The following is a 144,179-nucleotide window of genomic DNA, read 5'->3' as shown; positions in this document are numbered from 1 at the left end:
TTGTGAATCATACTCCATGTAGACAACATTATTAGGGAAGCTAGTTTTGTACCTGCTAATAGTTTTGTACCTGTACTAGTTTTGTACCTGCTAAGTGAGTCTAAAGTAACTTCAAAATAAAAAACCTGAAAATATAAAGTGAGATGAGAATGGACAATGGAGTCTGAGTTCTAGCAGCACACCAGCTTTCCAGGGGCTTCTTGGATGGAGAGGCTCTTTCAGCACCTCAATGACAAGTGAAGATGTCTAGTGGTTCCAGAGGGAAAGCCCTGCTCAAACCAGTTTGAGAGAAACTGAGGATGAATACTGGAAAAAACTAAGTAAACATAAGAAATTTCAGGAATTTTGCTATGCAGGGAAAATGAGTGTGAAATGAAGAATTAAGGATCAGGTCACTTTTTTAAGCTAGAAAAAATTATATAGCCTTATATTCTCATGGGAATGATCCAGTAGAAGGTCTAGAAACTTAGATTCAGGAGAGAGAGCACAATTGCTGGGACTTTATCTTTAAGGAGGAGAGAAGGAATGGGATCTAATGCACAGGTGTTGGCTTAGGCTTCGGGCAGATCACAGGCAAATGTATCACTATTATCTATTTTTTTTTTTTTTTGAGAGTAAGAGTTGAAAAAGTGAGTTATCTTGTAGAATTGTAGGAGAACATTAAGTTCTCACCTGAAACTAGCGACCGTGAATTTTCAGAGCAGTAGTTCTTCTTAGTTGTTACTTCCTCTCGTCAGTCATTCAGTAGTGAGAATTTACTATGACTGAGGATTTTCTCAAGGAGCTCACAAAAACATGAATGCGTGAGGTAGTTAAGGGTATTTTTCCAGAGTGAATCTGATGACAGATGTTGGAGTCTAAGCTGGACAGATGGAAATTAAGGACTTTTGGGCAACTCTTACACAATAAAGCTTTGTCACTGTTTGCATTGTGGTGTCTTTTTTACTGTGTGTGTGTGTGTGTGTGTGTGTGCGTGTGCACGTGCACGTGTGCACACACGCATATTTGTCCCATTCAGAACTTTGAAAAAATAAAATACTTTGTTATATATGTAAACCAATAGTCTTATAAACAGCACTTTTTACTGCCTCCGTGGCAAGTGAAAATTTCTGATGGTACAAGAGTAATTTGTACTTGGTATGAATCCATACCCTGCAGAAGAATAAACTAATTTTTAGATATGTATGAGCAATGCTAGATACATTTTTTATTATTTAAAATATATCAGCATTTTTTTCTTATTGGAATTATGTTCTCAACTGCTATATTTCATATAGTTTTTTAAGCTTTGCTAATCAGTCAAGAGGAATTTGTTGTGTCTATTACATGTTCCAGCACCATATTTATATACTGGAAAGAAAATAGAGCTAATAGCAAATAACATTTATTTAACACTTATTAATAATTTCAGAGGCACATATTTGGTACTTTTTTAAAGATTTTATTTATTTATTTGACAGAGAGAGATCACAAGTAGGCAGAGAAGCAGGCAGAGGGGAAAGGGGGAAGTAGGCTCCCTGCTCATCAGAGAGCCACATGTGGGGCTCGATCCCAGGACCAGATCAGGACCTGAGCTGAAGGCAGAGGCTTAACCCACTGAGCCACCCAGGCACCCCACATATTTGGCACATTATGAATCCCTAGTAGTATAAAAGATAGTCAGATCATATACATTAATATCTTTCTTTTTGTGGCTTTTTGGAGGTTTAGTGGAAAGCAAACTGTCTGTACCCAGACCTCCACCTCAGAGAGAAGCCTCAAGACTGCTCTCCTCTGGGTGGTCCAGAACACACAGACTCCCTCTGCAAACTCCAGTGAACACCGCAGCCTCCCACAGGCGGTGCGCACCCCCAGCCACCATCACAGTTGTCACCTGAGGCCCCCACTTGTCTCTGCACCCCCCATGCCACTAAAGCCATGAATGATAATTGGTCCAGGCAAGCCTGAACCTGGGTGACTATGGCTGCCAGAACTGCTTTCTGTGGTCCAATCCCATGCCTGTGCGCTCATATCCGATGGTGGTGGCGCAGGTAGTGGAAGGCTACAGGCCAAGGAACCCCTACCCGCACCTGAGCCGGGCTGGGTGGGCTCACACCCAGCGGAGGTGCAGGTAGTGCAAGGCTGTGGTCCTAGAGACCCCCGGCAGGCGCCCACACCAGGCTCTCCCAGGTGTGGGTGGGAGCGTGCCCAGTCCCAGTGGTGGTGCAAGCAGAGGAAAGTCTCGGGCTCAGGGATCATGGCATGGAGCCCCCACTGGGTTCTCTCTGCCACAGGTGGTCACCAGTGGTAACCATCCTGGGGCCTTGGTCTTACACCCATGCCCACCTGATTCTACCAGTTTCCCCTTAAGATCTCTTGCTCTTTTTGAATGTTTTTAACCAGTCCAAGTTAATGCTGGTCCCCAGTCACAGGGCACTTTCATATTGGTATATTACTTTCAAATGGGTCACTTCTGGTTACGCCCTCCACCTTCTGTTTATCCTCAGATATCAGTCTGAGGGACCCCACTCTGTGTTACCTCTCCACTGATGTCTTCTACCCCCATAGAGATCCAGAAGTGTATAATCTTACATCTCAGGCTGATTTCACGGGTGTTCAGAGTGTTCTGGTAGATATTCAGCTCACTTTAGGGGACCAGTTGAAACACGGTCTCCTACTTCTCTGCCATCTTGCCCTTCCCTCCAGTTTCAGTATCTTTCTTTTTAATTAGAGTTTGTTTCATGGAACCAAAGATAATTGCTTTCCTTATTGATTAAATAAAGCTTAAGGGTCAAAATCACCTCGGCAGTTTCTTTGTGCATTGTCATGTGTTACACATTTACTTTCCACTGACTAAATGCTGCCTTAGAATTTGCAACCTGACCAAAAAGAGTCTAAACATAGGCATCAAGTTTGTGCTTGCCGTATCATCATGTTTGCAAATTCCATGTATGCTGTTGAAGTTTAGTGATGATATGGTATTTGCTACCTCACCAGAGACCAAAGAGCAATCCTTATCTGAAAAGCACAGTAAATCATGTTTTGATATAAGTAGCTCTTAATACAGTCAGGTCTCTAATTATTGTCTGTCAATCTGCCTACCTACAGGGACAACTTTTATCTAGGTCAGTATGAATTATTTTTAGTAGAAGATAAAACTGCAATGCAAAAATAACCAACAGAAAACAAAAACAGAAAAGAAATCAAAAAAATAAAACAGAAATAACAAAGACAGCTTACATCTCAAAATTCAAACTCAGAGAAGAATTTTTTTTCTTAGAAAACTTCCCTAACTCGGGGGCACCAAGAAATGGCCCATTATCAAAATAAGTGGTTTGGCTAATTATACTTTCAATGAAAGAAAAATGATACAGTCAAATGGATGTCTTGAATTTAAATCCAAGCCCTTCATGTCTTACTACAACTCTGGGAACACTGTCCATGGATTCCTAGAACACCAAAAAAAAAAAAAAAAAATTAACATCTCCAAAAAAGACATTCCCTATTTCTTCACACCATTTATATCTGAGGCTGGGACACAGATTTGACACTCAGGCTATGTGATCTTGACTGGTTGCTTGATTTCTCCGAACCTGATTTTACCCAGTTATGGGAGTAAGGCATGTTAACAAATAATAAGATGTGCTAACTCCTTGAAAATATGCATATTAGGACCAATGGATTAATAATCATAACAGCTAACACCAACATACTGCTCCCACGTGCCCCAGACTCTTAGGAGTGCTCTACACATGTTCACTTACTTAATCCTTGGAACAACCATACGAACAGGTCCGGTTTTCAGATAAGAAAACTGAGTTCTAGAAAGAGAAAATAACTTGCCTGAGATCATTAGCAGAGTTGACTTTCAAGCCTGTGTTCATCTGGCTTCAGAATTGCAGAAATTAATTTATACATCACAAAGATCTAGGCAAACACTCATTATTTTTTAATTGCATAACATCACAGCAATTGTGATTTTGACTAAAATGATATCAACCACAAAGACCACCTTTCTGAGTCACTAAAAGAAATTAGACTCAAGAGAGGATTGTGGAATGATGCTGCAACAGTATTCTGATATTCTTGTGGCATCAAGCAAGTGACAGGGGGAAAGATCTGTATTCTAGGTCATCTGATGCCTTGAACAATTTTGCAAGCAGGAAAATTTTGACAAAACCTAAACTCAAATTGCCCCAGCAATTTTTACCCATAGTCATGTAAAGTGTATGTATTTCTAAGGAACTAAAATCTCCACTTGTCTAATTCAACTTGTCAAAATGTTTCTAATGGCTCTGTGCTGTTGTAGAATATTTATGATTCTTTGAGAAAATGAAAATGTGTTGACTATAAGAACTAGAATGACATAAGTTGGTTTAAATGCCATTTTATAGAAAATCTTTATCTTTTGCAACTCAGTCTGGCATCTTAAATTAGTTATGTTTCATTCTTCAGACATTTACTAAATAAGAACTATGCTATCAACAATGACAATTATTTATGGAATGCTGATCATGGATGCATACTAAGATGAATTGTAAGATTCTGAAGCCCCTGACTCAGAATATTCTCTGATCCACAAGCCTTGTAGATGACCTCAACTTGTCTAGAGTCGAAAATTAGCTAGAAATTTTTCACCTATAAGTGTGAGGATCTAATACAAGTCGATGTTAGCTAAATAGAAAATGTAATGGTTCCTATAAATGAAAGGCCAGTGATTTATCACATCTGGTCAGCTGGCTCAAGGGACTGAGAGCAATTTTGATCATCAAATATTTCTCATGTCTTTTCTCTCCTTCCTTCTTTATTGTTTTTGTTTATTCTTTATTGCAGAGTCTCTATATTGGCAGCAGCGAGGTTATATTCTAACAGCTTTCAAGCACCTGGGAAAAAAGGCTTCTGTTGTTAGTACTTTCAGCAAAGGCTGGTTGCTGCATTTTGACCTGGTTTGGAGGGTAACCTCATTCCATGACTCCACCTTACTGGAACTATAGGAGAAGAAAATCAGTACTTACTAAAGGGTTTGAAAGCTGTTAGTCTATTGCATAAGTGTTCGGGAAGTTCTTGGAATGTGTTTATACTGAAAAAAATCATTATTTATGTGAAATTATAATTTAATTGGATATTCTATAATTTATTTGCTAAATCTGGCAGCTTTACTCAAGGGCTTTTTAACCTCTCTGATAAATAAATCTTTCCAAATGTGATAATATGCATGTCCTAAAGGCACACTCATACGCAAAATGATAATGAACCAATAAACCAAACAATACATATCAAGAATGACATTTTTCTAGTGTCAAGAATTAAACAAAACTCTTTTCTATGCAGTAACTCATGTAGTCTTATAAAAACTCTGTGAGATAATTTATTCTTGTTTTATAGATAAAGAAATTAGGTCACAACAATGTTAAATATCCTGAATGTGAAGCAAGCCAGAGGTGCTGAGAGCCAGAGTTGAATGAAGTTGTGTGGATGTCTTACAGGTAATCTTTTCAATAGTTTCATGTCTCTTGCTTTTCACGGCAGGATTAACAGGCTACTCTGGTAAGAACCAAACTTTCCTTTTTCTGTTGATATCTCTATAGTCACCTTCCTTGGGCTACATTTGCAAAGAATGTGAACTGTTTCATATACTTGAATTCCGAATGCACTATTATTACTTGGTAAATTAAGAGACCCATTTGCCCTATTAGACTGATATCCAGTTATTTATCCCATTCCCAAATAATCTGCTGAAAGAGAGAAACCAAGCTTCACATCTAGAGAAGTTGTCTTACTAAACTGCACAGCATTTTCTTCTTGCTGCCACCCTATGTCCTATGAAGGGCGGTCCTTAGCCATGGGGTTGATGATGTTTTCTGCTCTTATGAGGCCACCTGTTGTGGCTCTGTGTTCATACACAGAACTCAGTGCTTGCACAAGAGCGTTCAAATGAGCCATGGGTTCTCCAGGCTTGGGACCTCAAACTTCAGTATCCAAATATTATTCTACACTTGGAAAACAGAACAATCCCCAGTGCAACCTTCCACCTTATGGACCAGAATTCCCTTAAGCCCCTTAATTCATTCAGGAGGAAAGAGAAGAAAACATAAAGTCTGGCAACCCTTTTCGGTTGGTCAACCCAATACATAAATTAGGTTTTCTTCCTGCCATTCTTCCAAATCTAATATCCTATAAATGTTTCAGGTGAGAAATGTTTCAAGTAAATTTCACTATAACAACTAGATTCCAATTCTCAGCTCTCAGAGGAACCTATTTCTACCAAAGCTGCTGCAGCTTAATTGTCAACACTATTCGAGTTAGAAGTTTGAAACCAGATTTATAAAGATATTAAATTTCCCAAATAGAGGTTGATTTTTTTTTTGACTGCTTAAATCCTACCAAAATAAGCATAACTTCCTGACTGCCAGCCTGTCTACTGAAAGGTAAGTCATTTTAACATAATTCTGTAGTTAAAATTATCTGGTTAAGGGGCACCTGGGTGGCTCAGTGGGTTAAGCCGCTGCCTTCAGCTCAGGTCATGATCTCAGGGTCCTGGGATCGAGTCCTGAATCAGGCTCTCTGCTCAGCAGGGAGCCTGCTTCCCTCTCTCTTCTCTCTCTCTCTCTCTGCCTGCCTCTCTGTCTACTTGTGATCTCTGTCAAATAAATAAATAAAATATTTTAAAAAATAAAAAAAAAATTGTCTGGTTAAGACATGCAAACTAGGGAGTTTTTTAGGATCAGTTTAGATGCCAGTTCCCTACACACGTATACAAAAACAAAGGTACTTTTAAAAATCCATTAAAAAAAAATTATTTGGGGGTGCCTGTGTAGCTCAGTGGGTTAAAGCCTCTGCCTTCAGCTCAGGTCATGATCTCAGGGTCCTGGGATTGAGCCCCACATTGGGCTCTCTGCTCAGCAGAGAGCTGGCTTCCTCCTCTCTCTGCCTACCTCTCTGCTTGCTTGTGATTTCTGTCTGTCAAATAAATAAATAAAATATTTTAAAAAATTTATTTGTACTACTTAGCCAAAAAAAATGGAGAAAAATTCATTTACTGCAATATGTCATGTATCTTCAATTTCCCTGCTCTTTGCTAGACACCAATACTACTTTCCCAACACAGAGAGCAAATACTTTTTTGTTACACAGGAACACTTTTGTGTTCATGGTAAGCAGAAGGCATTGTGCCTGCCACAACAGGCAAAGTTTTAAAATAAATTTGCCACCAGCCTGAGAAGCAAGAAAGACCCATGGAGCTGGGTCTCAGTGCCATTCATTCTGTTCCTTTCTCACCACTTCAGCCACTTCTGGGGTCCGATAGGGCTTGTCTCAGGATAGAGCAGCTTGAATTTTTCCTCAACAAGGAAAAGTCAAGATAGGGAGCTGAGCTGATACAGAAATAAATGGAAGAAAATCTTCAATCATATGGTTTCTTAAAGTGAGCTCCTAACTCCGTGCATTATAATCACGAGTTTTCTTTGCTTAAAATATTTATTCTTTGAGACCACACTGGATCAACTATTCCAGATTCCTCTGGATGGGGCAGAGGGATCTATAATTTCGAGATTATGGGAAGCTTCTAAAAATGAGATAATTATATATGTCTTTTATGGCAGTGACCTCAAGAGTCTGGAAAACTCTAGTATAAAGTTGGCACATTATTCTGAAGAGGGATGCTTAAGACCATATGGCCTCCAATAGGCTGGGTTCAAGTCCTGACCTGTCATGGAGAGTGTTACTTAACCTCTTGGAGTATCTTTGCTGAATTCAGAAAACTAGATAGGAAGATAGGCATGAAGCACTTACACAGCATCTGGCATTTACTGAGCTCTCAATAAATAATAGCATTGTTATAAAAAAGCACATCAAATAAATGTGAATTTCTGTTACAAAACAAGAGATTTTCCAGAAATGTTTTATTTGAAGCTGGTCCTTTCAGACTGTGTTTCTGTCTGCTTTGCCTGTATTCAGACTTCCTTGAAAGGTTTAGGAAGCTCTGATCTGAGGAAAGAATGCCTTTTTCTTTTCTTTAAGGCATTGCTATTAACTAGTCCTTTCTTTGTAATCTTGCTGTTATTAGTGTTTACTATTATCTAGCAAATTTTCTTTGAAGACTTTCTTGGAAGATATGCTATTGTAAAGACCCAAGACTGACTGTAGTTGAAAAAATGCCTAATGCTAACTAAAATATACTTTAGACTAAGGTATCAGAATGCTAAATCACTGATTTTTAACTTAAAAAAATGTGCAAGTGATTTTCAATACCATATTGGCATGATCAGCATATTCTTTCTCTTAGTCGAGCTATACAGAACCCACATATATTAAAAGGTAACATTTTGGGGGAGAAGTCAAGATGGTGGAGAAGTAGCAGGCTGACATGACATCAGGTAGCAGGAGATCAGCTAGATAGCTTATTAAACCATTCCAAACACCTACAAATCCAACAGCAGATTGAAGAGAAGAAGAGCAACAATTCTAGAAACAGAAAATTGACCACTTTCTGAAAGGTAGGACTGGTGGAAAAGTGAATCCAAAGCAATCCAAATCCTCGGGGGGGGATGGCTCCCAGCAAGTGGCAGAGCAATGGAGCACAAAATCAGGACTTTTAAAAGTCTGCTCCACTGAGGGACTCCAGAGGCTAAACCAGGGTGAAGCCCACACGGGGACAGCGTGGTCTCAGGTCCCACGGGGTCACAGAAGGATCTGGGGTGTCTGAGTGTCACAGAACTTGCAGGTATTAGAGCGGGGAAGCTGGCTATAGAGACAGAGCCAAGGAGTGAGTTCTCAGCTCGGGGTCACCTTGAACCATAATGCGTGGCACAGGCCACTTCTCTGTGAGTGGGGTCCCCACAAAATATGGGGAGACCCCCCTGGAAGAGCTCAGGGATCTGTGGGGTTCAGAGACTCCAGGCAAAGCTGTGTGCCAGAGACAGAGACACTTGGTCACAGGCTGGGTGAGCTTGGAGCACAGCCAGAGACCAGGGAGATGGGAGTGATTGTGCACTTTTCTCTGAGGGTGCACTGAGGAGTGGGGCCCCAAGCTCTCGGCTCCTTCGGACCGGAGATTGGGAGACCGCCATTTTCATTCCCATCCTCCAGAACTCTACGGAAAGCATTCAGGGAACAAAAAGCTCCAGAAAGCGAGCGGATTACTTAGCCTGACCCCTGGTAAGGGTGGTGCAATTCTGTCTCGGGCAAAGACACTTGAGAAACACTACAACAAGCCCCTCCCCCAAAAGATCAACAAGAAATCCAACCAAGACCAAGTTCACTTACCAAGGAGAACAGCGGAATTCCAGAGGAGGAGAAAATAAAGCCTGATATACATGGCCTTCTCCCCATGATTTTTTAGTCTTGCAAAGTTAATTAATTTTTTTAAATGTTATTTTTTTCTGCTACTAATTTTTTATTAACTTTTACCCTTTCCTCTTTTAATGTTTTTTAACTAGTTTATCTTAACAATACCTTTCATTTAAAAAAATCTTTTTTGAAACTTCATTATTATAGTCATATTTATCCTTCATTCTATCTAACTTTATTTTTAATATACACATAGGTTTTTTCTTCTAAAAAATTTGGGGTACAACTCCTTCTAATAGATCAAAATACACTGTAAATCTAGCACTGGGCTTGTTCGAGTCTCCAGCCCAAGCTAATTCTCTCCACTTTCTTTTTCTTTATTCTCCAACTTATCAACTCCTTTTTTAGAAATTAAAAAATTTTTTTTTTCATCTTTATAGTCATATTCTATCCCTTCATTGTGTTTACCTTTATATATATTTTTCATTCTTTAAAATTTTGGGAGGTCGTTTCTTCTAAGAGACAAAAACACTCCAAAAATTAAGTGGGTGACCCTGTTCTAGTCACCAGTCTAATATATATGTATATTTTCTTTTTTATATTTTTCTTTATTTGTTTTCTTCTTTTATTATTTTTTTTTTCTGAACTTCTTTCCACCCCCAATCTCCCCGCCACGATTTGGGGTCTCATCTGATTTGGTTAAAGCACATTTTCCTTTATTGGGGAATTTGCCACCCTTTTAGTATTTTATTTGCTCCTTCATATATTCTTACCTGGACAAAATGACAAGGTGGAAAAACTCACGATAAAAAAAAAAGAACAAGAGGCAGTACTGAAGGGTAAGGACCTAATCAATATGGACATTGGTAATATGTCAGATCTAGAGTTCAGAATGACAATTCTCAGGGTTCTAGCTAGGCTCAAAAAAGGCATGGAAGATATTAGAGAACCCTGTCCGGAGAAATAAAAGCCCTTTCTGGATAAATAAAAGAACTAAAATCTAACCAAGTTGAAATAAAAAAAGCTATTAATGAGGTGCAATAAAAAAATGGAAGCTCTTACTGCTAGGATAAATGAGGCAGAAGAAAGAATTAGTGATATAGAAGACCGAATGACAGAGAATAAAGAAGCTGAGCAAAAGAGAGACAAACCAATACTGAACCACGAGAGAAGAATTTGAGAAATAAGTGACACCATAAGATGAAACAACATTAGAATAATTGGAATTCCAGAAGAAGAAGAAAGAGAAAGGGGAGCAGAAAGTATATTGGAGGGAATTATTGTAGAGAATTTCCCTAATATGTCAAAGGGAACAAGCATCAAAATCCAGGAGGTGCAGAGAACCCCCCTCAAAATCAATAAGAACAGGTCCACACCCCATCATCTAATAATAAAATTTACAAGTATTAGCGACAAAGAGAAAATCCTGAAAGCAGCCCGGGAAAAGAAGTCTGTAACATACAATGGTAAAAATATTAGATTGGCAATGGACTTATCCACAGAGACCTGGAAGGCCAGAAAGAACTGGCATGATATATACAGAGCACTAACTGAGAAAAATGTGCAGCCAAGAATACTATATCCAGATAGACTATCACTGAAAATAGAAGGAGAGATAAAAAGCTTCCAAGACAAACAAAAACTGAAAGAATTTGCAAACACCAAACCAGCTCTACAGGAAATATTGAAATGGGTCCTCTAAGAGAAGAGAGAGCCTAAAAGTAGTGGATCAGAAAGGAACAGAGACAATATACAGTAACAGTTACCTTACAGGCAATAACAATAGCACTGAATTCATATCTCTCAATAGTTACCCTGAATGTTAATGGGCTAAATGCCCCAATCAAAAGACACAGGGTATCAGAATGGATAAAAAAACAAAACCCATCAATATGCTGCTACAAGAAACTCATTTTAGACCTGAAGACACACCCAGATTTAAAGTGAGGGGGTGGAAAACAATTTACCATGCTAATGGACATCAGAAGAAAGCAGGGGTGGCAATCCTTATATCAGATCAATTCGATTTTAAGCAAAAGACTATAATAAGAGATGAGGAAGGACACTATATCATACTCAAAGGATCTGTCCAACAAGAAGATCTAACAATTTTAAATATCTATGCCCCTAACATGGGAATAGCCAACTATATAAAACAGTTAATAACAAAATCAAAGAAACACATTGAAGATGATACAATAATAGTAGGGGACTTTAACACTCCCCTCACTGAAATGGACAGATCATCCAAGCAAAAGATCAACAGGAAATAAAGGCCTTAAATGACACACTGGACCAGATGGACATCACAGATATATTCAGAACATTCCATCCCAAAGCAACAGAATACACATTCTTCTCTGGTGCACCTGGAACATTCTCCAGAATAGATCACATCCTGGGTCCTAAATCAGGTCTCAACCGGTATCAAAAGATTGGGATCATTCCCTGCATATTTTCAGACCACAATGCTCTGAAGCTAGAACTCAATCATAAGAGGAAATTTGGAAAGAACCCAAATACATGGAGACTAAACAGCATCCTTCTAAAGAATGAATGGGTCAACCAGGAAAATAAAGAAGAATTGAAAAAATTCATGGAAACAAATGATAATGAAAACACAACGGTTCAAAATCTGTGGGACACAGCAAAGGCAGTCCTGAGAGGAAAATATATAGCGGTACAAGCCTTTCTCAAGAAACAAGAAAGGTCTCAAATACACAACCTAAGCCTACACCTAAAGGAGCTGGAGAAAGAACAACAAAGAAAGCCTAAACCTAGCAGGAGAAGAGAAATCATAAAGATCAGAGCAGAAATCAATGAAATAGAAACCAAAAAAACAATAGAACAAATCAACGAAACTAGGAGCTGGTTCTTTGAAAGAATTAATAAGATCGATAAACCCCTGGCCAGACTTATCAAAAAGAAAAGAGAAAGGACCCAAATCAATAAAATCATGAATGAAAGAGGAGAGATCACAACTAACACCAAAGAAATACAAACAATTATAAGAACATACTATGAGCAACTCTATGCCAACAAATTTGACAATCTGGAAGAAAAGGAGGCATTTCTAGAGACATATAAACTACCACAACTCAATCAGGAAGAAATAGAAAAACTGAACACACCCATAACCAGTAAGGAGATTGAAACAGTCATCAAAAATCTCCAAACAAACAAAAGCCCCGGGCCAGACGGCTTCCCAGGGGAATTCTACCAAACGTTTAAAGAAGAACTAATTCCTATTCTCCTGAAACTGTTCCAAAAAAATAGAAATGGAAGGAAAACTTCCAAACTCATTTTATGAGGCCAGCATCACCTTGATCCCAAAACCAGACAAGGATCCCATCAAAAAAGAGAACTACAGACCAATATCCTTGATGAACACACATGCAAAAATTCTCACCAAAATACTAGCCAATAGGATTCAATAGTACTTTAAAAGGATTATTCACCACGACCAAGTGGGATTTATTCCAGGGCTGCAAGGTTGGTTCAACATCCGCAAATCAATCAATGGGATACAACACATTAATAAAAGAAAGAACAAGAACCATATGATACTCTCAATAGATGCTGAAAAAGCATTTGACAAAGTACAGCATCCCTTCCTGATCAAAAGTCTTCAAAGTGTAGGGATAGAGGGCACATATCTCAATATCATCCAAGCCATCTATGAAAAACCCACTGCAAATATCATTTCAATGGAGAAAAACTGAAAGCTTTTCCGCTAAGGTCAGGAACACGGCAGCGATGTCCATTATCACCACTGCTATTCAACATAGTCCTAGAAGTCCTAGTCTCAGCAATCAGACAACAAAGGAAGTTAAAGGCATCCAAATCGCCAAAGAAGAAGTCAAACTATCACTCTTCGCAGATGATATGGTACTATATGTGGAAAACCCAAAAGACTCCACTCCAAAACTGCTAGAACTTGTACAGGAATTCAGTAAAGTGTCAGGATATAAAATCAATGCACCGAAATCTGTTGCATTTCTCTACACCAACAACAAGACAGAAGAAAGAGAAATTAAGGAGTCAATCCCATTTACAATTGCACCCAAAACCATAAGATACCTAGGAATAAACCTAACCAAAGAGGCTAAGAATCTATACTTAGAAAACTATAAAGTTCTCATGAAAGAAATTGAGGAAGACACAAGAAAAGGAAAAATGTTCCATGCTCATGGATTGGAAGAACAAATACCATGAAAATGTCTATGCTACCTAAAGCAATCTACACATTTAATGCAATCCCTATCAAAATCCCATCCATTTTTTTCAAAGAAATGGAACAAATAATCCTAAAATTTATATGGAACCAGAAAAGACCTCGAATAGCCAGAGGAATATTGAAAAAGAAAGCCAAAGTTGGTGGCATCACAATTCTGGGCTTCAAGCTCTATTACAAAGCTGTCACCATCAAGACGGTATGGTACTGGCACAAAAACAGACACATAGATCAATGGAACAGAATAAAGAGCCCAGAAATAGACCCTCAACTCTATGGTCAACTAATCTTTGACAAAGCAGAAAAGAATGTCCAATAGAAAAAAAGACAGCCTCTTCAACAAATGGTGTTGGGAAAATTGGACGGCCACATGCAGAAAAATGAAATTGGACCATTTCCTTACACCACACATGGAAATAGACTCAAAATGGATGAAGGACCTCCATGTGAGAAAGGAATACATCAAAATCCTTGAGGAGAACACAGGCAGCAACCTCTTCGACCTCAGCCACAGCAACGTCTTCCTAGGAATGTCGCCAAAGGCAAGGGAAGCAAGGGCAAAAATGAACTATTGGGATTTCATCAAGATCAACAGCTTTTGCACAGCAAAGGAGACAGTTAACAAAACCAAAAGACAACTGACAGAATTGGAGAAGATATTTGCAAACAACATATCAGATAAAGAACTAGTATCCAAAATCTATGAAGAGTTTAGCAAACTCAACAGCCAAAGGACAAATAATCCCATTAAGAAACGGGCAGAGGATGTGAGCAGACATTTCTGCAAAGAAGACATCCAGATGGCCAAGAGACACATGAAAATGTGCTCCACATCACTCAGCATCAGGGAAATACAAATCAAAACCACAAGTGATACCACCTCACACCAGTCAGAATGGCTAAAATTAACAAGTCAGGAATGCTGACAAGGATGCGGAGAAAGGGGAACCCTCCAACATTGTTGGTGGGAATGCAAGCTGGTGCAACCACTCTGGAAAACAACATGGAGTTTCCTCAAAAAGTTGAAAATAGAGCTACCTTATGACCCAGCAATTGCACTACTGGGTATTTTCCCTAAAGATACAAACGTAGTGATCTGAAGGGGCGCATGCACCCTATAAACGTGCTGTTTATAGCAGCAATGTCCACAATAGCCAAACTATGGAAAGAACCTAGATGTCCATCAACAGATGAATGGATAAAGAAGAATTGGTATATATATACAATGGAATACTATGCAGCCATCAAAAGAAATGAAATCTTGCCATTTGCAATGATGTGGATGGAACTAGAGGGTATTATGCTTAGTGAAATAAGTCAATTGGAGAAAGACAACTATCATATGATCTCCCTGATATGAGAAAGTGGAGATGCAACGTGGGCGTTTTGGGGGGCAGGAAGGGAGGGAGACAAACCATAAGAGCTCTTAATCTCACAAAACAAACTGAGGGTGGCCGGGGGGTGGGGGGTAGGGAGAGGGTGGTGGGGTTATGGACACCTGGGAGGGTATGTGCTATGGTGAATGCTGTGAAGTGTGTAAGCCTGACGATTCACAGACCTGTTCCCCTGGAGCTAATAATACCTTATATGTTTATTTAAAAAAAAAACAAAAAACACAGGGGCAATCCTGGAAATACTGCCTTGAACAGCTATGGGGGGAGGGATCATATACCAATAAAGTCTTGATATAATAGTAAAAAAACAAAACAAAACAAAACAAAACCACAATGAGATACCACCTCACACTAGTCAGAATGGCTAAAATTAAAAGTCAGGAAATGACAGATGCTGACAAGGATGCGGAGAAAGAGGAACCCTCCTACACTGTTGGTGGGAATGCAAGCTGATGCAACCACTCTGGAAAACAGCATGGAGGTTCCTCAAAAAGCTGAAAATAGAGCTACCTTATGACCCACCAATTGCACTACTGGGTATTTACCCTAAAGATACAAACACAGTGATCCAAAGGGGCACGTGCACCTGAATGTTTACAGCAGCAATGTCCACGATAGCCAAACCATGGAAAGAACCTAGATTTCCATCAACAGATGAATGGATAAAGAAGATGTGGAGGGTTTGGGGGGTCGGAAAAGAATAAGTGAAACAAGATGGGATCAGGAGGGAGACAAACCATAAGAGACTCTTAATTTCACAAAACAAACTGAGGGTGGCCAGGGGGAGGGGGGTAGTGAGAGGGTGGTGGGGTTATGGACAGTGAGGAGGGTATGTGCTATGGTGAGTGCTGTGAAGTGTGTAAACCTGGCGATTCACAGACCTGTTCCCCTGGGGCTAATAATACATTATATGTTTATTAAAAAATAAAAAAATAGGGGCGCCTGGGTGGCTCAGTGGGTTAAAGCCTCTGCCTTCGGCTCAGGTCATGATCCCAGGGTCCTGGGATCGAGCCCCGCATCGGGCTCTCTGCTCAGCGGGAAGCCTGCTTCTCCCTCTCTCTCTCTCTGCCTGCCTCTCTGCCTACTTGTGATCTCTGTCTGTCAAATAAATAAATAAAATCTTTAAAAAAAAAAAATAAAAAAAATAAAAAAAAATAAAAAAATATATATAAAAAGTGAAAAAAAAGGTAATATATTTTTAAAGTGAAAAATTGTATTCACAGAAATAAAGTAAGTGCCAGAAGCTGAAGTCTGTCCTATAATCTGCATGCATAGGCATCAGAAGGTCACTAAAAAGGAGACTGACAACAAAAGGACTTCTGTAAATAAAATGTTAATGGCAATATATTATGGTATAATTTTGCTGCAAGTTATGGAATCTTCGCAGTCTCCTGCCTGAAATTGCCTACAGCCATCTCCACATGGGATTTACATTTGTCATCAACACTGGCAAATTCAAAATCCATTAGCTAAGACTTCCTTTCCTGTGAACACCAAACTTAAGATCACCTCCAAAGTTGTCTTCTCTACTGGTGTTTCTCTTCCCCATCTTTTCTGTGAAGGCTACAGTGTACTTTTTATAGCTTTAGCAATAGTTACTTTCTACTTATGTTAATTCATTAAGCTATAAAGACTGTAACCTATTGATGAGTCTTTCTATATCTGAAAAAATATTACCCTTGTATTTATCAGGTATCTGTTTGCCTCTCCATCCTTCTATCCATCCTAATTCTGTTCATAAATAAAATAAATAAGGACAGCCCAGCACCTCTTCCTAAAACTGTGAATTCTGAAATGCTACAACAACTGGTACATTTGAAATTGTACCTGACTGATTCCAGGACTGGTATCAGAAATATTCAGGGTGAGTCTGTGATATTTGTATAAAGAAAGCAAAGAAATAATAAAATCTTGATAGTTTTAAATCCAAAGGACTTTGAAATCAAAACAAAGGAACTACCAGTGAACAAGATGGGAAAACTCATGCAACAAAAATAAGATCAGATTCTATTCATTAATATGAATGGAATATATATTTTAAAAGTGAGTTAATAAGGATACTTAAAGAGAAGATATAGTCAAACAACAACAACAAGAAGATAGAACACAAACTGAAACTATGGATTACCACCTGGGTATTTAGAACACTACTTTCTTACTCTAGAATTGGCAATTAAAGGAAAATTTAATATCTTCCTTCCTGATTTCCTATTAACTGTATTTTAGTGTAATCAAATACTCTTAGCTAATGATGAAAAGGGTTTGTTTGGGTTTTTTTAGAGAAGACTTTAGTAAATGAGGAAGAAAAATCAGAACTAGAACATTCCCATTTTACACTTTTTAATAAAACAATTGTTTTAGGCAAAGGAGTAAACAACAAAATAAAAAAAAAAGATGGGGAACTTTATAGAGGAGGAATTAGACTGTTACCCCCAGAAAATCAATGATCAATCTTACAATTATTGAAAGTAAGACAGCCATTTTATACCTCTTAGAAGCATTATTCTTAAAGTTGAACCTGAATTTATGCAGACTTTTAGATAATAGTTCCAAATTTTAAGAAAAAATAACTCCTCCAACAACTTAAATAACATCAAAGAAAGGAGACAGATCAATCAAGAATGTAGTTCATACCAGGGACACCTGGGTGGCTCAGTGGGTTAAAGCCTCTGCCTTCAGCTCAGGTCATGATCCCAGGATCCTGGGGTCAAGCCCCACATCGGGCTCTCTGTTCAGTGGGAAGCCTGCTTTCTCCTCTCTCTCTCTCTGCCTCCCTCTCTGCCTACTTGTGATATCTGTCTGTCAAATAAATAAATAAAATATATATAAAAAAAGAATGTAGTTCATACCATTGGACAATTTACATGGCTTTTGCAATGTGACAGAATTGTGAAACAAGAAAAAGGATTTGAATAGAAGAAATTCTAGGTTAACAAAGACCTCAGAAACAGAGCAACAAATCCAATGTATGTAATTTGAACAGACTACTTTAAAATACATATTTTGAGACAAATCATAACCTACCACATGAAATGGTATTAGATACAAAAGAATTGACACATTTTTAGATCTGATAATGGGATTTTGCTAAAGAAAAAAAATCCACAATTTTGTGAGATGTACACATCATTATATAGTCCCCCACCTTACTCTTTTAACTTTATTCTTGATATTTTTTTTCCTTGCCCTGAAGTTGGCTTCATCTGAAGTTAATATAGCTACTCCATTTTCTTTTGATTAGTGTTAGCCTGGTATTTCCAGGCTTCTTTAGAGAGAGCCAAGTTTCTGAACTATATAATTTTCCTTTAGCCCCCCCCCAAAAAAAAGTGCTTTAAGCTTTTTTTTTTTTTTTTTTCAGGGAAGGACTGCTTAAAAAGTATTTCCTCACATTTTGCTTGTATGAGATTTCTTAATCTCTTTCACTGTTTTTGCCACATTTTTAAAAATTCCAGTGTAGTTAATACACAGTGTTATATTAATTTCGGGTGTGCAATATAGTGACTCACCATGTCTGTGCATTACTTGGTGCTCATCACGATAATCTACTCTTAATCCCCATCACCTATTTCACTTGTCCTTCCACCCTCCTGCCCTCAGTTTGTTCTCTATAGTTAAGAGTCTGTTTCTTGGTTTGTTTCCCTCTCTTATCTCTCTCTCTCTTTTTTTCCCCTTTGCTCATTTGTTTTGTTTCTTAAATTCCACATGTGAGCGAAATTATATGATATTTGTCTTTCTCTGACTGGCTTATTTTACTTAGCATTAGACTCTCTAGATCCATCCATGCTGTGACAAATGGGAGGATTTCATTCTTTTTATAGCTGACTAATACTTCATTGTATATGGATGTCACACCTTCTTTATCCATTCCTCTATCAGTGGGCATTTGGGCTGCTTCCCTTGTTTGGCTATTGTAAATAATGCAGTAAACATTGGGGTGTATATATCCTTTCAAATTTGTGTTTTCATATTCTTTGGGTAAACAGCTAGCAGCGTGCTTACTGGATCATAGGGTAGTTTTACTTTTAACTTTTGAGGAAACTCCATATTGTTTTTCACAGTAGTTGCACCACTTTTCATTCCCTCCAACAGTGTAGGAGGGTTTGTTTTTACCTATATCCTTTCCAGCACCTGTTCTTGAGTTTTTGCTCTTAGCCATTCCGATAAGTATGAGTTGATATATCACTGTGGTTTCTATTTGCATTTCCCTGATGATGAGTGATGTTGAGCATCTTCTAATGTGTCTGTTGATCCTCTGTATGTCTTTGGAGAAACATCTATTCATGTCTTCTGTTGATTTTTAATTGGATTATTTGTCTTTTGGTGTTGAGTGGTGTAAGTTCTTTTTTTTAAGATTTTATTTTAATTCCAGTTGGTTAATATACAGTATTATATTAACTTCAGGTATAAAATATAGTGATTCAACAGTTCAAAATACTACCCTGTGCTCATCATGGCAAGGGTACTCCTTAATCCCCATCATCTCTTTAACAAATTTCCAAATCCCCTTCCCCTCTGGTAACCATCAGATTGTTCACTATGACGAAGGATCAATGTCTTGCTTTTTCTCTCTCTCACTCTCTGTGTCTCTTATTTTTTCCCTTTGCTTGTTTGCTTTGTTTCTTAAGTTCCACATATGAGTGAAATCATATGGTATTTGTCTTTCATGGACTAACTTCTCTTAGCATTATACTTTCCAGCTCAATCCATGTCATTGCAAATGGCAAGATGTCATTCTTTTTTATGGCTGAATAATATTCCACCCCATCTTCTTTATCCATTCATCAATTGATAAACACTTGGGTTGCTTCCATATTTTTTTATTTTCTTTCAAATTTTTATTTAAATTCTAATTAGTTAACATATAGTGTAATACTGGTTTTAGAAATAGAATTAATTGATCCATCACCTATATACATCACCCAGTGCTTATCACAAGTGCCTTCCTTAATAGCCATCACCCACTTATCCCATCCCCCACCCATCTCCCATCCATCAACCCTCAGTTTGTTCTCTCAGTGAAGAGTGTCTTATGGTTTGTTTCCCTCTATACCCCCACCCCTTCCCCTATATTCATCTGTTTTGTTTATTAAATTCCACATACACATGATCATATGGTGTTCGTCTTTCTCTGACTTACTTCATTTGGTATAATACTCTCTAGCTCCATCCATGTTGCTGGAGATGACAAGATTTCAGTCTTTTGGTGGCTGAGTAATATTCCATTGTATTGTATGTATGTGTGAATATACCACATCTTCATCATTCAGTAGTCAATGGATATTTGGGCTCTTTCCATAATTTGTTGATAATGCTTCTGTAAATATCAGATTGCATGTATCCCTTCAAATCATTGTTTTTGTATCCTTTGGATAAATACCTAGTTTTCATGCCAGCACTACCACATTGTTTTGATTACTACAGCCTTATGATAAAACTTGAAGTTTGGAATTGTGATGCCTCCAGCTTTGTTTTTGTTCTTGTTTTTCAAGATTGCTTTGACTATTCAACATCTTTTGTAGTTCCAAATTTTAGGATTCTTGTCATGTGGAAAATGCTGTTGGTATTTTAATGGGGATTCCATTAAACCTTTAGATTGCTTTGGGTTTGTATAGACATTTTAAACAATATTTGTTCTTCCAATCCATGAACATGAAATGTCTTTCCATTTCTTTGTGTCATGCTTAATTTCTTTCATGAGTATTTTATAGTTTTCAGATTATAGTTCTTTCATCTCTTTTGTTAATTTTTTTCCCCTAGGTATTTTATTACTTTTGATGCAATTATAAATGGGATTGTTTTCTAAGTTTCTCCTGCTGCTTCTTCATTATTAGTGTAGACAAATGCAATGGATTCCTGTACATTGATTTTGTACCCTGTGACTTTACTGAATTCATTTTATCAGTTCTAGTAGGTTTTTTTGATGGAGTCTTTTGGGTTTATTATATATAGTATCATTTCATCTGCAAATAATGAAAATTTTATTTCTTCCTTACCAGTTTGGATGGGTTTTATTTCTTTTTGTTGTCTCATTACTGTGGCTAGGACTTTCAGTGTTATTTTGAATAAAAATGGTAAGATTGAAGATCCTTATCTTGTTCCTGATTTTAAGGAGGACACTCTTTTTTTTTTTTTTTTTTTCCATTGAGTATGGTGTTAGCTGTGGGATTTTCATATAAGGCTTTTATTATATTGAGCTCTGTTCTTTTTAAACCTATTTGTTGAAGGCTTTTATTAATGAATGAATGTCATACATTGTCAATTTTTTTTCTACATCTATTGAAATGATCATATGGTTTTTATCGTTATCTTACTGATGTGATGAATCACATGGATTGATTTGCAAATATTGAACTGCACTTGCATCCCAGGAGTAAATCCTGGTTGATGCAGTGAATGATTTTTTTTTTTTTTACTGTATTGTCAGATTTGATCTGTTAATATTTTGTTGACAGTTTTTATATCTATGTTCATCAGAGATATTGGCCTATAGTTCTGTTTTTTTGTGTGTGGTATCTTTATCTGGTTTTGGTGTGAGAATAATGATGGCCTCATAGAATGAACTTGGAAATATTCCTTCCTCTTCTATTTTTTGGAATAGTTTGAAAAGAATAGGTATATCTTCCTTAAATGTTTGGTAGAATTATCCTGTGACTCTCTGGTCCAGGACTTTGGTTTGTTGGGAATTTTTAGATTACTAATTCAATGTCCTTGCTGGTAATCAGTCTGTTCAAATTTTCTATTTCTCCCTGCTTCAGTTTTGGTTGTTTGTATGTTTCTATGAATTTATCCATTTCTTCTAGGCTGTACAATTTGTTGGCATATAATTTTTTCTAATATTCTTTTACAATTGTTACTATTTCCCTGGTGTCATTTATTATTTCTCTTTGTTCATTTGTGATTTTGAGGGTTTTTTTTAATGAGTCTAGCTAAAAGTTTATCAGTTTTGTTGATCTTTTCAAGAACTAGGTCCTGTTTTCTTTCTTTCTTTTTTTTTTTTTTAAATATCGTTCATTTCTGCTCGAATACTCATTATTTCTATCCTTCTACTGGTTTTGGGTTTTGTTTGTTTGTTTTTTTCTAGCTCCTTTGGATGTAAGCTTAGGTTATTTGAGATCATTTATTTATTTGTTTATTTTTTTATTTTTTGCTTCTTGAGGTTGGCTTGTATTGCTTTAAACTTGCCTGTTAAAATTGCTTCACTGCATCCTAATTTGGAACATTGTGTTTTCACTTTCATTTGTCTTCATGTAATTTTTTTTAAAGTCCAGTGATTTTATTTTGTGATAAAATTGGTCATTCTATGTCCATTTTTTCCTGAAACAAGCTGTGATCTATCTCTGATTTACCACTTTTCCTTTTATTTTCTAGAAACTTTTCTTGTGTGTGTGTGTGTGTGTGTGTGTGTTTAATTTCATTTCAGTGTAACAGAATTCATTGTTTATGCACCACATCCAGTGCTCCATGCAATACATGCCCTCCATAATACCCACCACCTGGCTCCCCCAACCTCCCACCCCCTGCCCGTTCAAAACCCTCAGATTGTTGTTCAGAGTCCATAGTCTCTCATGGTTCATCTCCCCTTCCAATTTCCCTCAAGTCCCTTCTCCTCTCCATCTCCCCATGTCCTCCCTGTTATTTCTTATGCTCCACAAATAACCGAAACCATACAATAATTGACTCTCTCACCCACGTTGATACAAAAAATGGGTATTCATCTTTTCAAATGGAGGCATAATACTCCATAGCATATATGGACTACATCTTCCTTATCCTTTCATCCATTGAAGGGCATCTTGATTCTTTCCACAGTTTGGCGACTGTGGCCATTGCTGCTATAAACATTGGGGTACAGATGGCCCTTCTTTTCACTACATCTGTATCTTTGGGGTAAATGCCCAGTAGTGCAATTGCAGGGTCATAGGGAAGCTCTATTTTTAGTTTCTTAAGGAATCTCCACACTGTTCTCCGAAGTGGCTGCACCAACTTGCATTCCCACCAACAGTGTAAGAGGGTTCAGTTCCCCTCTCTCCACATCCTCTCCAATACACGTTGTTTCCTGTCTTGCTAATTTTGGCCATTCTAACTGGTGTAAGATGGTATCTCAATGTGGTTTTAATTTGAATCTCCCTGATGGCTAGTGATGATGAACATTTTTTCATGTGTCTGACAGCCATTTGTATGTCTTCATTGGAGAAGTGTCTGTTAATGTCTTCTGCCCATTTTTTGACATGATTATCTGTTTTGTGTGTGTTGAGTTTGAGAAGTTCTTTATAGATCCTGGATATCAGCCTTTTGTTTGTACTGTCATTTTCAAATATCTTCTCCCATTCCGTGGACTGCCTCTTTGTTTTATTGACTGTTTCCTTTGCTGTGCAGAAGCTTTTGATCTTGATGAAGTCCCAAAAGTTCATTTTTGCTTTTGTTTCCTTTGCCTTTGGAGATATCTTGAAAGAAGTTGCTGTGGCCGATGTCCAAGAGGTTACTGCCTATATTCTACTCTAGGATTCTGATGGATTCCTGTCTCACGTTGAGGTCTTTTATCCATTTTGAGTTCATCTTTGTGTACGGTGTAAGAGAATGGTCGAGTTTCATTCTTCTACATATAGCTGTCCAATTTTCCCAGCACCATTTGGTGAAGAGACTTTTTTCCACTGTATATTTTTTCCTGCTTTGTCGAAGATGTATTTGATCATAGAGTTGAGCATCCATATCTGGGCTCTCTACTCTGTTCCACTTCTCTGTGTGTCTGTTTTTATGCTAGTACCATGCTGTCTTGGTGATCACAGCTTTGTAAAGCTTCGTAAAGCTTGAAATCAGGTAATGTGATGCTGCCAGTTTTGTTTTTCTTTTCAACATTTCCTTAGCAATTCGAGAGTCTCTTCTGATTCCATACAAATTTTAGGATTATTTGCTCCAGCTCTTTGAAAAATACTGGTGGAATTTTGATTGGAAGGCAGTAAAAGTATAGATTACTCTAGGCAGTATAGACATTTTAACAATGTTTATTCTTCCAATCCAAGAGCATGGAATGGTCTTCCATCTTTTTGCGTCTTCTTTGATTTCTTTCATGAGTATTCTGTAGTTCCTTGAGTACAGATCCTTTACCTCTTTGGTAAGGTTTATTCCCAGGTACCTTAAGGTTCTTGGTGCTATAGTAAATGGAATCGATTCTCTAATTTCCCTTCCTGTGTTTTCATCGTTAGTGTATAAGAAAGCCACTGATTTCTGTACATTGACTTTGTATCCTGCCACATTACTGAATTGCTGTATGAGTTCTAGTAGTTTGGGGGTGGAGTCTTTTGGGTTTTCCATATAAAGGATCATGTCATCTGCAAAGAGAGAGAGTTTGACTTCTTCATTGCCAATTTGGATACCTTTTATTTCTCTTTGTTTTCTGATTGCTGTTGCTAGGACTTCTAATACTATGTTGAACAAGAGTGGTGAGAGTGGGCATCCTTGTTGTGTTCCTGATCTCAACGGGATGGCTGTGAGCTTTTTCCCATTGAGGATGATATTTGCTGTGGGTTTTTCATAGATAGATTTTATGAAGTTCAGGAATGTTCCCTCTATCCCTATACTTTGAAGCATTTTAATCAGGAACGGATGCTGGATTTTGTCAAATGCCTTTTCTGCATCAATTAAGATCACCATGTGGTTCTTCTCTCTTCTCTTATTGATTTGTTCTATCACATTGATTGATTAGTGAATGTTGAACCATCCTTGCAACCCAGGGATGAATCCCACCTGGTCATGGTGGATAATCTTTTTAATGTGCTGTTGGATCCTATTTGCTAGGATCTTGTTGAGACTCTTAGCATCCATATTCATCAGTGATATTGGTCTGAAATTCTCCTTTTTGGTGGGGTCTTTGCCTGGTTTGGGGATCAGGGTAATGCTGGCTTCATAAAAAGAGTCTGGAAGTTTTCCTTCTGCTTCAATTTTTTGAAACAGCTTCAGGAAAATAGGTGTTATTTCTTCTTTGAATGTTTGGTAGAGTTCCCCAGGAAATCTGCCAGGTCCTGGGCTTTTGTTTTTGGGGAGGTTTTTGATCACTGCTTCAATCTTGTTACTAGGTATCAGTCTATTCAGGTTGTCAATTCCTTCCTGGTTCAATTTTGGAAGTTTATAGTTTTCCAGGAATGCATCCATTTCATCTAGGTTGCTTAACTTATTGGCATAAAACTGTTGATAATAACTTCTGATGATTGTTTCTATTTCCTTGGTGTTAGTTGTGACCTCTCCCTTTTCATTCATAATTTTATTAATTTGGGTCTTCTCATTTCTTTTGGGTTAGTGTGGCCAATGGCTTATTGATCTTATTGATTCTTTCAAAAAACCAGCTTCTAGTTTCATTGATGCATTCTACTGTATCTTTAGTTGCTATCTCATTGATCTCTGCTCTAATCTTGATTATTTCCCTTATTGTGTGTGGAGTTGGCTTAATTCGTTGTTGATTCTCCAGTTCCTTAAGGTGTAGATACAGCTGGTGTATTCTAGATTTTTCAATTTTTTTAAGGGAGGCTTGGATGGCTATGTATTTCCCCCTTAGGACCGCCTTTGCCATATCCCATAGGTTCTGGGCCGAAGTGTCTTCATTCTCATTGGTTTCCATGAATTGTTTAAGTTCTTCTTTGATTTCTGGGTTGATTCAAGAATTCTTAAGCAAGGTGGTCTTTAGCTTTCAGGTGTTTGAGTTCCTTCCAAACCTTTCCTTGTGATTGACCACCATAGTATTGTGATCTGAGAATATGCAGGGAATAATCTCAATCTTTTGGTATCGGTTGAGCCTTGATTTGTGACCCAGTATGTGGTCTGTTCTGGAGAAGGTTCCATGTGCACTTGAGAAGAAATGAGTGTTCTGTTGTTTTAAGGTAGAATGTTCTGTATATATCTATGGGGTCCATCTGGTCCAATGTGTCATTCAATGCTCTTGTTTCTTTATTGATTTTCTTCTTGGATGATCTATTACTGAGAGTGGTGTGTTAAGATCTCCTACTATTAATGTATTCATATCAATATGACTCTTTATCTTTTTAAATTTTTTTTTTAATTTTTATCTTTTTAATTTTATTTTTTATAAACATATAATATATTTTTATCCCCAGGGGTACAGGTCTGTGAATCACCAGGTTTACACACTTCACAGCACTCACCATAGCACACACCCCCCCCAATGTCCATAACCCCACCCCCCTCCAAACCCCCCTCCCCCCATCAACCCTCAGTTTGTTTTGTGAGATTAAGAGTCACTTATGGTTTGTCATGACTCTTTATCTTGATTAACAGTTTTCTTATGTAATTGGCTGCTCCCATATTAGGGGCATAAATATTTAAAATTGTTAGATCTTCTTGGTGGATAGTCCCTTTAAGAATTATGTAGTGTCCTTCTGTATCTCTGACTACAGTCTTTAGTTTAAAATCTAATTTATCTGATATGAGAATCACTACACGGGCCTTCTTTTGAAGCCCATTGGCATGAAAGATGCTTCTCCATCCCTTCACTTTCAGTCTGGGTGCATCCTTAGGTTTGAAATGGGTCTCTTGTAGACAACATATGGATGGGTCCTGTCGTTTTATCCAATCTGCAACCCTGTGTCATTTTATGGGTGCATTTAGACCATTCACATTGAGAGTGATTATTGAGAGAGACATTTTTATTGACATCGTGTTACCTGTGATCTTTTTCATCTTCATTCTACAGATAAGGAAACTTGAGGGTCTCCAATACATCTGTCCTATCCTCTTCTGCCATACTTCTCTCTAAGAAGTCCTTATCTCCCAAGCCCACAGAGGCAGCCCTACATCCCCAGTGAGCTCAACCATCTGCCTACCCCTTACCTGTGATTGAACCAGGAGTGGAGATTTGATGAAAGTTGACCAAATTTCCTCTCCTCTTGAGTGTGAGGACCCCCATGTGCCTGAGGTCCTGTCACACTATATTGGGAGAATGGGATCAGAGTCACTGTGAGGTTGTGTAAGCAGTTCCTCTACATCTGATCCTGGCAGAGCAGATCCAGGTTTGTGGTTTACACAATGCGGCTTAAACAATATAGGGGCCTTCATTAAGAAAAAATACTTTTTAAAAAAATTATAGATATAATTTTTTACACATCTGTTAACTGGAAGAATTTTCCAGACTCTTGGAATCACACATTTCAAATCTTTTTTCTTCTTTTTTTACTTCCCACATAACTATAGAGCTGGCACATTCATGTTAGGATTGGCTCCCTCGGCCTGCACCTGTCAGGATGTCAAACAGTTCTGTGGCCATTCTCACAGGAAGACAGCCAGAGATAACCTCACTACTAGCAAAATAATAATAATAATAACAAAAACAACATCAACAACAATAATAATAAATCAACACTTGGAGATTGATGATTGTGTAATATTTTTAATATCATGCCAGAGTATAACCTGGCTCACAGACATCTGCCTTTCTTGGGTATTGTATCTTTCTCCACGTTACTATCTACACTATCTGCAAGTGAGAAGCCCCAAACAGTTTGTAGCCCTGAAAGGTTATACGTTAACTGGAAGGAGGGATAATTTATTCTTTCCTGCTTGATAGCAAGGATACTCCAAAGGTTATGTTTTTATGATTGGTATGATATTATTCAGTTTTATACATGGCTTAGCAATCTAATTTCATTCTCTTTCCCTGCTTACAATATACACTCCAGTTATTCAGATCCTTTCTTAAGCAGCTCTGCCATTCTGTTGGTTCCCTCACTGATGAGTTAAATAAAACTTTGTCCCATGCTCACTCCTTGTATGGGAATTATGGTCTTAATAATGTGAGAATTGTATTTGACCCTATGTATGGAAGTGCCTGATGAATAACACATTACATGTACCCCAAAACCAACTTCTTAGTGACAGATTCCTCCCGTGCCACCTGGCCCAAGTGGAAATATGACAAATGGATGTTAGAGGGGAAAAAGAGAGCAGCCTTTATCAAACAGTTAAAAGCAGAATTTATTTTTTAAAAATGGCCATGTAATACATGCTAGGTCCTCTCAGGACCTTGGCTGGTCTGATGAATTGAGGGGAACTGGATAAATTGAATGAGATTTTTCCCCTTCTAACTTATCTAACCTCAGCTAGCACATAGTAAATTAAACTTTTTCTTCATAATGGCTCCATATTAATTATGTGGTTTTAAAAACTGTCTTCATACTATAAGCAATCTTCAAACACTCAGTGCAATGCACTTTGGGGAAATCCTTTTATTAAAAGGCATTCTTATTCATTTCTTTGTGACTTGAATTAATTTATTTCTTTTCCTTAGAACTCTCTTTTCCCCATTTTGCCCTACACAGCCCAGCTGAGAAGCCACCTCTTCTCTGTAGATATCTCTGACCTACTCATATCTAAAGCAGAATAAATTATCCCCTCATTTGTGCTCCCAGAGGTTTTTTACCTCCCTCTCTCACAGTACTTATTTCATCCACTGTGATTTATATCTTTTTCTCCAACCAGGGTCAATGGAAACATTAGGGAGAAACTGTTCAGTAACATCAAAAGATACCAGGGAATGTTTCACCAAGAAGATAACATCCTGCAAATGCGGAGACTCTGAATTCTTTTATTGTTTTATCTTATAAACATTTTTTGAGTATTTACCAAGTACCGTGGGAATGTGCAGTTGAAAGAGGGTTGATGACAGTGATCCCAAGACCAAGAGTTCCATACTCTACAGACTGAGCCAGCCAGGTGCCCTAGCTGCCCTTATAATGCAGCTTAACTTGGTTAGGTAGATTAGATGACTGTGCGGGCACAATTCTTTCCTGTCCAGTGTTTTCCTTACTCTGGAGTATGTAGATAGCTAAAGAGTAATGATTTCTGACAGTACTGCTTTAGCAGCATTTTATACTCCATTTAAATCCATTAACTTTTTTTTTAATATCATGAGAAGACATGTAACAAGTAGTATGATCTGATCAAGAGCCATGTACTGTCTGATGTTAGGAGGGACTGACAAGCTCAAGATCTAATGAACACAGATTTAAATCCTCTGTAATTATTCTACAAATTTTCCTTTTTGGTGGCTTTTGTACTCAATAGGAACAAGGTAGGGGGGAAACAGACTTTCAGTGATTTAATGATCCAACCAACAATCATTTCTTGAAGACTGACAATGTGCCCAACACTGTTAAGTAGGGTGACATTTATCAGAGTGGGTCATCAGTAAACATTTATTGAACATAGCTTTTCTCTGTCCCTTTATGAAATATCACAGAATGAATAGACACTAAACTGTGTGACCCTGACAAGTATAAAAGCTCCTTGAGGAAGAGCAAGATTAGAGTAAGGATTCAAGTGCTAGAGGAAGTTTGTTCAAATAAGTTTATCGGGCACCTTCTGGATTTCAGGCACCATAGCTGGGGCATAAGGTTAAAATTCTCTAGTCCTCACCCTCAAGGAATTCACAACCTAGGTAAATCATACACATTCAATTACATTGGATATAATAAATAATAGTGATATAACTATGAATGATGTGCCACAAGAGCCCAGAGGAAAGACTCCCTGCCTAGAGATTAGATTTCTCAGGACACGTGACATTTGACCTGGCTCTTGAAGAATGAGTTAGAGAAGAGAGAATAAGTATTCCAAAAAGAAAATAATAAAAAGCATACAAAATCCTTTTTATAAGGAGGGAGACAACTTTTTTCCTGGTTATTCTTCTGGGCACATTACATTTTAAATGGTCATGGGGCACCTGGGTGTCTTGGTTGGTTAAGCCTCTGCCTTTGGCTCAGGTCATGATCCTAGGGTCATAGGATTGAGTCCCACATCAGGCTCTCTCCTCAGCAGGGAGCCTGCTTCTCTCTCTCCCTATGTGCCTCCTCCAACTTGTACCCTCTCTATCACTCACTCTCTGTCTCTCAAATAGATAAAGTCTATTTTAAATAAATAAATGGTCATGATAGTTCACATGTATTCAAAATCAAATGTTTCCCAGCTGCCACAGAGAGGAGCAGAGCCCAGCCTAGATCTGCTGATCTACACACCCATGAAGAATCATAAATGACTACATTTGCTTTACAATTGTTCTAAACTGTAGAAGTTGGGGTGGTTTATTATGCAGAAATCATTGACCAACACAGAGGTATTATCATCCACTGATGTGTGGGGTTAGTGAAACCGCATAGGAAGAGAGGAATGGAGTCAGTTGTCTTTTTTTTTTTTTTTTAATCCCAAGAGAGTAGACATAGGAGAGAAATCAAAAGCTGCATCAGGCAAGGTTTTCCAGAGAAACAGAACCAAATGTGTGTGTGTGTGTGTGTGTGTGTGTGTATGTGTGTGTGTGTGTGTACATATGTATGTATGTATATAGATTTATTTTAAGGAATTTGCTTATGTGACTGGGGAGGAAGGTAGGTCCAAAATCTGCAGGGTCGGCCAGCAGGTGGAGACAGAGGGTAAAGTTGCATTTAGAGTCCAAAGGCAGTTAGCTGGCAGAATTCCTCCTTGCTAGGAGATTAGTCTGTATTCTCTCAAAACCTTCAACAGATTGGAGTAAGCCCACCCACATTATAAAGGGTTATCTGCCTTATTCCAAGTCTACCAATTTAAATGTTAATCTCAGATGAAAAATCACCTTCATAGAAACACCCAGAATAATGTTTGACCAAATTGCTGGGCACTGTGGCCCAGCCAAGCTAACATAGAAATTTTACTATGGTGCCAGTTGAAAAGAACTATGGAAAATCAGGGTCCCTCTAGGAAAGCTTTGAATAAGTTCATCATGTCCTGTGGCTGCAGGGCACATATGGCTGAGGGCAATGCACATATACTTAGAAATGTGTCTGAGATGAATGGTTTGCTAGAAAAACTAATGGCTCAAATTTTAGTTTCCTAAGATATGCTTATCAAGTTTTAATTTTAGGGGTGCCTGGTTGGCTTTGGATCTTGGGGTTGAGAGTTTGAGCCCCATGTTAGGTGTAGGGATTACTTAAAAGTAAAAACTTTTATAAAAAAAGATTTCAGGGGCGCCTGGGTGGCTCAGTGGGTTAAAGCCTCTGCCTTCGGCTCAGGTCATGATCCCGGGGTCTTGGGATCGAGCCCCGCATCGGGTTCTCTGCTCAGCAGGGAGCCTGCTTCCCCTCACCCCCTGCCTGCCTCTCTGCCTACTTGTGATCTCTGTGTGTCAAATAAATAAATAAGTATTTAAAAAAAAGTTGATTTCAACTAGTTAAGAAGTGAGATGTCACCTTGCACTTTTACCCATTTAACTTTCTAATCTCTACTTGATGTCTTTTAGGCATCTCAAAGTTGGCATAGCTCAGATTGAATGCTTGATTTTCAGTCCTTTCCAATCTTCTTCCTCCAGAGTCTTTTGCACCTAGTAATGGTACCTCTATCCTCCCAATTGATCATACCAGGAAACTGGTAAATATTGGGGGTGGGTGCCACAATTTATTTATACCAAATATTCCACATCTGTGACCCTCTCTATTCAGAAGTTCTTTGAGATGGTGCTGTCAGCCTTGGCCAGATAAGTCATCCGACTCAACAGTCCAGAGAATGGCTCTGCAGAGAGCACAGATTTTAAATTGTCCATTAACCTGCCCGTCACCTTGCTAACCTGACCCAGATTCATCTGGTTGGATGTGATGATGCAGTTGCCAGCCAAGTGTTCCTGCAGCATGTACAGGCCCAGGAGCTTACCTATGTCATTCCGCAGGTCGAGGCCACACCTGGTGCCACCACCACATGTAACGTGCACGAGGCTGGGAAATAGTCCTGAGTCCTCCTTTTTTCCACTTACAGTTAGCTGTATCGTTACGAAATTTGTCTGGACTCTGTGCACATCACTGTACCTCCACTGCTATCACAAAATCCAGGCCACTATCGTACCTCTTCTGACTTACCGAAATGGCCTTCTAAGTGAGCAGCCTGCTTCCACTCTTCCTGGCGTCCAGTTAATTCTCCACAAAACAGCCTGAGGGGGATGCCTGGGTGGCTCAGTCAGTTAAGCATCTGCCTTCTGCTCAGGTCTTGGTCCCAGGGTCTTCCATTGTGCTCCTTGCTCAGTGGGGAGCCCACTTCTTCCTCTGCCTGACCTCTCTCTCATTCTCTCTGGAAAATAATTAAATAAAATCGTAAAAACAAAACAAAACAAACCCAGCCAGGTCCGGTTCCCCCAGGCAGATTATGAGATATGAAGATTTAGGTGCAAGTGATCTTCCCAGGAGAAGCTGGTAAGGAAGAGGGGAAGTAGGACTGGGAGGAAAACAGGCAACAGTGCAAATTCAGGTCAAGTCCTGTGGATAATAGCCTGATACCTCAGAGGAACTCTGGAGTATAAATTATACCCCATTTGCTCTCCTATCTATAAGTGGGTGCAAAAGAGGTGGTTTTATTCAAGCACTGGGATAGGACCTGTGGACAGAAACTACTGCCTGTGGATCTTAGCACACCTTAAACTGTCATAATTTTCCTTCTGGCCACAAACTGTTTATACATTCCTTTTACATGTAAAATACAATAATCTTCTCCTAAGACCTCTAAATATTTCATCCTATTTGAGTGTCAGGCTCACTGTAGCATTCAGAATAACTTTCAGTCACCTATTTTATGGCAGACATGTGAAAGAGGACCTCACCTGTCCCCATTTTTTTGATCTGTTTGTACTTTCTAATTGAGTTCTCCCTTTCCAGATCACCTCTTAGGCAAAAGATCCTGTGTGCAAAGCATCCCTTGGTGGGTGCTGAAACTACCTCTCAAGCCATATTGACTACCCCAAGTCAGCAAGGCCCTGAGTGATAGACCTGCCCCTTTTTGCCTACCTACTTGTACCCCCGACCTCTATCCCACATTTTCCTTAAATAAATGTAGACATATTTTCAGCACTTTGGAGACAGATTTTGAGAAGTTAGTCCACTGTCTTCCTTGTGTTGACCTCACTAAAATAAATTCCTTACTTATTTTACTGTCACTTGTCTCTCTGCCTCTGGATTCGGGCAGTGGCCAGCAGCTGAACCTGATTTGTTTACGGCCCTCAGAGCCAGGAGCTCTCACACCCCTGCACCTGTTACACATCTACAACTCCTGGACTGAAAAAGCCACCAGAAGGATCTTTATCTGTCTTTTTCTCTCAGACCAGTACTTGGTCCATAATAGGTACACTATACACAGTTATTGAATGGGTAATCTTTTTTTTTTTTTTTTTAAGATTTTAAGTAACCTCTACACACAGTGTGCGGCTCGAACTTACAGCCCTGAGATCAAGAGTCACATGCTCCACCAACTGAGCCAACCAGGGTTCCCTTGAATGGGTAATCTCTCACTCTCTCTTTTTTAAAAATATTTTGTTTATTTATTTGAGAGAGAGCACAAGCAAGGGGTAGGGGAAGAGGGAGGGGGAGAAGCAGACTTTTCGCTGAGCAGGGAGCCTGATGCCGGGCTTGATCCCAGGACCCTGGGATCATGACCTGAGCTGAAGACAGACACCATGCTCTACCACCTGAGTCACCCAGGAACCCCTTGAATGGGTAATCTTATTTCTTACTTTGCAACTGAAAAAACTGACACTCAGAGAGGATAAGTAAATTTCCAAAGGTTAGAGAGTAATAGTCAAGTCAATATTGATCTTTTTTACTATAAAGAAAATCAGTATAATCATGTAGAAAGTTGAGAACATAACCTGTTATATGTGTGTATCTTTTTCTCTGTCACATACATAAAAGCACACACACACAAATTTGTTTAGAAACTATCATGGAAACCCTTGTTATAAATGTGCATGAATCCAACTAGAGACCTACTCTTAGTTGGCCAAAGTCCAAGATTTCATTTTACAATAATAAACAGCAACAGACAAAAGGTATCCAATATAATAATTCTTTAACTTATCCAAGAAATGTTTAGTGAGGGTCTGCAATATACCAGGCAAGCAGTGTTCTGGACACTGGAGCTATAATAGCTAACAAAACTGAGTCCCTTATAGCTAATACTTTTAGGGGAAGGAGATAGACAATAAGCAAATGAACAAATATGTAGGTTATCAAATGACAGTAAATGCTAAGGCAAAAATAATGCAGGTAGGGGTGCCTGGGTGGCACTGCCTTTGGCATCTGGCTCTGCCTTTGGCTCAGGTCATAATCTCAGGGTCCTGGAATCAAGTCCCATATTGGGCTTCCCTGCTCAATGGGAAGTCTGCTTCTCTCTCTCATCCTACCACCCCGCCCCCTCCATGCTCTCTTTCTCTAATAAATAAATAAAATCTTTAAACAATGCAGAGTAAAGAGAAAAGAAAGTGTGGTGGGTGGGGACAGGTCTATTTGACTTAAACTCATTTGGAAAGTGTAGCACATGGTCTCAGTGGGACTTAAAATCTAGGGGCAGAAGGTAAGATTAGGCATGATGAGGAAACAAGACAACAAAGGGTAAGCAAGGGTACTAGCCACTGGAAGCAATAGATGCAACTGACAGTTTGAAGAGGTCGAGATTTGGTGATTGTCCAAATCTGAGAAGGGTGGAAATAGATAGAGCCAAGGATGATCTTCACACTGAAAGAGTAGGAAACCAAGGAAAATGATGAAATAGGCACATTTGGAGAGGGAGCTGGACATGAGAATCCCAAGTTCATAAATGAGCCAGCTAACAGCTTAAGGCAAAAACTCTAAATCCAGGAATTCTGTACAGATGATTTATTAACTTTTTTAAAAAGATTTTATTTATTAAGTCGAAAGAGCGCGAGCAAGCATGAGCAGGGGGAAGGGCAGAGGGAGAGGGAGAAGCAGACTCCTTGCTGAGCAGGGAGCAGGACTAGGGGCTCAATCATGACCTGAGCTGAAGGGAGATGGTTAACGAACTGAGACAGCTAGGTGCCCCCATTTATTAACTCCTAAAAAAATCTCTTTAAATATTTTTAAATTGTGGTAAAATATACATAACACTTAAATTTTTTTTCCAGGTATGTATATAAGATACTGATTCAACAAGTCTATATTTTGTGCTAAAACTTCCCATTTTAAGTGTGTAGTTCAGTGGCATTAAGTACGTTCACACTGTTGTGCAACCATCACCACCGTCTATCTATGGCCCTCTTCCATCATCCCAAACTGAGTTCTGTACTCATTAGCCGTCAACACTCAAATCCTTCCCTCCACCCCAAGCCCCTCCCTGGCAACCACCATTCTACTTTGTCTTCGTGAATTTGACTACTTTAGGTACCTCATATAAAGGGAATCATCCTGAAGAGGAAGAAAAATTATTTTCTCTCTACCCTTCAGAGTTTTTGGCTGAGACCCCTGTATTAAAAGACCTATTACTTACATAATCCAATAGACTAATGGGCAGAAGGCTTGAACAGACCTAGTAGTTCATTTACCCAGCATGGGGGTGTAGAGTGCTTCTTCTAATTAAATTTGTTAAATGAAAAAAAAAAAACTATTAACAAGAAAACAACGGAGTTTATTAATATGTATACCTCACGTAACAGAGAAGATACTTGGGAAGAATGAGTAAATCCCAGAGGAAGCCCAAGTCACCACTTTAAATACCATTTTCAGTATAAAGAAAGATGTTGGGGGGCACCTGGGTGGCTCAGTGGATTAAAGCCTCTGCCTTCAGCTCAGGTCATGATCCCAGAGTCCTGGGATCGAGCCCCGCATCGGGCTCTCTGCTCGGCAGGGAGCCTGCTTCCTCCTCTCTCTCTACCTGCCTCTCTGCCTGCTTGTGATCTCTGTCTGTCAAATAAATAAAATCTTTAAAAAAAAAAAAAGAAAGATGTTGGGGTGGGGTGTGGGGGGAGGCCAGTTAGGCCTGGCGCGGCGCCGCCTCAGTCCAACGGTCTCGACTCTCAGCGGGCCGGGCCGGGTCGCAGCCGCGCGCCGGTGGGGGACGCGGCTGGGACCGCGGTCTCCTCCAAGGTTCAGAGGGACTCCTCGAAAATGGCTTCGGGGCATGCGTCACCGCGGCCGTTAAGAGACCCAAAACCGACGCCTAGCAGCCCAAAGCCCGGAGGCACAGGGCTGGGCGTCTGCCCGCGAGCGACGCCTCGGGCCACAGGCCAAGACTGCGGCGGGAGCCGCGCAGGTGTGGGCGCTTCAGGTGCGGCCGCGGGCGGGTAACGTCACGCTGCGAGGCGGCGCGGGCGGGGCTCAGGGGCGGGGCCTGAAGTTAAATACTGCGGCGGCTGCGGACAGGCAGGGGGAGTTTGCAGTGCTTTGCTTTCCCGCTGGTGCTCCGCTCAGGAGGTAAGACGTGCGGGGACCGGGTATTCATGCTCTGGGAGGACTGGAGGACTCTGACATTACGTCACTTGGGGGAGCGGGGTGAGATACGACTTAGTAACTCAAAGGTCGGTAATTGACATGTTGCTTACCTTTTAGGCTGAGAACCAAAATTGACATTCAAGTCCATCAGTGAATTGGATTTTGGAAGTGTTTTTAGCTTCTTAGTTACTTCGGGCATTTTTTTCTCCCCGAAATTTCATTTGTTGATCATGTGTGAGAAAGTGATTGAAAGCAATTTGAAGGTGCCTGCTATCTCATGGGGTAGAGCATAAGATTCTTGATCTCAGGATCGTGACTTAAATGGTGGAGCCTGATTAAAGGATGATGAAGCGGATAATAAACTTGAGGGCTTTTAAGAAATAGTCATTAATTCATAGGATTGTTCAGATTGTATCGAATCTAACAGGGAAAAGGGAAGAAGAGTTGTTACTGTATTTAGCTGCGTTTGTCCTGATGAAAGATGACTTGGGCTTTCTGAGCTTGTTTTGTCTGAAGCCATACTTATTAAGCAAATTCAGTCAATTAAATGGTAACATGTAAAGAGGGGAGGAAACTTGCTCTGTCCCTGGTTGATCTAGGCGCCTCTTGTGCTCAGGCTCCTTTACAAAACTGCTGTTTTGTATTTACAGCTGAGCCATGGCTGGTTCATAGAGCTTGAAGGATACACTGTTTTCTTGTTTTAACAAAATTGAAGAAAACAAACAGGTAATGCTGCTCCTAAACCTGTTTGTATGACTCTCAAGAGGTATCCCTGAGATGGATTGTGAGGTAGTTAAAAGTAAAATCCCATCAAATTTAGCTCCTAGCATTTCTTGGGGTGTTGGATGAGATCGAACAAGGATATACAAAAGGTAAAATTCCACATTTGGTGTATATGAAGTGAAAAGAGTATCAGTTATTTTAAGTAGCAAAATCTACTTTAAAAATACTCTTTAAGTGATAATGTGATTTTGGATCCACCAAAGATCTTGTTCACTGAAGATGGTGATTGAGGAGGTGTGGGGCGAGGCCTAAGAGTCTGCATTTCTAGGAAATTTCCAGGAAAAGAGAATCACTGAGAACAACATTTGGAGTCTGTGCTGTCCAATAGGTAGCCACATGCCACATGTAGTTACTGAACACTTGAAAAATGCCTTAGTAAGACTTAATTGAAAGTCTTTAATCAGGACTACAGCACAAGAGCACTGCAATAGATGAGAGATGGTGAAAACTCCCATTTTCAGCTGCCGGGGATTTGTAGCCATTAGCAGATGGCTATAGCATCAGCAGAGGGTCTGAGCGCATGGAAGAGACCACCAGAGTTTTGGGTATTAAGCAGCATTTAACAGGATTCTTGATAGGGTAGCTCTGGGGGATCGGATTATTAAGGGGTGGTGGTAAGGAATTTGATCAGACTGTGAGATTAAAGGTGGAGAATTCTCTAAGCTAACTTGGTAGGATTCTTGAGAGAAACTGGCCTAAGCAGGCCCAAGACAGGATGGTGTCTAGGTCAAGGCCTAATCAGAAGACCATTTATAGGAGCCTTTCTTTAGTTTGGTCAACAAGTCTGTCTCCAGCCTACCTGTATTCCAGGCTTTGGCAGTTCATTAAAGGTCCCTTGTGGCTAGGAGACTTAGAATTGTTAAAAGCGTTAGTTTTCCCTCCAGCTGACTGTAATAAGCCCTCAGAAGCTTAAAGCCATATTTTCACTTAATAAAAGATAAGACTGGAGGCTTGGATGAACCATGGAGGAAATGAAGTACCACTGAGTGATTTTTGGACAGGTTGAAAGGCCAATGTATTGTACCAAGTAACTGGGAAATGAGGCTGGTTTTTCCTTAATTTCTGAAGCTGCGCATGATTTAGAGCACCTCCCTTCTGCTTCAGGGCAACAGTATGGATCATTGTGAAGTTCTCAGCAAGAAAGTGATTGAGTTCAAACCACCAGTGTATGAACAGAGATACTACTTTGTTAAAAACTTAGTGAATCAACATGGACACAAGAAGGTAGGTATTTTCTTTCCAAACACTTAGAAGACTGCCTTATCAACTTATAGTCAAAATAATAAGAAAAACTTAAGGATTTGGCAGGTCAGCAGAGACTATTTGAAGATGTGTTGCAGTCTACGGCCATACCACCCTGAACGTGCCGATCTCATCTGAAGATGTGTTGCAAGGAAGGAAAGGGATTAGTGCAATAGGGAGAACACTGACCATAAGATCTTCATGCATCAGTAGTTGGGGGGAAAAAACGTTTTTCTCTAGAGTAAATAGAACTGATCTGTGGGGGAGTGGGAGAAAAGGGTGGTATGATTGGATAGTATAACGAATTAACCTAAGTCTATCCTGTAAATACAGTTACTTCTGTCTTCAGAGAGGGCAGGGTAAAGTTCAGGGGTCTGTGGGAAGGAGAAGCTTGAGCTAAATTTAGGTTAACAAGAAATTGAGTATACTATGTAAAAAGCAGTTTAAAGCTTCCTAAGGCTGTAGTTTGCTTTTGGACTAGGTTTTTAAAAAAGATTTTAGAGAATGAGCGAGCACAAGCCTGAGGGGAGAGGCAAAGGGAGAAGCAGACTCCTGGCTGACCAGGGAACCCGATGTGGGGCTCTGTCCCAGGACCCTGGGATCATGACCTGAGCTAAAGACAGACTCTTAAACAATGGAGCCCCCAGGCGTTCCTAGACTAGGTTTTGTTGTTGTTGTTGTTGTTGTTTTTTAATGCCATATAACCGTTCTCCCACTGTCCATAAATGTGCCAGCTTCAGAAAGGAAACTGCTTATGGCTAAGGGTGCAATATTGTGGTAAATTGTGAGGTTTACCTAAAATATTAAAGGTAAAAAATGAAACACATCTGAGGAAAAATTGGATTGAATATAGGTTGAATGGGCCTATTGCTAAGGTATAATTATAATCCCAGTTTCCAGAAGGGAATTTTTATTTTTTTTGGAAGCAGCTTAGTAAATGCTGTAATTGGTTTTCTGATAGAATGAATTTTGAGGTAAACTTTAGTCTGTTCCAGAATTAAAACTTTGTGCATCTTAAGATAATATGGTATCTTTCATGTCTGAGTATCCAAAAATACCTCCTTAAGGCTGAAGCCAGCTGCCCCCTTAAGGCTGGATTAGAGCCAGTCAGCTACCCTAGAAGCTGATTTGGGATATTTTTGGGATTGGGTGCCATTAAACTTTATAAGTATTAATTTACTAAGGTGGAATCAGAAATTTAGGTGATAGTGTTTAGTGATTAATGAAGACTTTAGGCATAATTAAGAAGTCCATTTAAGAATACATACAAATGTGCATTAAAGGGATTAGGTTAACACTGAACATAAATCCCTAAAACATTGGTCAAGATCAGGCACTTAAGTTAGAAGCTGCTCAGACGTTCAAAGTTGTGTTTTATAGGGTAACTGCCTACCATGTGGGGTGTTCTGGGTGCCTGGTACTCATCTGAAGTCGTTACAGTCCAAACACTAACACAGCTTATTCCCTGCCCACTCGTCCCTTAACGTTTCAGGTTAACTTCCTTTTTGTGTACCTTTTACTACCAAAAAGATCTTGACATAATTATATGGTTAATTCTGATAACCACTTACTCTCTAAAGTTTTTGGTCCTATTTGACTTCTGGCAATAATGTCTCCAATGCTCTGTTTCATCTGTAGATTGCAGACTTGGGCTTCGGGGACGCCACGCTTCTATGGATGCTGAAATACCACCGCTGCGTTCAGTATCTTGTTGGAGTAGATATTGCTGCCAAACCCTTTGAATGGGGAGGGTAATACCAAGTTTCTGAAAGTATGGTGCATTAATCTAAAACTAGTGGCACTATGAGGAAGTGTCAGTTTTATACAGCTTATTTTGAAAGATTGGCCCCGAGAGCCTCAAGGTCACCGATTGTGCCATAACATCGTGAATGATACAGTAGTTTTTCCTGCCAATGTAGAAAGTAAAACCTGTCAAGAAATTATAGTAGACAAAGCATTGTAGATTCAATTTTCAAATGGCAAAATCTTAATGCTGGACACCAGGAGAACTCAATTAGAGGATTATCATTGCCCCAGATCTCTTTCAATTTAAGCCTGAGCAGCTCCCCAGTCTCCTATATATATTGACTGCAGATTTTTTCAGGACATTTTTTCTTCTAAAGAAAGTTAATCACTGATCCACAGGGAGCTGGAAGACCAAAAGTATTAGATGGCGAGAGCATCAGTACCATTCAGTCTTGTTCTTATTGACCAGTAATCTATGAGGAAGTTAACCCTAAGACCTCCTTCTTACTACCTCAAGTCTTGGAAAATTCATTTCGGTAGATAATGATCAGAGGATCAGATTATCAGAATTCCACTGCTGGTGAGATTCTGAAAGATTACAGTGTTAATATTCCTTCTGTTTTTACAGGAGTAGGTTGTCTCCAGGAGTGGGGAGTTACATCATTCCTCGAGAACTAGATTTGACTATAACCTTGTACCGTGGTTCTGCTGTACAAAAAGACTCCCGTTTGTGTGGATTTGACTTGATAACATGTATTGAATTGTAAGTATTAAACCTATTCTTACTGTATAAGTTTATTACAAATCAGAATTCTCTGGGTGCCTGGGTGGCTCAGTGGGTTAAGCCTCTGTCTTCAGCTCAGGTCATGATCTCAGGGTCCTGGGATCGAGTCCTCCATCGGGCTCTCTGCTCAGCAGCGAGCCTGCTTCCCTTCCTCTCTCTGCCTGCCTTGCTGCCTACTTGTGATCTCTCTCTCTGTCAAATAAATAAAAAAATCTAAAAAAAAAAAAAAAGGAAATCAGAATTCTCAGTAAATTTGGTCTCCTAACAAGATTTAAATTGTAATCTTCAAATTTATTTGTAAAGCAGATTACTTGACAGGATTGGCTTTAGTTTCAGATATACAGATGGAAGAGCCACAAAAATAGTACCAGGAATACCTTTTATTCAGGTTCACCTATTCAAGTTTTCCTCATTTTTTAAAGGATTTTGAGATCAAGAGTGCAAGAGTGCTAGGAAGAAAGCATGAGTCAGGGGGAGGGGCAGAGGGAGGGCAGAGGGGCAGAAGGAGAAGCAGACTGTCCCCTGAGCAGGCTCCCCTACTTAATTTTTAAACACAGTAAAAATATTTTTGAGTGGGGACACCTGGGTGGCTCATTGAAGCGTCTGCTTTCAACTCAGGTCATAATCCCAGGGTTTTGGGATTGAGTTCCACTTTGGACTTCTTGCTAGGCTTGCTCGGTGGGGAGCCTGCTTCTCCCTCTGCCACCTTCTCCCTCTGCTTCTCCCCCTGCCTGAAGCTCCCCATGCTTGTGCTCATGTGCTCTCTCTGACAAATAAAAATCTTTAAAAATATATTTGAGCAGAGGTATATTTCTGTGGATTTTAACACATATAGTTTAGTGTAACTTACAGTCAAGGCACAGAACAGTTCCATTACCCGAACAACTCAGGCTGTCCCTTTGTGGCCACACCTTTTCCTCACCCCTGGCAAGCACTCACCCATTTTGCAGCATAGATTTTAGAAACACTGTAGTAATCATACAGTATATAATTTTTTGAAACTTTTTTTTCCCAGTGAATGCCTTTTGAGATTTATCTAATTTCTTGGCAGTTTTTTCCTTGTTTCTGAGTATTCCTTTCATGATGTACCACCTTTTCAAGCACTTAAGGGTATTTGGGTTTCCAGTATGGAGACGAGATACCATTCACAGAACAGGTTTTGCATGAACACAAGTTTTCATTTCACCCCGGGAATGGGATTATTGGGTCATATGATTTTCTGGTTCAGAGTTTTGCTCTATTTCTTCCATTGTCTTTACACTTTTATGCATTGACTTTTTCTTTTTTTTTTGTCCTCTAATGTGTGAATTTAAAGCAATAAATTTCACTAAGTGCATTGTAGCTCTAACTACACATTTTGATGTGTAGTATTTGCATTGATATTGCAAAGAAGCTAAACTGAAGACTTGAGTTTGAGTCATTTACCTATGTGTCTTCTCTTACTGGTCTGAATGGTTGTTTCCTTCCCATCACCATCCTGCCGAGTGATTATGGGGAGATATATGGGCACATTTGCCCTAAAAATCACATCAGTTTGTTGTCTTTGGAAACTTAACATTTTCCAGGCATACACTCAGTGTCAAATTGCCTCTCCTGTTCCTCTTTAAGGCAAAGATAGAAGTGGGTTAGATGAACATACAGCATCAGGATAGAAATGGCTCCCTGGGTCTAGTGGCTGCCTGTACTGGGACAGTTGATCTGGTCCTTGGGTGTGGGTGAGAATCTGCTGGGATCTGATGCTGAAACCCACAGCTTTTGTGAGGCATTTATTCTGGTCTCCTAGCACTGCAGGCCTTCTGGGGAGCTAACACTTAATGCTCATACTTCTGGTTACTGACAGTGAGGTCCAGAGCCCTGAAAGAGGGGGTGACGTGGTCCAAGGGCAGGGTGAAGATATAGGAATAGTTGGTTTCAGGTCCTATAAATACTGTTACATAAATTCAGATGGGATAAATGTAGAGGTAGAAAATGTTTTTGCTAAATCAGCTAGGAAAATAATTGCATTGTTTTTCCCATTGACCATTTCAGGATAGAACACTTAGATTCTGAAGATCTGGCCAAGTTTCCTGAGGTCGTGTTTGGGTACTTTTCTCCGGGTATGGTTGTCATCAGCACACCAAACTCTGAATTCAATCCCCTGTTTCCAGCATCAACCTTTAGAGATCCAGATCACAGATTTGAGTGGAACAGAAAGCAGTTTCAGATGTGGTGAGTTCATAAATGTTATGAATTTTGTGGTAAGGATGGGGGAGTTTACTCCACAGGAGTTTAAAATCCTATAAAGTCAGTCTTGATACACACATTATGAAAGTTTTATTATCCTAATAAAATTTCCCAAAATTCAGCTTGACATATAAAAAGGACCACGATATTTGGGCAAAATAAATGGAATTTTTTGATTTCTTAGGTCTCAGGCAGCCACGTAAAGCCTGGGGTACAAGGTGACTTCTGATATGAAGGCATGAGGAGTAGGAGTGTTGGTGTGGAGATAGGGAAACAAAATAGGGAGGGGGTTGTAGGGCAGTGAGGGTGAGCCCCCATGCCCTGCCCAAGTGTTCCCTGCCAGGGCCTTGACAGATGGACAGATGGTCACGTTTCTGGCATGACTGCAAACCCAAATTTGAGTTGGGATTATAGCCATTTAGTCTCCTTTTTCATGCCTACACCCTGCTCCTTAACTCCCCCTTTCTCCATATTTTTGTGATTACGTGGAAGTAGACTCAGGACCCTAAAGTCTCCTCAGAAGTAAGCAAACCCAGTAGCATTATGTGTTGCTGTAAGAATTTGCAACTTGGGAAGTATTTTAGCTCATTGTATTTTTCTATCTACTGGTGATTTTTAATCTAACCATACCTTTCAGAAATGCATTTCTTTTAATTTCAGGGCTTTGGATGTGGCAAAGCTCTACCATTACTCTGTAGAGTTCTCTGGTGTGGGGGATCCACCAGCAGGAGCTGAGCATGTTGGATACTGTACCCAAATAGGGGTCTTCCAGAAAAACAGAGCAAAGCCAACTGAATCGAGCATTTCAGAGCCAGAAGAACATGTTTATGAAGTTGTGAGTTTTCTATGGGAGGTAGCGGCCAGGGTAAGAAGCACATGGATTAGGATGTGAACTTTGTAAGGGTCCTCACTGTAGAGATAAATGTAAATGTGCTTAGAATCCTTCATGCCCACAACTGCCTTCAGGGTTGGTCTACTTCGCCCTAGAGACTGTCCGGCCTCTTGCCATGTCTCAAATCACATTACAGGGAAAGAGCAGGAGTCCTGGAAAGTTTTCAAGCTAATATGTCAGCAACCCCACCCCCGGCCCCCCAGTAATCCATTAAGATCAGCAGCACTCCTCCACGGCATGGCCCAGGAAATGAGTATAACACCTGAAGCTGCAACCTTCTCAGGCCCTTTTGGTTTCAGGAGATAATGTTGAAGAATAAGCACTCTGCTCTCCTAAGAATCTTTTTACCCATTTCCCTCTAATATCAAGAAGGAACATTGGGTTGGTGTGAGTTGGTGGAAAGCTGGCTTTGGGAGACTTCGATCATTAGAATTTTTTTTCTTTTTTTTTTCTTTTTTTTTTCTTTTTTTTTTTTAATTTATTTGGCAGACAGAGATCACAAGTAGGCAGAGAGGCAGGCAGAGAGAGAGGGGGAGGCAGGCTCCCTGCTGAGCAGAGAGCTTGATGTGGGGCTCCATCCCAGAACCCTGGGATCATGACCCAAGCCGAAGGCAGAGGCTTCAACCCACTGAGCCACCCAGGCAACCCGATCATTAGAATTTTTAAAGCAGCTCAGATGTTAATGTCTGTACCTCTGGTTTGATTCCCATGATATCGTGGCATGCCTGGCTAGTAGGATTTGATACATGTGTGTAGTTAATACCCAGTTCATAATGTGGTAGCAAGTTCCTAAGGAAACGAAACCTCTTGGTAATTTTTCCTTCAGGTTTATACCACCTCATACCCGAGTTTACAGCAAAGCAAATACTTCCGGTTTACTCTGAGTATTGAAGCGGTGAAAGCCATCGACTTGATGAAAAGCCGGTTTCTACGGGGTCCAAGGAGAAAGGAGGGCGACCGGGTGGTACCGCTGGGCAGCTGCACCCCGCAGCACGGGTTAACAGAAGCTCAAAGGGCTGAAATAGAGCAGTACCCCAAGCCGTACAGTGTGGGAGAGAAGTTCTACGTACCGCTGGAAAGACTCCTCGCTTACCCGAAGGTGAACCGCTTGGTGGCGGGCAGCACAGAGAAGCTGCGCACGGTGCTCGCGGAGGGACTGCGGCTGAACGGCGATCAGACCGCCGTGCAGGTGGAGCTGGTTGACTACCGCACACAGCGCCTCTTCGATGAGCATTTAGTCAGCCCTGCGCTGGAGTCCTAAGCGAGACAGCCTAGTTTGCAATTTTCTCTAACCGTGTGTTTTTTCATAGGCTTTTTGTAGGTCGGTGGAGGGCCCATAATAGTGCTTGTTCATGTTTGTTAGACCCATGTTGAATGCGACTTTAAAAAAATTTTTTTAAGCAAAGTGGATTATCAAATAAAACTTTTCCCCAGGGAATAAGTAGTTTTAAATTCATAGGATTCTGTATACTTCCTTTGGGCTAAATTCTAACCTGTACTGTAATACTTGCCTAAAACATCATACAGGAAGTGTTTGAAGATAAGAGCAGCCTCCTCCCTGGTAGTTTACTGCGTGGAACCAGGGTGGTCAGAGCAATGGAGAATTAGAGCTTCACACTGGGCGAGGGGGGGGGGGTGTAGCTGGTTTAAATCACAGACCTGAGTGTAGAGGTTTGCTGACCAGGCTCTGCCACCAAAAGGACCTATTCATCTGCCTTCCTGTTGTGACTATCTCAGAGAGGACTTTTTGTTACCACTTGAATATTCCAAGTCCTATTCCAAAGAGAGAGCAAAGAAAGGGATGGGCCATGTGCTGGCTTTCTGGTAAGGTTGGTTCTATACCACTCTTCTGCTCCTTGTCGGAGCAGATAGAAGGATCACCTTACCACTCAGGAAAGCTGGGAGCTGTAGTTTCTTATTCTGGGCTGGTATGTGCTCTCAGTTCATGTCTTCTGTTCTCTGGGAAGGAACCTGGAGCAAGGGACCTTTGGCCACTTGCCAGTCTGCCACGAGTGGTGTATCCTCACTAACCAGGGGCCAGCTGGTTGTGGAGTGTGGGTGCCTAGGAAAGGCCTCTTGGGACCATAGTTCTCAGCTTGATTCTTTGAAGTGTTGATAAGTAGAAAGTGGATTTGAGGGGGAGGGGCAGGGAAAGAAGGGACTTAAGAATAGAATCTGATCACATAACCGCTTGTTAATCAGCTCTTCATAGTCCCTGCACCCCCCACCTTTCTAGACTTATTTTTCCCTCTTGAATACATAGGACCTGTAGACGCACTCTTGGTATACTCCCCCCCACCCCAACAAAAGGCCCTGTGGGTCTGTCTAGGTCTCTGCATGACTTCTACTGCATATGGCTTCCTTTTCATATATTAGAGCCGAGGTTTCAGGCTTAGGCCAGCACTTTGTCCTCCTGTCCTCCAGGCTAATTAATTACTTTGTTCAAGCTTCTTCCTTCCTGAGAACCTTTTAAAAATCAGTTGTGGGTGATGGAGCTACTCTTATTCCCCTGTCTCTGCAACATCAGTACCTACATCCTTGATATTTGTCCTCACCTTCTCATTTTGATGCAGGCATGGAAAGATTCATCAATGTCTAAAACCTGGTGTCAGGTGTTCTTATAGAGAGCCAACTACTGAGCTCTAGAAATTGAGGTGGAAAAGTGACCAGAGATAAGGTGGATGTGTGTTCCACTAAAATACAGACTAAAGGCAGCTGTTTTGTCCATAGTTTGCAGTTTTAAAAAGCTATGTACACTTATTAACCCTTTAGCAGCATGGAAATATAGATCATTCTAAAGGGACAAAAGCAATTAGACTTTCTTTCATATTGTTGTAAACCCAGTCAAAGCTGGGTTTATTAGGGGAAGTTTTAGCTCACTTGTGTGTATCCTGGGGACAGTAACTGCATAGAGTTAAAGCACTGAGACCGCCTGGCCCAGAGTAATGTTCCCTATAAGGTTGCCGTGTTACTATTAGAGGAATGTTAGATATGGGCATATCCTTACCCAGGCAGCCAGTCCTCATAGCAAGGCATGTTGCACGTCTAGAAAGTGAAGAACAGTCCTTTAAGGTTGAGACTAAACCATCTAATACCTGATTAAGGAAAGTGGCAACCCTAGGGGCGCCTGGGTGGCTGTTGGTTAAGTGTCTGCCTTCAGCTCAGGTCATGGTTTAGGTTCCTGGGATCCATCGAGTCGGCCATCCGTCTCCTTGCTCAGCGGGGAGCCTGCTTTGCCTGCCTCTCCCCCTGCTTATGCTGACCTCTGTCTCTGATGAAATCTTTACAAAGTAGTGTTGCTACTTAAGAGTATCTTTGCTTTATATACAAAAAGTGTAAAGTTCTAGCCAGATTTCAGGTATCTCCGTGTAGGGACCTGCTGAAATAGACTACTTCTCTCCAGCCACTCTTTTTGAGGGGCACCTGCGTGGCTCAGTGTGTTAAACGTCTCCCGTAGGTTAAGGTCACGATCCCAGGATCTTGGAATGGAGTCCTGCATCAGGCTCTCACTCTCTGCACACCACCCCCGCCCCAGCTTATGTTCTCAGTATCTCAAATTTTAAAATATTTTCAGAGATAATGAAAGTAAAGGGGGGAGAGGAGAGGGAGAAGCAGGCTCCTCACTGAGCAGGAAGCCTGACCTGGGGCTTGATCCCAGGACTATGGGATCATGACCTGAGCTAAAGGCAGCCAATTCACACGCTGAGCCACCCAGGGACCCCAGTCACTGTTCAGACTGCTAGCTGCTCTCCCTTTTACTTCACCTCCCAGTGCATTCCCCGGCTCAAGTAAAACCCGTCCCCCAGGGGGCATTGTTGGATGGCCACCTCCCCCTTCATCCTTACTCTATTTTCCAGCAGCTTCCTGTGAAAGGAGACATGAGGGAATTTTAAAATTTTGAATCCTGCTTTGTTATCAATACATTCTTTTCCTCCATGTAGGCTGCCCTTTCTGGGGGAGATGTTTGAAAGTCCTTAAGAAGCTTCCCTTTGCTTTCCTATAGAGGAACTCCTGCCTGTGTATGTGTCCCTTATTATGTATGTTAGGTAAAACAAATTTTCTGTTAAATAAACAGTGCTAAATACTGGTTTGAGAAGCCTTTGGTTTCAGAGACTGGTGAGCAACAGGAAGCAGAATAAGAAAAGTTGAAAGCTCTGGCTAAAACTTATTAAGGGGCTTGAAATCTTCATGAGGAAGGTGGTTTCTACCTTACCTCTAGTCTCCCTCCAGAACCCAAAAGAACAGCCCTGCCAATTAAAAACTGTAAACTCACTTATATAATCTTCAAAAACTGTTAAAGTAATACTGTAAAAATGAAGATAATTCAGAACTATATAGACCTTAAAGTAAGTTTTATAATCTTTATTATGCTTTTTCCTTAGATCTGCCCCCAACACCATCTTCGTGAAATTCCCTGCCCCTCATTCAATATTTTCTTGAAGAGAACAGCCCTGCCCACCATTCCTCATAGAATTCCAGTGGACTATAATTTATTTTATGATACTAATTATTTTACGTACATGATCGACAATTTTTTTGATGAGCTTCCTTTATCACTAGCAGTATATTTTATAAATTCATTTTCATCTATTCATTTTAATGATCACTTTTCTTGGGGCACCTTGGTGGCTCAGTTGGTTAAGCATCTGACTTCAGCTCAGGTCACGATCTCAGGGTGCTGGGGTCAAGCCCCGGATCGGGCTCCCTGCTCAGCAGAGAGCCTGCTTCTTCTCCCTCTCCCCCTACCCCTTGTTTATGCACTCTCAAGTAGAATCTTTAAAAAAATTAAAATGTTTAATCAATTGTTTCTTGTTACGCTAAAAAAAGTCCAGACTGCTAAGGACAACACAAGTGTCCCTAACTGTGTGTACCCCATCCCATCGCACTCCTCAGAGACACCAAAAGTTCTTTGGTTCACAATAACTGGAACTGCAAGTAGATTCCAGTTTTGCGAGAACCAGTGCATTTTTTAGGGGGTGGATTGTTTCTTTTTCTAGGAAAACCCTTGGAATGGACCACAGGCTTTGTAAACAAAGGCCTCAAAACACCTAAGGTGTCATTGCTCCAAGGAATTTCACTGCACTGAATGTTAATGAAATAGTTACACAGAGTCCTGTGGGTTCAGCTGCTGACAGGAGGCCAGGGAGGAGCATCATGCAAGCTAGAATCTTGAGCCGTACCTTCAAGGATGCAGGGTCTTCACTATGGCCAACATGCTTTCTCCCAGTATAAGATGCCCATCTTTGGGAATGTCCCGAAATAGGGAAAAATTACAGGTTTTCCCAAGGTCTAGCAAAACAAGCTAGAGGAGCCAGAGTTCATAAATTGGTAGAGTAAACGTTACACCTCTTTTGCAATTAGTTTTTGAAGACCACAGCATGCCATGCATTTTATACAGATCATTTGGAAATCACCCACCAACACTCTGTCCATTTACCTGTCGGGCCCTTTATGCGCTGGTCACGTTTATGTGGACTCTCCTTCACCGGCATTGCTGCCATTTATCTCTACTCCTTTTCATCCTCCTGAGTGACTCCTGCTGGAATTAGTCAAATTAAGCTCTGAGCATCTTATGGTCTTCCCCTGAAACGTCGCATTGCTCCCTACTCCTGTACCTTAGCCTTGACCCAGTCAGATTCTTTGTGTTTGTTGAAAAGGCTCTGTTACTCCACTGCTATCTTTGTCTAACCTCCTCCCTCTGGAAGCCATTTATTGCGCTGACCACCCAGTCCTTTCTAGCAGGAATCCACACAGAAGGGAGCTGACAGTCTTATTAATTCCACATGAAAGGAAAAGCAGTTTACTTAAGTAGGGTAAAAAGTCTGATGCTTCAAAATCTTTTTTCCCAAGTATTTCAAATTACGTAAAATTAGTATTGAAAAGGGGTACCTGGCAGGCTCAGTCGTTAGAGCGTTGGACTCTTGCTCTGGGGGTTATAAGCTTGAGCCCCATGGTCGGCAGGGAGTTTACTTAAAAGAATTAGTAATGAAAAAAGTATTTTTCCTTTGTCTTCATTCCGTAGACTACTGGGAAAAGAAGGGTCACTTGGGAGAAAGTCGAACCGAATTACTTGAATTAATAAATACCACAAGGTGGCACACTTTCCCCACTTACAGGGAATTGCACTCCGAGCACTCCCCGGTACAAACAAGTGCAAAATAACTTGAAGCTTTGTGCAATTGCACTTGGAAATCTCTAAATGGTTTAAAGATCTAGTGCTGAAGTCAGCTTAAGGGAAATGGTTAAGGAGAAATCAAGTGCATAGGAATGGGGTCTAAATTCAGGCAGGAAAATTTCTAACGTTTCCTTGTCACGTGGGCCATATGGAATAGATGTCAACTCAGGCAATGTTCAAATGAAGCCTTTTCGGTTTGCTTCCTAAACTCTTGTAATGTGGGATGGATTAATTAAGTCCACCAAATATTTCTTATCATGCAGATGTAAAGAAAGATTTGTCCATACCAGGCATGTGATATATAGGTACAGGAATGAAGGAGCAAAATGTGGTGAGGGAAGTAGGAGAGAGGGAGGGTGGGAGAGAAAACACTGGGTGTTGAGGAAGGGTAAGTCACAAGACTGAGCCTGGGAACTCCATGCCTGAGATGTGGGGAAGGGAGCATAAGGGTAGATCTGAGGGCCCTGCTGGCTTCTGCTGTGACCTGACACGACGTTATCCCCATCCTACAGGGTCTTTCTGCTTAGCGCACACCATCTTTCATTATCTGCACTGTCCAGGAAAGCCGTGGCAATCTGCAGAGAGATGTGGGCTCAAACCCATACTGAACCATGGTTCTTTACATTGCTATTGTAATTGTAGTTACCAGCAGAAGGAATGTGCCGGCACTGTTGTTCCTCTGTGAGGACCTAGTCAAAGGAAGGAAGAGCCTGGACAGTGGTGGCACTGAGCATCAGTTACATGAGGATCTTACCCTTTAATAGTGGCATATTTGTTGACCATCTTCTCTGTGTCTAACACTAGAATGAAGGTATTATGTATGCAGGTGCTGCACAAAGGCAAATTCTGGCTCGACGGAGGAGTGCTTACCGTGCTACATTCCTAATAGTTCATGGGTGCTTGTGCTTAACCCAGAAGAATTAGTAGTATCTCCATCCTCAATTAGAAACAGGTTCAGAAGGGAGCCTGAATTCAGACTCAGGTCTGACTCTAGAGCCCATGTTCCTCCCACCACTGGAGGGTGAAACTCAGAGTTCAAAAGAAGGGTCTTTCACTGGAGGATTTAAGACTGTGTTACACCACCCAGTAATGAGGGGAAACTGTGAGGAAGAAGTTAGAGGGATCCTTTCACTTCTCTTTTCTTACCTTGGAGAGAATCTGACCGATTTCTGACAGAACCTTAAACTAACATTTTAAAGTATACACATTATAAAGTTTAAGATGATTTTTATTGAACAGGTATAAGATTCACCTTTACATTATTACAAATACAATAAATTTTTTTGTAAAAAAAAATTTCTGGGATTTATAATTTGTACAGTAAAACAAATATATAAATATGAAGGTCATTTTCCAAGTATTAGAACAATACTAATGGAATCACTTCCATGACAATTTTTTTTCATAAACATTTACATGATTACCCACAAGTTGTATCAACTTCCAGAATAAGATGTATTTCCAAAAAACAATCAAACAATATATCCTAAGTATTCCTCTGCATGGGATTTGGTCAATGAATATCAGAGAATTTTGTTTTATATATATATGATGAACGTAAACATTTGTAAATGCAGACTACATTGTCGTAAATAGTAAAAATTTGCCAGCCTTGTCATAGAAGGAGTAGCTAGAGACCACTCACATCACTATTTAAAATACACTGTGTATATATTCTCTTAGGAAAAATCATGTATATAAGGTAATAAGGCCTTAATTTCCAGAGTAGGCTTTAAACTTACTTCATCCTTTATATTTTTAGACTTTATATTTTTAAACATCTCAGCTATTAAAGTTATGCATAGTACCTAAGCCAACACAGACACGGGCATTAATAATTTCAATTATAGTACTTGAATATATTCACATGATGTACCATCTAAGAGAAATGGCTGAGTGTAATTTCTGAACAGTCCCAGTTAGACCTGTTAAAATAAAATGCAAGCCCATCATATAGGCCTTTTAAGCATTATTAAAGTCTCAAAGTAGCCTGACACCTCAGAGTACTTAAATACTTAATACTGTTAGCTTGAGTTTGCAAAGTGTAGTCTAGTTGACGTGGCAGTCTCAGTCTAAAATTACTAAACTCACTTCTGGATGTCTTATGCTTTGGTTGGAGGTTAGCCGAAGATTTGTTTTCCTTTTAGTAACAAACAGGCTAAGTGGTGGACCTTGGGATTCTTTGTCAAGACTTTCTCAGATAAGTACTATTCCACTACAGTTGCTGAATATGGAAGCCTTCCACACCACAAAGGGGAGTCAACCATCAAAATGCGAACTGATGGCCCAGGGCTGCTTTGCCCACGCTACTCCGGATATCCTCTGGTCTCAGTTACCAGCTCCAGTCACAGGAAGTGGGCTTCTGACCGGCCTCTGTATTTCCCCCAAACAGAAGATTTGAAACTTCCTTATCGGACCACAAATAAATAACTTTAATATACCATTAATCCTTCTCTAGGATAGAATTAGACAAAGACAATGTTATAGATTTGCAAATTCTCTAAGACTGGGTGATCTGAAATTTGACTTTAATATTTAAAGACCAATATTAAGATCTAATTTTTCGAATCCAAAATTTTCTCAACTCCAAATGGAACCAAAAGTATACTTGGTATTTAAAAAGCAATTTTTAAAAATAGCTACATTGTCAAAATATAGCTACACAGTACATGCTCTAAGAAAAAACGGATAAGTAAGGCAGACATTTAAGCAAATTTTAACAAATATTTCCAGAGAACTGCAAATAAATGTGATTGCAAAGTATGCCCACCAATGCCACACAAAAAATGAATCCAGACTTATGCTGACTTTTCCCTCATCAATGTTTCTATTAAAATTATTTTCTACTACATAAATCAAGATGTATCTGGTGGCTGCTAAAATTACAGAGGCAAGATTTTTATGTTTTTCAAGATCTCCACATTTTGTTTTTTAAAAATAATTCTATATCGTTTTAAATACTGAGAGCCAGTCTTGTATAAAGGTATCAGGCCGAGGGCAGGCAAGGAGAAGATGGGCAATGTCTGAATTACAGGACCTTTTACATACTGAAGAATGTCCTCACTGAACCTCACTTACAGTCAATAGTTTTTATCATTTTCAAAATGGCAAAATTATTTGCATAAGTGCCAATAAAAAATACAGCCTAAGAAGTAATATTTTAAAAATAGAAAAATATGTTTTAAAACATGTCATAAATATTTGTAAACACTAGTTTCATATCTCTATTAAAACTTTGAGTTCCCCCCAATAATATATATGGATGGATCAGCTCATTTGTTAATCACAGAGAACAAATCTTTACCGCTTAAGCCAACCGTTTCCTTGGTTAGACTAAAATGGTCAGGTCAATTTTCTTCCTGCCAAAATAACAAAAGTATTACTAATGACTCAAGCTCTCTCTCAACATTCAAAAGATTCCAACATGGGGTTTCACCTTTTAAAAAATATCTGTTTGTATTAGAAATGGATTTATGTAGAATACCTAATCCTTGAAATGTTAAAAAACCTAAAACCCTAACAGGAACTACTCAAAATTTTCCAAAGCTCTACATTTGGACATTGAAATAATTTTCTTAATATATTTTCCCCTTACTTTGCCAACACAAAAATGGTTCACCTAGGCCAAAGTTATTCTAACGTATCGTGTTTTTTTCTGGACACGGTTTTGAAAGGAAGGACTGGGAATTACTGGTTCTAGAGAATCTGCACTTTTCTTCAGTGACTGAGTGACTCCAAGAACATTAAAACTTGTTATTTAAGACCAGAAAAACTTCCCATCTGATAAAAAAGATGGTCTGCCTGCTGAGCTTGTTAAACTGCATCCAGAGCAGATATTCTTACTTTTAAATCTATATTGGATTATGTCATAGCCTACTGTCTCAAAACAACTACTGTTACAGTAAAGAAAAAAACCATAGTATCCCCCGGCGGGGAGTTTAAAATAGGAAACCACGAGTCCATGTCAGTAATGTCAAGCAGCTGTCCCCGGTTTTATCTGCCACCTCCTTAGAATAATTTTCAGTTTCAGATATAAGTCTGAACTTAATACAGAAAAGGCCACTGTTTCTGACCATGCTACAATTTTCCTCCTGTCCTGAATTCTGACCCTGAAACCAGCAGATAGTATTCAGTTAGAACAGCTCTTAAGGTGCTTTAGGGGAGCCTAACCTATTAAATGTGAAACTTACCTTGAATCTCAACTATAGTGCTAGTAGGAGTTCTGCAGCTCATCTAACATTAACTAGTAACAATATGTGTTGCATAATAATGGCATTACACTCATTCACATATCTCAGACTTAAACACACTCCATTTGTGACGGATACAGTGAGAATTAAGCACTCTACACGTTTAAGTTGTAGTATAACATTTTCCCCCACACACGAACACCCAAACTTTATATCAATGATTCAATCAAGAAGAGTTAATAAGCAGTACAATACTGTAGGCAGGATAGAACATGGAAGATTTCCTTAAGAGATTATAACTATTTTGACAGAATTTATAGGATTCAGATGATTCACTTATTACCTCCCGGAACATTAAAATGATATAATTAGAGCCCAAACCTGTTGAACACCTCTGCTGCAGGTTTTATACGTCATACAGAACTCGGTATACTCGGGTGTATAGCGCTGCTTTCCCCACCCGGCTGTTCTGAAAGGAAAAGCAGGCCTTTCATTATCCTGTGCAGTGACCGCAAAAGCCGTGTGCCACTAGCGACACGTTGCCCAGCCCGTGGGTGCTCCAGTTCTGATGTTCCCTTTCGGTGGGTGGGACAGGATGGTGGTGGGCACTTTCCGAGAAGAAATCGGTGATGGCTTTCATCTTAACAGAGGAACGTGCTTGAATGAGGTGCCTCGACAGCTTGACTGCCCATGTCTCAGAGCCCCAGGGAAGCTCCAGTTCAGGAGTCTGACTGCTAGCGTTTGATCACGACTTGCTCATAAGCTCCAGACCCGACTCTACGACAGGAGGGGAGAAAAAAACCACTTCAAGGTCTTGAGCTATGATGCTTAAAACTGTTCCAGTGAACCTTGCCCTCATAGAAACAGTGCACTAGGCATTTTCTACTAGATTTGATTTCCACACAGTTTAAAGAGATCACAGTTAGAGAGTACTTGAAATAGTAAATGTTTATCATCAGTACATTGGAATGGTCTAGTCACACTTATTCCTGTGGTAATCTAGTATTATTCCTAAATCTTAACCTGTGCCAAGAAATTTCTTCTTGAAAAATGTTTATATATATATATATATATATATACACACACACACACACACACATACACACACACGTGTATATATATATATATAAATCAGTCTTATCCAAGAGTATATACTGACTGGCAATTTACCCAGGCCTTGCAGAGTTAACAGGTGACTGTTTCTAGTGTGTGGTGTCTTAATGTACCTTTCTAGAAAATGCAGGAATTCTTTTAGTTAACATGCTAATGTTTTTATTTTCCTTTTTTTTTTTTTTTTTTAAAGATTTCATTTATTTGAGAGAAAGCAAGCACAAGCAGGGGGAGAGGCAGAGGGAGACACAGACTTCCCACTGAGCAGGGAGCCCAATGTGGGTCTTGATCCCAGGACCCTGACATCATGACCTGAGCTGAAGGCAGACACTTAAGCTAATGAGTCCGCCAGGTGCCCCATGCTGATGTCTTTATATGTGGTCAGTGATGTAGACTGTACCAGTGTAATACGGATTTAGAGTGAAATGATTTTTTTAAAAAGAATTATTTGTTTATTTATTTATTAGAGTGCAGGAGAGCAGGGGGAGAGGCGGAGGGAAAAGGGTGGGGAGAGAAAGAGGGACAAAGAAGCAGACTTCCTCTTGAGCACAGAGGTTTGATTCCACAACCTTGAGATCATGACCTGAGACAAAATCAAAAGTTGGATGTTCAACCGACTGAGCCACCCAGGTGCCCCTAAAATGAAGTGATCTGGAAGAGGGGTTTATTTCTTCATTACCTTGGCTTGGCATACTGCTAGTTGTCCCCCTAACTCTATCCTCTCCTTCATGGTTCTAGCTACAGGCTGTATAGACATCTCAGCTAGAGGCCACATTTCCTAAACTCCTATGTTGACAGGTATTGGCATGAGACTCAGTTCCTCCCTCCATGGAACATGAGTGGGGATGTGTCAACTTCTGTCTCATAAAGAGAAATTGCTTGCTCTGGACCAGTAGCCATCCAAGTTTGACAACAGGTAGGGATGATGATGAAGGGCAAAACAGAGGGGACTTGGGTCCCTGAATCACTTTTTGAGGCCTAGCAGTCTCATCAGCCTGGCCATTGTATTTCTGGTTATCTTTGCTATAGCAGCTTAGCCTTTGCCCTGATCTTCCAGGTACTGACTGATCTCTATGAATGAAATGTGGAGAATGCTAAAAACTTAAAACTTGCAAGCTTTGTGACTAAAACAAGTATTTAAATGAAATAATGGCCTCATCAACAGAAGGTTTTTTATTGCTGATGCACCTAGTATCTTGGCCCTGTGTTATAATGGAATGAACACACATGCTCCTTCTATTGTTTCTTCATCTGGGAGGATAGAGGTTTTCTACAAGCCCATAAAAGCAGGGTCTTTTTGATGGCAGCTCAGTTTATTTTTAGGTGAGGAACTTTGAGCCCTCCTAAGTAAACAGGAGGGGAGCTGAAGAGGCGCTGTTGCATGGAGGGGACGGTATTATTGCTTAAAGTTATCACCAGTACCCATCTCCTCTGTCAAGATACCAGGGGCTACACTACCTGACCATTTCACTCTGAGTATGCCTGAGATCAGTAAGACCAGAAGCAACCACCATGACTGGTCTCTTCCCATATGGAATTTTAAGAGGAAATTCTAAACAATGGGAGAGAGGTACTGGTTACCAGCCCACTGTGGACTGAATTGGACTTTCCAGTTGACCGCTCAGAGGTCTTCTTCTTATAGATTCATTCTGCAGAAGAAACAGGAACATTCTCAATAGAACACCAGTGAACATTCACAGCTAAAGAAATTCAGAATTTGAAGGGACCTTGCTGAGTGCCGCCCCTGCACACTGGCTTTCAGAGGCCCTAAAATGGTTGTACTCTGGCAATGATGGAGTAACAGGAATCAGACTTTCCCTCCTGCTTTAAATAACTAGAAAATTTTTTACAGCACATGTAAAACAATAGTTTCACACACTGGACAATAGGCAGTACAGGACTGGTCCTAAGAGAATGGAACTCAGTGAAGAAAGCCCAGAGCGGTTTCCTTCAGGGTCCTTCCAGCATGCAGTGCAGGGAGAACCCAAACACAAGCAAGTGGTCTTTCTCAGAGCAGGGGTCAGGGGTCAGAGTTCGGGGAGGCTGGGGGCTAGAATCTGTAGGTGAGGATAACAGAAGGAGGGGCAGGTAAAAATAATGGCTGGAGAACTTCCAAACTTGAGGAAAACTGTAAACCACAGATGCATAAGCTCAATGAACCCCAAGCAGAATAAACACAAGAAAAACGCACCAAGGCGCATCATAACCAAACTGCTAAGAACCAGTGATAAAATCTTAAAAATGGTCAGAGACGAAAGATCAATCACATCGAGGAACAGAACCAACTGAAAGCAGACTTTTTGTCAGCAACTAAATGTCTCAGAGGCAAGCAAGGAGATGAAACCCTGCAACGTCTGTAGGTATCCCTGAGCTGGTCAGGCTGCATCCACAGGCTTCAAGGTATTACTGGGGATATTCCTCCTACATCTCCATTGTTTTTGCTCCGTTCTCTTCATTCTCAAGGGCTCACTTTCCTAACTAGGTATGCATGGTTCTCATACCTCTTCAGTGACTTGAGTAAATGATTCTAGGTCCATCTTGCGCTGCCAGTTTCTCTCTCAGAACAGACTGAATGCCAGCGCATTCGTTGCTCTGATACACACCAGCTAGTGATGGACAGCCTACCTATACAAGTATTGTGCTGGGCATTTCCCAGCAACTCTGCAAGAGAGAACTTCAATTGTGCATAATAGTACTTGAGTGTTTACTGCATACCAGTTTTTTTTTAGTCATTTACATGTTTTACCTCACTTCATTTAGCCTTATAACTCTTATGAGGTAGGTTCTGTTATTGTCACTAGTTTGTAGGTGAAGAGACAGGGAGAAATGGGGTAACTTACTGAAGATGCATGGCTGATACTCGGTGGAGCTTGGGACTGAACCCAGAAAGCCCAACTCCAGACCCTGTGTCGTTAACCCCAATGATATGTCTTTTTGGTGGCAAGTAAGAGATGTAATTTGTTAGGATTATAGCCAAGCTGGGTCATGACAGCTAAACCAGGAATGAAACCTATGTCTGAATGCATGGCCCATTCTCTTTTCACCATAATACACTGTCTCCAACATTCCTCAGTCTTTCTGTGGCATGTGATATTGTCTACTTCAACCCCTAATTATCGTCTTAGGCATTCAGGCATTGGGTGATGATTCTACTAACATTCATTTGGAAAGGGGGTAGGACCCAGTATTATGAATGCCTTTATAGCCTAGATCCTAGATTATCTCTCATAGAAATTATTTTTCTTTCCTCTGAATAACAATAACATACACAACTAGCATATACTGAGAGCTGTCCATGTGTTACGCACTGTGTTAAATACTTTACATAAGTTATCTAATTTAATCCTCAGCAAAATCCTGTGAGTTAGGTAATATTTATCACTCCCATTTTTCAGATGAGGAAAATAAGCCTTGCAGAGGTTAATAACATCAGTAAAGCAGATAGGGGTGGAAGTCTGACTGGGACCCTGAGCAGTCAGAAATTAGAGAAGAGATCTATCTGGGCATTTATTATTTTGGTTCCTTTTGGCTGGAGCTGTATTATTTGCTATTCTTCTACCTAAATTAATAATTGCTAGAGCTTACTGAGTATATTATGTCATTTACTCTTTAAATCAATCTCATGATTATCCCCACTTTTCAAGAGGGGTAACTAAAATTCCATTGAAGTTAAAAGATTTACTGAGGCCCCAAAAGTGGTCTGGCTAGGATATGAACCTAAACTCTTTAACTCAAAAACACGTGTTTCTCTACCGTACTTATCACTGTCCTCATAAATGTTATTTTTCTACCTGTTCTTTGCTACTAGTCTCTCCTTGCTCCTGTCTCCCTTCCCCACCCCCTCTCCCACTACAAATTATGGCTAGTTTTCTAAAATGCCCATCTGATAGATCACTCTTCTGCAAAGAATGATCAAACTGTACATATGATAAAAAAGGAGAATAAACTCTTTGTGATGGTGACAAAGGCCATTTACAACCTGGCTTTGAGATTGTTGCCAACCCCATGTTCCACAGCTCCCTTCGCATGCCCCCTCCTCAGAAGTACCTGTTCCCTGGCAAGTCCCTGAGTAGGTTACATTAGTCACAAGCCAGCTAGGAATACGGTGAGCTACCATGAACATGTCTGGACTCAAAGAGACAAGAGTCTGAATCTTCGTTTTATTATTAGTTTTAAGGCTTTGGGAAAATTCCTTTAACTTAACCTCTTTGTTTTCTCTTTTTAAAAACTAATAATAGTACTTTGTGAGTACTAAAAGAGATAATGCAAGAACTGAATGAAACATATATATGTGCCTGGCATAAAACAAATAATGCTCCATAAGTGTTATTGATAATTATTACATATTTACTATTATGTAATTAGATATTGTGATTATTATGCCTATAAGTTCCTTCTATTTGAACCTATTACCAGGAAAATTTGACTTCCTCATATCCACCTGTTTACCCCCCACTTACTTTTTAATTCTCCCAAGACTCTCTTCAGGTGTCAACTTCCTAGGAAGTTTTCTCTGTGTGAGTGTGGTCCCATCTCTGGTCTGTTTCCTCTACTTCTCTATATTATAGTATTTATTATACTGCTATAAATTTTAGTTTGTCTATCTCACCTGCTAGAAAGAGTCAGATAATAAATATTTTAGGCTTCGAGGGCCATTGTGATCTCTCCATACTACTCAGTTCTGCTACTGGAGCATCAAAGCAGCCATAGATAATACATAAATAAGTGTTGCTGTATTCCAATAAAACTATTTCTGCAAAAACAGGCAGTGGACCTACTTGGCTCATAGGCTGTAATTTGCCAGCCCCATATGCTCAGAACATGAGCTAGCTGAGGGTGAGCTGGGTCTTTCTGCTTTTGCATCCTTACCCATGACTTGGCCTAATACGTAGTTACTAAATTTAATGAATAGTAAGTCAGCGAGAGGGAATGAAAACTATAAATTGTGCTTACATCCTCTAAAAACCCCAGTTTCAAATGAACTATTCCCTCATAGTCTCCTTCTTACCTAACTATCACATCTGATTTTAGGTATTTACTGTATCCTTCATATCTTTTGGACCCTGCAAGATGCTGGACACATAGGAGGTACTGAACAAGACAAGTACTGCTGGAATGAGAGTACTGGTGAATGAGACATTCCTTCAGGTTTTGAGCATTAGAGAATAAAATAACTGTCTCTGACCAAGGGTGCTCCCTAACCCAACGCTGACTTATTCTGGAACTCTCCATAGATATTATGTGGAAAGACTGAGTACCGGGCTGCACATCAGGGCAGAGATCAGAATTCCTCAAGTGTTCTGAGCATCAGTGCTCACAACAATTTGCTGCAGGGCTAGGTATCAGAATGGGAAGTCTGGCAGGTGCCTTTTCTTCATTTGAATCTGATTAACTCTCAAAATGATGTTTGGTCTTTCACAACTGTTTTTAGAATGTATGTTAGACTCTGGTACGGTGGAGAAGAGGGGAGTACAAAAAAGGTTAATACCAAATGTATGCTGTGAGTGGCCGTGTAACTGCTCACGATAGAGAAGATCACTGACTGGAATGTAATTCTGCTTTGCTCTTTCTAAAATATCAGATTAAGAACTCTTCTTTTTTTTTCCCAAAGGACTGATTTGTCAGAGAGAGAGAGAATGAGTGCACAAGCAGAGGGAGCAGCAGACTCCCCACTGAGTAGGGAGCCTGATATAGGGCTCTATTCCAGGTCCCTGAGATCATGACTTGAGCTGAAGGCAGGCAGATGCTTAACCAACTGAGCAACCCAGCCGTCCCCTAAGAACTCTTCCCTAAACATCCTTTTTTTTTTTTTTAAGAGATTTTATTTATTTATTTGAGAGTGAGAATGCACACAAGCAGCGGGAGAGGCAGAAACAGACTCCCTGCTGAGCAGAGAGCCCAAAACGGGACTTGATCTCAGAACCCTGGGATCATGACCTGAGCTGAAGGAAGACACTCAACAATTGAGCCATTCAGGGGTCCCTAAACATCCCTTTTCATTGCATCTTGCCCCATGTTCTTCTGGTCCTCTACTAATACATTCTAAAAACACATTTAAGAAAATCAACAAACTTATAAAATATAATTTCAAACATACTCAAGATAAGGAAAACTCAGAGCTGTAATTCTACACGGAAGCACTGTATGTGTTTTCTAGCCTCAGTCTCATACAAAGTTTGTACCCTTCATCTTCCACTCAAGAACATTTAAAAGAAAAAGGCAGACTACATACCTGTTTGGAAGATGATGGCTGCCAAAGGTTGTACTTCCCCCAGGTCCCACAAATAACCTCAGGCCTTCTTCTGCAATTCACATTTAAATATTTGTTATAGGGACATTTATCAGATTATTGTCAAACAATATTCCTCTTGTACTCAATTCATATTTTACATTTCAGTTTTATTAAAGAAATAAAAAACTTAGCTACATGCATGTTCTCAAATAGGCAATCTAGAAGATATTGTAGTTATTTCTCATCAACTTCCCTAAAGCTATTTTTCTTTAAAACTGAGTAAAGAAGACATCTCTTCCTATAAATTTCTACAAGTAAGGTTTAATTATTTCTCTTTACAACCAGTTACACGGTGAAACTAAGTCCATTGTTAACTGCTCTCTATTCACACCAGCATGAATAATTACACCTTTCAAACTGATGGCATGTAAATTCCTCAGAAGGAATAAAAGATTCTGTTATTCACTCTCATCTCAAGATCACCACCCAACTCTCCAAATTACACAGTGATGTGAAGTATCTGTGTCCAGTTATGTCAAAACAGGTGAGACATCTGTCATAAGGTATGTAAATATGGTGGACGTTGAGGCATACACAATAAAACCTTTCTTTAAAATTGGTGTTTTTAAACTAAAGTTCATTCTTTTCCCAATTTAATATCCATTCCTGGAAATACATGAGCTACAAAGTCATCTTCGGATTTTCATGGGCAATGAAATTTACTTTACCAGCATGCAACAGTGTGATGTAGGGTCCCTTTCCTGTTGGGCACGCAGACCACACAAACCTGGGTTGCAGACATCTATGCACATTTAATGTTATCCACCCACCTTCCGCACTGGAATCTAGGCTGAAGTCTTGACTCTGAAGTATTTTCTCCACAATATCATCCGCATCCACTCTGGTGTCATCTACTCGCTTCAGTTGAGATTCTACAGAATCTTGCTTCACTGGGCATCTAGAAAAATTTTTTAAAAAATTTTCTCCTCCTTCTTCTTATGTTATGAAAATAAAGTTGTTTTTTCTCTCCATTTAAATACAAACTGAAAGCATACCTTGTGAGCAGGTCTGAAGCCGTATCTTCTTTGCCGACTAGATCAAGGTTTGGTTCGGCTGTTTTTGGCTCAATTTCATCACAGGGCTCTAGAATGCTTTCGATGCCTGTTGACGTGCTTCCCACTGAGGTGTTTCTCCTGTGGCAGAGCTCCGAGAAACTGGATGACCGGGAGTGGCAGGAGCTATACCCTGTCAGAGAAAAGCACTTTGGATAAAATACGAGTATCAAATACACTGCAATCAGGCATTCTTCTCCCATACCACAGCAATTCCAAGTAATCCCTTAGAGCAATAAATGTCTAAGGGAATTCAGCCTCACTGTTAGGCTCTACCTGATACTTTTTTTTTTTTTTTTTTAAGATTTTATTTATTTATTTGACAGACAGAGATCACAAGTAGATGGAGAGGCAGGCAGAGAGAGAGAGAGAGGGAAGCAGGCTCCCTGCTGAGCAGAGAGCCCGATGCGGGACTCGATCCCAGGACCCTGAGATCATGACCTGAGCCGAAGGCAGCGGCTTAACCCACTGAGCCACCCAGGCGCCCCTCTACCTGATACTTTTGACTGCTGGCTTGCATAGCTTGATGTTCTAGAATGTCCACAGGCACCAAGTTCATCTGGAACAGAGGCACTCTTTGCTGAAAGATCTGCAATATGTCATAACACGATGTTACTAAGACTGCCAACAAGTCAATGGTCAATTTGTATTCTCATCTGCAGATTTTATAAACTGCCAAGTTCATTACCAAAAAAATTAGTTAGAAAGTGAAAGAGACCCTTTTAAAAACTGGTACGATGTTCAACTCTGTTGCAAAAAATTAAAAAAATGTAAATACCTGAGTTTATTGAAGAAATACAGTTTTGTTTTTTTTTCCCAGAAGATTTAACAGCATTCTATCTTAAACCATTTTGGCTTTTTTTTTTTTTTTAGGATTTTATTTATTTATTTGACAGAGAGAGATCACAAGTAGACGGAGAGGCAGGCAGAGAGAGAGAGAGAGAGGGAAGCAGGCTCCCTGCTGAGCAGAGAGCCCAATGTAGGACTCGATCCCAGGACCCTGAGATCATGACCTGAGCCGAAGGCAGCGGCTTAACCCACTGAGCCACCCAGGTGCCCCAAACCATTTTGGCTTTTATGTTCAATATTTCTTTAATAAAAATGAGTTGGATGTATTCTTATACTTACAAAAAAGCCAGGTTTTTGTGTGCTTTTTGAGGAAATCTTGCTCTCAAAAAATCTATCACAGCAGTAAAATAAAGAGCACTCTGTTATTTTAATGTTAGTGTTGCTAGTGCTAGGCTATAATTTGGGCAAATGTCTGTGGTTTAAATCAACACAGCATGGAATGCAGCAGGGAGAATAAAAGTTCTCAGGAATTGATTATAGTATTCAGTTTCAAAGTAAATGTACAAAAAACAAACAAACAAAAAACAAAACCCCAAACCAAAAAACCAACTGTCATTTCTAGCAGTTCCTGATAATATGCATGTTCCAGATGCCAATTATGTATTTCCAGAAGGAAGCTCCTCAGAATGCAAAACTGTGGCCATTTTCATTAGCGTGAAATATTTGGAAACTAGAACTGTTTTTCACTTAGAGGGCAAAAGGAAACCAACCAAGTAATACAGCAATTACACAGCAGTTCTATAAATGGTATTGGATGCAGCCGGACTAAGAAATGCTGCCCACCAAGGAAGCTCCTGGAGCGACCTGGCCCTTCTGCAAAGGTTTCTCAATTCTGGACAGGCCATAAGATAGGAATCCAAATCAGCATCCCTGGGCCTGCTCTACAGTGGTCCTAAACACAAAAGTGAACTCTAGCAAGATCGAAACCCGAAGTGGTGGTTCATGAATCAGGAATGATACAGGACTAAACTTTTACACCGAGGGTTATCTCAGATTTTAATTCATCCATTTATCTACTGGTTTTCAAAATGCATTCATTCAATAATTATTAAACTCTTACCAAGTCAGGTGCCCAGTAGTATATAAGATATAGGGGATACAAAATAAATGCTCAGAGTTTATTTATTCATTTTTTAAAAGATTTTATTTATTTGATAGAGGTGGTGAGAGAGCACAAGCAGGGGGAGCAGCAGAGGGAGAGGGCCAAGCAGGTTCTCCGCTGAGCAGGGAGCCTGATGTGGGCCTCAATCCCAGGACCCTGGGATCATGACCTGAGCCGAAGGCAGACGCTTAACCATCTGAGACACCCAGGTGCCCCCATTCATTTATTTTTTTAAAAAGATTTAAGAAATAATTTTATCCATTTATTTGAGAGAAAGAGAATGTGCAGGAGGTGGGGAGAGAGAGAAGCAGGCAGGGAGCCTGATGCAGGACTTGATCCTAGGACCCTGAGATCATGACCTGAGCCAAAGGCAGACACTTAACTGACTGAGCCACCCAGGCACCCCAAATGCTCAGAGTTTAGAGGGATAAGTGGTTATGACGCAATGTGGCAAGAACTGAGAAAGCATTATTAAGAGCTTCACAGGACCAGTACATCAGGTAGTTGGGGCAAGACCTCATAGAGGAAACTAACTCAAGATCTTTAATCTCATATAGGAACTCTTTGGCAAGACTTGTGGGGAAAAAGCATGCCTCATGTGCAGAGAACAGACTGTTTGGTACAGTCAGAACACTGGGTAGTTGGGCAGAGATGACTGAAGGGAAAAGAGATGAACAGATGCCTGGTAGTGAGTGACTTTCTATGCGTTTAAAGAAGGAAATAATTCGATGGCTCTAAGCACAGGTGTGATGTGACCAAATCTACAACCCCGCCACAGGATGGACAGGTCATGGAGGAGTGAAGGCTTCCACAATCACCCAGCTGAGAGTGAGGGGTGGTTAGCAGGGCTTGATTGCCAAGTACATGAGTGTGCACGGGTAAGTGAGATAGAATATGCAGGAGGAAGAGTTGGGAAGACATGTGCCAGGTGTGGGGAGCCTGAGGTGCCTGAGGACGCCTGGTCACCGCGCAGTAGATTGCTCCCGTGCCCCTGGCCTTATGCTGGAGGTACAAAGACAAAACCTGATTTGGAAGAACCTGGAGTCTGGCTGAGGAAAAACAAACAGATGGATTTCAGTAGAACAGGGAACATGGAAAGTGGACCTTCCCAGAAAGCATTTGGAAATGTGCACCTGGAGTTTAGCGGGGAGGTCTCAAGGCAACACAGATTTGTAAACTAAAGTGTTTGATTCATATTTACATGATCACATTTACATGAATGTGATAGCTAAATCCCCGGGGGTGTAAAGGATATTGCCCAGGGACGGTGGGAAGAAGGTGGAAGAAGATGAAAAGGCCTCCAAGAAGCTGGAGAAGGAAAGGTCAGGGAGGTGGGAGCCAAGGGAAAAGAAGACTTCAAGAAAGAGTAATGGCCAAATCAGGTGAGAGCAGAAACAATGCCCACAGGAAATGACAGTCATATTACTAGAGCCATCATCAGTACAGGGCAGAAGACAGAAGCCAGGTGGACATGTATTTAGGAATAAATGTGCACAGTATATTCTTTCTAGAAATTTGGCTCTAAAAGGTGTGAAAGAGGGAAGGAAAAGAGCGGAAAGCAGAGGAGGGGAAGCTGCACAAAGAAGAGCAGTAGACAAAGGATGTAGGGCCAGTGAGGGTTTTTTTCTTTTTTTCTTTTTAAAATAAAGAATTCAGTTTAAATCCTGAAGAGAAGGAGCTAATAGAAAGGTTAAAAGTATGCAAAGGATTCACTGATCCTAAATCAGGAGATCCGAAATCTTCTCTTTGAGCATCTATGAAGGTGGTGAAAATGTTAATCTCATCACTACACCTCTCTTTGCGTTCTTTCAAATAATAACCTCGCTCAAAAGGAAGGGAAGAAAGGAATCTCTTAAATCCTTTTTCTTCCACCAGCTTAACATTTTCCCCACCCTGCTTTTAACTCCTGGAGCAGATTCTGAGGACAGCTGGGAGTCTGCCTGGAGAAGCACTGGGGAGGGCAATAAGGCAATTTTTAGCCCGCAGCCCTGACCCACCCAATCAAAACCTCTGGCTGCAGGTTTAACAAGCCCACCAGGTGACTCTGATGAACACTCCTGTTTGGGAACCATTGACAGAGGAAAGCGATCCAGGGAGGAGGAGCAACACCTGACAGGTGGCTAGCAGATTGCTGGGCACATGGAATGGGCAAACTCCCAGGGTTCCAGGTTGCACCTGCAGGGAGCAGAAGTACACAGTGGGGGGATGGGAGGGGGTGGGAGTGGGTGTCACTGCAACATTTAACTCTTAATCTGTCAGTGCCTAAAGTTTTAGACAAATGAAGCATTGGCTTAACCCAAAACTCCATAATTAAAGCTCTGCTGATAATTATTGGCCCATTTCAAGCTATCTACCCATAGAATTTTTTTGTGTTTGTTTTAAAGATTTTATTTATTTATTTGACAGAGAAATCCCAAGTAGGCAGAGAGGCACGCAGAGAGAGAGGGGGAACTCCCCATGGAGCAGAGAGCCTGATGCGGGGATCGATCCCAGGACCCTGAGACCACGACCTGAGCCAAAGGCAGAGGCTTAATCCACTGAGCCACCCAAGTGCCCCTACCCATAGAATTTTAAGTCCGGGTGGGACGTGGGACTTGGGGAATCTTTCAGGATGTCAAGTAGCACAAATGAAAAAACCAGTACGCCACACACCCATACCTGCTATTCCGAGATGGATTTTGAGAGTCTCTCCACCTTTTCTGTCTTCTTCCAGAGATTCAGATTCACCAGCAATTGGTATAGACATCGATGTAGAAGGAGGCCTATAAAAAAATATTCCTAAGGATCAGAACTTGATTGATGGGTAAATCAGAAAACTTGATAGTGGTAATGATTGGCTGTGGAGTCAAAATGCAGCCTTAGTAAGGTGCCTGCATAATGCTACCTCGTTGAGGGTGAGCGTAATATAAATCAACAAATACTGTATGAGCTTCTTCAAAACTGGAAAAAGATTCATGGGGGAAAAAAAGGATTTTTAATCAACAGAGAATGTGAGACCAGAAAGGGCACTGCCTTCACGGAGTCCGAGAAAGAGAGAGGAGCTCTGTCCACGTGTCCCCAGCACCATCAGTGCATGATGCTTCAGGTGTCAACTCTGAGACAACATGGGGACGTATGGAGAATCAAGCGCCTCTGCATCTGAGGTTGGGAGTGGTATCATGCCTCCTGCTCCAGCTCTCTTGTCGGCTCTACTAACTGGTTCAATGGTTTTGTCTTCTACCTTCTTCTTTGTAAACAGTTCACCTAGCCCAGGGGGGAGTCTGTAAAGAACTCCAGTTGTTTAGATTTGCTTTCTGGGCTGGATTCTCTGGGACAGGTCATGGATATATTTTCATTGGCCAATTCTAGGCTCCTATCTCCCTATGGAAGCTATGTAGCATGGAGGGGCAAGTTTGAGTTCTAACAAGAACTTTTTGTTTGTTTGTTTGTTTTACATAAAACATTCCCTAACCTATTGAGGTTGATAGTTTAAAAAAAAAAATCATATCTTCCTAGAGACTACGCCTTGTTGACCTGAGGTAAAATAGAAAGGTGGCTGCAGGAATTGTGAAGCTGACCTACTATGTGGCAATTCTCGTTTCTGTTATTTTGTATTTATTGAAATTCAAAGCATACTAGCAAAGTACCTCCAAAATAAGGATTACTAAAATAAACTAAAAAAGTATTTCCAAAATCAAGATGACCAAAAATTAGTTAGCCTGAGTATATTAGTCATCTCTGTTGCTGTAACAAATTACCACACACTTAGAGACCAACACAAATTTATTATCTTACACTTCTGCAGGTTAGAGGTCTGACACAGGTTCCACTGGACTAAAATCAAGGCGTTGGCAGGACCACACTCCTCCCTGGAGGCTTTGGGGGTGAATCTGTTCCCTCTTTTCCAGTTTCCAGGGACCACCTGCATTCCTTAGCTCATGGCTCCTTCCTCTTGTCTTCAAAGCCAGAAAAGTTACATCTTTCTCTGTTCTGTATTTCACATTTGTGAAATTTGTCTTCCAATTGTCTCTTCCCTTGGATTATATCTCTTCTCTTTAAGGGCCCTTAGGATTATATTGGGCCCATCTGGAGAACCCAGAATAATCTCCCTGAGGCCAGCAGATTAGTACCTTAATTCCACCTGCCACCTTATTCTTCTTTGCCATTTAATCCAACATATTCACAAATTCTGGGGATTAGGATGTAGACATCTTGGGGAGGGGTGCTAATGCCACATGAATGCCACGCATTAAATATACCACAGTTTAATAGTCTCATGGCAGTTCAGTAATTGTCATTCAGCTGCCTAAATCTACAGAATTTATCTTTTTAATTTATATAAAACATTAAGCCAGGTAGATGTAACAGTAACAAAAAAAGTAAAGCAATATAAAACAAATTGTACATTTCAAAGTAGTAGTTATTTGTGTGTATATGTTCATATATGTATATATAAAACTATACATGTAGTCACGTGTAAATGTGTATATATTATATGTGTACATATGCTATGTGGTAATTCTTTAATTCTTACTAATTATCTCAATAGAATCTGCAGGCTATTCAGGTCCTTGAAGACAGAGACATTTAAGATTGCCATTAACCTATTTAATTTGTAGATTATTTCTATCCTATGATCTCCTAAATTCCAAAATTGCACACCCTGGCGGGATATTTTCTTTTTAAAACTATCTATCTAGAACATGAATGGGGGTGGGAGTGGAGGCTGGGGGAGGGGCAGAGGGAGAGAGAATCTTACACAGGTTCCACACTCAGAGCAAGCCCAACATGGGGCTTGATCTCAGATTATGGACCCTGAGATCATGACATGAACCCAAATCAAGAGTTGGATGTTAACTGATTTAGCCACCCAGGTGCCCCCTGTTGGGATATTTTCAAGTATGTGTCCTGCAAGTACACTGACGTCAATATATATCCCTAACTAAAGCCATCTTCTTTTCCCAAATCTGCTTTCTTCTTGTATTCCCCTACTCCGAATGCCATCATGGTCAATGAAGTAACCAAAACCAGAATCCTAGATGCTGCCTGTGGGTCCTCCCTACTCGCATTTCTCCACAGCCAATCAATTTCCAAATCACACAGACTCTCTCATATTTCTCCTATTTATCATATCTTGTCAGCCTCCACTAATTACTTCAGTTTGGTCTTCTTTATACATTATGACCACGAGAGCCTCCCTCTATCCATTCCTTCTGAAGTGTGCCTGTGAACATGTCTCCATCCCTCCACCTCTTAGACCCATTCTCCAGCCCTCAGGGGTCTCAGCCTGTAGCCTCTTCCCTTTCTCGCCCTCTCTCATCTCTGCCCTTTCCAGTCCAGCCTGACTTCAGGGCCATGACACTTTTAGCAATACCTTCAGTTTGGCATCCCTTGTTCTGCAGTCTCAAGCACCTTGAAGAGCCCCAAGCCTGTACAATTTTACTTCTCTTCATTTACTGCTCAAATACTGGGGCAACTAAGCATTATGGATAAAATTCATTAATCATGGGAAATGAATGATATTAAGGCAAATTTAAAAATCTTAGCTGGGCCCTGGCAGCTCTCCTAAGTCTCCCTAGACAACTCAGTCTATGTTGAATAAATAATCACTGACTGTTTAGTTTGTGTCAGTTTTTATTCTGTTACCCCTTTTTGTTCTGAAAATGTTTTTGTACCCCTTTATCAGATATTGTGTAATATAGCTCAATTACAGAATGAAAGAGATGAGATTTTAATTTCACAGTAATGTTTACAGTGTGTGAAAAATAACCTAAAATGACAATATTACCTACTTAGTATTCCTGCCCTGTAACAGCACCATAAACTTGTGCAAGCCATTTTCTTTTCCTAGAGCATCTTTACCCATCTCCTCTGCTTCATAATTTCCTATTCATCCCCTAAAAATTAGCTCAGTGTCACCTGCCCTCAGTGAAGACTTTCCTGGCTTTTTTTTTTTTTTTAAGATTTTATTTATTTATTTGACAGAGAGAGACAAGAGAGACAGAGAGAGAGGAAACACAAGCAGGGGAAGTGGGAGAGGGAGAAGCAGGCTCCTTGCTGAGCTGGAAGCCCAATGTGGGGCTCACTCCCGGGACCCTGGGATCATGACCTGAGCCCAAATGACTGAACCACCCAGGCACCCCAACTTTCCTAGTTTTTAAGAAAAAGTAGTTAGGGATTATCTCTCCTCTATGCCTTGAGAGCATCATATGTCCTGTGTCCATCTCCCAAATAAACAGTGAATCCTTCAGAGCAGGGGCTGGTCTTAATTTAGTTTGGTAAATGTTAGCACATGGTAGACAATCAATGCACATGTATTGAATAAATGAGTGACTCTTGGGACCTTGGACAAATTAGTTTCTTGACCTCTGAGCTTCAAGGTCCTCTTTTTTTTTTTTAAAGATTTTATTTATTCATTGACAGAGAGAGAGATCACAAGCAGGCAGGGAGGCAGGCAGAGAGAGAGGAGGAAGCAGGCCCTCCGCAGAGGAGAGAGCCCGATGCCACTGAGCCACCCAGGCGCCCCAAGGTCCTCACTTTAAAAATATGGAAAAAGCATCAGAGTTGTTTCAAGAATTAAACTGGGATAATAATAATAGTCATTAAATCATTTTGACAAATAGTAATTTCCTTCCTCCCAGAATGTGAATGTTCCAGAGCCCCAGCTACTCAAGAGGATTACATCATCCCTTGATCTGCTTTCCCACTAAGTTGTCAGGTGCCAGTGAAGCACAGAATTTCTCTCCCAAAATATCCTTTGTCTTTATTAGCACTAGTGGTTTGCTTTCTTTTCAGCCAGTTTCATTCTTTTACTAGAGCTGGTGGATATTTGATAAGTTGCAGAGACTACAAAAGAGAGTTTAGGGCAGACAGTTATGAGCCTGACTTACCAGCTGTCTTATGCATAAATATAGACTCATGGTATGAAATTTGTCTTTCAGAAAAATAATATAAGCCATATTACAGATCCTCTGCTCATAAAATATCAAAGCTAGAATTTAAAGCTGAGAATGTTAAAGATTTGCTGTATTCTTGTTAGTTTCTCTACTAGGTTTCTAAAAACTTTTTTTTTTAATTTTTTAAAAAAACTTAAAAATTTTTTTTCATGAAAAATTCAGACAGACAAAAGCAGAGAAAATAGTGGAATGAACCTCCCCAGCAGTTAGTCACTTACATCTAGGTTTTACAGACAAATAGTCGTGTCACTCAATTGCTTTGTGCCTTAATTTTCTCAACTGTAAGATGAGAACTTGGATTATATAACACTTTTAAAACTGTGAAGCTCCCTTAGAGACTTCAGGGGTAGTAAGGTATTATATCTTTTTGACCCACAATAGAAAAATGCTATATACTGGGATTCATCATACATTGGAGCAGAAGGACTTTGTGGCTAAAAAAAAAAAAAATCACTGGACTAGACAACTTCCAACATTATTTTCAGCTCTAAAGCACTGTGATTTTATATTTCTGATATATACTAAAATACAACCTAATAAAAATAATTTACTTTTTACATCATTTAAACACTTTCCTATTCAGTCCACACTCAGCATGTACAAGTGCATGGATGTGTTAGAGCTGTCCTTTTTCCACTGACACATGTACAATTTCAGATATTTAGAGAAAAGAGAAAATAAATATTGGGGGTTTCATTTTCCTGAGAAATACTTTTATGATCTTGGGATTAGGTAAGGTCTGTTTATGCTAATGAGTTACAAACATCTTTTTCTATAAATAGAAACTCTAGACTGTCTGATTTACATTCCTGGAGATAATACAGAATATAAGATGATCTATTTTTTAGCTCTTTAGTATTTCAGTTGCACAAATAGATAAAATGCTAGAGAAAGGGCCAGAAAGGGAATATTTATAAGTTCATGAGAAGGAATGATGAATTCCTTTTCTTCTACTTACTTTTGCTGCTCATTTTCTTATTTCACCCTAAGCTGATTCACTAGAAAAACACTGTTACCTAAGAAGCCAAATACAGTATAGCAAAAATTGTTTAGTCCAAATAGAGCAGGATATAAAGAAATAAGCCACGAAATTAAGGTTTGAGAGAGGACAACACAGGAAGGATAAGTTACAATAAAATGCATAGTTTAATCAATAACTGATTTGGACAAAAATATGTATTTTCATCTTTATAAAACACTGTAAATAGAAAACTACATAGACATCACTATTGAAAATTTTTTTTGAAATTTAGATTGAGAGAGAGTGTGGTGGGAGGGCCAGGGGGAGAGGGAGAGAGATAATCTCAAGCAGACTCTCCCCTGAATGCAAAGCCTGATACAGGGCTCGATCTCCCCTCCCTGAGATCATGACCTGAGATGAAATCAAGAGTCAGACACTCAACTGACTGAGCCACTCACAAGCCCCTGGACGTTACTATTAAAAACATGAAGTTGATACACAGGGAAATAATTCAGGTTTCCTTTTCTAAATATATTTTTCTCAGATATTCAAATAATATATAATTAACTTTTTTTTTGGTCTTCTGGACTGCTAATGAGCAATCCTACTACCTCTTCCCATTCTGTTCACTCTCCTACACTCTGAGGACTTCCGCACATCTTTCCTCAAACCCCCATCTCCGTCTTTCCCATCCCCACTCCTCAGTGATCATCTTGTTTCCTATTTCACTAAGAAATCAGGAACAATTTGAAAATAAGTTCTATTTGCTTCCACTTTTCATATACCTGCACCTGAAGCCTATTCTCTACCTTCATTCCTCTTGACAGTCCAAGGACACTGTCTAGTCCTTTTGCTCTTCTGTACCATATCTCACCTTCTCTATTGAACCATTCCTATCAGTACACAAATATCCTGAACTATCTTCCATCTTAAAACACTCCAAAGACCTGCCCTTGACCCTGTATCCTCATTTTATTTGTAACCCCATTTTCTGTTCCTTTTTTTTTTTTTTGCAGCAAAATTCCTCATAAGAATTGTTTATATTTTCTCCAATTTCTCTCTTCCCAAGCCTTCTTTACCTCACTCCAATAAGGCTGCAGGCTCATAGCATTCTACTGAAGTGCTTGTTGAAGGCACCAATGGTCTCTGTACTGCAGATCCAAAGGTCAATTCTCAGTCCTCATCTTCCGTGATCCACATCCATGGTGTGGGACAGAGCTGATTAATCTCTCCGTTTTGAAACACCTCCTTCACTTGGTTTTCAGGCCAGTCCTCTCCTTTGGTTCCTTCCTCCTTTCTCACAGTTGTTCCTTTGCTGGTTCTTTCCCGTCTCTCCCATCTCCAACACACTGGGGTGTCCCACCCCTCAGTCTGTGTTCTTTTTCTTTATTTATGCTCACTCCATCTGGGTCATTTAATCAAATCTCATGGCTTTAACTACTATCTATGTGCTGATGACGTCATGTTTTCCAAATGTCTATCTCTAGCCTGGGCCTCCCCACCGAACTCTGTAGTGCCATATCCAACTGCCTACTTGAGGTGCCTGGCTGGTTGTTAAATAGGGATCTCCAACATAACATGTCCAACACCTAAGCTCCCAACCTCCAACCTTGCCTCTCAGAGGCTCTCTCCTTTCAATAAATGAGTTACTCTGGCCCTAAACCTTGGACTACTGGAACAGCCTCCTAACTCATCTACCTATTTCTGACCTTGCTCCCATCATTGTTCCCACAAATTGTCTATTCTCTACCTAGCAGCCGTAAGTCAGATAATTTTAGTCCCCTACTCTAAACTCTCCAGTAGCTTTTTATCTCAGGTTATAAGTAGCCAAGGAGACTCTTTATTATCTGATCCCATTTCTTATCCCCCATCTCCCCCTTCTCTCTGTTCTAGACATACTGGTCTCCCAGCAGCCTGTTGGACATACCAAACACACTTCTCCCTGAGGCCTTTGTCCCTGTTTCCTCTACTTCAAATGCTCTTTCCCCAAATATCTGCATGGTGTGCTTCCCCCCTCCTTCAGGTCTCTGCTTAAACACCATCTCTGCCAGGGAAGACTTTCTTTTTTGACTACTCTCTCTATAAAACAGCAACCTTTCTCCCCACATGCCCCCTACCCTGCATTATTTTTCTCCAAAACACTCTCCACCATCTTTATATTATACATTTATTTCTTAGATTACTGTTTTCCTCTTAAGAATATATGCTCCAAGATATCAGGGACGGTCTTTTTTTTTTTTTTTCTCTTCTCATTGCTGTTTCTCTAGAGTCTAGAATAGGGCCTAGCACATGGTAAGGCATTTAACAAGTATTTGTTGAAGACATGACTAAGTTCATAGAGATCAAATTAAAAAACTTAATTTGTATAGTTTCACCCAAAACTTGAAGATGATGAAAGATCTACAGCCTAAATAAATTTAGAGTGTGGGGAGCTCATTTGGTAAACGGTTAATAGTAATTTCTATGTAGGTCAGGCAGTCTCCTTGGAAAAGAATGGTCCCTTTCTGGGTAAACAATACAATACATGAATGTAAAAATTTAAACAAAAGAAAATCACTATTATACTTTCAGATAAATAATTCATTTACTGAGAATCAACTTACGTTTTAAAACACGGGTCACCAGACATCAGCTGCATACTGATCAAAACCTGGGTATTAGAAAAAGAAATATGATTACAAAAGTCCCCTTGAGAGAAGCCATGCTCTGCTAACCCACACCTCCCCCACAGAACCTAGGCCAGTATTTCCTACTTAGAGATTATTTGATAAAGCAATTGCAGAATTGAGTTACATCCAGTATTAAATTGCTGCTTGTTTATACAGACCATTTTCCAACATTCAAAACTTGGTAATGGCAAAAATCGGTGCTAGAAAGGTGGAAAGGGAGAGCAAGTGCCACAATGTGATGCCCCGCGGGGGTGCACTGGTCGCCCTGGTCTCCCAGATTCCTATGGTGTTTCGGTGTCTGGAATGTTTCCCTCCAACCTGCCATGTCGATGCTTCAAGGGGAGCTTGTGGGGGCTTGTGAGAGAAGAATGCTTCTGGCCTTTGCTCTATCTTTAGAACAGAATTTAGGGGCATCTGGTTAAGTGGGCTCAGTCGGTTAAGTGTCTGCCTTCAGCTCAGTTCATGATCCCAGACTCCTGGGATCAAGCCCTGCATCAGTCTCCCTGCTCAGCGGGAAGCCTGCTTCTCCCTCTCCCACTCCCCCTGCTTGTGGTTCCCTCTCTTGCTGTGTCTCTCTCTGTCCAATAAATTAAAAAATCTTAAAAAAAAAAACAAAACAGAATTTAAAGTTTTATTAATGCTTTCTGAAATGTTACTTTTCTCTACTTGCTGATGGTCTCTTAAGACTCGGCTGTAGGATCTTGTTTTGTTCTTGCAGGAAAAATAATGGTAATAGCAGGAATAACAACAATGTTGACAGCAATTTTGATTTGAGAATTGTGTGCCAGGCATAAGCTAAGTGTTGTATGTTGCATAATTTCATTTACTGTTCAAAACTCCAGTGAGAGACTCATACTTTCCTTTTAAGCTCAGGAGACAAAGTGATATTTTCACTATCAGGTAGCTAATAAAGGGTAGATCTGAGATATCAAACTAGGACTGCATAATACTGAAACTCATGGTCTTTATGAAGAAGAGAATATTTATTTATGTGCATATTTTCTACCTAGTGGCTGACATATATCCTCATAGAACCTCATTTCTTTCTTATTTCTTCACCTCTGTACCTCTACTACTGTTCTTTTTCTGAGCGCTACACTTATTAAATGTGGGACCTGAGCCAGCTGTGCGGGCATCCTTATCCCCTCCACTTTCATAGAACTCCACAGTCTGGTTTCTAACTATGTAAAAACAGCACTCTTGAGTATCCCGAATGTCTCAGAAGGGATGGAGATGGTACATGCAGCTTGTAAGATATTGTGTGGGGAAGGAGAACAGAAAGAGTGGGATAGCGGTTGGAGGAGGTATTTGTTTTAAATACAGTAGATATGAGAGCTGTTTCTTCATATGTTAATGAGCATAATTCACTGGAGAAAGAGATGGTTAGGAAAAGGGATAGTCCAAGCTGCAAAGCTCTTGATCAGGCAAGATTTGGACTCTAGCACTTAAGAGGAAGGAGTGACTTTGGACAGGGAGAGGGACATTTCCTTCATTGTTATGGGGGCAGAAGGGATAACAGGGCTGGAAAGACAGGAAGAATTGTAAATTCTGCAACAGGAAGATGAAGGAATTTGAATCTAATGACTTGTTTTCTCCATAAAGGATAAAGTAGGACCACTAGCTGAGAATAAGGGTGGTGTGTAGAGATCTGAGAAGAAAGAAGGTATAAAATAGAGTATTTGGTAACTGGGAAAGGACGCTTACAAAGGAAGGAGAGTTGCTTGATGGCAGGGAGCAAGACTGTAGGAACAGCAGCTGGATGGTTGTGTGATCTTCTCCAGCAACATTCGAAAATTAGGATGCAGGCCCAGAGAGGATAGTTGAAGTTGAGTTTAACTGGGGTTAGGGATTCGCTGGGAGAGAGCGATGAGGGAGATGGGCAAAGGAGTAAGACGTATTTTTATTTGAGAGAAAGAGAGAGAGAGCACAAGCAGGGGGAGCAGCAGAGGGAGAGGGAGAAGTAGGCTCCCCACTGAGCAGAGAGCCTGACATGGGGCTCGATCCCAGGACCCTGGCAACATGACCTGAGCTGAAGGCAGACGCTTAAGCGACTGGGCCACCCAGGTGCCCCACAAGTGTTTTTAAGCATAAGGGAATCATGGATTCTGGAATCTAAGCTGGATAAAGAGGGAAGTGGAAGGAAGTGGAGGCTGGTAGACAGGGGGAGAACTGTAAGGTGAAGGACAGCTAAGTGAGCAGTAGACTAAGAGGACTGGAAATGTAAGAGACAAAAGTAGCAGAGGGGAATACCCCAGTGGTGAAGTTTCTAGAGATAGAAAAGTCTAGAGTTTGGCCATGGGGGAAGGAATTGAGAAGAAGAAAAAGAAAAGGATGCTGGAGAAGGGTAGTTTAAAGAACAGAGAGGCCTCTCACACAAAAAAGATTAGCTCGAAGGAAAGAATGCATAGTGAAGACAGTCCACAAGGACAGATCACCCACCAGATGGTGAAGCCACCAAAACATGATGACAGAAGGGATGGAAAGAGAATCTGTGAGCCAAGAGCTAAGTCATCAACGAGCAGGAGAGAGAAGTTAACTAGGTGGCCAGGAGATGACAGAGCTCAGGCAGGGAGAGAGTGTGAGCGTTAAATGGTGTGATTTATAGAAGAGTAAGTTATGAGGTGCCTGGGTGGCTCAGTCAGTTGAGTGTCTGACTCTTGGATTTAGCTCAGGTCTTGATCTCAGGGTTGTGAGATCGAGCCCCACATCGGGCTCTCTGCTCAGTGTGGGGTCTGCTTGAGAGTCATTCTCTCTCTCTCTCTCTCTCTCTGTGCCTACCCCAACTTGTGCATGCGTGTTCTTGCACTCAAAAAAAAAAAAAAAAAAAAAAGGCAAGTTCTTTATAGGACCAAATGGGAGAGATCGTGTGAAAGGGTCAATGGGGAGCCAGAGGAAACTACTCCAGGAGCTGGCCCTAAGAAATGGGGTTAGGATGGTGGAGTCTGAAATTAGTAACTTATTTCAATTTCCAACGAAGACACTATAATTCAGAGAAGGATTATAAATCTTCTTATATGGCAAATATGAAGAAACTGAATTTAGTGGCTTGTTTGGGGATGAGTCTAAGACTGAACAGTGTAGTCTGTTCCTTCTGAGTCTGGTGCTTAGACAGCAGGGTAACATGAAAAGACCACTGACTCTACACGATAGAAGATACGCATTCTGGTCTCTGCTCTGCCACCGATGACTTTAGTGAGACACTTAACCTGAGACTCAGCTTCTTCATCTGGAATCTACCCTATCCATCACTGTTTATGTCGTACAGGTATATGCAACTGCTCTGAAATTTTGTTTACTGAAAATGAAGTTTGAAAAGTGTAGTTGTTGGGGAATTCTTTGCTCCACTAACTTCTGACCATCCAGTTTTTATTCTGAATTATTTTCCTTTTTTAATGTTAGATAACTTACCATCATGGGGTAACCTAACTAAAATACAGTAAAAAGTTTGTCCAGTGAGTCTTACTAGGTGCAAGGTGCTTTATAAACATTTTCTCAATTGGTCTCATTTAATACCCTCATCAACTCTCTCAAGTGTATGTTATCCTCTGTGGCCAACGAGAATAGGAGGCTGCTGATGGTACTTAGAAACAAGAGGGCAGAAGCCTAAAGTGAGTTTCACCTGTCATTTACTAGTTATAGGAAAGCCCAGTGACTTCTCTGCACGCACCACAGATGCTTGGGAAGTCACTCTTTGGGAGCGACATTTTTAAGGTCTTCACTCCTCATGCTCCTTACTCTCTATGAGCCCTTACGCTGTAGCAGTTGCATGTACTACTTCCTGAACGTTCATAGCTCCAGAAATACCTTGGATCATGAAGGTGAACATTTGTTACTTTCACTGCTTCTATGATTTGGGAAGCTTTTCCCCTAGACGGTGAGTATTTCAGTGGCGTGGTCAGCTTATGATCTCATGCCGATCCCATCTTGCCCTTGACTGTATATACCTATGCTTATTTAAAGGTGGAGATTCTCATTTGTTGACATGTAAATCTCAAAACGTGCTTACTTTAAGAATGGAATTATCCTGTCTTGTATTTTTGGTATCATAGCCTTCCAGTAAACAGCGACGAGTGGTATTTCCTGATCCAGCAAACTCTGCCAGGTTTAGATCTGCAAAGCCCAGCTATGAAAAGAAAGGGAATTATATTAATAGAATATCTACTAGGCTTCTATCATATTCTCCTTAAAATAAACATTCAACCCATGTTCTAGACAAGTTTTCTCAAAATCAGTCATTTGCAATTTTGGCCATCTTAACAGTATCTGCTTTATTATTTGCTTAATGTGTGTCTTTAGATTGACTCGCTTCTTCTGTAAAAATGTGTTAAGTATTCTAATCTTGTCTTAGGCAATTCGATCTCAAATCACATATTTGATGTGCTAAATAAATTTTTTTTCTGTACACACTGAAATACGTAACTGTTGAAGTAGAAATGATGTTTATCAAACAATTAAAATCATTGCAAGGAGCAGTGGTACTCACCCCACACTGTGGGAAATAGTAGCAGACCAATCATGATCATTTGCATATTCATAAAGAAAACTGATCAGACTTTCTTCTCCCTATTCTGGCTCTGGCTCCATGCCCAGTTAACCACTGGTGACTGCAAACAGTTGCAGGTTATTAAATTCTTACTTTCCATGCAAGAAATAGAATGATTTAAGTTTTCTTCAGTATAAGCCCCTACTCCTTCACCACATTCCACAGCATTTGCTTTGCTGATCACACTTAAGCTAAATCCCTTCTTATGAAACCTTTTCCCCTTCCCCAAAACTGTGCCCTACAACAACACTCTATGCTGCTCTCCAAAAGTTTAGATCAATCCTCTTACTTCCTCTCATTACTACTCAGGTTCAATCCCCATTTTCTTTCTTTCTTTCTTTTTTTTTTTTTTTTTGAAGATTTTATTTATTTATTTGACAGGCAGAGATCACAAGCAGGCAGAGAGGCAGGCAGAGAGAGGAAGGGAAGCAGGCTCCCCGCCAACCAGAGAGCCTGATGTGGGGCTCGATCCCAGGACCCTGAGATCATGACCTGAGCCGAAGGCAGAGGCTTTAACCCACTGAGCCACCCAGGCACCCGAGAAAACACATTCTTATTAAAAAAAAAAAAAAAAGTTTAAGTGCTAGAATGGAAGAAGGCACAGTTACAAGACAGAAAGGAAAAGAAAATTTCTCAGGGGAAGGGATGACTAAACTGAATGTTTAATGCTGTATAAGTTGACAGGACAAGGGAAGGGGGAAGCATATGCATGGCAGAGAAAATATCAAGTCACAAGGCAAAGAGCATAAAAGAGCAGAGTACATTCCAGGAGGTTTCTGAGGGCAGTAAGTCTGAAGCACAAGAATTAAGTGAGTGTGAGTGTGAGCATGTACAGATGATGTCCAAGACGGGTCTAAATGCTAGCTAAATACTTTTCATCTCATTTTCCTTTACAGGCAATAGATAGCTGCTGAAGGACTAAAAGTGGGGGAATGATCATGTCTGAATTTCAGAATGATCATATGGCAATAACATAGAGGACGGATAGAGGGAGACAACAGAGGCAGAGAATAAAAGAGGCCAGTGCAGGTTTTAAGTAAGAAATAATGAAGGCATAACCTAAGGCACCTGCCTTGTGAATGGAGAGAAGGGATGGTTTTTAAATAAGGGAGAAATCAGGATTTGTCAACTGCAGCAGACCTGTTTTTTGCCTCCCCACCATCATCCAATGTTCTTATATTCCTTGTTAGCAGAGCCCTGATTTTATTCAAATGTCCACCCTTAGCTCATCCATGTGCAAAAGGAAAGTAGCCCAACCTTTAGCTCATTGTCAAATTGATGAGTCTAAGCTAGCCATGGCAATCCATTCCTACCACCCATGCCTGGTTTAGGAGTGGCCATATCATCCAGTTGTAGCCAATGAAAGTTACGGGGAAATCTTCTGAGGGCCAACTAGGAAAAGTTTTCTCACTCAGAGATTTCCTCACTCAGCTGGATTTTGTTGTATGTGAATGTGTGGACTAAAACTCAACCCACCTGGTGATCATGAGAAGAGCTGGGCAAGGATAAAATCATGACACAGTGAATGCAAGAATGAAAAGAGAAAAGTAACATGGGTTCTTGATGACATCCTTTAGTCAGTGGATTAACTACTACTGGAGCAGCTCTAGCTCACATCTGCAGCTCTGTTTCATATCTACTTGCTCTGTGAAATTAAAAACAAAACAAAACAAAAAAACCCCTCTAGGTGAAGAGGGTATTCTGTTACTTGTAGCAAAGAACATCCTAACTGACACTGCAACCACATAGTTTTAAGGACTTAAGAGTTGATGGTTAAGCTGGTATCCTGGCGCAGATGACTGAATCGACAGAGATACCATCAGAGATGAAAATAAAAGAGGAGTATGTACGTCTCCGGCAGTATTACTAATTCCTTCTATTCATCAAAAAGGTGAGCACACAAATCATTAGTAATTCCATATAGCTAGTAGAAGTATAAAGAATTGTAGTGATCATGTACTACAGACTGCTAAGAGAACAAAGAGGAGAGGTCCTATTCCACTGAGGGGTGAGGGGAGGCAGGATTAGTAACACTTCCCAGGGGAGACGGTATTAACAGATGCTATTACTTAATGGAAACCAGAGATCATCTTCTAGTAGGGAAGCTGAAATGTAAGAATAACATCCTATAATCAGTTTTTAGGAAGAATGTGCCTATAATTTATTGCTGGATCCAACTCTTCAATCTTCAAGTTGCTTTATTTAAAAACAGCCAACTTGGGGTGCCTGGGTGGCTCAGTCAGTTAAGCATCTGACTCTCAATTTCATCTCCGGTCATGATCTCTGGGCTGTGGGATGGAGCCCTGCTTAGTGGGGAGTCTGCTCTTTCCCCCACTTGCACTCTCTAAAATAAATAAAATCTCAAAAAAAAAAAATAAAAACAGCCAACCTGAATAGCAATTAGAAGAGCAAACCATTTAATTTTTAAACTTATAAGTAGCAGTGAATAATATTACAATTTCCAAAAGAGTTAAAAAACATCTACTTACCTTTGCATAAGCTTTTCCACCTTTCAATTCCTGTGAAAGATAAAAAACACTATAAGGATATCATATGATTAAAGATTTAAAATTAGGAACAACTGGGTGGCTCAGTCGGTTAAGTGTCTGCCTTAGGCTCAGGTCATGATCCCAGGGTCCTAGGATCAAGTCCCACCCACATCGGGCTCCCTGCTGAGTGGGGAGGTTGCTTCTCCTTCTGCCTGCTGCCTCCCGTTTGTGCTCTCTCTCTCTCTGACAAATAAAATGAATAAAATCTTTAAAAAAATAGAGATTTAAAATTAAACACATATAAAATAATCCTGAAGTAGATATTTACATATTTACATGCTTAATAAATATTGACAGTAAATTTCTAATGATCCTAAATTCAACTATTTGGATGGCTACCCTACCCTCATCCCCCAAATTGTCAGAAGTTTGAGAATTTAACTTAAATCTGGAAAAGGGAAATGGTAAGAAGACAAGCTAATTTTTAATCTATTCTGAAGAAGAAATTGCCAAAAAGTATCCTAGATGCACTGTAAGAACCCAAATCATCAAAGAAAGGTTAAATTATTTACTTATTAGTAAGTACGTGAATGAAATTGTGGAAAGATTTTATTGAGTTGAAACTCCCGCCCCAAAGACAACTATTGTTACCAACTTTTAGGCACAAACCCAAAGATGCCTTTTACTCAAATGTACCATACTACATACACTGTTATTTTTTTTCTTTTAATGATTTTGTTTATTTATTTGACAGAGAAAGAGACAGCAAGAGAGGGAACACAAGCAGTGGGAGTGGGAGAGCAGGCTTCTTGCAGAGCAGGGAGCCAGATGTGGGGTTCGATTCCAGGACTGTGGGATCGTGACCTAAGCTGAAGGCAGACGTTTAACTGACTGAACCACCCAGGTACCCCTACACACACTGTTTTATATCTTACTTTCTTCTACTTATATACGATATTGTCCATGTTAATATAAATATATATATGTGTGTACGTGTGTGTATATATATATATACACACACACACACACACAAATAATACCCATGTTAGTATAGTAGACTCCCTCCTAACTAATGTGAACAAGACTGGCCAAAGTAAAAAATAATTAAAAAAAATGTATAGGCATCTTGACATTTTATTTTATTTGAAACACATAACTATACAATAATTTGCCAAATTTCTGGATTTAGGACACTGCACAGTTGTGAGAATTAAGTGTAAAACACTTAAAACAAAGCCCAGCATACAATATATCCTCTATGTGTGTTTGCCATTACAATTAGGGTCAGAATCTCCTCTCCCGACTCACTTTAAAAAAATTAGTTTTAGGTTACAACACAGTGATTTGACAATTCCAAATATTACGCAATGCTCATCATGGTAAGTGTAGTCACCATCTGTCACCATACAATGCAATTACAAAATTAGTAATGATATTCCCCATGCTGTACTTTTCATCTCTGTGACTTATTTATTTTATGACTGGAAGTTTGTACCTCGTAATCTCCTTCACCTATTTCAACCATCCCCTCATCCCCCTCCCCTCTGGCAGCCACCAGTGTGTTCTCTGTACTTATGATTCTGTTTCTGGTTTTTGTTTGTTTTGTTTTGTTTTTTAGATTCCATGTAGAAGTGAAATCATACAGTATTTGTCTTTCTCTGATATTTCACTTAGCACAACACCCTCTAGGTCCATCCACGTTGTTGCAAATAGCAAGAGTTCATTTTTTTGAATACCATTTCCATCTTTAAAGTAGTGAATCTAAGCTCTCTGCTCCTCCCTGTTTGACAGACAGCTACATCTTAGAGTGCAGTGCCAGCTGCGTCCCTAAGACACAATGGTGAACATCATAATAAATGGATTTGGCTTTACTGGGCACCTGGTCACCAGGGCTGCTTTTAACTCTGGCAAAGTGGATACTGTCACCATCAATGACCCTTCATTCACCTCAGCTGCACTGTCTACATGTTCCAGTATGATTCTACCCACAGCAAAGTCAATGGTACAGTCAAGGCTGGGAACAGGAAACTTGTCATCCATGGAAAACCTATCTCTATCTTCCAGGAGTGATACCCTGTCACCATCAAATGGGGTGATGCTGGTGCTGAGTATGTTGTGGAGTCCACTGGGGTCTTCACCACCATGGGGAAGGCTGGAGCTCACTTGAAGGGTGGGGCCAAGAGGGTCATCATCTCTGCCCCTCCTGTTGATGCTTCCATATTTGTAATGGGCATGAGCCATGAGAAGTATGGCAACCCCCTCAAGACTGTCAGCAATGCCTTCTGCGCCACCAACTGCTTGGCCCTTCTGCCTAAAGTCATTCTTGACAACTTTGGCATCATGGAGGGACTCATGATTCATGACTCCATGCCATCAGTGCCACCCAGAAGACTGTGATGGACTCTCTGAGAAGCTGCCGCATGATGATTGAGAGAGACTACCCAGAACATCATCCCTGCTTCTACTGGTGCTGCCAAAGCTGTAGGCAAGATCATCCCTGAAGTGAATGAGAAACTCACTGGCATGGCCTTCTGTGTCTCCACCTGCAACACGTCAATCATGGATCTGACCTACTGCTTGGAGAAAGCTGCCAAATATGATGACATCAAGAAGGTGGTGAAGTGGTGAAGCAAACATCAGAGGGCCCCATCAAGGGCATCCTGGGCTACAATGAGGACCAGGTTGTCTCCTGTGACTATAACAGTGACACCCATTCTTCCACCTTTGATGTTGGCATTGGTCTCCAAGACCACTTTGTCTAGCTCATTTCCTAGTATGACAGTGAATTTGGCTATAGCAACCAGGTGATGGACATTATCATCCACATGGCCTCCAAGGAGTAAGAGCCCCCTGGACCATTAGTCCCAGCAGAACAAGAAGAGGGAGGCCCTCAGCTGCTGGGAGTTCTTGCCCTAACTCATCCCCCAACATATTGAGAATCTCCTGACCTCTGAACAGTTTCCATCCCAGACCCCATGAAGAAGGGGAGGGACTTGGGGAACCCTAACTTGTCATGTGCCATCAATGTACATGTACCACGTACCATGTACCCAGCACCTCCCTCCCCCCAAAAAGTGGTGAATTGAAATAAGATGAGCAGCAATCTATGGTAAACTCAATTATTTATGAATATTTGCTGCCCTTCCCCTTTCCTGTTCCACTGATGTCTGGCGTGGCCATGCCACTAAATCTGCCCCATTATGAATTATTGAATTATTCTTACTATGTTATTGTCATATTCCTTAAGAGCACACTTCACTAAATAAAACAAAACTTTCTCCAGATGATCCTTGTCTCTTCTAGCTAATTCTTTGCTTCCCTCTACAGCTAAACTGCTCAAAAATTTTTCAATTTGCTATATTCCCAATCTCTATTCAATCTACTTCTAACAGGTTTTTGTCCTCATTTTCCCCTCTGCAATGGTTCTTAAGATTACCAATGTTGTCCATTTTTGTTAAAGCCCAAAGGCTCCATCTCCATCTTACTTAACCCCCCAAGAACATCTGACAAACTTGGCCACTCCACCTCCTTTCTTAAATGATTTTCTTTTCTAACATTCCATTGTGCCACAATTACCTGGTTTTACTCCTATCTCACTGGCTGTTCCTCCTCACTTCCATTTGCTGGACCTACTTCTGTATTCAACCTCTGTAGAAAGAATGCTAGCTGTACTCCAACTATCCATTCCTCTGCTCTCTGAAGTAACAGAAGACTGTATTTTTACGTGGGCATCTGGCACCCCAAAATAATGACAATAATTAAAAAAATTTTTTTAATTTAAATTCAATTTAAGTAACATATAGTGTATTATTAGTTTCAGAGGTAGAATTCAATGCTTCATCAGTTGCATACAACACCCAGTGCTCAGTACATCACATGCCCTTCTTAATACCCAAGCCCAGTTACCCCATCCCCCCACCCACCTCCCCTTCAGCAACCCTCAGTTTGTTCCCTATAGAGTCTCTTATGGTTTGCCTCCCTGTTTTAATCTTATTTATCTTTTCCTTCCCCTATGTTCATCTGTTTTTTAAATTCCACATACAAGTGACATCATGTGGTATTATGACAACATTTTCTACCTTCCTGTTGTGCTATGGCAGTGTGACTAAGAACTCACCAAAAGGATGTAAGAAGTGATACATATGAATTCTTGCTCATCTCCTGCTAACTGTAATTTATACTACCTCTGAGTGTTGGAATGATCCAGGATTTGGTTTAGGGCTTGTTATCTTCTATGTCTATACTTAAGTCTGTAGCTACTGTTTTGTTTGTTTGTTTTGAGAGAGAGTGAGAGGGAGAGAGAATCCCAAGCAGGCTCCATTCTCAGTGCGGAGCCTGATGTTGGGCTCCATCTCACAACCCTGAGATCATGACCTGAGCCGAAACCAAGATGGAAACTTAACTGACCAAGCCAACCAGGCATCCCAGACCTGTAGCTTTAAATAAAAACTGTATGCTGGAAACTTTCATGTCTCTGTCTCTAGTCTGACTTCTCCCCTGAGTGCCAAACCGGTATCTTTAAATGACTACTGGACATTCCTACTTGGTATCTCATAGACACTTCCAATGTAACATGACCAAAATAGGCCTGCTGATTTCTGCTTATCAGTCCCCAAAATTATTTCACTCTGAGCTCTTGTCATTTCAATAAATAGTATAATTATCTTCTTATATGCTCAGGCAAAGGTCTAAGATTTATCCTCAATTTTTTCCCCTCATTTACCACATCCAATCCATTAGTGGGGGTCTACCTCCAGAAACACATCCCAAATTATACAGTCTCTTTGGTTATAACTCCATGGCAATATAAGTATTATTCACATGAACCATCCCCACCACCTATGTGGTCTATCTGCAATGCATCCTCTACACATTATCAAAACTGATCTTTGAAGATCATATCTCTCCTTAGTAAAATCCTCAAATGGATTCCAACTGTAATTAGAATAAAATCCAAACTCCTTACCATGTCCTATAGGGCCCTATACGATCTAGTGCCTCCGTCCTCATCACCAAGAACTTTCCCTCTCCATCTTTTCCATCTTCCAACCTGATTGGTCTTCCATCATTTAAACAGGACAGATTTGGGACGCCTGGGTGGCTCAGTGGGTTAAAGCCTCTGCCTTCGGCTCAGGTCATGATCTCAGGGTACTGGGATCGAGCCCCGCATCGGGCTCTCTGCTCCCAGGGAGCCTGCTTCCCCCTCTCTCTCTGCCTGCCTCTCTGCCTGCTTGTGATCTCTGTCAAGTAAATAAATAAAATCTTAAAAAAAAAAAAAAAGACAGATTTGTTGTTTAACCTAAATGGGGTTTATAATACTTTTCAATCTGTGGCTTGATATTTTTCATCTTTTTAGAACATTCTCAGCCACAATCTCTTTCCACTCCCTCTAAGGCTCCAATTACATATATTAGACCTTTATACTATTTCTCATGTCTTAATTCTTTTTTGTATTTTCTACTCTCTTTCTGTGATTTTGTCTGGGTATTTTCTTTTGTCTTATTTTCCAGTTTACCAAACCTCTCTTCAGTTTTGGTAAGCCTACTGTTAAAGCCATCTGTTGAGATTTATTTTTATCTATTTAGCTTTATTATTAAAAATAATTTTTTTAAAGTAATCTCTACACCCAACATGGGGCTCAAACTCACAACCCCAAGACTAAGAGTCCCATGCTCTACCAACCAAGCCAGCTGCGTGCCCCTTGTCTATTTATTTTAAATTTTAGTTATTTCATTTATCAGTTCTAAAATTCAATTTTTTTTATAGTTTCTGGTTCTCCAATAAAATTCCCCATATTGTTCACTCATTATAGTTTGTCTCTGATCTTCCTAAAACCTGTATCTTCCATGAGTCTGTTTTCATTATCTATTTTCCTTTTGATTTCTGGTCATGCAGTCATGTCTTTTGGATGCTTGGTAATTTTTGTACATGACAATTTAAGGCTCAGAATAATGTTATTTTCCTTCAGAGAAGATACATATTTGCTTCTGGCAAGTTCTGAAAGGGGCAGATCACCTTCATATAAGCAGGGATTAAGCTGATTAGAAGCTAAGTTTCAATCTTTGTATAGGCTGACCTACATCCACTACACTCCTTCTAGGCTGAAACTCTTAGGGAGTCCCAATGAAAAGTTTGGGGTATTTACAAAGGCCCTTCCTGCTGATGGGTACTGGACTCCAGTTTTTGTCCCTTTAGTCTTGTAAAATTGCTGGGATCTCAGCGAGCTTCTCCTCAGCCATTGCTTTCAGCTCAGCTTCTTAACCTTTGCTTGCAACTTAGCAAATGCTTTGAGGGGAAAAAGCAACACCAAATGTCAGGCTCATCTCTTTATCCTTCCCTTGTCTATGATTCTAAGCTTCTTAAGTCCTTTCTGCCTTGGCAGCTTCTGATGTCTTCAAGCAGCTTTTTAATATTGTGTCTAACTCTTCTGGCTGTTTTCAGAGGGACGGGTGGTCTTTAATAAGCTGGTACATTAATTTCAGAAACATAAATCCCCAGGTTTATTATAATCTTGGGGCCTGTTATGGATTGCATTGTGCATTTCTCCTCCTACTCCACCCCCTGCCAAGATATGTTGAAGTCCTAATCTTCAGTACCTTGGATGTGATCTTATTTGGATATACATAGGTAATCCAGTTAGAATATGGTCTTAATCCAGCATGACTAGTGCCCTTATTTAAAAAAAAAAAAAAAAAAAAAGGAGATCTGAACATAGTCACAGACACACACAGCAGGAAGACGATGTGAAGACACAAAAGGAGAAGGCAGCCATGTAACTGGAGTGCAGCATCTAGAAGCCAAGGAACGCCTGAACTACCAGAAGTTAGGAGAAAGGGATGGAAGCTTTACAGCATGGCCCTGCTGACACCTTGATTTTCACTTTCGACCTCCAGAACTAGAAGACAATACCTCTGTGCTGTTTTAAATTACCCAGTTTGTGGTACTTTGATAAAGCAGCTCTAGAAAACTAACACAGGGCCTTTTTACTTTCAGGTATGGGATAGTTACTTTCATGTGCCAACTTGCTGGGCCATGGGGTGCCTAGATATATGCTTAAACACTATTTCTGGCTATGTCTGTAGGGGTGTTTCTGGATAGATTAACATTTTAATCAGTCGAGGAAAGAGGAAAGCAGATTGCTTTCCTCAGTGTGGGTGGGCATCATCCAATCTGCTGAGGGTCTGAATAGAAGAAACAGGCTGAGGAAGGTTAAATTCGCTCTTTACCTGACTGTTTGAATTAGGACATCAGTTTTCTCCCACTTTAAGACTAGGACTTACACCATCAGCACTCCTAATTAAATTAACTCAGGCTTTGACTTGAAGTTACACCATTAGTTTCCTGGTTCTCAGCCCTTGGACTGAGACTGGAATTACACCATCAGCCATCTTCAGCTTGCAGATGGCAGATCGTGGGAGTTCTTGGCCTGTGTACACCAATTCCTTATAATAAATCTATATCTATATAGCTACCTCTTCACTCTATTGATTCTGTTTCTGTGGAGAACCTTGACTGTATTAGTTAATACAAGGTCCTACTCCTTTAAGAATGGTCTTTCCCTAGATCTTTATATGAGTGCCTCCTTTTCAAGTGTTACCTTTTAGAGATGTCTCCCCTAATTTTCTAAAATGATTTCCTCTCCCTGAGTTATTCTCTATTATCTCATTGTATTTTACATACAACACTTATTACCATCTGAAAACAATTTTATTTGGTTACATGCTTACTCTCTGTCTTTCCTATCACTCTTTTCGCCAGCTCCAACCAGACAACAGAGTCCTTGAAGGCAGAAACTCATTCCAGTTCACCACTGTCCTTTCAGTGCCTAGAATAGTATCTGGCACTTTCAGGAGCCATATTTGTTGACAAGTGATGGACTGCTTCCCCATGTCCTAGGCAACAGAGTGCCTTATCAAACTTTTTGATCTTTGTTAAATTTATAGGTAAAAAATGGTGCCTTATTTGTAGTTTTAACATACATGAGTGAGATTGAGTAATTTTTTGTAGGTTTGAAAGCTATTTATATTTTCCACTTTGTGAAATACATATTTCATCCTTGCCTATTTTTCTAAAGGGTTATTGATCTTTTCTTCTTATTTGAAGGAGCTCTTTCCCTCCCAAGGAAATTAGTCCTCTGACATGGTTTGCAGATGTTTTCCCTTAATTTATAGCTTTGCTTAAGGTACTTTTTCTTGCAATGCATAAAATGTTCATATAGATGAGTTTACTAATTCTTTATGGGTTCTTACTTTTATTGTCATGTGGCCTTTTCTATTTTCTCATTGGTTGAAAGATAGCAAGACTGGAGTAATTCCCTTGGATCTAAAGATGGGTGCCATATGGTGAAGATGGCAGAGCTGCTCTACCAGCCCAGGATCCCTAGGCTATTACCCAAGAAAGACATAAACTTCTGTCCTGTTTACGTCATTGTATATTTGGGTATCTACTTCAGCAGCTTATGGTATGCGCCCTAACTAATACACCAAACCATCACAATCTGAGGAACTGGTTTGTTTCACCTACCTTAAATGACAAAATAATTAGTTGTTTGTTTTCTTGTAATAGACTGAGTGTCTTTAATTAGCAGTTACACTTTACTCTAAACTGGTTATATGTTTTCTTTTTATTAAAATTCAAAGACTGACTGGTCATCTTTCAAAAATTATGAGAACTCCATTTAGTAAAGTTTTCAATATGAGTTGCAGCAGCAATTAACGCAGAAGGAGAAGGTAGGATGCTTTACTCCTATCTCAGTTAATCCTCATAACTTTTAGAGAAAGCAATTATTATACTCTTAGGTTAGATGAAGAAACTGATTTTGAGGAAGTCAGAGAACTGCCTAAGGACTCCCAGTTAATAAGCAGCATATCTGGGACTCAAACCTAGGTCACTATGATGACATACACACTTTCACTGCATTATCCTTCCTTTAGGGAATCCTTGATGCAATTATTATTATTTTTTAAAATATTTTTAAAATTTATTTATTTGTCAGAGAGGGAGAGAGAGAGAGAGCACAAGCAGGGGCAGTGGCAGTTAGAGGGAGAAGTAGGCTCCCCACTAAGCAAGGAGCCCCATGTGAGACTCGATTCCAGGACCATGACCTGAGCTGAAGGCAGACACTTACCGACTGAGCCACCCAGGGGTCCCCGTTATGCAGTTATAGCTGCTCCAATTTAGACTGTTTTACAGGTCTATTTTCATTAAAGACTTAAAACCAATAAAATGTATATATGTATTTACATCTTAACTGAGTAGATTAAGCAATATAACAAAATATAGCTACACACAACACAATGCTATCAATTCACTCAAAAAGTAGAGAAAGTAAATTAAAAATACAACTTTTTATCTGATAAAGAAGGACTAAGACTGGAAAGGAAAAGAACAAGGCAAGGGACTCTTGCTTTTCATCCTAAGTTCTTCCCTTTATTTTTGAACATGTATATGTATTATACCGGTAATTTAAAAAATGTATATAAGATGTAGGAGCACCTGGGTGGTTTAGTCAGTTAAGTGTCTGCCTTTGCCTCAGGTCACGATCCTGGGGTCCTGGGATTGAGCCCCACATCATCGGGCTCCCTGCTCAGTGGGGAGTCTGCTTCTCCCTCTCCCTCTGCCTCCTGCCTTCGCTGCTTGTGTGATCTCTCTTAAATAAATAAATAAAATCTTCTAAAAATGTGTATAAGATGTAACATAAAGGTTACCTTTTAAAGCCAATAGTTTTATTCACCTGTAGTGGTTACAAATGGATTCCCTCTTTTTCACCCCCAGAAAAGGAGGATCACATACTTCTATATATATTAAGTTGATCCACCTGAGATTACCATCTTTGTAGGTTACTAGGAACATGCCTCAACCTAACGTGGAAAGGAAATGATATAAAAAACAAAACAGGGCCTTGGAGTTAGAAAGATTTTTGTTTGAGTCCCATTTTGCCATTTCCTAGCTATGTGAATTTGGGCAAATGATAACCTTTCTGAACTTGAGTTTTCCCGAAATTACAAAAAATAACACCTGTTTTCATGGTTGTTTTTAGACATAATATATGTAAAGTTCCTCAAATAATGCTTAACAATGAGAAATTTAATGGATGGCAGGATAAAGATAGATAGAACCCCCCCCCCAAATAATACAAATAGATCAATACTTCACTGTGTATTGATAGTGAGGTAAGTTTCTTGAGTAATACTTTATGACTTCAGGTTTTCTTAAATCCTATTTGTCACAGTAATTTATATTATTGCTGCAAGTGTGAAGTAGAATTACATGTAACAGTTCTAACGATGAAGTAGAGCTAAATAAAGTGAGTCAGTGACTACGGGACTAATTATGGTTTCTGAAAGGGGAGAAGTAATTGGCTATTTTTATACCTTCCTCACAGATACTCTGTAGATACAAGGATCCAGGATGCCGGTCGCGGCACTTGCACTCATTTTGCACATAAACGAGAACTTCTTCCTCCAGTGAACACAGTTTGCTTGTACCACTTCCCTGAATGGGGAGAGGGGAGAGAAACAATTAATTCCTATTCAACACGGGTTTAAAAAAGCACACACACTCTTTCACTCAGGTCTAGAATGCAAAAGTGACAGATTAAAACCCAGTATTTGGAAACACGAAGAAAACAAACTTCTAACAACGTGATCTGAAAATCTCTAGAAGGTTTTAATTATCCACAGAAACTTAAATTTTTTAAAAAAAGTGAAATTACTTATCAATTTACATCAATATAAATTGAAGCTTCACTACTTATTCATTTAGCACATAATACATATGTATTTCTGGTGTGCTGGTTATGTGCTAAGTGTCTGAGATATGAAGACGAGAACAACAGTGTTCCTAACCTTATAGGGCTTGTAGTTTACAGTTAGTATCAGAGACAGAAATGTAAACAAATACTTATTCTGAAATGAACTACTGCTATAGTTTTACTCGTGTTCCAGGCATAATAGCTACAGCAGCTACCACTTGCTGTCAGCTTACCCCATGGTATTTAAGCTCACAGCAACCCTAGGAGGTAGCTGGCATCCACTTTATAGATAAGAAAGATGAAGCCCAAGGAGAAAAGTTAACTCAAGGTCATTTAGGCAGTAAGTCCCGGCACTAGTATTCAAACCAGGACCGTTTAACTCAAAAGCCTACTTGTCCACAAAGGAAAGTTTGTATTTTCCCCACAAATCTGCTCTTTCAAGTTTCCAGGCTTTTGTACCTGCTGTTCCCGCTACTGTTTTGTGTAAGCGTAGAGGGCTTGGCCGTCAAACGGAAGGACAATTATTCCTCCAACAGTTAGAAAAGAAAGGCAAAGGGTGAAAATAAAGAAAAAACTGGAGAAACCAAAAGGGAGAGGCAAGAGATCCCAGGCTGAATAATTTTTTTATTTTCTTAGGAAAGGAAAAGGTGACGTTATTTCTATAGAATGACAGGAGATGATGAGTGAGTTGAAAATTAAGATAAAGGCTGAGGACAGTTAGGAATAACTGATGTGATGAATGTGATAGGCAACTGGTAGCTGCCTCAGTGAATAAAATGAATTTGTTCTGGGACCAATCAGTCTGGTTTTATGGATTTGTCTATCAACATACAGAAATCCAAGAACAGGAATTACAAAGCGAAAAATCATTTAAAAACCATAATCAAGTATGTTTTTATATGTGGTATGCACATGCATGTTTACTTAGACACATATAAATAGACACACAAAGAGGAGAGGAGGGCATGTATTTTATTATAGGTTTCAATGTGATAACTTTAGACATTTTTTTTTTTTTCATTAGGAACCTTTAGTGATTGGGGCATCTGGGTGGCTCAGTTGGTTAAGCGTCTGATTCTTGGTTTCAACTTGGGTCATGATCTCAAGGTCATGAGATGGAGCCCTAAATTGGGCTCCATGCTTAGCAGGGAGTCTACTTCTCTCCCTTTCCCTCTTTGCACCTCCCCCAACTTGTGTACATTCTCTGTCTCTCTCTAAAATAAATAAAAATCTTTAAAACAAACAGGAAAGGTATATTTACAAAAATATTGATCTAGTTTGGCTAGAGAGTAGAGGAAGGCAACATTAAGTCTGGTGGGCTTGGGAAGAGATTAAAAACTTAGCACAGCATCATAAATGTGAGCTTTCAGATAACTGAAATTATAGCGTAAAACAGAGATGAAGAATATGTTTTCATAAAAAATGTGACATTAAGGGGTGCCTGGGTGGCTCCGTGGGTTAAAGCCTCTGCCTCCGGCTCGGGTCATGATCCCAGGGTCCTGGGATCAAGCCCCGCGTTGGGCTCTCTGCTCAGCAGGGAGCCTGCTTCCAGTCCTCTCTCTCTGCCTGCCTCTCTGTCTACTTGTAATCTCTGTCAAATAAATAAATAAAATCTTTAAAAAAAAAAAAAAGATGTGACATTAAATCTTAAAGGAAAAAAAATACACTTCCATAACCTTCTGTTCCCATAATGAAAGCATATCAAAGTATAAATATCTCTGGTAAAGGTAAATATTTAAACAAATACAGAATAATGTAATATTGTAATAATGGTGTGTAAATTGCTATTATGCAGTATAAAAGGTCCTTCTTAAACTCTTCCAAAAGATAGAAGAAAGTACTTTGAAATTTATTTTATGAGGCCAGCATAACTCTGATACCAAAGCCAAAAATACCACAAAAAAAAAGAAAATTAAAGGCCAATATCCCTGATGAACACAGATGCAAAACTTTTAATAAAATACTGGTAAACTGAATTTCATAACACATTACAAGAATCATCCTATGCAAATCAGTGTGATAAACCACAGTAAAAGAAAGATGAAAACCAGATGATCACATTATCAGTGCACCTGGGTGGCTCTATTGGTTAAGCATCTGCCTTCAGCCCAGGACATGATACCAGGGTCCTGGGATCAAGCCCTACATTGGGTTCCTTGCTTGCTCAGCAGGTAGCCTGCTTAAGTCATGATCTTAGGGTCCTGGGATTGAACCCCGTTGGGCTCCCTGCTCAGAAAGAAGTCTGTTTTTACCTCTCCCTCTGCTTCCCTACCCTGCAACTTGTGCTCTTGCAAGTTATCCCTCTCTCAAGCATAAAATTTTAGAAAAAGAAAGAACTTCAATAAGCAATGTTACTTTATACCTCAAAGCTAGAAAAAGAACAAGCTAAGCCCAAAGTTAGAAGGAAGAAAATAATAAAGATTATCACAGACATAAGTCAAATTAAAAAATAGAAAAAAAAACAAAGAAACAAAAATAAGAGTTGACTTTTTTTTTTAAGATTGTATTTATCTATTTGACAGAGAGAGAAAGAGACAACAAGAGAGGGAACACAAGCAAGGGGAGTGAGAGAGGGTAAAGCAGCTTCCTACTGAGCTGGGAGCTCAATGTGGGGCTTGATCCCAGGACCCTAGGACCATGACCTATGCTGAAGGCAGTTGCTTAACCAACTGAGCCACTCAGGTGCCCCAAGAGTTGATTTTCTGAAAAAGAAATAAACAAAATCAAGGAACTCATAGCTAGCCTAAGAAAAAAAGAGAGAAGACAATCAAGAATGAAAAAAGAGACATTAAAACAGATCCTTCAGAAATAATAATAAAAAAAAAACAACCAGAAGGGACTATTATTAACAGTTATATGCTAACAAACTAGATAATCTAGAAGAAATCAATAAATTCCAAGAAACATACAACTTACTAAACTGAACCAAGAAGAAACTGAAAACTTGAACAGATCAATAACAAATAAGGAGACTGAATCAATAATCAAAAACTTCTGAACGACCACCACCACAAAAAGCCCAGGACCAGGTAGTTCTTGGTTGAATGTTACCAAACACTCACAGGACAATTTTCACCAATCTTTCTTAAGCTCTTCCAAAAAATAGGGGAGTCTGCTTCTCCCTCTGCCTGATGCTCCCCTTGCTTCTCTTTCTCTCTGTCAAATAAATAAAATATTAAAAAAAGAAAACGACATGATCACCTGAATAGATGAAATTAAGCACGCTTTTTCTGCAGCATCCACTCATGATAAAGACTTCCAACAAAACTGGTATAAGAGCAACTAACCTCAATACAGTAAAGACTATATATGAAAAGCCCACAGCTAACATCATAATCAGTAAGGAAAGTTTGAAAGCTCTTCATCTAAGATCTAGTGCAATACAAGGATGTCCTCTCTCACCATTTCTATTCAATATAGCACTAGAAATCCTAGCTAGAGCAATTAGTCAAGAAAAGAAATAAAAGCAAACAAATCAGAAAGAAAGAAGTAACAATAGCTCTATTTGCAGATGATATGATTGTATATATAGAGAACACTAAAGACCCCTCCCAAAAGCAAAATAAAAAGAAAAATATCTGCGGTATTTCTATACATAAACAATGAACTACTTGAAAACAAATTAAGGAAACAATCCCATTCACAACAGCAACAAAAAGAATACCTAGAAATAAATTTAACCAAAGATATGAAAGACTTGTACACTGAAAATTATATAACATTGATGAAAGAAAGTAATGAATATATAAATAAATGGGAAGACAGCCTAAGATTAGAAGAATTAACTGTTGAATGGTCCATACTACCCAAAGTGACATACAGATTCAACGAAATCCGTATCAAAATCCCAATGGGATTCTTTATAGAACTAGAAAAAAATAACCCCAAAATTCCTGTATAATCACAAAAGACCCCAACTCAGTCTTGAGGAAGAACAAGGCTGGAGGCATCATAGTTTCTAATTTCAAAATGTATTACAAAGTCACAGCAATTAAAAAAATATGGTATTGGGGGGGGAACCCCCAGAAATATAGACCAGTGGAACAGAATAGAGAGCCCAGGAAAATTCCACTCACTCACACTCAACTGATCTTTGACAACACTGCCAAGAAAACATAATGGAAAAAAGAAAGTGGTGTGAGAAAGACTGGTTATTCACAATAGAAGAATGAAATTGGACTCTTATACTACATACAGAAATCAATACAAAATGGATTTAAAAACTTAAACATAGGGGCGCCTGGGTGGCTCAGTGGGTTAAGCCTCTGCCTTCGGCTCAGGTCATGATCTCAGGGTCCTGGGATCGAGCCCCGCATGGGGCTCTCTGCTCAGCAGGGAGTCTGCTTCCCCCTTCTCTCTCTCTGCCTGCCTCTCTGCCAGTTTGTGGTCTCCATCTGTCAAATAAATAAATAAAATCTTAAAACAAAACAAAACAAAACAAAACAAAAAAACTTAAACATAAGACCTAAAACAGTAAAACTATTAGGAAAAAATAGAGAAAAAGCTTCTTGACATAGGTCTGGGCAATGATTTTTTGGTTATAACACCAAAAAGCACAGGCAACAAAAGCACAACTAGGTAAATGGGACTGCATCAAACTGAAAAGTCTGCAGAGCAAAGGAAATGATCAACAGAATGAAAAGGCAACTTATGGAGTGGGAGAAAATATTTTCCAACCGGATATCTGACAAGAGGTTAATGTTTCAAATATATAAGAAATTCAAACAGCTCAATGGCAAAAACAAACCAAAAAACCTCCATACAACACAATTTTAAAAATGGGCAAAAGACCTGAATAGACATTTCTCAACTGAAAATACAAGCCCGAAAGATATATGATAGTAATCACTAATCAATAGGGAAATGCAAATCAAAACCAGAATGAGATATGACCTCACATCTATTAGAGTGGCTTTTACCAAAAAGACAAAAAATAAGTGTGGTTAGAATGTGGAAAAAAGGGCACGTGGCTGGCTCAGTTGGTTGAGTGGCACCTTCGGCTCAGGTCATGATCTCAGGGTCCTGAGATCAAGCCCTGTGTCGGGCTCCCTGCTCAGTGGGTTGTCTGCTTCTCCCTCAGCCCCTCTCTCCCACTTGCTCTGTCTTGCTCTCAAAAATAAATAAATAAAATCTTAATAAATAAATAAATAAAATCTTAAAAGAAAAAAAGAATGTGGGGGGAAAAAGAACTCCCCTATATGGCTGATGGAAATGTAAATTGTTTATAGCCATTATGAAAAACAGTATGGCAGTACCTTAAAAATTAAAAATAGAATTACCTTATGATCCAGCAATCCTGTTCTGGATACATATCAAAGGAAATGAAACTGACATCTTGAAGAGATATTTGTGCTCCCATGTTCACTGCAACATTGTTCATAATAGCTGAGATATGGACACAACCTAAGTGTCTGTCAAGGGATGACTAAAGAAGGTATGCAACACACACACAAAGGAATGTTATTCGGCCACAAAAAAGAAGTAAATGTGGTAACATGGGTTAAGGGTGGAGGACATTATGCTAAGTGAAGAAGTCAAACACAGAAAGACAAATATTGCCTGACTTCACTTATATGTGGAATCTAAAATAGTGGAACTCAATGACTAGGATGGTGGCAGCCAGGAGTTAGAAAGTGGAGAAATAGGGAAGATCTTGGCCAAAGGGTACAGAATTCAGTTAGGCAAAATGAGTAAGTTCTAGAGATCTAAAATACCTCATGGTGACCATAGTTAACAATGCTGTATTGCATATTGCTAATTTGCTAAAAGAGCGGATCTTAAATGTTCTCACCAGAAAAAACAGGTAACTATGTGTGGTAATGGATATGTTAATTAGCTTGATTGTGGTCATCATTTTAGAATGTATACATAAATCTAAACATCTCAAGTTACCTGTTCTAAAATATTTCTTTATTTAAGAAATTATAAAACAATAAATTTTAATTATTTTAATTATATTTATATTTACTTATAAATATATGTTTATATTAAATATATATTATATTTATTTATATTAATATACACATTTATATTTATATAAATATAAATAAATATAATATTTATAAATATAAAACAATAAATATTTAATTAGTTTATTTAAAATAATATTTATTTATTTATTTTTTAAGAGAAAGAATGCAAGAGTGAGCGTGCACACATGACTAGGGGGAGGGGCAGAGGGAGAAAGGGCAAATCCCAAGCAGGCTCCCCACTGAGTGCAGAGCCCAACACGGGATTTGATCCCAGGACCCTAAGATCATGACCTGACCTGAAATTGAGAGCTGGATGCCCAAATGACTGAGCCACCCAGGTGCCCCATCAAGTTGTACATCTTAAGTATACATAATTAATTTGTTAATTAGACTTCAATAAAGCTAAAAAATAAAATATTATGGATGAAATGTTTTGTGCACATTTTTGTATATATTGTACATATTTTTCATGACCTGTATAGCCCCACCCAACGAAGCCACAAATAAGCTCAGATCCACTTGCTAGGAATTAAGACACTATCCAGACACATGAATACTGTCTCCCAAGTAGTAGACTGACATATACGCTAAGACTCGGGAGCAGGTTCTTATGTGAAAGTAAGAAAGTAAGGAGCCAAGAGATCAGGTTGGGGTGAATTAAGGCTATGAAAAGTGTACATGATCATTAATTAACTCATGATATCACACAACAAAGAATCCTTACTGGAGGACAAACTCAGAAATGGCGAAGGCAAAAATAACAGCCAGGCAAAACACTCTGGACAATACACTGCCAACCACAGTAAACACTAGATAAATAGTTGTTGACTGAATAAATAAATATCATGCATCAGTCACAAATAAACAGTCCCAACTACCGACTCCTGCCTATGTTATTTCACAATTATTCCTAAATCAACCCCTTTTCTGTGTCTAGCAATGCTACCCTCATTCAGTCCTTCAATAGCTCTTCCTTGAAATATGGCAACAGCCTCCTAAATGATCCTCACTCAAATCAACCTTTCTCATTGCTACCAGAGAGCTCCTTCGAAGAAACAAATTTCATAATGTCATTCCTCTGTTTAAAATCCTTCTTCACTGAAGGAGGGATCTGAGTGGCTCAGTCAGTTAAGTGTCTGACTCTCGGTTTCAGTTCAGGTCCTGATCTCAGGGTTGTGGGACTGAGCCCTGCATTCCAACTCTGTGCTCCGTGCAGAGTCTGCCTGAGAGTCTCTCTCCCTCTGGCTCTCCCCCTCACTCTCTCTCTACAGTAAGTAAATAAATTTTTTTTTAAGATTTTATTTATTTATTTGATAGAGATCACAAGCAGGCAGAGAGGCAGGCAGAGAAAGAGAGGGAAGCAGGCTCCCTGCTGAGCAGAGAGCCCGATGCGGGGCTCGATCCCAGGACCCTGGAATCATGACCTGAGCCGAAGGCAGAGGCTTTAACCCACTGAGCCACCCAGGCGCCCAGTAAATAAATTTAAAAAAAAAAAATAAAATCATTCACCACTTCCCCATATCTTGGAGGATTAGCTCCAACCTACTTAACATTGCCATGATTAGGTTCTGCTTATCTTTAGTCTCTTGACCCTGTCTGTCTCATACGGCTTGTCATTCCTCATGTACTTCACACTATTTCTCATTTGTATGCCCATTTGTATGTTCATGAGGTTTTCTTTCCTCTGTATGCCATCTACTCTCCCTTTCAACTTTCTACATTCACCCATTTAATTCTTACTTAAGAATTAAATGACCTGCTCTAAGAATCATTCCCCAACTCAGGTTCAGATGAAAGCCTGGTGTCATGTCTGCCTTGGTTCCCGTGAATGCCTCAGTGTCTGCCATTCTGTATCCTTGGGTACTGCCACCCAGGGGAGGGGCTGCCAAGAACTGGCCAAATTGGCTTCCTCCCTCATTCCATTCAGTCCTCGTCTCCCAGGATGCAGTCCTACTTTCCTTTTTTCTCTGCCTTGTCTCTGGCAGATGCTTCTATGATTACATATACTTCAAATGAACCAATATTTGAAACAACTTTTAAAAAAATTACCAGCTTAAAAATAGCTGTCCTTTCTTAAAAGGAATTCAAGTAGAAAAAGATGATAATTTAGGGGATCTTTTTGATTTTATGTCATGAGAGTAATAGCCCTGAATATTAAACAATTTATCTAAAAAAGAAAAAGTTTTGCATGCCCAAGGCAATTACTCAGATTTTTTTGTGATAATATTTAATGTGTACACATGCACACAAATATACATGCACATACACACAGCTGCCAGAAAGCTGTCCAAACTACAAAAGCAAACAAAAAAAGTGGCAAAGCTAGTTCGTGACAGTTTGTTATACTGATGGGTTACCATGGAAACAAACTCAGACTACTTGGCAACTGAGACAAAAGTCACATTTAGTAATGTTTTCCGTTATATGAGTCATTAATTTCCTATGAGTTTTATATGGTTGCTTAACCACTTTCAAGAAACAAAGCAAAAGAATAGGATTTGTGTTGATACTGTGGAAAGTCAAGTATTTCTAAGATAAACGATAAAGTTGCTGATTGTAAAATACATAAGCAAAGGACTTAAAAGAAGATAAATGTTGCTACGACCACTGTTTATCCTCCAAGATTAAAAAAAAAAGTCTAAAAAGTCTTTAAAAAATTAATATAAAGTGAAAATTATGGATCCTTTTTTTATAACTTAGTTACTATACCAGCAAACTGCATTTTTAATATTCTAAGAATAACTTGCATATGTATAATCTACACATATATTTAAAATTATGCCATGCCTTGGTAATTTCAAGTATTTTAAACTTTTTAGAAACAGGGATCAAAAACTGCTGTAAGGAATGCAAGCTGTTTTGCCAGACAATATTATTGCATGGAGGTTAGGGCTTATATCCAGAGCCAGTCTGCTTGGGTTCAAATCCTGCCTCTGCTACTGTTAGCTGTCATACTGGGCACATTCCCTAACCTCTCTGAACTTCTGTCCCCTCCTCCACGAAACAGGGGTGGTAATAGTACCTACACCTCAAGGCAGTTTTTGGAAACTAAGTGAATTATTACACACAGTGTTTGGAACAGTGTCTGGCTTACAGTGGATCTCAATAATAAATGTTAGAAGTTGCTATTATTAAGAATATAAGTAGTTCTAAGTCTACATGCATTTGTCCACCACAGAGAAATAATGATTAAATTTATGAGTAGGGAATTTTCTTCAACAATCAAAGGAGGTTTCTATTTTCTAAGTGATATAGATTCATAAGAAAATGAACCTTTGGGAACTGAAGCAAAAAATATATATATTTTAAGACTCCAACAATAAATTAGATCTGTAAAACTGTGACTTTTAGTTACAACACTAAGCCTATATGAATCTCTTGTACTCTAGAGGCATTTTTGACTTGTGTAACTGGGTGGACAGTACTATCATTCAGCAGAAAAAACTGAACACAGGGGATTTTCATTCATTCATTCATTCATTCATTCATTCATTCATTCATTCTGCTGGTAGTGTTTGTGAAGGAAATGATGATCCAGAGTTTGGACATTGTGAGGTTGAGGAGCCTGAGAGTCCCTCATTCAGAAATGTCCAGTAGGTAGACAGATATATAGACCTAGAATTCAAAAAGCGCACACAGCTGAAAGTACAAATGTTAAGTTCTTGGCACGTTAATGGTTATTGAGATCATGGGTATGGATAAGGCCATTCAGGGAGAGTGGGTAGAGCAGGAAGGTAAGAGGGAAGAGTCTGGAACTCTAGGGAACACTGATATGTAAGGTATGGGAGGAGAAAGGGGCAGGCAAAGGAGACAAAGGGTAAAGGGAGAAGCAAAGGAGATCCTGTTGTCACTGAAACCAAGGAAAGGATTTTTAAGAAGGCGTTGCCCAAGAATATCAATTGTTTCAAAGAGGGCAGGTAAGATAATGATGAAAAAGCAGCAAAAATGAAGTCACTGAGAACATGGAGAACACCAGCAAGTGTAGTTTCAATGCAAATGTGAGGGTGGAAGGCAGATCACTCTAGGAGGTAGAAATAGTAGTAGTAGAGTGGAGAAAACAAGGTGGCAGTCGGATAGGGACATGGAATAGAAAGAAGATTTCAACTAACATGCAGGAGATTTAAGTATGTTTTAGCACTGATAGGAAACAACCACTAAAAAGAAAAGTCAAAGATTTGAGGGGGTATGAATAATGGCACCAGGGCGGACCCATCTCTGAGAATGTCAAAAGGGATGTGAATTGAACAATAGTTGGGGCTCAACAGAAGAAGGGGATCCTCTTTCATCATGAGGAAGGGAAGAGAAAACATGCTCTAATGCAGGCAAGTTTGTCCACAGATCACTGTTCATTGTCCAGAATTTTTCCTTTTCCTTTTTTTTCTTTTTAAGATTTTGTTTGAGAGAGAGCAGGAACTAGGTGGGCAGGAGGAGCAGAAGGTGAGGGAAAGAGAGAATCTCAAGCGGATTCCCTGCTGAGCATGGAGCCCGATGTGGGGCTCCATCTCACAACCCTGAGATGATGACCTGAGTCAAAACCAGGAGTCAGATGCTCAAGTGACTGAGCCACCCAGGCTCCCCAACCTAGAACTGTCCTGGGTTCATTTAGAGACATTTCATTTAGAGACACACACTGCTACTTGGCATACAGTAGGTCCCCAAATAAATGTTTCAATACTTAAATGTTCATAATCTGAATATATTTTAAAAAAATCTTTGTAGTCACATGCAAGAAAGATTGTCATTCAGTGATTTAGCAGATGTCCTAACAGGACAAGTCATATTTTTAAAAGTATGCAAAATTATGCCAATATTTATAGTATGATAACTGAGTAGTTGTTTTTATGAGTAAAATATGAATTTATGTTCGCCAAAAGAGACATGTATTTAAGTTCCCATATATATAGAGCCATAGATTATTTTTTCTATATACTTTTTGGTCACATTTCTAAGCATTTTATAGAAACCATTAGAATAATATAAAAAAGGAAGACTAGCACCCAGTTCAACTGTCAGTTAACACACAGTTTTTCTATTTGTAACTTCTCAGCTTAACAGCCAGTGAAAGAAAAGCAGGATGATATATAGAAAGAGCAAAGGATAGAAAATCAAGATGTTTTCTATTATGAACTAGATAAGTGAGTTGTAACAAGTCACTTAACCTAACACTTCAACATCTTCATTTAGAAACAAGTGTTAAAGTAGATACTAAAATTTCATGATTCTCATGTATCAAAATAAATATTTTTGACAAGAAATTTTTTAAAGATTTTACTTATTTATTTGACAGAGAGAGAGAGAGATCACAAGGAGGCAGAGAGGCAGGCAGAGAAAGGAGGGGAAGCAGGCTCCCTGATGAGAAGAGAGCCCAATGTGGGCCTCAATCCCCAGGACCCTGAGATCATGACCTGAGCCGAAGGCAGAGGCTTAACCCACTGAGCCACCCAGGCACCCCTAATAAGAATATTTTATCACCCAAGAAAATTAATTTGTTTTGCTGTAAACATACACATTCTATATAGCATTACTTCCCTACTTTCTAGCAAGGACAGTAGAGATGAAGGAAATAATTTTAAAAAATGGAAGTAACAGAGAAAAACCCATTCCTAATCTAAGGAAAGATCTTATACTACAAATTTAAGAATACACAGGATAGTTTCAGAAAATTTAACGAAAATTACATAGAACTTTAGGGAAAAAACAAAAGGAGCTGCTTCAGCAGCAGCTGGCCAACAGGACCCCCAAAGTCTCTGTCGGGAGCAAGGTGCTGCAGAGCGATGCAGCCTGGGAGGACAAGGATGAATTTTTAGATGCAATCTACTGGTTCCAACAGATCATCCCTGTGGTCCTAGGTGTCATTTGGGGAGTGTTACCATTGTGAGGTTTCCTGGGAATAGCAGGATTCTGCTGATCAGTGCAGAAGTCCTGTACCTCTAATTCAGCAACTACCTACAGATAGGTGAGGAAGAATATGGTGGCACATGGGAGCTCACAAAAGAAGGGTTTATGACATCTGTTGCCTTGGTCATGGTCATTTGGATCATTTTTTACACTGCCATCCACGATGAATGATGGTGTACAGAACCCACCTGCTCTCTTTTGGTCCAAAGGAGCCTCACAGTTATAGCACACAAATGGGATTGTCAGGGGACCCTGGCCATGTGGAACCTGGAAGACCCATGTTTCCTGGACCAAGAATCAGTGTGTTGGGCATCAGTGTTTTCTGCAATGGTTGTGATCTGAAACTTTTTAAGGGAAGCGTTTCTAAATTGTCTACTACCAACCATTTCTTCTTGGATATCATCATGAAACACATGTTTGCTGATGGGAGCTGTCATTTAATTTGATACACCTCTGGATCCAAATGAAGCATTAAACTGTCCTCCTCACTTCTCCACCAGGTATACAGTTTTTAAACTATCAGTGGCATTTCAAGTCCTCTGCAAACAGCGTGGTTGTGTGTGTGTGGGCCACAGCACAGTAGAAGCAGCGTCTAATAACAGTTCCACTGTAGAATGTTTTCGGGTACTTGAATAAGTCAAAATTTTAATTGAGGAAAAAAAAGAAAACTACACAAAGCTTCCCTATTTCAATAAGGTGAAATCTTTCATGAACACATGTACTTAAAATTAAGTTATATACATAGTAATGAAAATATGATCTCTACAACTTTTTTTTTTTTTTATAAACATATATTTATTTTTTCCCCAGGGGTACAGGTCTGTGAATCTCCAGGTTTACACACTTCACAGCACCCACCATAGCACATACCCTCCCCAATGTCCATAACCCCACCCCCCCCCCCCTCCCAACCCCCCCTCCCCCCAGCAACCCTCAGTTTGTTTTGTGAGATTAAGAGTCACTTATGGTTTGTCTCCCTCCCAATCCCAACTTGTTTCATTTACTCTTCTCCTACCCCATTAACCCCCCATGTTGCATCTCCTCTCCCTCATATCAGGGAGATCATATGATAGTTGTCTTTCTCTGATTGACTTATTTCGCTAAGCATGATACCCTCTAGTTCCATCCACGTCGTCGCAAATGGCAAGATTTCATTTCTTTTGATGGCTGCATAGTATTCCATTGTGTATATATACCACATCTTCTTTATCCATTCGTCTGTTGATGGACATCTAGGTTCTTTCCATAGTTTGGCTATTGTAGACATTGCTGCTATAAACATTCGGGTGCACGTGCCCCTTCGGATCACTACGTTTGTATCTTTAGGGTAAATACCCAGCAGTGCAATTACTGGGTCATAGGGTAGTTCTATTTTCAACATTTTGAGGAACCTCCATGCTGTTTTCCAGAGTGGTTGCACCAGCTTGCATTCCCACCAACAGTGTAGGAGGGTTCCCTTTTCTCCGCATCCTCGCCAGCATCTGTCATTTCCTGACTTGTTAATTTTAGCCATTCTGACTGGTGTGAGGTGGTATCTCATTGTGGTTTTGATTTGTATTTCCCTGATGCCGAGTGATATGGAGCACTTTTTCATGTGTCTGTTGGCCATCTGGATGTCTTCTTTGCAGAAATGTCTATTCATGTCTTCTGCCCATTTCTTGATTGGATTATTTGTTCTTTGGGTGTTGAGTTTGCTAAGTTCTTTATAGATTCTGGACACCAACCCTTTATCTGATATGTCATTTGCAAATATCTTCTCCCATTCTGTCAGTTGTCTTTTGGTTTTGTTAACTGTTTCCTTTGCTGTGCAAAAGCTTTTGATCTTGATAAAATCCCAATAGTTCATTTTTGCCCTTGCTTCCCTTGCCTTTGGCGATGTTCCTACGAAGATGTTGCTGCGGCTGAGGTCAAAGAGGTTGCTGCCTGTGTTCTCCTCAAGGATTTCGATGGATTCCTTTCTCACATTGAGGTCCTTCATCCATTTTGAGTCTATTTTCGTATGTGGTGTAAGGAAATGATCCAATTTCATTTTTCTGCATGTGGCTATCCAATTTTCCCAACACCATTTATTGAAGAGGCTGTCTTTTTTCCATTGGACATTCTTTCCTGCTTTGTCGAAGATTAGTTGACCATAGAGTTGAGGGTCTATTTCTGGGCTCTCTATTCTGTTCCATTGGTCTATGTGTCTGTTTTTGTGCCAGTACCATGCTGTCTTGATGATGACAGCTTTGTAATAGAGCTTGAAGTCCGGAATTGTGATGCCACCAACTTTGGCTTTCTTTTTCAATATTCCTTTGGCTATTCGCGGTCTTTTCTGGTTCCATATAAATTTTAGGATTATTTGTTCCATTTCTTTGAAAAAAATGGATGGTACTTTGATAGGAATTGCATTAAATGTGTAGATTGCTTTAGGTAGCATAGACATTTTCACAATATTTATTCTTCCAATCCAGGAGCATGGAACATTTTTCCATTTCTTTGTGTCTTCCTCAATTTCTTTCATGAGTACTTTATAGTTTTCTGTGTATAGATTCTTAGTCTCTTTGGTTAGGTTTATTCCCAGGTATCTTATAGTTTTGGGTGCAATTGTAAATGGGATGGACTCCTTAATTTCTCTTTCTTCTGTCTTGTTGTTGGTGTAGAGAAATGCGACTGATTTCTGTGCATTGATTTTATATCCTGAAACTTTACTGAATTCCTGTACAAGTTCTAGCAGTTTTGGAGTGGAGTCTTTTGGGTTTTCCACATAGAGTATCATATCATCTGCGAAGAGTGATAGTTTGACTTCTTTGCCGATTTGGATGCCTTTAATTTCTTTTTGTTGTCTGATTGCTGAGGCTAGGACTTCTAGTACTATGTTGAGTAGCAGTGGTGATAACGGACATCCCTGCCGTGTTCCTGACCTTAGCGGAAAAGCTTTCAGTTTTTCTCCATTGAGAATGATATTTGCGATGGGTTTTTCATAGATGGCTTTGATAATATTGAGGTATGTGCCCTCTATCCCTACACTTTGAAGAGTTTTGATCAGGAAGGGATGCTGTACTTTGTCAAATGCTTTTTCAGCATCTATTGAGAGTATCATATGGTTCCTGTTCTTTCTTTTATTAATGTGTTGTATCACATTGATTGATTTGCGGATGTTGAACCAACCTTGCAGCCCTGAAATAAATCCCACTTGGTCATGGTGAATAATCCTTTTAATGTACTGTTGAATCCTATTGGCTAGTATTTTGGTGAGAATTTTTGCATCTGTGTTCATCAAGGATATTGGTCTGTAGTTCTCTTTTTTGATGGGATCCTTTTCTGGTTTGGGGATCAAGGTGATGCTGGCCTCATAAAATGAGTTTGGAAGTTTTCCTTCCATTTCTATTTTTTGGAACAGTCTCAGGAGAATAGGAATTAGTTCTTCTTTAAATGTTTGGTAGAATTCCCCCGGGAAGCCATCTGGCCCTGGGCTTTTGTTTGTTTGGAGATTTTTGATGACTGTTTCAATCTCCTTACTGGTTATGGGTCTGTTCAGGCTTTCTATTTCTTCCTGGTTCAGTTGTGGTAGTTTATATGTCTCTAGGAATGCATCCATTTCTTCCAGATTGTCAAATTTGTTGGCATAGAGTTGCTCATAATATGTTCTTATAATTGTCTGTATTTCTTTGGTGTTAGTTGTGATCTCTCCTCTTTCATTCATGATTTTATTTATTTGGGTCCTTTCTCTTTTCTTTTTGATAAGTCTGGCCAGGGGTTTATCAATCTTATTAATTCTTTCAAAGAACCAGCTCCTAGTTTCGTTGAAATTTTCTATTGTTTTTTTGGTTTCTATTTCATTGATTTCTGCTCTGATCTTTATGATTTCTCTTCTCTTGCTGGGTTTAGGGTTTCTTTCTTGTTCTTTCTCCAGCTCCTTTAGGTGTAGGGTTAGGTTGTGTACCTGAGACCTTTCTTGTTTCTTGAGAAAGGCTTGTACCGCTATATATTTTCCTCTCAGGACTGCCTTTGTTGTGTCCCACAGATTTTGAACTGTTGTATTTTCATTATCATTTGTTTCCATGAATTTTTTCAATTCTTCTTTAATTTCCTGGTTGACCCATTCATTCTTTAGAAGGATGCTGTTTAGTCGCCATGTATTTGGGTTCTTTCCAAATTTCCTCTTGTGATTGAGTTCTAGCTTCAGGGCATTGTGGTCTGAAAATATGCAGGGAATGATCCCAATCTTTAGATACCACTTGAGACCTGATTTAGAACCAAGGATGTGATCTATTCTGGAGAATGTTCCATGTGCACTAGAGAAGAATGTGTATTCTGTTGCTTTGGGATGAAATGTTCTGAATATATCTGTGATGTCCATCTGGTCCAGTGTGTCATTTAAGGCCTTTATTTCCTTGTTGATCTTTTGCTTGGATGATCTGTCCATTTCAGTGAGGGGAGTGTTAAAGTCCCCTACTATTATTGTATGATTGTCGATGTGTTTCTTTGATTTTGTTATTAATTGGTTTATATAGTTGGCTGCTCCCACGTTAGGGGCATAGATATTTACTATTGTTAGATCTTCTTGTTGGACAGATCCTTTGAGTATGATATAGTGTCCTTCTTCATCTCTTATTATAGTCTTTGGTTTAAAATCTAAGTGATCTGATATAAGGATTGCCACTCCTGCTTTCTTCTGATGTCCATTAGCATGGTAAATTCTTTTCCACCCCCTCACTTTAAATCTGGAGGTGTCTACGGGTTTAAAATGAGTTTCTTGTAGGCAACATATAGATGGGTTTTGTTTTTTTATCCATTCTGATACCCTGTGTCTTTTGATTGGGGCATTTAGCCCATTAACATTCAGGGTAACTATTGAGAGATATGAATTTAGTGCCATTGTATTGCCTGTAAGGTGACTGTTATTGTATATTGTTTCTGTTCCTTTCTGATCTACTACTTTTAGGGTCTCTCTTTGCTTAGAGGACCCCTTTCAATATTTCCTGTAGAGCTGGTTTGGTGTTTGCAAATTCTTTCAGTTTTTGTTTGTCCTGGAAGCTTTTAATCTCTCCTTCTATTTTCAATGATAGCCTAGCTGGATATAGTATTCTTGGCTGCATGTTTTTCTCGTTTAGTACTCTGAATATATCATGCCAGCTCTTTCTGGCCTGCCAGGTCTCTGTGGATAAGTCTGCTGCCAATCTAATATTTTTACCATTGTATGTTACAGACTTCTTCTCCCGGGCTGCTTTCAGGATTTTCTTTTTGTCACTAAGACTTGTAAATTTTACTATTAGGTGACGGGGTGTGGACCTATTCTTATTGATTTTGAGGGGGGTTCTCTGCACCTCCTGGATTTTGATGCTTGTTCCCTTTGCCATATTGGGGAAATTCTCTCCAATAATTCTCTCCAATATACCTTCTGCTCCCCTCTCTCTTTCTTCTTCTTCTGGAATCCCAATTATTCTAATGTTGTTTCGTCTTATGGTGTCACTTATCTCTCGAATTCTGCCCTCGTGGTCCAGTAGCTGTTTGTCCCTCTTTTGCTCAGCTTCTTTATTCTCTGTCATTTGGTCTTCTATATCGCTAATTCTTTCTTCTGCCTCATTTATCCTAGCAGTGAGAGCCTCCATTTTTTATTGCACCTCATTAATAGCTTTTTTGATTTCAACTTGATTAGATTTTAGTTCTTTTATTTCTCCAGAAAGGGCTTTTATATCTCCCGAGAGTGTTTCTCTAATATCTTCCATGCCTTTTTCGAGCCCAGCTAGGACCTTGAGAATCGTCATTCTGAACTCTAGATCTGACATATTACCAATGTCTGTATTGATTAGGTCCCTAGCCTTTGGTACTGCCTCTTGTTCTTTTTTTTGTGGTGAATTTTTCCGCCTTGTCATTTTGTCCAGATAAGAGTATATGAAGGAGTAAATAAAATACTGAAAGGGTGGCAACAACCCCACGAAACTATGCTTTAGCCAAATCAGAAGAGATCCCAAATCTTGAGGGGGCGGGGGAAGGGGATAAAAAGAGGTTCAGAAAGAAAAAAAAAAAAAAAAAGAAAAAAGAAAAAAGAAACAAATAAAAAAAGAAAACCAATAATGAAAAAAATATAAAAAGGAAAAAAATATATATATATTAGATAAACTAGTTAAAAAACTTTAAAAAAGAAAAGGGTAAAAGTTAAAAAAATTTAGCAGAAGAAGAGAAAAAAAATTGAAAAAGAAAAAAAAATTAAATTAACTGCAAGACTAAAGAATCATGGGGAGAAAGCCATGAGTTCCGTGCTTTGCTTTCTCCTCCTCTGGAATTCCGCGGCTCTCCTTGGTATTGAAACTGTACTCCTCGTAAGTGAACTTGGTCCTGGCTGGGTTTCCTGTTGATCTTCTGGGGGAGGGGCCTGTTGTAGTGATTCTCAAGTGTCTTTGCCCCAGGCGGAGTTGCACCTCCCTTACCAGGGGCTGGGCTGAGTAATCCGCTCGGGTTTGCTTTCGGGAGCTTTTGTTCCCTGAGCGCTTTCCGTAGAGTCCGGAGGACGGGAATGAAGATGGCGGCCGCCCAGTCTCCGGCCCAGAGGAGCCGAGAGCCCGGGGCCCCACTCCTCAGTGCGCCCTCAGAGAACAGCGCCCAATTACTCCCGTCTGCCTGGGCTCCGGCCGCGCTCCGAGCCAACCGAGCCTGCGACCGGTTCAAGGTAAGCCCGAGCTCTGAGCTCACTCCTCAGCTCCGTCTCTGTAGCCGGCTTCCCCGTTCTAATACCTGCAAGCTCTGCGACACTCAGACACCCCGATCCTTTCTGTGACCCTGCGGGACCTGAGGCCACACTGGCCCCACGTGGGCTTCACCCCAGTTAAGCCTCTGGAGCGATGTCCCTCAGCGGAACAGACTTTTAAAAGTCCTGATTTTGTGCTCCGTTGCTCCGCCGCTTGTCGGGAGCCGGCCCCTCCCCCCGCGGTCTATCTTCCCGTCGCTTTGGATTCACTTCTCCGCCAGTCCTACCTTTCAGAAAGTGGTTGATTTTCTGTTTCTTGAATTGCTGTTCTTCTTCTCTTCGGTCTCCTGTTGGATTTGTAGGTGTTTTGATCTCTACAACTCTTAAAGGGAAAAGGGATTAACTTCACAAAACTAATAAGCAGATGTGAACTGTGGATTCTATGCCTAGTCCAAACTACCCATTGTGTTTGAAGGAAAAAAGGATATTCTGTCAGACACACAAGGACTAAAAATACCCAAACAACAACAAAGCAAAGCAAAGCAAAAAGTTACTACACAGGTATCCTTTCTAAATAAGACAAGAATGTTGTGCAAGAATAAGAATCATGAATTAAAAGACCTTAAGAATAAAAAAAAGGGCAAGAAACCAAGTTACTGAGTTACCTATTCTTTCAAAAATACTTTGCTTTTGAACAAAAGGACTTTTTATTCTCTCTGCATAGTCTAAAAACATGTAAAAATAACAGCTGTAAACAGCTTGGATCTTCCACCACATATTCAATTAGCCACTTTCCACATCAAGAAATGGCATGGTTCCATTTTGTCTGTAGATTAAATGGCCAATTCTTCAACTACATCCTCAGCCCTCTCGGCCTGCCCTTAACCTCCCAAATTTGATTCCCTACAATTTACTTTCACCGACTCTTCACTAAACTGAATTACACACTATTTCCTACCTGGGCTTTATGTCCCTGCACTGCACACCTGCCTTTGGGATATTTTCTCCTTTGGGGTGCCTCCCAAATGTGCTCTGTTCTTTTCCTACCATCCAACCCGATCTACACAGTCTACTGGGGAGGGAAAAAAGTTTAGGCTCAGAAGACTTGGGCTCAAGTCTAGTTTCTTTTTTTTTTTCTTTTCTTTTCTTTTTTTTTTTTTTTTAAAGTAGGCTTCACACCCAGTGTGGAGCACAGTGTGGGGCTTGAACTCATAATCCTGGATCCAGACCCGAGTTGAGATCAAGAGCTGAAACTTAACCGACTGAGCCACCCAGGTACCCAAAAATCAAATGATATTTAATTTATATATATGTTATATAGATAAGTCATATATAAAATGTAAATAATTACTTACATTATTCATATATAAATCATATATCTATACTATGATTTTACATATATATAGCACTGTGTAAAGAACAAAATGTTGTGAATCCAGACTTCACTCAAAAGCTTTTTCTATGATACAATTCCTGAGTCCCTGGGTAAAATTATTCTCTTGTTTTGATAAATTCCTGAGACATTTTATATGTGTCAGGAGCTGCCTTGCAAATAAAAGATATTGAGAGCAAGAAAGATGGGACTTCAGTGAAGTTTTGCTGTGTGTTATGGAAGTACTCCCCCTTGGGTATTTTCACAAGCATAATTATTGAAAGGAAACTCTAGAGTATTAGAGGAGGTTTATTTGCTTCAGTAATATTAAGTAGTGAATTTAAAAGAACATGCACGCCCATTAGGACTGATTTGGAGATACAGATAAGGAGGAGAAGAATGCTTATATTCTTGAGATCTGGAGTGAAATGAGCCAGTGACACAGCTGGAATGCGGCAAAACAGCAGGAAAACTGTGCTGTGAAGGCTCTACTCTGGCTGTCTTGGTAATTCTTAAAAATAATGTTAATGGTATAATAGTGAGGAAAAACTAATGTAAAACAAGTGAATTAAAATAAGTCATGGCAACACAGTCTGGTGAGTGCTACTTTGAAGGGAGGTCTGGGGACGAGATGGAAGAGGGGAGATAGCTGGATGGCAGCAAAAGGATGCAGTCCAGGGTAGAACAGAGAAGGACAATACTGAGCCTGTGGGCTGGGAGATTTCTTGATAGCAGAAACCCGGGGTATCTCCTGCTGACAGTTACCACAGTCAGTGTAAGCTCCGTGATTATGCATCATACTGCGTTGCTTGACAATGATACCATTCCTCACATGGAAGGAAACCCCAGGGGGACCAGAGAAGGTGAGTTAGAAAAACTGCAGTGAATATTTAAATAGCTTCTCAACTTTTTTTTTTTGGATGCTGGTTTTATATGGGTGACCTTAGCAAAAATAACTCTCAAATTCATTTTGGTTTACTTGGCACTCATACATAGTTTCTCAAATGAGGAGCTGGCAAGAGCTAATACGGCAGGTATTACTGAATTCCTGGTTGTTTCATGAAGGCTTACACTGTCTTAGTATAATGAGAGCACTTATAGGGTTCAGTTGTCTATAATTACAAATGCTTAGCATTAGTAACTTAATGACTGAGTTAATTTTTTCATGAACAGAAATCCATTAATAGAAATTGTAAAGGACATTTACAGTTGTTTATAAAAAGTACTTCACTAATTAAGCCTGTGAGCAAAATTTGGATCTAATTATTTTCTTTTGCAGGGACTATGAATGATCTTTTCTATGTTCCTGGGACTGTTATTTCTAAAATTGTCTCTGCCTTGGACGCAGAGAAAAGAGTGATGTTTCTAGGACACTCCAAGGAAGACAGTCATTTGAGCTTTCTGAAAGTCATTCCTTACACATATGAAATGACCAAAATGCGGAGACCTTCGTGTCCAGGCTGATAACCTCTCTGTGTAACAAGGGGTGTTTGTGTTTGTAAAACAAAACACAAAACAAAAACAAGACCCTATGGGACCCTGACCTGGCCTCAAAAGATAACAAGATAAAATGTTAACAATCTTTTAAAAAAAAAGTTAACAATTTTATGTTTAGACACCAGCACTAGAGAATTCCCAGAAATAGCTATTGAAATGTAGCTGCAGTCTTTAAACAAGGAAATATATAGAATTTTAACTAGAAAGAAAATGTCACTAAAGGAGTTTATTCTAATGCTATGCTAATGATGACTCACTAAAATGAAATGAAGCAAACATGTAAGGTCCAAAATCAATACTATGGTTACTTCCTCATTTCATTAAGATAAAGTAAGACTTGGGTGTAAGCTAGTTTCTAAGCCACAATGTTTGGGAATAGCATTTGATTAGGGAAAGCCTGAGAATTTCTTCTGAAACTAGTAAATAGGTTTCAGGAGAGGAAAAAAATAATTTTTTTTTTTTTTTTGATATAACAGAAAGGTGTTCAATCATGGGCTTGTTTTAAATATTTCTACCCCTATTTTCTCTTACACTGTTTCTTTGCCCCAACCTAGAATGTTTGGGTCTCCATTCTAAAAATAAATACATAAAACTACTGTTCTTTCCTGTTTCCCCCTTTTAACTAATTCACTTTTCTCCTCTTCATTAACAAAGTTCCCAAAAGCACAGTTACACTCAATACTTCTGCTGCTGGGTGCCTGGGTGGCTCAGTGGGTTAGGCCGCTGCCTTCGGCTCAGGTCATGATCTCAGGTTCCTGGGATTGAGTCCCGCATTGGGCTCTCTGCTCGGCAGGGAGCCTGCTTCCCTCTCTCTCTCTCTCTGCCTGCCTCTCCGTCTACTTGTGATCTCTCTCTGTCAAATAAATAAATAAAATATTAAAAAAAAAATACTTCTGCTGCTTCACCACTTGCTCACTCCTTGACTTCCTGAAACTTGGATTCTGCTCCTATGACGCTAACGAAACTACACTCTGAAATTCACCACTGGACAGCCACATGTGAAAGAATGAAATTAGACCACTATCTTACAGCATATGCAAAAATTAACTCAAACTGGATTAAAAACTTGAACATAAGACCTGAAATCATAAAACTCCCAGAAGAAAACACAGGTAGTGAGCTCCTTGACATAGTTCTTGACAATGATTTTTCAGGCTTGACTCTAAAAGAAAAGATGACAAAAACAAACAAATAGCACTACATCAAACTAAGAAGCTTCTGCAGAGCAAAGGAAACCATCAACAAAATGAAGAAGCAGTCTACTGAACTGAATAGGAGAAAATATTTACAAATCATATGTTCAATAAGGGGTTAAGATCCAAAATTAGAACTTCTATAACTCAATAATAAAAAAAATCTGAATAAAGAATGGGCAGAGTAAATGAGTAGACATTTTCCCAAAGAAGACAAACAGATGACCAACAGGTATAAGGAAAGATATTCAACATCATTAATCATCAAGGCAATGCAAATCAAAACCACAATAAGATGCCACTTTACACCTGTCAGAAAGGGAAGAATCAAAAAGACAAGAAATAAGTACTGGTAAAGAAGTGGAAAAAAGGAAATGCATGTACACTGCTGGTGGGAATGTAAATTGGTGCAGCCACGGTGGAAAACAGTACGGCGGTTCCTCAGAAAATTAAAAATAAAACTACCATAAGATCCATTTATAGAAAACAAAAACAAAAACAAAGATTATTAACAATAATAAACAAGCTTTACTTACAATAGCCAAGATATGAAAATAGCCTCAGTGTCCTGATGTATGAATGGATAAGTGGATCAAATGGGTAACTACCAGTTATAAGTCACAAGGATATAATGTACAGCATGGTGACTATACTAATAATACTGTATTGCATATTTGAAAATTTCTGAGAGTAGATCTTAAAAGTTTTCATCACAATAAAAAATTTTTGTAACTACATATGGTGGCAGATGACTTATTAGAGTGGTGGTGATTTTGTAATGTATACAAGTCTCAAGTCATTACATTGTACCTCTGAAACTAACATAATGTTAAATGTCAGTTATGCCTCAAAAAAAAAAAAGTTCACCAGACTTGCTAATTGTCAAATAAAGAGAGTAGTTCTCACACCACTCTCTCTCTCTCATACTAGGGCAGAGCTGAACACTCTCCTCTAAAGATTTTTCTTCAGGTAACTTCTGTGATAACCACATTCTTGTTGAAAATTTTAGACTCATTTTCCTTAATTAGATCTTTGTCTACCAAAGTTCTATCCTCCGGCCTTTATGTTTTATTCTATATGTCATCTCTGGCTTTTATTATCTGTCCATATGGATTATTTAAAAATCTAATTATGCAATCCTGACAATCTTGCTCAGTTTCAGACATAAACTTTCAGCTGCCTACCACACATCATCACAGAGCTTGCTTGTACCTCACATTCAAATGTTTGTGGGAAAGAGCTCAGAATGGGCAAGACAAGGGATAGATTGGAAGTAATAAGAATGTCCAAAACAGGGGTGCCTAGGTGGCTCAGTGGGTTAAGCCTCTGCCCTCGGCTCAGGTCATGATCCCAGGGTCCTGGGATCGAGCCCCACATTGGGCTCTCTGCTCAGCGGGGAGCCTTCTTCCTCCTCTCTCTCTGCCTGCCTCTCTGCCTACTTGTGATCTCTGTCTGTCAAATAAAAATAAAAATTAAAAACTTAAAAAAAAAAAAAAGAATATCCAAAACAGAAGAATTGTTATAGTTCATTCATGAAAGAATACTACATTTGCCACTATTAAAATAACATGTTAAAGTGTTTAATAATGTGGAAGATGCTTATAATAGTAAAAAAAAAAAAGGCAGAATAAATATTGTGTATGTAATTTTTCTTCAACTGTGTAAAAAACAAATGGGGAGAAACTGGAAAGGTACATTTCATAAAAATTTAACAGTAATTATCTCTGATGGGTAAATTTCTGTCTTTGTAATTTTATATATTTTCCTATAAATTCTCTATACTTATCTTGAATTAATTTTAAGATCGGAAAAAAAAGGGTGTGGTGGGTTCAAGGTCATACTGCATACAGAATAAAACTCGGTCTTTGCAGAATAGCATCCGTCTGATCCCAGATGCTGTCTTGCCCTTCATTACAGGCCCCAAACATGTTGTTTTGCTTCACTACCTAGACATGTTCTCCACACTGTCCACCTTCACAGTTCAGTGCTCCTGCTTAAGTGTGTTTCTCTCCTACCCCAAAGCATGACATTTTGACCCCCAAGATCTTTGTTCCCTAAACCATAATATAGAGCTGGTGGGCAATGCTCAAAATTTCCTCTTGGTTTAGCTAAGAAAGAAAAATTCTATAAGTTTTTTTTTATCCAATCTATAACAAATATTATTTGTATCAATAATAAGCATAAAAGTGGCTCAAGGGTCACCTGGGTAGCCTAGTTCGTTAGGTGCTGACCTTTGGTTTTGGCTCAGGTCATGGTCTCATGGATCTTGAAATCAAGACTCATGAGGGGCTCTGTGCTGGGGGGAGGGGGGAACGGGGCGGGGTTTGCCTGAAGATTCTCTCCCTCTGTCCTTCCCTTCACTCTTGGGCATGCATTCATGCTCTCTCTCTCTCTCTCTCAAATAAATAAATAAATCTTTTTATAAAAAGTGGCTAAAATAACTCACTAGCTAAAATGATTAAAATTGCTTTTGTCTATATGAATTGGCACAAAAATTAATTCTTAACACAGTTTTATTTGAGAGAGAGAGAGAGAGTACTTTTGCATGAGCTGAAGGGGAGGGAGAGGAAGATGGAAAGAATCCCAAGCAGACTGCACTGAGCATAGAGCCCAGTTCAGGGCTCCATCTCATAACCCTGAGATCTGAGATCATAACCTGAGCTGGAAGATTTCTATGCTTAAAGGACTTAAAGCACGGAGCTGCCCTTCTCAACATAATACAGGTATGTAAAATCTGATCCTGAAAAGTGGAATCTATAAAAAAAATAGCCACTATACACACTCTAACAGACTAATAAAAATTAAGATATTATAATTTTTATACTTGTTTTTAACTCATGTTTATTGCAAAATATACAAAGAAGAGAATAATCACCAAGAAAAATAATTTTATGAAAAACTGAAGTGAAAAGTAATAGAAATAGTTCAACTGCCTGGAACAGTGCCTGGCACATAGTAGACACATGAATATTTGTTAAATGAAGGAATGAACTGTATAGAAAACTGTCCAAGGACTTAGATTGGTTTAATAGAGTTTTGTCAGAAAATGCTTTCTTATTAATCATTATTATTATTATTATTATTTGAGAGAGAGGGATAGAGCTCAAGCATAAGTAGTGAAGGAGAGGGAGAGAACCTAAAGCAGACTCCATGCTCAGCACAGAGCCCAACATGGGACTCAATCTCACAATCCATGAGATTACGACTTGAGCTGAAATCAAGAGTCAGATGCTTAACCAACTGAGCCACCCAGATGCCCCATTATTATTATTTATTTTTATTTTTATTATTTAATTAGTCTCCACTCGCAACATGGGACCTGAACTCATGACCCTGAGATCAAGAGCTGCATGCTCTTATGGACTGAGCTGGCTAGGTACACCATAAAATGCTTTTTAAAAACAACTTTATTGAGATATAATTCCCACACTATAAGCTTCATCCATTTAAAATGTAAAATTCAATGGTTTTTAGTGTATTCAGATTGTGAAACCACCACAATCTGTTTTAGAAACTTTTCATCCCCTCCAAAAGAAACCTCATCAGCAGTCACTCCCTCTTTCCCCCCAAGCCCCTAGGCCTGGGTGACTACTAATTTACTTTTTGTCTCCATAGATTGAATTTAAATGAAATGTCCAGAATAGGAAATCATATAATATATAGCTTTTTGTGATGGTTTCTTTCACTGACCATGATGTTTTCAAGGTTCATCCATGTTGTAGCATGTATCAGTACTTCATTTTTTATTGCTGAAAAATATTCTATTGTATGGATGACCCACATTTATCCATTTGATCAGCTGACAGACATTGGAGTTGTTTTGACTTTTGACTATTATGATTAATGTTGCTACGTAAAGTCATGTACAAGTGTTTGTGTTGATGTTTTTTCTTTTTTTTTTTAAAAGATTTTATTTTTAAGTAATCTGCACACCCAAAGTGGTGCTTGAACTTACAACCCCAAGATCAAGAGTCCCATGTTCCACTGACCAAACCAGCCAGGCGCCCCTGTGTTGACTTGTTTTCATTTTCAATTAGGTATATTAAGAGGAACTGCCAGGTTATATGGAACTCTGTTTTCACATCTGAGGAATCACCAGTCTGTTTTACAAAAAGGCTACACTAGAAAATGCTTTCCTGATGAAGATTCAGTATTAATGTACTGCTCTTTAAGACCATTGTTTTTCTTTTTTTTAAAGATTTTATTTATTTATCAGAGAGAAAGAGAGCACAGCCAGGCAGAGTGGCAGGCAGAGGCAGAGGAAGAAGCAGGCTCCCTGCTGAGCCAGGAGTCCAATGTGGGGCTCAATCCCAGGACACTGGAATCATTACCTGAGCCGAAGGCAGATGCTTAACCGACTGACCCACCGAGGCATCCCTAAGACAGTTTTTAATAATAAACACAAGTCAAAAAGTCTGATGTTCTCCCATCCCATTTTACCCCTACTGGAAAAGTCCTCCTAATCTTTCAAAGCTTAGATCACATGCTCCTTTCTCCTTTGAACTGCCATACAATTTGATTTGTACATTTACTGTAGACTTTGTCACTCTGCTCTGCGCTGCATTTAACAATACATGTGTTAGTATCTCTCACTAAACTACAGACTTTCAGATGATTAAAAATTGTATTTTATACCTATGTTTACAGTAACAATTATATTATATAATATATATTATTTTATTATAATATATTTATAAATGGTTATGAAGGATATATGCTTTGAGATAATGAAAAGGGCTCATGCAAAAGATGAAAATAAATGTCTTATACAGAACTTTCATAGAACAAATTTACTGTGGTGCCTGGGTGGTTCAGTCCATTAAGCATCTGACTTTGGCTCAGGTCATGATCCCAGGGTCCTGGGATCAAGCCCCACATCAGGCTTCTTGCTTGGTGAGAAGGCTGCTTCTCCCTCTCTCCTTCCTCTTCCCCCTGCTCCTGCTTGCGTGCATGTTCTCTCTCTCTCTTTCTCTCTCTCATGCTGTCTGTGTCTCTCTCGCAAAAGAATAAATTTTTAAAAATCTTTATAAAAAAGAACAAATTTATTAAGGTAATACATTTAATAAAGGATAAATTTGACATGATATTATCAATAAATGCTATTAGTTGATGAACAAATAAGATATATCTCAAGACTTATAGTACAAGCAAAAATCTTTTTAAAAAGCACAAATACAAGTGAGAAAAAGAGGGAATTGCCTAAAATTGTTAGGTAAAAATTAATTACAACATAAACCTATATGTCTTAATTTTAAGAAATCACAGAGTTTGCAGAATAACTGAATGGATTCATCAATGCTATTGCAGAAAATTCATGGCAAAATGTTCCTGTACCATGAAGTTTAAAAAGGAGAAAACATTCTTCTTAATACTAATCAACTTTACCTAAATATACTAATATGTAAGTAATTGGCTTGGTCAAATAAAAATGGGGGGACTGAAATACTTTTTCATCTAAAAATTGTGGTAAAGGGCATCTGGGTGGCTCAGTCAGTTAAGCATCCAACTCTTGGTTTTGGTTCAGGTCATGATCTCAGGGTTGTGGGATCAAGCCCTATGTCAGGCTCCACACATAGTGTGGAGTCTGCTTGAGATTCTCTCACTCCTCCCTCTGCCCCTCCCCCACGTGCACGCACGTTCTTTCTCTCTTAAAAAAAAAAAAAAGAGGGGCGCCTGGGTGGCTCAGTGGGTTAAAGCCTCTGCCTTCGCAGGTCATGATCTCAGGGTCCTAGGATCAAGCCCCGCATCAGGCTCTCTGCTCAGAAGGGAGCCTGCTTCCCCCTCCCTCTCTCTCTGCCTGCTTATGATCTCTGTCTGTCCAATAAATAAATCTTAAAAAAAAAAAAAGACTAAAAACAAAACCTGTGGTAAAATACACATAACAGAAAATTTACTATCTTAACCATTTTTAAGTGTGCAGTTCAGTAGTCTTAAATACATTCATGCTGTATCAAATCTCTAAGACCTCTTTTCCGCTTGTAAAAGTGAAACTCTATACACATTAAATAATTTCCCATTCCTTCCTCCCCCAAGGTCCTAGCAACCATCATTCTACTTTCTGTCTCTATGAATATGACCACCCTAGGTAACTCTCATAAATGGAATTTTATACATACACATATATATAAATTAATATATACAAATTTATAAATCATATAAATAAATATATAATATAAAAAAATTAAATATAAAATATATATAAATGTATACACACACATACACATATATATATATATACACATACATATACATATACAATGAATGGTAGATGAACAGATCATTTGTAGTACATTCGGACCACCAAATTATTATTTGGTGATAAAAAGAAATGAGCTATCCAGCTATGAAGACATGGAAGAACCTTAAATGCATATTACTGAGTGAAAGAAGCCAATCTGAATAAGGTTACTTGCTGCATGATTCCAATTATATGAAACTCTAGAAAAGGCTCATCTATGGAGTCTGGGTTTAGGGAAAAGGAGGAATGAATAGATGACAAAGAAGATTTTGAGGGCACTGAAACTATTCTATACACTGCAAAGGTGGATACATGTCAGAACACATTTGTCAAAGCCCATGGGATATAGAACACCAAGAGTAAACCTGAATGAAAACCATGGACTTTAGGTCATAATGATGTGTCAATGTAGGTCCATCAATGGTAACAAACATACCTTCTGCTGGGAGATGTGGACAATGGGGGAGATGTGCATGTGTGGGACAGGGGGTACATGGAAACTCTCTATACTTCCCACTTAATTTTGCTGGGAACATAATACTGCTCAAAAAATAAAGTCAGTTAAGAAGAAAAAGAAAGAAGAAAAAAGAAGAAGAAAGAAGAAGAAGGAAGAAGAAGAGAAGCAAAGAAGGTGAACAGAAGTGACCTCAGAGGAATCAGAAGTGGGACGTTAAGGTGGAGACAAAAATTCATGGAAACAAAAGTAGTCAAGTTTCAAGAAATTGGTACTTACCAGGTGACTTCAAATGGTACACAAACATGAGAATGAGAAAATATTGACCAGATATGGCAATTAGAGATGGCTGATGAGGTCAGCAAGGACGGTTTCCATTGATTGGCGGGGTAGATATCAGAGTATAGGGTTGAGGCAGGAAGAAGGAATGCTTAAGAAGCAGCAAATGTGGATTATTTTTTCATGAAGTTTGGGTCAGAACTGTACAGAAAGAGAGAAAGAGGGAAGTTAGGTGGAGGTGGGGCCAGCGATACAGGGGAGTGGGTTGGCACTAAACAGAAGGAAGAACAGTTATCCTCTGAAACTGGGTGACAAGATTAGGGAAGCTAAAGATCAAATCTGTAGGTAGGGGCTGTGAAACAGAGACACAGATGATCAAGGAGAAGGCTTTCTAGGAAGTGGAAGGCAAGACACACATGACCTTGTTCTTGCATGCCTAGAAATAGTGGAGACAGCTGGAACAACTGTCTTGTATTACCTGGGCCTTAGAGCACTAAATTATTTCATGTCCATATTAGAAATTTTCAGGCTATTCAGTTCTATGCATACCTCTCATCCCTGTAATCCACAGGAGAAGACCAAGATTCAGGACCTTGCCTAGCCCTTCTGAATCCCCAGCAGGCTCTTTCCTACTGTTTTATTCTTCCTCGCTCTGATTCATTCTCCTGTTGCTGTTCTCCTTCCCAACTCATCTGACATGTCACCTGAAACCTTGATCCCAGAGGGTTAAGTACACTCTTACCTCTTCATGTAACAACACTCCACTCACTGCCTAACCGAAACCAACTATCTCATGAGAACACTGTGCTGAAGTCTTTGAGAGTAGGTGATGTTTATTTTCCACCCCCATCTTCCACAGAAGGCAGCACTAGCATATTCCTAACCCCGCAATGTTATTTGTAAGCTGTAACCCTTCTACTTCCAAGCCTGAGGCATGTAACATCAGGCCATAATGTAAGACTACTTTCCTCCTCTCCTAGTTAATGTCCCAATGAAGTACTGCTTTTTTTATCTCTTTTGGCCCCAACACCTGCAGTCATACTGGCTATTTTAACACCATGCAAATGACCTAACACCCTACACCCAGAGTTCTTTGCCCTATGCCTGTCTTCACACCTACCACTTTAGTAACACTGCACCTTGCCAACCCTCCTGACTCAAAACTGAAGGAAGGATCCTCAAAGCTTCAGTATCCTGCTCTGAGCACATCTCTGACTCCAGCAACTCTGTCATAGCCTCATTCCTTTCACACGTACTTTTCTTTACAATCACTGAGACCTGTATCATCTAACTATTTTGTTTTCCTGATTTATCTTCCTGGCCTGGCTTCTTTCCTTATGAAGTAAGGAGCCCATGAGCAACTGCTTAAAATTCCTTTCTCACCAACACTCTAATTCCCTTGCCTCCTTGGCCTTTTCACATACCTACAATATCTAAACCTGGATCAAACTTTCTGTCCACTTTTTTCCTATCTCAAACCTATGAGCACTGCTGGAGAAGACTGCATGAACATACACACTGCCATCACTAAAATTCATGGTTTCTTTAGAGAGAGAGAGAGAGAGAGATAGCAATCATGGGGGGTGGGGCAGAGGGAGAGACGGAGCATCCCAATCAGGCTCCACAATCAGTGTGGAGCCCAACATGAGGCTTGATCTCATGACCCTGAGATCATGACCTGAGCCAAAATCAAAGGTTGGGATGCTTAACTGACTGAGCTGCCCAGGTGCCTCTAAAGTTCATGTTTTAAGTTCTAGTTAGGCCTTTTGGATTTGTCTTTGGTCAGCTTTCTCTCCCATCACTTACAGAAGCTTTTCTGATCTTTTATCATGATCCTCATGTTCCTTATTCTCCCCCTTTTTGGTCGCTACTGAGAAAGTTAAGGTTGTCAGATAAGAATTCTCTTAAATTCCAGACTTAAGCCAAACGTTGCATAAGTCACTCCTCTGCTTTTGGCTCCATAGATCCTAGAGTATTAAAGTCCAGACTCCTTGTAGAGACCATTCTCTCTCCCTCTTTTAATGTGTTAGCATAATACACGATTATAGTAGTGCCCCCCCTTATCTGGGGGGATATATTCCAAGACTCCCAGTGGATGCCTAAAACCACAGAATCCTATTTGTACTACGTTTTTTCCTATGCATATTTATGATAAGGTTTAATTTATAAAGTAGGCACAGTAAGAGACTGGCAAAGATAACTAACAAGGAAACAGATGTGGTCTCTCTCCTAAAATACCGTATAGTACTCTCCCTTTTCGTGATGATGTGAGATGACGAAATGTCTGTGCTGAGTGAGTCAAATGACACAGGCATTGTGCCACAGCCTCAGGCTACTGCTCACCTTCTGACTACATGTTAGAAGGAGGATCTTCCTTACTGCACTCAATCTCTGGTAATCAAAACTATAGAAAGCAGAACCAGAAAATAAGGGTAGAAAATATTGTAATACTATGCCTCACTCTGAAAGTCTGTGTTTTGTCACTTCATATTTAGGAGACACCTACATTAGTGCCTGCTAACGGAAAGAAATCTGAGGAGGATTTTTGCTTTCACAAAAAAAGCTGTTACCATTAAATAAGATGGATCTTTCCTAAACATGAAGTGGCAGAATGTGAACTTTTGGAAAGGGGGGTGGTACTCTCTACCTTATGCTGTTGCCTTAGGAAAGATTTCATAGGAATGCTCTACGCCTGGATAGTGGGGCAAACCTGGATTCACAGTGCTCCCAGTACATACCATGCTGCTGTGCTTGCCACTGTGTCTATGTACTATTTCTTCTATCATTTCATTTCCTTCTCCAGCTAGACTTTTTTCAAAACCTTGCTAAGAAATTCTCTTCCACGACACTTCCCCTGTCTACCCCCCACTCCAAAAAACAATTAAATACTTCTTTCTACCTTTTCTTGTATTTATTTTTACTACCATAAGTTTACACTGCATGGTAATTTTTTATGAAGGCAATTAAAAGAACAAATTTGGGTAAAATGACTGGTGGGTAAAAACAAGTTCTATAGAAATTGAGTGAAAGTTAAAATCAGAGTGAGACAGTGAGGAAGGATGTCATTCATTCAACAGATAACAGACATTTATTAAGGACACACTGTGTGTAGTAAACATGGCAGGAAAGCAGTGGGTGGACTGTAGGTTGGGACAAGTATGGGCATAAAGCCGATGAGATATTTGATTCAGCTCTTGACGAATGGTAGGAATTTGAATCAATGACAAGAATGGTGAAGAAGAGGTAAGAAAAGGAGAGAGTACAAAGGAGACAGAAACATACTAACATTTGGCTACTATAAGCTGACCAGTCTGGGCTAAAATGGGTGATTTAGGAAGAGTGGTATTAGGAAATACAACGGAAAGCCTAATCATAGAACCCTGGAGTCAGAAAGGGTCATGAGAATCATCTAGGTCATCAATCCTTCTAATGAAGGACAATGTCCCTGACAAATGAACAGGGTACCAAGAGAGCATGTTCACTACTGTACTCTTCTAAATATTAGAGATTACTTTTCTAATATTACATTGGATAGAGACATGCCTTCTTTAACATGTCCCCACCAATCTAAGGTTCCATCCTTTGATGTACCCAGCATAAACCTATTCTTCTTTTATGGGACAGTCTTTCAAATATCTTTCATTTAATTGATTGGTGACCTTGAACAAATTATGTTGTTTTCTATGGATCAACTTTCTCATTTCTAAAACAGTGGTGTGACAGGGGTGCCAGGGTGGCTCAGTAGGTTAAGCATTTCACTCTTTTTTTAAAAAATGTTTTATTTATGTATTTGTCAGAGAGAGAGCATGCACATGTGCGTGCGTGCGCGCGCACACACACACACACACACACACACACAAGCAGGGGGACTATTAGACAGAGGGAGAAGCAGGCTCCCCACTCAGCAGGAAGCCTGATGTGGGACTCGATCTCAGGACCCTGGGATCATGACCTCAGTCAAAGGCAGATCCTTAAACAACTGAGCCACCCAGGTGTCCCAAGCATCCGATTCTTGACTTCAGCTCAGGTCTTGGTCTCAGTGTCGTGAGTTTGGTCCCATGTTAGGCTCCAGGCTGGGCATGAAGCCTACTTAAAACCAACAAAACCCAAAACAAAACAGTGGTATGACAGAGGCTAACTGTCCCCTGATATCTGTCCTCCCCTTCTCTGTATCATAACTGAATCTTTTTCTGGGCACATGGACATCCAGCAAAGACTATAGTTCTCAGCCTTTCTTGGGGCTGGATTTGGCTTTCTGCTTAAGTTCTGGTCAATGGGTTCTGGGCAATAGGAACCTCCCCTTCCCCTTTCCTTCTTTCTAGTGGCTAAAATTCAGATGTGGGCTGAACTAACTTAGTCCCTGTGGATGAGAACAATACCCTGGGCATGACAGAGCAACAAGATAAAGCCAGGGCCCCTGACAACTTGACAACCCACCACATCAGCTTAGAATTTTAATGAGAGAAATAAAACTTCTATATCTTTTAAGCCACTTATTACTTTTTAATATATGTATTCAACACCCAACATATATCCTAACCTAATAGGAGATAACACCCCTATAAAAGAGATTATATAAGAATTAAATAAAATTAAAAATCTAAAATATATATACACATACTTTTTTTAGTTTAGTATTTGAAAACTATCATCTTCTCTCTTGAGACTCACCTCATAATTTGAGATTCTTCAGAATTTTTTTAAAAAGATTTATTTATTTATTTGAGAGAAAGAGAGGGCAGGGAAGGGCAGAGTAAGAGGGAGAGAGAAATAAGCAGACTCTGTGTTGAGCTCAGGGCCCGATGCAGGGCTTGATCTCATGACCCTGAGATCATGACCAGAGTCAAAAGCAAGAGTCTGATGCTTAACCAACTGCACCACCCAGGCACCTCAGATTCCTCAGAATCTTTACTTCTCTGGATCTCTATTTGACCATATCCCTCAAAGGCTGATGACCCAAAGTGAACATTAATTCTTATAACTATGTACATAGAACAGCATATACTTCCCCAAATGACTTCTTTATATATTAATTTAGGGGCCTCTGTGTTATTGTCATCTTTAGCAAAACTACAACATATCTTCTCTCCAAACACCCGTATTATTTCAATAAATATTTATAAACTGTCTACTGTGCAAGACTTAGTGATACATAGTGAATATTAACTTATTGGTGTAAAATGGCATTAACAATAACTTTACAAGGCACAACTCTCCAGTAATGAGACTGAATTTTGAGGACTTCCTACTGGAATGTCACACCTTGGTGAGGGGTGGAGGGAAGAAGCATATACCTGAGTATTATGTTTCTTATGTGTGATATACAATAATTTGGGGCAAATCTAGAGGGGCCAGGTCCAGTGACCTGTTTAGTGGTGTCACATATGGGAACCAGTTTCCTGAGACTAGCATTCAGAAAAAGTCATACTATATATATTTACCTAGAGTTTTGTTAAAACACAAAAATGAGAAACTATATACATAAAATTTGAAGGATAGCAAAATTTAGTGATCAAGAGTGTACCCTACCTCCTAGATCTGCTTTTTACTAACTATATAACTTTCAATGCCTCTTTGTATTTCTGTTTCCTCAGATACAAAATCAAAGTAATAACAGCAATAATGTAGTAATAGTACCTTCCTACTATGGGTATTTTGAGGGATATAAAGGCTTAGACAAGTTTCTGGCACATGGGAAAAGTATACAAAAAATCTTAGCTACCATAATTACAATACTGTATTACGTGAATAGATGACCCCATTTTTGGTGAGGGTATAAAGAAGTTTGTGACTCATACTCAATGGTGGAAAGCTGAAAGCTTTCTCTCTAAGATCAGGAACAAGACAAGGATGTCCTCTCTCACCACCTGTATTTGACAAAGTATTGAAAGTCCTAACCACAACCATCAGACAAGAAATAAAAGGCATCCAAAATTGGTAAGGAAGAATTAAAATGTCACTGTTTGCAGATGATATGATACTATATACAGAAAACCCTAAAGATTCCACCAAAAAACTACCAGAATTTGTAAATGACTTCAGTAGTTGCAGGATTAAAAAAAATCAATATACAAAGACCTGCTGCATTTAAATACACTAATAATGAAAAAGGAAATTAAGAAAATTCCATTTACAATTGCACCCAACTAAATAAAATTCCTAGGAATAAACTTAACCAAGGAGGTAGGTGAAAGACCTATATTCTGAAAACTATAAAACAATGATGAAAGAAATTGAAGATGATACAAATAAATGGAAAGATATTCTATACTAATGAATTGAGAGAAAAAATATTGTTAAAATGTCCATACTACACAAAGCAATTGACAGATTTAATCTAATCCCTATCAAAATACCAATGGTATTTTTCATAGGACTGAAGCCACAAAAGAGCCTAACGAATACCCAAAGTAATCTTGAAAAGAAGAACAAAACTAGAGATATCACAATCCCAGATACCAAGATATACTACAAAGCTGCAGTAATCAAAACAGTATGGTACTGCAACAAAAATAGACAAATCAGTGGAACAAAATCAAGAGCCCAGAAATACACCCATGATTATTTGGTCAATTAATAATCTTCAACAAAGGAGGCAAGAATATGCAATGGGAAAAAGAAAGTCTCTTCAATAAATGGTGTTGGTACAACTGAACAGCTACATACAAAAGAATGAAATTGAACCACTTTCTTACATCGTATACAAAAATAAACTCAAAATGGATTAGAAACCCAAAGGGAGACCTGAAACCATAAAAATCCTAGAAGAGTGCACAGGCAGTAATTTCTCTGACATCAACTGTAGCAACATTTTTCTAGACTGTCTCTTCAGGCAAGGGAAACAAAAGCAAAAATAAATTATTGGGATTACGTCAAAATAAAAACTTTTCTTTCTTTTCTTTTTTAAGATTCCATTTATTTATTAGACAGTGATCACAAGTAGGCAGAGAAAGAGAGGAAGGGAAGCAGACTCCTCGCTGAGCAGAGAGCCCAATGCGGGGCTCAATCCCAGGACCCTGGGATCATGACCTGAACCGAAGGCAGAGGATTTAACCCCCTGAGCCACCCAGGCACCCAAATAAAAAGCTTTTGCACAGCAAAGAAAACAATCAACCAAACAAAAGACAATGTATTGAATGGAATAAGATATCTGCAAGTAATCTATCTGATAAGGGGTTAATATCCAAAATATATAAAGAACTTATACAACTCAATTACCGTTCCCCAATAATCCAATAAAAATAGGCAAAAGACATGAACAGACAATTCTCCAAAGAACACAGAGATGGCCAACAGACACATGAAAAGATGCTAAACATCACCCATCATCAAGGAAGTGCAAATCAAAACCACAATAAGCTATCACTCACACCAGTCAAAATGGCTAAAATCAGAAACACAAAAAACAAGTATTGGAGAGGATGCAGAGAAAAAGGAATCCCCGTACACTGCTGGTAGGAATGCAAACTGGTACAGCCATTGTGGAAAACAGAATAGGGTCCTCAAGAAAATAACAATAGAACTATCATATGATCCAGTTATCACACTACTGGGTATTTACCAAGAGAATATGAGAATAGTAATTGGAAGGGATATATGCACCCTTAGGTTTACTGCAGCATTAAATACAATAGCCATATTATGCAAGCAGCCCAAGTGTTCATCAATTGATGAATGGATAAAGAAGATGTGGTGTATGTGTGTGCTATAAAAAAGAAAGAAATTTTGCCATTTGCAACAACATGGATGATCTAGGTAGTATAATGAGAAATAAATCAGTCAGAAAAACACAAATACTTTATGATTTCACTAATATGTGGAATTTAAGAAATAAAACAATGAACAAAGGAAAAAAGAGACCAAAAAAATCAGAGTCTTAAATGTAGACTGAGGGGAGGTGGGTGGGAAAATTGGTGAAGTACGTGGTGGAGATTAAGAGTGCACTTACCATGATGAGCACTGAATAATGTATAGAATTGTTGATGCATTATGTTCTATATCTGAAACTAATATAACACTATATGTTAATTATACTGGAATTAAAAAATAAATAAGTTAAAAAAAAAAAGAATTCTGTGATGGGGGTGGAGGGGGGGTCCAAGATGGGAGCCTAGGAAGATCCTGAACTCACTTCCTCCCACAGATACACCAAATCTATAGCTACATATGGATCACTTCTCTTTAATAAAAATCTAAAAACTAGAGGGGCGCCTGGGTGGCTCAGTGGGTCAAAACCTCTGCCTTCAGCTCAAGTCATGGTCCCAGTGTCCTGGGATCAAGCCCCACATTGTTGGGCTCTCTGCTTAGCAGGGAACCTGCCTCCTCCTCTCTCTCTCTGCCCGCCTCTCTGCCTACTTGTGATCTCTATCTGTCAAATAAATAAATAAAATCTTTAAAAAAAAAAAAGAGTCAAAAATCTAAAAACTAGATGAAGTACGCTCCACAACAAAGGAAAAAAGGACTACATCAAGATGGGTAGGAGAGGCAGAGAAATAGTCTCACCACCCCCCCCCCCAAAAAAAAACAAAACCAAACAAACCAAAAACCGACTCCTGGTGTGGTGACACAGAACAGGGAGGGATCTCACCAGACAGAAACTTCTGGAGGAGTCAGGGGTGGGTGCTCCACAATGGGTCCCAGTCTCTGGAATCTGAACCATAAAGATGAACCCCTAGAATGTATGGCTTGTAAAAACAACAGGTCTGATGTCAGGGCATCCCAAAGTGCTACAGGAAAGGGAGATTCCCCTCCTGGAGGGCTCATGTACAGTCTCACTCACCCTGTGACCCAATGAAAAAACAACAGTTTGAAAAGAAGGCAAGGTTTTGTGTGGGAGAGATTCATTCACTGAACTGGGGGCCTTGGCCAGAGGAGTAAGGAACAGTTGAGATGCTTCCCAGATGTAGAGGCACTGGTAGACACCACTGTTAACTCTCCACACTGCCTACTAGCACAGGTGAGAGACCTTGGATGCGGTATCCTCTCACTGCCTTGCTGGGATGGGTTGGGTGACCAGTCGTGGCACCTGCCAAAACCAGAGAGCATAAACAGTTGTGGAGTTCTCCTGCTCCCTAGCTAAAGTCTGCCAGCACTGGCTGTTGCAACCCATCCCCCTACTCCCTGGCTCGGGCTGGCAAGTATGAGTAGTTGGGACATCCTCCCATTCCCAAGCCTAAAGTCAGTGGATGTATACAGAAAAGGCACTCACTCTCTTGCTACATTGCTGAATGCTACCAGTGCAAGAAGTTAAGACATTTTCCCACTGTGTCCAACTCCCTATACCTTTCAGCTCCTTTACTAAAGCCAATGGGCATGTGCCATCCATATAGGGGACCTCGGTTGAGTGTCTGACCCTGGTAGCCAAGAGGACTGGTATTCTAGAGTTCCACAGGACTACAACAGTCCAAAAGACAGCTCTTGGTAGGCTATCATGCCCTGGGCGCTACAAAGACAGCAGACTGAAATACAACCTAGTCTTCCTGTGAAAAAGGCCTATTTACTTAGCCGGGACCTTCAGCCTGAGGGATAGGCTTCAGATTTCCCATACATCTAGAGGCTAAGAAGGCATATCCAGGGAATATAAGCAGGGAAATACAATCTTTGTACATCCCACTAGCTTTGCTACAGCTCAACAAGCCTTCCCAGATTTTTTTTTTAAGATTTTTATTCATTTATTTGACAGAGAGAGAGATATCACAAGTAGGCAGAGAGGCAGGTCGGGGGCAGGGGGGTGGAGCAGGCTCCCTGCTGAGCAGACAGGCTGATGTGGGGCTCTATCCCAGGACCCTGAGACCATGACCTGAGCCAAAGGCAGAGGCTCAACCCACTGAGCCACCCAGGTGCCCCAACCTTCCCAGATTTTTGCAACTGTTGCCCAGGGGGTACCTCAAAATCTCCTGGTCTGGAGGCTAATAGAGATTATGACTGTGGCTCCACAGGATTTTAATATATTTGCAAACTTTAAAAGCTCCTGCCTGAGGGTCTGGCTTCCCAAGTAGGTGTTAAATGAGATTCCTCTCCTTGGATCATAACAGGTCTTGACATAATAATAGGTCTTGACAGAGACTCAATAACTGGGGCATATTAAGAACAAATCAGGTGGCTTAGACAATCACAAAGGTTTGAGAGATATCCAGGAGTTAGGGAAATGTTGAATGAGAAGGAAGATCACTTACACAAGGCCACTCCTTCAAGACAGAGAGATAGCTGTTTTACCTAATACACAGAAACAAATACAGAGAGTCAAGTAAAATAAGGAAACAAAGAAACAAGTCCCAAATAGAAAAACATGACAAAACCTCAGAAAAAGGCCATAATGATGCAGGGTAAGTAAGCTACCTGATTTAAAAAATCTAAGTAATGGTCATAAAAATGCTCATCGAACTCTGGAGAAGCACTGATGAACCCAATGAGAACATCAACAAAGACACAGAAAACGTTTTTAAAAAGTACCAAACAGAAGACACAGAGCTGAAGAATACAATAGCCGAACTGAAAAATACACCATAGGGGCTCAACAGTATACTGGATGAAGCAGAACTGTGGATCAGTGAGCTGCTAATTCAAGAAATGGAACTCACCCAGACAGAGCAGCAAACAGAAACATGAATTTAAAAAATGAAGATAATTTAAGGAATATCAATGAAATAATATTTGTGTTTTAGTGGTTCCACAAGGGTTAGAAAGAGAGTAAGAGGCAGAACACTTACTTGAAGAACTATGGCTGAAAACTTCCCTAACATAAGGAAGGAAACAGACATCCAGGTCCAGGAGGCTCAGAGAGTTCCAAATACAATGAACCCAAAGAGAGCTACCAAGACACATTATGATTAAAATGTCAAAAGTTAAAGAGAGAATCTTAAAAGCTGCAAGAGAAAAACAAAATTGTTATGTATAAGGCTATCAGCAGAAACTTTGCAGGTCAGAAGGGAGTAGCATGAGATTACCAAAGGGCTGAAAGGAAAAAAAAACTTCCAACCAAGAATACTCTACCCGCCAAGGTTATCATTCAGATTTGAAGGAGAGAGAATGAGTTTTCCAGACAAGTGAAAGCAAAATTCATCACTACTAAACTTGCCTTAATAAGATATATTAAACAGATTTCTTTAAACTGAAAAGAAATAGAACTAATTAATAATAAGAAACATATGAAAGTAAAAATCTCACTCGAAAAGGTAAATATGTAGTAAAGTTAGTGGATTAATAACATAAAGCTATTAAAAGGCTAAAAGACAAAGGTAATAAGATTAGCTAAAACCACAAGAATTAGTTAAAGGATACATAAAATTAAAAGATGTAAAAAGTGACACCAAAAACATACAATGTCGTGGGGAGAATAAAAGCATAGGGTTTTGAACATGTTCAAATTTAAGTTGCTTCCAATTTAAAGTAGACTGCTATATACATAGGATGATATATGTGAGCCTCTTGGTACCCACAAAGCAAAAACTTATAGTAAATACCAAAAGAAAATGAGAAAGGAATCTAAACACAATACTAAAGAAAGTCATCAAATCACAAGGCAAAAAAGAGACAAGAAGAAAGGAACTACAAACACCAGAAAACAATTAACAAAATGGCAGTAAGTATATACCTATCAATAATTACTTTAAATGTAAATGGACTAAATTCTCCAATCAAGAGACACAGAGCGAATGATTAGCTTAAGAAATAAGATACATCTATATACTACCTACAAGACTCACTTCAGAAAGGCACACCGAGACTGAGAGTGAAAGGATGGAAAAAGATGTTCCAAGACAATGGAAACAAAAAGAACGCTGGTGTAGCTATATTCACATTGGATAAAATGAACTTTAAAACAGTCTATTTATAATAAAAATGATTAAGGGCACAAGACAGCAAGAAGATATAACATTTACAGATATAAATGCACCCAACATAGAAGCACCATAATATCTAAAGCAAATATTAACAGATCCGAAGGGAGAAATTGATAGCAATATAATAATTTAGTAAAGAATTTACTAATTCCTAATTATATCAGCACCTTTACTTATACCCCACTTACATGAATTGATAGATCACCCAGACAGAAAATCAATGAGGAAATATTAACCTTAAATGACACATGAGACCAGATGAACTTAAGAGATATATACAGAACATTCCATCCAAAATCATCTGAATATACACTCTTCTCAAGTACACATGAAACATTCTCCAGAATCAATCACATTCAGGCTACAGAACAAATCTCAATAAATTCAAGACTGAAATAATATCATGCATCTTTTCTGACCACAATGGTATGAAACTAGAAATCACAAGGAAAAAACTGGAAAAACTACAAGCACATGGAAATTAAACAACAGGTTACTAAACAATTCCTAGGTCACTGAAGAAATCGAAGGAAAATTAAGAAAATACCTAAAGACTAATGAAAACAGAAATACAACATACCAAAATCTATGTGATACAGTAAAAGTTGTACGTGGAAAGTTCACAGCAATACCTCAAGAAATAAGAGAAATCTCAAAGAAGCAATTTAACTTTACACCTAAAGAAAGAAGAAAAAATGAAGTCCATAGTAGAAAGAAGGAAATAATAAAGATCAGAATGGAAATAAATGAAATAGAGAATAAGAAGACAAATAGTCAATGTAACTAAGATCTGGTTCTTTGAAAAGGTAAATAAAATTGACAAAACTTTAGCTAGACTCCCCCAAGAGAAAAAGAAAGATGGCTCAAATAAATAAAATCAGAATTAATGGGGAACGTCTGGGATTAAAAGGGAGGGCACATGGGTGGCTCAGTTGGTTAAGCTTCCAACTCCTGATTTCAGCTTAGGTCATGATCTCAGGGTGATGAGATCAAGCCTCCCATTGGGGTTTGCATTGGCATGAAGTCTGCTTAAGACTCTCTCTTTCCCCCTCCTCTGCCCCTCCTCACCCTCCCTCTTAAAAAAAAAAAAAAAAAAAAAAACCTAAAGGGGAGAAGTTACAACTTATATCACCAAAACAGAAAGGATCATAATAGGATACTATGAACAATTATATGCCAACAAATTGTAAACACAGAAGAAATGGATAAACTTCTAGAAATTTACAATCTTCCAAGCCTAAATCATGAGGAAATAGAAACTGAACAGACTGATTACTAGTAAGGAAAATGAGTCAATAATCAAAACCTCCCAATAAACAAGAGTCCAGGACCAGATGGCTTCACTGGTAAATTCCACCAAAAATTCAAAGATTAATACCTGTCTTTCTCAAACTCTTCAAGAACAAAACAAAACAAAACTGAAAAGGGAAAGCTTCTAAACTAATTTTATGAGGCTAGCATTACCCTGATATCAAACTGAGACCATGACATCATTAAAAAAAACAAGAGAGAAAGAGAAAGAGAGAATTACAGGCCAATAGCTCTGGTGAACACAGGTACAAAAATGCTCACAAAATATTAGCAAACCGAATTCAACAATATATTAAAAAGATCATATACTAAGATCATATGGGGTTTATTTCAGGGATTCAAGGATGTTTCAACATCTGCAAATCAATCAACATAATATACCATATTAACAAAATGAAAGATAGAAAACATGTAATGAGCTCAATAGAAGCAGAAAAAGCATTTGATAAAATTCAGCATCCACTTAAGATAAAAACTCTCAACAAACTGGGTATAAGGGGAATGTACCTCAACTTAATAAAAGGCCATAAATGACAAAACCACAGCTAATATCATACTCAACAGTGAAAAATCTATTTTTTTTAGGGTAGGAGGGGCAGCAGGAGAGGTAGAGAGAGAATCTCAAGCAGGCTCCATGCCTAATGCAGAGCCAGATGTGGTGCTCAATCTCATGACCCTGAGATCATGACCTGGGCTGAAATCATGAGTCCAACAATCTACTGAGCTACACAGGCACCCATCAGCAGTGAAAATCTAAAAGCTTTTCATCTAAGGAACAAGACAAGGATGCCCACTATCCTCATTTTTATTCAACACAGCATTGGAAGGCCTCACCACAGTAATTAGGCAAAAAAAAATAAATAAATAAATAAATAAATAAATAAAAGGCAAACGATTTGAAAATGAAGGGAAACTGTCACTATTTACAGATGACATGATACTATAAATAGAAACCTAAAGACTACCAAAAAACTGTTAGAACTAGTAAATGAATTTAGTAAAGCTGCAGGATGCAAAATTAATTAAAAAAAAAAAAAGAAATGCAACAGATTTTTATATAAGGTGTTTTGTTTTGTTTTGTTTTGAGAGAGAGTGAGTGAAAGAGAGATTGAACACAAGCAGGGGGAGCAGAGAGGGAGAGGGAGAAGCAGACTCCCCACTGAGCAGGGAGCCCCATGTGGGGCTCCATCCCAGGACCACAGGATCACGACCTATGCCAAAGGCAGACGCTTAACTGAGCCACATAGATGCCCCCAAATCTGTTGCATTTCTTTCTTTTTTTTTTTTAAAGATTTTTTTTAATTTATTTATTAGAGAGAGAGAGAGAGGGCATGAGAGGGGAGAAGGTCAGAGGGAGAAGCAGACTCCCCACGGAGCTGGGAGCCCGATGTGGGACTCGATCCCAGAACTCCAGGATCATGACCTGAGCCGAAGGCAGTGTCTTAACCAACTGAGCCACCCAGGCATCCCAATCTGTTGCATTTCTATATGCCAATAATTAAGTAGCAGAAAGAGAAATCAGGAAAAAAAATCACATTTATAATTGTATAAAAAGAATAAAATACTTAGGAATAAATTTAACCAAGAAGGTGAGAGACCTATACACTGAAAAATATAAGACACTGATAAAAGAAACTGAAGATGACATTTAAAAAATGGAAAGAATTCTGGGCTCATGGACTGGAATAATTAATATTGTTTAAATGTCTCTACTATCGAAGACCCCAAATAGCCAAAACAATAATAGTGAAAAAGAAGAACAAAGCCAAAAGTATCATACCACCTGATTTCAAACTATCCTACAAAGCTATGGTAATCAAAACACTATGACACGGACATAAAAACACATTCATACATCAGTGAAACAGAATAGAGAGCCCAAAAATAAACCCTTGTATGTATGTTCAATTAATATAGGACAAAGGAGGCAAGAAAACGGGATAAGGACATATGAAGTGGGAAAAGGACACTCTTCAACGAATGGTGTTCAGAAAACTGGACGTGCAAAATAATAAAACACAATGTGCGTGAACTAAAATCTTGAAAACATGAAGACATATTCTGGCCAAAGAGAAGAAATCTCTTCAGTTTGTTTACAAAGTAAAAGATCTAATACACAGATGTGCTCATTAGCTTCCTGGACACTCCCTGAATTCACATGGTTTTTTGCCACAAGCTCATGTGAAACTTGGGAAAGTATTTAGCTATGAGTACAAAAAAAGATGAACAAAATAAGGCAAACTTGGGAATCCTAAAAATACAGGAAATTTTTCTTCCTTATTCTGTTACTAAAGCAGACCAGAAATGAAACCTGTTCTGACAGTCTTAACACACCTCAAGAGATTTAAATACTTTTACAAAGGAAGCATGCACTTAAAAGACTTAAATAGTGTAATTTTCTATCTTTTTGAAAGGTTCAAAAATTATGAGGCAATAATTTGGTTTAGGTTTATTAGATTACTATAATCATATAACATATTATCTGAATGTTTTATTAACTATGGTATGTAAAACCTGACAATTTTAATAAAATTTATGACAAATACACACTTTCTAGTCTTTATATTTTTTCTAACCTGTTCACTAAACACACTTTTCCAGCAGAAACTTCTAAAATTCTAAAATTAGGGACGCCTGGGTGGCTCAGTTGGTTGGACGGCTGCCTTCGGCTCAGGAGTCCCGGGATCGAGTCCCGCATCGGGCTCCCAGCTCCATGGGGAGTCTGCTTCTCCCTCTGACCTTCTCCTTGCTCGTGCTCTCTCTCACTGTCTCTCTCTCAAATAAATAAATAAAATCTTTAAAAATAAATAAAATTCTAAAATTAGTTTTCACTGCTAATCTTTAAAAAGGCAAAACGGGTAAGGAAATTCTAGATGAAAAGTTCAGTAAGCAGGCTTACTTACAATAGACCAGAATCTAAGAAACCCACAATAACTATGTCTCCAACTGCTAATCAGGCTCACTGTCACCTCAAGGTACTGTGTCCAACATACAACCTACCTCCTCTATCCTCTCCACAATATACTATCAACAAATATGCTTCACGTATACTGTGATACACCTCAACAAGACAGAAACAAAAACAAAGATTCTTCTTGACTTCCTTACTCTGGCATGACATCAAGGCATTTGTCATAGCGTTATTATTTTATCAGACACTTAGATGAAAAACCTCCAAATTCAGGTTCATATTAGCTCCTGCCTGGGTTATTTTAACAGACTCCCAATTTGTCTCCCCATTTCTATCTATCCACTCTTGAATCTGACAAAAATCAGCAGCTAGCCAGCTTAAATACCACTTTAATCATAAGACAACTTTGTGCAAGAATCTCAAAAGGACTTTTATCCTATGAGCAGTGGAAAGCAAACTATAATGGTATTCAAAGTCCTTATCTTCTGCTTCTGTTCAATGTGAACTCTTTCTGCAATCAGGCTGCTCTACCACCAGCTCCTATTGATGACCTGTTCAAGCTGACCTCTCACCCTCACTTCCCTGTTAATGCAAATTCATCCTCCCAGCCTGCTCAGCTGAAAAGCTACTGTGGTTTTCCATAACCAGTACAGCTGCAAATAAATTCTTTACCTGTAGAATTTCAACAACACTCACAAACTGACCCAATGATTAGGCACTAAATCATGTTGTCTCCTACTGTCAAGTAATTATATATCTATGATCTAATTTCATTAAGTAGAGCTAATCCCCTTATGGGGCCTTTATATTTGTTATGCTTCTCAGAGCCCCTGCCACACAGCTTGAAACCTGGTAAATGTTCATTTAATATGTGAACAATGAATGATCTGCCTCTTTAGTTTCTGTAAAGTCAAATATACCTATAATTTACAATGTTCCTCTAAGGCTTTTTTCTAAAAAATGAATTATTATTTTACGTACATTCATGTATCAGTGATGCCCAAGACCATCCCCAGGTTGAGGGATCCATTAGGAAGACTCATAGGACTCAGCATATAGTCGTATTCGTGTCTAAGATTTTTTTTTTTAATAATCTCTACATGGGGCTCAAACTCACAACCCCGAGATCAAGAGTTGCATGCTCCACCATCTTAGACAGCCAGGAGCCTCATGGCTAAGATTTATTACAGTGAAATGATACAAAGCAGAATCAGTAAAACCTACTAAAAGGTCCATGGACCAAAGTCATGGGAAACCAAGTAGAAGCTTCTAAGAGTCCTCTCCCAGTAGAGTCACCCAGAACTCAGTTTCTCCAGCACTGAATTACAGGAACACATATTGTCTACCAAGGAAGCTTATTTGGGGCCGGTCGTACAGGCACTCTCCCCCTGGAACAGACCAAAATCACATTGTTTGTAGTCTAGGCACAGTGAGACACTCAAAAGAGTTTTACATCAGTGTGGGGAACTGATTCTCAGATGCCAGCAAAAACAGTGTAAGCACGTCTTTCTAAGAAAAGTAGTCTTGGGCCTGCTATGTTAACCCTTTTCTATGTAGTTAATTTCATATTTTTAAGGGAGAAATGTTATAGTGTTAACCATATTTGATTTATAAGAGGCATATAAAGTGGTTTTTTTGGGGGGGGGTTGGCAACAAGTTTTTTTATCGTAAAGATTTAAGATTTAATTAATTTATTTATTTTAGAGAGGGAAGAGCAAAGTGCCAGGACAAGAAGAATCTACAGTGAGCATGGAGACAGATCAGGGCTTGATCTCAGGACACTGAGATCATGACTTGAGCCGAAATCAAGAATGGGACACAACTGACTGAGCCACCTGGGTGCCCCTTATATATTTTTTTTTAATTAAAATCTAGCATTTAATCAGAGATGCAATGCCTAGACTGGCATCCAAGAATTAAGTTATGCAATTTAAAAATAATTCACAACCTTAGGTGTTTCAATGTTTTTTTCTTGTAAAAATGAGATCTTTTTCAAACCAACACTCTTATAGTTGTCAGAATAAAGGAATTAAGTATCAATATCTTAAAGGAAGCAAACCCTCTTAGACGAGCTCTTTGTCTTCTCTTTAAATATTGATTAGATGTAGGCACCTGGATGACTCAGTCAGTTAAGTGTCTGCTTTCTACTCAGGTCATGGTCCCAGGGTCATTGGATCAAGTCCCACACTGGGCTCCTTGCTTTGTGCTGAGCCTGCCTCTCCCTCTGCCTGACACTCACCCTGCTTGTGTGTACTCTCGTGAACTCTCTCTCTCTCTCTCTGACAAATAAATCTTTTTTAAAATGTTGTCTGGGTGCTAGAGCACTGTGAGAGCTGTTTCCAGTACATCATCTTCCTAAAAATCCTCACAGCAACCCTATATGCCAGTGATGGTTTTTATTTTATGGATGGAAATTGAGAGGCTGAGCAATCCACCCAAGTTTATAATGGAGTTGGGATTCAGGTTCAGATTTGCCTCATTCTAAATCCTTGCTCTTAGCTTTATTTACACCAATTACCTCTAATTAACAAGGCACAGATTCCTTATCATGAGTCATTTCCTTCCAAACTGTAGGGATTTTTGTTTGTTTGGCTATATAGAGCACTATTCTTAACCTTAATGATTTTTATTAAGGCCACATTTTTGTTGGAAGAGAAAGGGGTAAATTGAACCCAGAAAACTGTTTTTTCCAACTCTTGCAAATTAGAAATCAAATTACACCCCTTGCTTATTAAAACTATTAGGAATCTCCCCATTCAGCACAACACATAATTTTCTCCTTCATCTGGCATCAATCTGTTTGAAATCAGGCAGACCTGTATCAAGATTTTGACATTTTACTTACCAGATCTGTAGGCCTTGGTTAAGTTGAGCCTTCTGAGTCTCAGTTTATTCATCCACAAAATGGGAATCCCTACCTTACAGGTTAGCTATCAGCATGAAATAAGGTAATACACTTAAAGGACCCAACCTACACGTATTTGCTTAATAAATGGCTGTGTGCAATACTGGAATAACTTGATTTGTGAGTAGCAAGCCAAATCAATAATCTGAGGGAGAAAGAGGTAAGTGAGAGGTACCCTGACCACCAGGTGTCACCACTGACCCAAAAGAGCTGGTCTAACAGCCCAAAGTGGCCAGGTGGGACCCGGAAAGAACAGGGTAAGACCCAGGGTAAGACAGTCATTTGCACCCACAGGACATTCAAGCATTGGTTTTGGCTTTTCCACACTTGAGGAGCTGGTACAATATTTGCTGTACCATTTTAAGTTACACTGTTCTCTCACCAGTGTGTTCAAAATGATTGTAGTGCAATTAATTAGCTGGATAACCACAAAAGATTTGGCAGCACAGTTTAATCTTAAAAAGTATCCTCGGGTAACTGTTTTTTTAATTCTGAGAGTCGATAACGCTTTATATATCCTTTGCTTTGGCCAACTAGCCATTTACATTTTCTGGCATCTATAGGCTTCAGCGTTGCCACCGCAGACAATTTTCTGACCTCAATTCTACAACCCATCGACCTTATGGGTTTACACTAATAGGGATGACAGGTAAAAAGAAAGAATATTTCTAGGATAAAAATAGTCTCTGAGTCGTAAATTTAGGCAAAATAAGCATTAACTGTCCATCTCTTCCCTTGATCTCAGAAACTTTAAAATTCATTTTTTTAAAAATTCCATAAATCTCCTATTTTCTTAAGGAAAACTAACCTAAGGGTAAATCTGTCAACTTGCCAAACAGACCTTAAGTGACTCAAACAACACTATCACCCTTGGCTTCATTCTGTAACCTGCCAATGACTCTCCCGGAGAGTGCCCAGGGCCTCATTTTAAAATGAGGGCAGAACTGGGCTCTCCTGGTTCTAAGTCCTTCACACTGAGAGCCACTAGTGGCAACCTCAAGACTGGTAATTCAGTGAGTGTTAGCGCGTAACTGGAGACGCAGCTCTCCTATCAGGCACAAACTGTTGTCTCGTCTGCCAGGGAACACTTGACTCAAGTCAAGCCTGATCGGGCCTACCGTGGTTGCATCCTAGGCTTCTGAGTCCCCGAGTTAAGCACCAAGAGAAAAGGAGTTAGGCTAAACACATGTTTCTGTGCAGGGCCAGGGCTCTTGAAACTCAAGCAGTTTGGATTCTTTTTGGTTTTAACAATTCGACTTCCACTTTGCATTTCGCAAATATGAAGATATCTTAAGAGAAACCAGAAGTATTCTCTCCCTTCTGGCCATGGCTCCCATTCCTAGAGCACTGAGGAGGGAAAGCGCAGATAACCAGGAACCATCTGGAATCAGGAGACCAGGAGCCGAGCCAAGCCCAGCCGAGATGGACCCATTTGCGAAGCACTTTGTGCAGATCAATGAACTGCTGATTTCAGACCGGTCTCTAGAGAAAGAGCAGCTCTAGAGAAAGAGAAGAGAGCAAATGGGCCAAGGAACGACAAGGGGCGCATCGAAGAAACCCCTGCGGGGCGGGCGCAGCGGCTCGCGGGGCGCGGAGGGCGCGTTACCTGGGGGACTCTGCGGTGAAGCTGCCGCCGTCCAGCAGCCGCATCTTACAGAAGAGGACCCCATTGACGAAGGGCACCGAGGAGAGCTCTTCCAGCTCGAAGTCCACCTTAAACTTAAACTTCTTCTTCTTCATCATCATGAGCGCCAGACGCCGGCGAGCGGGATGCGGGGGCGGCCCCAAGGGGCGCGCGGGCCGGCGCCGCCGCCTCAGCTCGCCGGAGCCCCGAGCCCGCGCAGCCCCATGGCCGGGGCCGCGAGCTGCGCGCGGGGGCGCGGCCGGAGGGCGCCGCGGGCCGGCCGGAGCCGGGGCAGGGGCCGCAGCCGCCGCCTCTCGCGGCAGCCCTGGCCGGAGCGCGGCGGCGCGGACCCTGCCCGCCCGCGGGGAGCGGTCGTGCTGCAGCTCGCCTGGGCAGTGGGTGACCTTTCGGTGTGCAGCTGGCCGCCGCCGCCGCCGCCGCCCGTCTGAGAGCTGGGAAAGGCGAAGACTGGAAGACCGCCGCTGCCGCCGCCGCCTCAGAGCCACGGGGCCCAAGGCGCCCCCAGTGGTGGCGCCCAGCACCGCACCGCGGGGCGGAAGCGAGAGGGCGGGCGAGGAAATTCGGGGCGGGCGGGCGCTTCGCCGGGAAACTGACCCGCGACGGCAGTTAGAGCGTCACGCCTCTCTGGGGTTAAAAAAAGACAAACCCAACCAAAAAGGAGCTTCCTTCTACAGCTTCCTCTCGGCCTGGTTTCAGTTTTTGCTCCGCCTCCTGTTTCCCCTCCCCCTCGAGATTTTTTTTTTTTCTCTTGGGTTTGAGAGTCATGGGTTAATAGGGCTAATCAGAATCTCCACGACGTTGTTTTCGTCAAATTGAAATCTTAAAACTAAAATATGGTTTAGATACTCTAAATTCACAAGGCTTCTAATATAAAATGAGGATGAGGTAGGAAAAAGGAAAGGGATTAAAATGTGTTGAGGGTCTGCCAGGTGGCCAGGCACTGCACTGCTTTAGGCATTTTCTCTTATTTATACTTTAATTCCTGTCCCCCAGGATAAAAGAGTACAGGAGGAGTAAAAACGATACCTTACCTTTTTAAAATACGGCCGTCCATAACGGAGAACTGAAAAGCCTGA

At 39.7% G+C, this 144,179-nt stretch overlaps 2 protein-coding genes and 1 pseudogene across 2 annotated transcripts; 2 read left to right on the top strand and 1 right to left on the bottom strand.

The window, feature by feature from the left end:
* The first annotated feature begins 36,198 nt into the window (after positions 1-36,198).
* HENMT1 (HEN methyltransferase 1) lies at positions 36,199-45,056 on the top strand. The gene is made up of 7 exons (XM_032867273.1): positions 36,199-36,211; positions 38,013-38,132; positions 39,789-39,901; positions 40,525-40,659; positions 42,709-42,888; positions 43,564-43,756; positions 44,622-45,056. The coding sequence occupies exons 2-7, from the start codon at positions 38,022-38,024 to the stop codon at positions 45,054-45,056; spliced, it is 1,167 nt and encodes a 388-aa protein (XP_032723164.1). The 5' UTR covers positions 36,199-36,211; positions 38,013-38,021.
* A 9,838-nt stretch (positions 45,057-54,894) lies between these two features.
* On the bottom strand, positions 54,895-143,534 carry FAM102B (family with sequence similarity 102 member B). Its single transcript, XM_032867265.1, has 11 exons — positions 143,065-143,534; positions 92,536-92,656; positions 82,163-82,192; positions 79,137-79,253; positions 75,065-75,111; positions 67,224-67,327; positions 63,108-63,203; positions 62,558-62,747; positions 62,333-62,460; positions 61,503-61,572; positions 54,895-54,937 (listed from the first exon to the last, which is right to left on the bottom strand). The coding sequence occupies exons 1-11, from the start codon at positions 143,202-143,204 to the stop codon at positions 54,895-54,897; spliced, it is 1,086 nt and encodes a 361-aa protein (XP_032723156.1). The 5' UTR covers positions 143,205-143,534.
* LOC116873432 lies at positions 84,000-84,957 on the top strand (annotated as a pseudogene).
* Positions 143,535-144,179: the final 645 nt, after the last annotated feature.

Source organism: Lontra canadensis, unplaced genomic scaffold (genome assembly GCF_010015895.1).
Source record: "Lontra canadensis isolate GAN:19392208 unplaced genomic scaffold, GSC_riverotter_1.0 scaffold33, whole genome shotgun sequence".
Lineage (NCBI taxonomy): Eukaryota > Metazoa > Chordata > Mammalia > Carnivora > Mustelidae > Lontra > Lontra canadensis.
The sequence above is the reverse complement of the archived record's forward strand: the minus strand, read 5'-3'. Positions and strand labels throughout refer to the sequence as shown.

Coding starts and splice junctions, on each gene's coding strand:
- HENMT1 (XM_032867273.1), top strand. CDS start 38,022: ATGGATCATTGTGAAGTTCTCAGCAAGAAAGTGATTGAGTTCAAACCA. Junction 40,660..42,708: donor TTGATAACATGTATTGAATT/GTAAGTATTAAA, acceptor TGACCATTTCAG/GATAGAACACTTAGATTCTG. Junction 42,889..43,563: donor AGAAAGCAGTTTCAGATGTG/GTGAGTTCATAA, acceptor TTTTAATTTCAG/GGCTTTGGATGTGGCAAAGC.
- FAM102B (XM_032867265.1), bottom strand. CDS start 143,204: ATGATGATGAAGAAGAAGAAGTTTAAGTTTAAGGTGGACTTCGAGCTG. Junction 61,573..62,332: donor CCTAGATTCCAGTGCGGAAG/GTGGGTGGATAA, acceptor TGTGAATTGCAG/AAGAAGGCCTGAGGTTATTT. Junction 54,938..61,502: donor AGCCATCATCTTCCAAACAG/GTATGTAGTCTG, acceptor CTCCTGTCGTAG/AGTCGGGTCTGGAGCTTATG.